This window comes from Oncorhynchus nerka, linkage group LG9b (assembly GCF_034236695.1).
Source record: "Oncorhynchus nerka isolate Pitt River linkage group LG9b, Oner_Uvic_2.0, whole genome shotgun sequence".
In the NCBI taxonomy this organism is placed as follows: Eukaryota; Metazoa; Chordata; class Actinopteri; order Salmoniformes; family Salmonidae; genus Oncorhynchus; species Oncorhynchus nerka.
This window is the reverse complement of record NC_088424.1, coordinates 54,386,010-54,530,188: the sequence shown is the minus strand read 5'-3', so window position 1 is coordinate 54,530,188 and position 144,179 is coordinate 54,386,010. Positions and strand designations below refer to the sequence as shown.

Sequence of the window (144,179 nt, the reverse complement as noted above, 5' to 3'; positions counted from 1 at the left end):
TATTTTTTTTTTTTTTAATTGGGCCTTCCTCTGACTCTGACTAGTATATTGGTCCTGGATGTCAGGAAGCTTGGACCCAGTGATGTACTGGGCCATACCCACTACCCTCTGTAGTGCCTTACGGTAGGATGCTGAGCAAATGCCATACCAGGCAGTGATGCAACTAGTCAGGATGCTCTCGATGGCGCAGCTGTGTAACTTTTGAGGATCTGGGGACCCTTGATAAATCTTTTCCGAGGGGGAAAGGCGAGGGGGAAAACGGCATTGTCGTGTCCTTTTCATGATTTTCTCGGTGTGTTCGGTGTGTTTGGACCAGTTTGTTGTGGACACCAAGGAACTTGAAACTCTCGACCCGCTCCACTGCAGCACCTTCGATGTGAATGTCGTAAGGATCTGTACACAAATCTTGGAACCTGAAAATGTCCCAGTTCTTCCATAGCCTGCGTACTCACCAGACTTGTCTGAGCATGTTTGAGATGCTCTGGATTGATGTGTATGACAACGTTCACAGGTTACCTTTGCTTTCTTGGGCACAGGGACTATAGTGGTCTACTTGAAACATGTAGGTATTACAGACTCGGTCAGGGAGAGGTTGAAAATGTCAGTGAAGACACTTGCCAGTTGGTCCGGGCATGCTCTGAGTACACGTCCTGATAATCCGTCTGGCCAAGCAGCCTTGTCAATGCTGACCTGTTTAAAGGTCTTGCTCTCATCGGCTATGGAGAGCGTGATCAAACAGTCGTCCGGAACAGCTGGTGCTCTCATGCATGCTTCAGTGTTGCGTGCCTAGAAGCAAGCACAAAAGGCATTTAGCCCAAATGGTAGACTTGCATCATTGGGCAGCTCACGGCTGGGTTTCCCTTTGTAGTTCATAATAGTTTGCAAGGCCTGCCACATCCGACAAGTGTCACCCTACCCTTAGTGTGATGACATCTGTAGAATCTTTTATGTGACTAGTGAAGAAGGCACAGCTGATGATCCGCTGATAAAACTTCAGATAACCTGAGATCAGGACTAAAAGTTTCAAAAAAGACATGGACACAAACAGCAACGTTCCTTTCTACCGAGGTGGTGTTTGTTCAACTGCATGTTCTATCCCTATTGTGTATGAAAGTGCAGAGGCTGTGTGGAGGACGCGAGAGAGAGAGAGAGAGAGAGAGAGAGAGAGAGAGAGAGAGAGAGAGAGAGAGAGAGAGACGAGGAAGAAAGGCGCTACAAGGTGCCATTATAGGAAGAAGAAGATCGGTATCTTTCTATCTAACAAGCCTGCTTGGATCAGCACATTGCAGCACGCTACTCTGCCTACCTTCTGCGATAAGTACGTTACCCAATCTAGCTTCTGATTTATAAACTAGCTGTTTTTATTTGGGGGAATATGAAGGAGGATCTATAAGTTAAGTTGTGGAATGTATTTTTGTGCAGAATGTATCCTCTTGACACCCAGTTCTGCCCAGTGGAACGGGGTGAAGTGTGCAACACAGCGGCACTCCCAAACTTTATGAAATGGAGAGGAAAGACTCTAAACAGAATTCCTTCTTTGAATGAATATGATACATAATTTCTTATTTAATCTTCAAATTCATTTAGAAGAATACAGAATTATGAATTTCCTGCACATAGACACATTAATATGTTTTTGTGCGGTTCTATTTTTACTTGTTTAATTTAGCAATTTGTGTACAGTATATAATAGTTTGTTTTACCAGTTATATTTGAACAGTGTGTTTTTCCCTTCTAGAATGGCACGGTGTCATAGAGCCACTCTAGTGCTGTTGGTCTGCGGCATCCTAATGCACTACAGAATCTACTGCTCGTCTATAGGACTCAGGTATCCCAAGATCAGGTTGGTTATTCATTCCTATTTAAAATAGATATTAGTTCTGATCGGGGTTAATCTCAGACTGAAGCCATCTCTATTCTTTATCAAGATTTATGAATCAAAGCTAAATTAAACAGTGTTTTTATCAACAGGAATCAGCGTTCAATATTGGAATATTATATGGACATTTTTATGCAGAATAGCACAGGCTATTATAGTTTATGTATTTTATAACAACATTTTAAATGTTTGTTATGGAATAGTCTAAAATGATTGCAAATAATATTTGATCTATATAATATTTTCATAGGTCTTTATTTTGACTGATCGACTTGAACGTGTAACGTCAGCTGGTGTTAGTTTGTTGAAATAGACAGAGGTCCCGTCCAGACAGGACAATAGAAGCCGTATTACATTAGAGAAACAGTAGATAGTATAGTAGATGTACTACATCATGACACCCTGAATAAAATGAGCGGTATGAATGAAACCTGCAGGAGCATAGCCCTGCCTGGGATGAAGACGGGGCGCGGGGAGCCGTGGGGAGAGCCGAGGGGAGAGGGGAGAGCCATGGGGAGAACCGAGGGGAGGGGAGAGCCGAGGGGAAAGGGGAGAGCCGAGGGGAGAGGGGAGAACCGAGGGGAGAGGGCAGAGCCGTGGGGAGAGCCGAGGGGAAAGGGGAGAGCCGAGGGGAGAGGGCAGAGCCATGGGGAGAGCCGAGGGGAGAGGGAGAGCCATGGGGAGAGCCAAGGGGAGAGGGAGAGCCGAGGGGGAGGGGAGAGCCATGGGGAGAGGGGAGAGCCGAGGGAGAGGGGAGAGCCAAGGGGAGAGGGGAGAGCCATGGGGAGAGCCGAGGGGGAGGGGAGAGCCGAGGGGAGAGGGAAGAGCCGAGGGGAGAGCCGAGGGGAGAGCCATGGGGAGAGCCGAGGTGAGAGCTGTGGGAAGAGGGAGAGCCGTGGGCAGAGCCTTGGTGAGAGCCTTAGGTGAGGGGAGAGCCATGGGGAGAGCCATGGGGAGAGCCGCGGGCAGAGCCATGGGCAGAGCCTTGGGGAGAGCCGAGGGGAGAGCCATGGGGAGAGCCAAGGGCAGAGCTGTGGGGAGAGGGAGAGCCAAGGGCAGAGCTGTGGGAGAGGGGAGAGCCATGGGGAGAGCCAAAGTGAGAGCCAAGGCTCCATCAACATTTATTATATTTATCAGAGTTATCCATAATTTACCTGCAGTCCTTATAGCTTAGAGTTTCAAATCATGGTGGAATTAATAACCTTATTATTTACCTTACTGTTATAATAATGAATGTGTGTGAATAAATCTTTCAAAATGTATTATTATTTTAAATCCACATTACTAAATGAAGTTTCGACGGAACAATAAATTGCTGCCTTTCTGAACAACACCTTGTCATCTGAAGCCTTGGAAGACCATTTCCTAAGACCAGCCAGATCTCTACATTTGTTTTGTTTGTTTTTACAGGGTCTTTGAGATTCTTTGTAATGAAAGCACTATATAAAAATATATGTATTAATATTAGCTGACAGAAACACAGTATTGTCATTGTTTGGACACGAAAATGATAGGTTAGTAGGGTACTAGGGGGTAAGTAACCTTAAGAACAATGTCTAACTGCTGACACAAAAAAGCAATGGAAAACAAATTGGTATGTGGATGAAGGTCATGCTTTGGTGAATAAACTATAAAGGGAAATAAATGGAATGTTGCTATTAGGAAAGGGCCGTTTTCAGGGGTAACTGCCCCCATTTAATCAGTTTTATTTAGTAAGTAATACTTAAAAGCTAAAGCTAAGTCTAGTTGTCTTCTTTGATGATTGAAACAAAATATGGGGGGAAATTGTTTTGCCCATGTCACCATTAATATCCTCACTATGAGGAGATTTGATGTAAAGTCTCTCTTTTTAACCCACCTGCACATTCATTTTCTTTGTCTTTGTTTATTGTTCCTTTTCCATACAATCCATTATGTACAATTGCACTAAATATAATTTGAACAATGCAAGATTTTAAATCCCAGCGGTCTTTAAAATTAAATTCAGGAGCAAAAGGTTTTCAATGGTTGTTTTTAATTCATTTAAAAAAAGCATTGGAATATAATATTGGAATGGAATATAAATAAACATTAAATAACATTGGAATATAACCTTTTATAACAATAACTTAACTAATTAACTCAGTGTTACAATGATGGGCCAAATCACTTATGCTCTGCTATTGCACAATTCTAATATGTACCTGCAGAGGGTTAGACCATTCTCCTTGTATGACTGGTGGAGGAGAGTCAGGCGTGTTCTACTGATGCTGAAAGACAAATTACAGATACAAATATTTGAGCATTATTATACAATAGATATGAAATGGCATTCTGAGATATCACTACACACTTCATACACGTAAGGGAGCTAGCTAGCCAGCCATCTACCATCAGCTAATGTTATCTAGCTAACAGGAAGTTTTAACTTGGGGTCTTTGTTAAAAAAGTGTAGCTAGTTAAATATTGAACCAAGCTCAATCCATTGAGTACTAGCAATACAAAATGTTAGCTAGATAAAGTTAACAAATAAGTTTAATGTTAGCTACAACTAGCAACGCAGAATAGCATTCTGACAAAACATTACTAACGGTACACAGTTCATAAATGGAAGTTAATTTTAGATAGCAAGCCAGCCATCTGACCTCAGCTAACATTAGCTAGCTAACAACAAGCTTTAAAACTACTTCGGGATCAGTGTCCTGTCCACGGGACGGTTGAGTTAACGTAGGCTAATGCGATTAGCATGAGGTTGTAAGTAACAAGAAAAACTTTCAAGGACATAGACATATCTGATATTGGCAGAAAGCTTAAATTCTTGTTAAAACCTCTTGGAACCACCCACCCCAGATCCGGGATAATTTTCATCAACTACGTTAAATAGCATAGCGCAACGGTCAAATAATCTTACTAGAAAATATTCATATTCATGAAATCACAAGTGAAATATAGCGAAACCCAGCTTAGCCTTTTGTTAATCACCCTGTCGTCTCAGATTTTGAAATTATGCTTTACAGCGAAAAACAATGCAAGCGTTTGTGTAAGTTTATTGATATACTAACAAAACATTATTTACACCTAGCGGCAGGTAACTTCAAATCAAATCAAATCAAATCAAATCAAATTTTATTTGTCACATACACATGGTTAGCAGATGTTAATGCGAGTGTAGCGAAATGCTTGTGCTTCTAGTTCCGACAATGCAGTGATAACCAACAAGTAATCTAACTAACAATTCTAAAACTACTGTCTTATACACAGTGTAAGGGGATAAAGAATATGTACATAAGGATATATGAGTGAGTGATGGTACAGAGCAGCATACAGTAGATGGTATCGAGTACAGTATATACATATGAGATGAGTATGTAGACAAAGTAAACAAAGTGGCATAGTTAAAGTGGCTAGTGATACATGTATTACATAAGGATGCAGTCGATGATGTAGAGTACAGTATATACGTATGCATATGAGATGAATAATGTAGGGTAAGTAACATTATATAAGGTAGCATTGTTTAAAGTGGCTAGTGATATATTTACATCATTTCCCATCAATTCCCATTATTAAAGTGGCTGGAGTTGGGTCAGTGTCAATGACAGTGTGTTGGCAGCAGCCACTCAATGGTGGCTGTTTAACAGTCTGATAGCCTTGAGATAGAAGCTGTTTTTCAGTCTCTCAGTCCCAGCTTTGATGCACCTGTACTGACCTCGCCTTCTGGATGATAGCGGGGTGAACAGGCAGTGGTTCGGGTGGTTGATGTCCTTGATGATCTTTATGGCCTTCCTGTAACATCGGGTGGTGTAGGTGTCCTGGAGGGCAGGTAGTTTGCCCCGGTGATGCGTTGTGCAGACCTCACTACCCTCTGGAGAGCCTTACGGTTGAGGCGGAGCAGTTGCCGTACCAGGCGGTGATACAGCCCGCCAGGATGCTCTCGATTGTGCATCTGTAGAAGTTCGTGAGTGCTTTTGGTGACAAGCCGAATTTCTTCAGGCTCCTGAGGTTGAAGAGGCGCTGCTGCGCCTTCTTCACGACGCTGTCAGTGTGAGTGGACCAATTCAGTTTGTCTGTGATGTGTATGCCGAGGAACTTAAAACTTGCTACCCTCTCCACTACTGTTCCATCGATGTGGATAGGGGTGTTCCCTCTGCTGTTTCCTGAAGTCCACAATCATCTCCTTAGTTTTGTTGACGTTGAGTGTGAGGTTATTTTCCTGACACCACACTCCGAGGGCCCTCACCTCCTCCCTGTAGGCCGTCTCGTCGTTGTTGGTAATCAAGCCTACCACTGTTGTGTCGTCCGCAAACTTGATGATTGAGTTGGAGCGTGCGTGGCCACGCAGTCGTGGGTGAACAGGGAGTACAGGAGAGGGCTCAGAACGCACCCTTGTGGGGCCCCGTGTTGAGGATCAGCGGGGAGGAGATGTTGTTGCCTACCCTCACCACCTGGGGGCGGCCCGTCAGGAAGTCCAGTACCCAGTTGCACAGGGCGGGGTCGAGACCCAGGGTCTCGAGCTTGATGACGAGCTTGGAGGGTACTATGGTGTTGAATGCCGAGCTGTAGTCGATGAACAGCATTCTCACATAGGTATTCCTCTTGTCCAGGTGGGTTAGGGCAGTGTGCAGTGTGGTTGAGATTGCATCGTCTGTGGACCTATTTGGGCGGTAAGCAAATTGGAGTGGGTCTAGGGTGTCAGGTAGGGTGGAGGTGATATGGTCCTTGACTAGTCTCTCAAAGCACTTCATGATGACGGAAGTGAGTGCTACGGGGCGGTAGTCGTTTAGCTCAGTTACCTTAGCTTTCTTGGGAACAGGAACAATGGTGGCCCTCTTGAAGCATGTGGGAACAGCAGACTGGTATAGGGATTGATTGAATATGTCCGTAAACACACCGGCCAGCTGGTCTGCGCATGCTCTGAGGGCGCGGCTGGGATGCCGTCTGGGCCTGCAGCCTTGCGAGGTTAACACGTTTAAATGTCTTACTCACCTCGGCTGCAGTGAAGGATAGACCGCATGTTTTCGTTGCAGGCCGTGTCAGTGGCACTGTATTGTCCTCAAAGCGGGCAAAAAGTTATTTAGTCTGCCTGGGAGCAAGACATCCTGGTCCGTGACTGGGCTGGGTTTGGTCACGAAAATCAGAAAAGCAATCAAATTAATAGTTTACCTTTGATGATCTTCGGATGTTTTCACTCACGAGACTCCCAGTTAGACAGCAAATGTTCCTTTTGTTCCATAAAGATATTTTTTATATCCAAATACCTCCGCTAGTTTGATGCGTTATGCCCAGGAATCCACCGGAAATAGCGGTCACGACAACGCGGAAAAAAAATCCAAATTATATCCATAATATCGACAGAAACATGGCAAACGTTTTTTATAATCAATCCTCAAGGTGTTTTTCAAATATCTATTCGATAATATATCAACCGGGACAGTTGGCTTTTAACTAGGACCGGGAGGAAAAATGCCTACCTCTCTGTTTTGCGCAAAAATCACACTGAGAGCAACAACTGACCACTTACGCAATGTGGACGTTTACACTCATTCTTCAAGATAAAGGCCTGAAACTACGTCTAAAGGCTTTAGACACCTTAGGGAAGCCACAGAAAAAGGAATCTGGTTGATATCCCTTTCAATGGGCAATAGGGATGCATAGAAAGACAGGGGTTTCAAAATAAGAGTCACTTCCTGATTGGATTTTTCTCAGGCTTTCGCCTGCAATATCAGTTCTGTTAAACTCACAGACAATATTTTCACAGTTTTGGAAACTTTAGTGTGTATTCTATCCTAAGCTGTGAATTATATGCATATTCTAGCATCTGGTCCTGAGAAATAGAAATAAAAATAGTGCCCCCTAGCTTCAAGACTCCAATTTACAGTAGCTATTACAGTGAATTAATACCATGCTATTGTTTGAGGAGAGTGCACAATTTTGAACATGAAAAGTTCATTTAGGCAGTCTTGATACAAACATTTTAGCATAAATGTAATCGTTCATTGGATCAGTCTACTTCCATCAGGAGCTAACTAGCTACTGGTCTTTGTTAGCCACGGCTAGCGGTCTTCACCTTTTTCCTCGGTCACCAGCCAGCCTTAGCTCGCACAACACCTGCCAGTCTGCACAGCGCAATATCAACCCAGAGCATATCAGAATTCTCTCTATCATATCACTGGATTCCTGCCGCTCTGGATCATAACACCGGATCACCACAGCTAGCTAGCTGCAAACGAGTGGCTAACGCCACTGTCACGAAGCAAGCACCAGCTAGCCTTGAGCTATCTTCGAGCTAGGTCCATATACCAGCTAATTCTTGGGCTTACCTCCTTTGCCAATTAGCCTGGACCCTTTATTGCCGACACGAAGCCCCGCCGATCCATCACGACTGGACTGCCGACGTGATCGCCTGATGTGGTCTCAACAGGCTATTCTGTTACGATGTCGCCGAAGAGCTATCTACTAGCCCCGGCCCACTAGCTTTTCTGAACGGTGTGTCCCCTTCTCGCCTAGCGTAGTAGTGACTACCGAATGGCAGCCCGACTCACCTATTGCTGCTCTTTTGACCCTATAATCACTCGGCTACATAGCTGATGTCCCCTGGACTGTTTCAATAACATGTTACCTAATTTTGTTAACCTGTCGGCCCCAACCTCAAACTCAGATCCTGTATGTACCTAACTGACTCACTCTTCCCCAACCTCAAACTCAGGTCCTGTATTTACCTAACTGACCCACTCTGCCCCAACCTCAAACTCAGGTCCTGCATGTACCTAACTGACTCACTCTGTCCCAACCTCAAACTCAGATCCTGTATGTACCTAACTGACTCGCTCTGTCCATTCATCACCCTTTACCTGTCGGCCCCAACCTCAAACTCAGGTCCTGTATGTACCTAACTGACCCTTTCTGCCCATTCATCACCCTTTACCCGTTGTTGTCTTAGCTCTCCTGATCAACACCTGTGATTGCTTTATTCCTCTCTCTAATGTCAATATGCCTTGTCTAGTGCTGTCTTGGCTAGTTCTTATTGTTTTATTTCACTGTAGATCCCTCAGTCCTGCTCAAAATGCCTTAGATAGCTCTTTTGTCCCACCCCACATACATGCGGAGACCTCATCTGGCTTAACTGGTGCCTTCAGAGACGAAACCGCTCACTGTTACTCAACACCTAGGTTTACCTCCACTGTACTCACATCCTACCTTACCATTGTCTGTACATTATGCCCTGAATCTATTCTAACACGCACAGAAATCTGCTCATTTTATTCTCTGCCCCCAATGCACTAGACAACCAGTTCTTATAGCTTTTAGCCTTAACCTTCTGATGTAGAGGTTAAAACCTCTTGGGGCTCGGTGTCCCGCTAACGGGATAGAAGCCAACCACATCCGGTGAAATTGGAGAGTGCCAAATTCAATTTTTTTAAATCGTAATATTAAACATTCATGGACATACAAGTGTCTTATATAATTTAAAAGCTTAACTTCTAGTTAATCCAATTGCGTTGTCGAATGGCGAAAGCATACCATGCGATTATCTGAGGACAGTGCCCAACATCAAAATATTTTTTCAACAAGCAACAAAATCACAAATGGCGATTAAATAAATCACTTACATTTGAAGATCTTCCTCTGTTTGCAATCCAAAGGGTCCCAGCTACAATATGAATGGTCATTTTGTTTCGATAAAATCGAAAATATATCCTCAAATGTCAGTTTAGTTGGCACCATTGATTTCAGTAATCCACTCTTTTAACATGCATACAAGAGTCCAAAAAGCTACCACTAAACTTCATCCAAATAAGTCAAACGATGTTTCTATTTGATCCTTGGGTACTCTAAAGTGTAAATAAACTATAATATTTTACACGGAAAGAAGTATGTTCAATAGGATAGCCAAATTTGCAAGCGTGCGCCGAAAGACTGATTTGATCCAGGTGGTCAGCTCACTGAAACTAAAAATACTTGTTCATTTTTCAAAATAAAAGCCTGAAACCTCGAATAAAGACTTTTGACATCTAGTGGAAGCCATAGGAATTGCAATTTGGGTGACGGACATAGGGGTTTCATTAGATTTATAAAATAAGAGCCTGGGAGCTGAAGAGAAAACTAATTCTGGGCGGATTTTCTTCTGATTTTCGCCTGCCATATCAGTTCTGTTATAGCCACAGACATTATTTTAACAGTTTTAGAAACTTCAGAGTGTTTTCCATCCAATACTACCATTACCACATTACCATATTATATGCATATACTGGCTTCTGGGCCTGAGTAAGTGTTGAAGGAATTTTAATTCCCAATCAAAATGAAACACTCTGTCAATGCATAAGGGTTTGTAAGACCCTTATTTTATAAGAATGGACAGAGCCCCGGTCTTAAAAGTCAAGTAACAGCCTTTATCAAGAGAGTACTGAGTTCATACACATTTTACCACAGGTTATAAACTGAAAATGACGTCAGCGTTTTCTAAGTGTTCCGTCTCTTCTTGACACTGGTAGAAAGGCTCTATAGATCTCAAGCCTTCCCTCCTGCCTAGAGACAAGGCCAGTCAGTGTAGATAAGCATTCTAGACAGTCTGGAGATAGTCCGTCCCTGCCATCTGGAGATAGTTCATTCATTTGTACCAAGGAACAGACCGTCATTGTTCCAAAACTCTTGACTACATTATATTCAATACTGGGAGCAAGAGAGAAAATTCATACATGTACAGTAACATAATAGTATTCGGATTAGTCAGTCCTGATTGAAATGTATACATAATTAGTCATCATTGATAAAAATTCCCTTAACAGTAAATTTACTTTGAGCATGTCAGACAGGCAGAAATTCAGGATACTGCCCCCTAGCCCTAAGGAGTTTAACATCAGAAGCCTAAATGTGTTTCATCCACTGCTTTAGCACACTCCGCCAACCCTGATGCCCTGATGCCCTAGCCTAGCTCTACTTGCACATCATCATCTGCACATTTATCACTCCAGTGTTAATGCTAAATTGTAATTATTTCGCCACTATAGCCTATTTATTGCCTTACCTGCCTTATCCTACCTCATTTGCACACACTGTATATAGACATTTTCTATTGTATTATTGACTGCATGTTTGTTTATTCCATGTGTAACTCTGTTGTTGTTTGTGTTGCACTGCTTTGCTTTATCTTGGCCAGGTCACAGTTGTAAATGAGAACTTGTTCTCAACTAGCCTACCTGGTTAAATAAAGGTGAAATAAAAAATATACATATTTTATGTTATAGCCTACGTTTGTTGTTTTCTTTCATGTATACAGAGTTTTAATGTGTTTACCAGTAGGTTATTTATTTATTTAACCAGTAACACCATTGTTTTTGTCATTCCAGACTAGAAAATGAAGTGTATGAAGAGGAGGGGAATATGTTAACAGACATATCTTTTGACAACGATCAGATACGAAGCCCGCCTTCTTTAGATGACGTTTACACATTGGGTAGAGAACTGAATTATGATTCTACAGAAAAATGATGAGCGTAACCTCATTACTGATACCTCTTCGATTTTGCTTATTTGTGACCCACCACCTGGATTTGGTCTTATGTAGCAAGACTCAGAGCTACAATTTTTTATTTTTTATTTTAATTTCACCTTTATTTAACCAGGTAGGCTAGTTGAGAACAAGTTATCATTTACAACTGCAACCTGGCCAAGATAAAGCATAGCAGTGTGAACAGACAACAACACAGAGTTACACATGGAGTAAACAATAAACAAGTCAATAACACAGTAGAAAAAAAAAAGAGTCTATATACATTGTGTGCAAAAGGCATGAGGAGGTAGGCAATAAATAGGCCATAAGAGCAAATAATTACAATTTAGCAGATTAACACTGGAGTGATAAATTATCAGATGATCATGTGCAAGTAGAGATACTGGTGTGCAAAAGAGCAGAAAAGTAAATAAATAAAAACAGTATGGGGATGAGGTAGATAAATTGGATGGGCTATTTACAGATGGACTATGTACAGCTGCAGCGATCAGTTAGCTGCTCAGATAGCAGATGTTTAAAGTTGGTGAGGGAAATAAAAGTCTCAACTTCAGCGATTTTTGCAATTAGTTCCAGTCACAGGCAGCGGAGAACTGGAAGGAAAGGCGGCCAAATGAGGTGTTGGCTTTAGATCATACACTGCATTTGAGGAACAATGGGAAAGCAATTCTGCTTTGAAAGTTGATCAACTTTTATACTCACTTTTGAGAAAATCTCCTTTGAATGTTTTGGTATCTAGTCAAGAGCTCTGCTTTGTCTACTCCGATTCAGCATCATTCACACCCTCTTATTAATCTTTAGCCCCACTCATCTCGTTTCGCTTTCGGAGCACTCTGACCGATGATTTGTTTACATATGGATAACATGAAAACAGCCACACAAACTCTGCTGGCAACAATTTATTTTAGCTTTTTTGCAGACATTTACTGACACCCGACATGTTCAACGGGAGTTGTACAAATGTTGCGTAACCTCAACTAACAAGCCAGCCAGCTAACGTTAGATAGTTAAACAACAATGAACAAAGTGCAAACAATGCTACAATGCTGGGGGCTAACCAAACAGGTTAAACTTAGCTACAGTTGAAGTCAGAAGTTTACACACACCTTAGCCAAATACGTTTAAACTTAGTTTTTCACAGTTCCTGACATTTAATCCTAGTAAAAATTCCCTGTTTTAGGATCACCACTTTATTTTAATAATGTGAAATGTCAGAATAATAGCAGAGAGAATTATTTATTTCAGATTTTATTTCTTTCATCACATTCCCAGTGGGTCAGAAGTTAACATACACTCAATTAGTATTTGGTAGCATTGCCTTTAAATTGTTTAACTTGGGTCAAACGTTTCGGGAAGCCTTCCACAAGCTTCCCACAATAAGTGAATTCTGGCCCATTCCTCCAGACAGAACTGGTGTAACTGAGTCAGGTTTGTAGGCCTCCTTGCTCGCACACGCTTTTTCAGTTCTGCCCACAAATTTTCTATGGGATTGAGGTCAGGGCTTTGTGATGGCCACTCCAATACTTTGACTTTGTTGTCCTTAAGCCATTTTGCCACAACTTTGAGTATGCTTGGGGTCATTGTCCATTTGGAAGACCCATTTGTGACCAAGCTTTAACTTCCTGACTGATGCATGAGATGTTGCTTCAATATATCCACGTAATTTTCCTACCTCATGATGCCATCTATTTTGTGAAGGGCACCAGTCCCTCCTGCAGCAAAGCACCCCCATAACATGATGCTGCCACCCCCGTGCTTCGCGGTTGGGATGGTGTTCTTCGGCTTGCAAGCTTCCCCCTTTTTCCTCCAAACATAACAATGGTCATTGTGGCCAAACAGTTCTATTTTTGTTTCATCAGACCAGAGGACATTTCTCAAAAACGCACGATCTTTGTCCTCATGTGCAGTTGCAAACCGTAGTCTGGCTTTTTTATGGTGGTTTTGGAGCAGTGGCTTCTTCCTTGCTGAGCGGCCTTTCAGGATATGTCAATATAGGATTCATTTTACTGTGGATATAGATACTTTTGTACCTGTTTCATCCAGCATCTTCACAAGGTCCTTTGCTGTTGTTCTGGGATTGATTTGCTCTTTTCGCACCAAAGTATGTTCATCTCCAGGAGACAGAATGCGTCTCCTTCCTGAGTGGTATAACAACTGTGTAGTCCCATAGTGTTTATACTTGTGTACTATCATTTGTACAGATGAACGTGGTACCCTCAGGCATTTGGAAATTGCTGACAAGGATGAACCAGACTTGTGGAGGTCTACAGTTTTTTTCTGAGGTCTTGGCTGATTTCTTTTGATTTTCCCATGATATCAAGCAAAGAGGCACTGAGTTTGAAGGTAGGCCTTGAAATACATCCACAGGTACACCTCCAATTGACTCAAATGATGTCATTTGGGGTAGCCTAGTGGTTAGAGTGTTGGACTAGGAACTGGAAGGTTGCAAGTTCAAATCCCTGAGCTGACAAGGTACAAATCTGTCATTCTGCCCCTGAACAGGCAGTTAACCCACTGTTCCTAGGCCATCATTGAAAATAAGAATTTGTTCTTAACTGACTTACCTAGTTAAAAAAAATGTTTTTTAAAAATTAGCTGATCAGAAGCTTCTAAAGCATGACATCATTTTCTGGAATCTTCCAAGCTGTTTAAAGGCACAGACAACTTAGTGCATGTAAACTTCTGACCCACTGGAATTGTGATATTATACATGAAATAATCTGTCTGTAAACAATTGTTGGAAAAATTACTTGTGTCATACACAAAGTAGATGTCCTAACCAACTTGCCAAAACTATAGTTTGTTCACAAGAAATTTGTGGAGTGGTTGAAAATGGGTTTTAATGACTCCAACCTAAGTGTATGTAAACTTCCGACTTCTAACAGGAAAAGCAAACGGCTCTGGGATCTGAATAATAACGCCAGCTACGGAGCTAGCCAGCTAACAGTACACTGTAGTTTAAGACATATAGCTAGCTAGTTAGCTAGCACATGAAAGTTCACATGTTCGAGAAGGCATTTCTGCCCAAAAAGCATTCTGATGTTTCTAGCATTGTGTTGTTGTGTTGTGCCGGGTTTCTGATTGTAATGTGTCTAGGGTTGTGTTGTTGTGTTGTGGTTCTGATTCGTATGTGTCTAGGGTTGTGTTGTTATGTAAGGGTTCTGATTGTAATGTGTCTAGGGTTGTGTTGTTGTGTTGTGTTCTGATTCGTATGTGTCTAGGGTTGTGTTGTTGTGTTGTGGTTCTGATTCGTATGTGTCTAGGGTTGTGTTGTTTCAGGGTTCAGTTTCTAATATGTCTTGTGTTGTGTATTGGTTCTGATTCAAATGTTTCTAGTGTTGTGTTGTGTAGGGATTCTGATTATAACATATCTAGGGTTGTGTTGTGTAGGGGTTCTGATTCTAATGTGTCTAGGTTTGTGTTATTGTGTCTGGGTTCTGATTTTAATGTGTCTAGGTTTGTTTTGTTGTGTCTGGGTACTGATTCTAACGTGTCTGGTTTTGTGTTGGGGTTCTGATTCTTATTTGTCGATTGTGTTGCATAGGGGTTCTGATTCTAATGTTTCTAGAGTTGTGTTGTGTAGGGGTTCTGATTATAACGTGTCTAGGGTGGTGTTGGTGTGTCAAGTTCTGATTTTAACATGTCTCTGTGTTGTTGTGTTGTCTCAGAACAGAGAGACGTGCAGAGGAGGTGGTAGCTAGAACATTGAGGGAGATTCTGGGCCAGCTGACAGCGAGGCAGTATCTCACTGCACTGATGATGATACCTGTAGGGTAAGAGACCTGTTATTCACTGCTCTGATGATGATGCCTGTTGGGACCTTTTATTCACTGCTCTGATTATACCTGTATGAACCTGTTATTCACTGCTCTGATGATGATACCTGTATAGCCTACAGTAGTATGACCCGTGTGGTAGGAGGATCTACAGTATGTAGTAGGATCTACTGTATGTAGTAGGATCTATGTAGAAGGATCTACAGTATGTAGTAGGATCTACTGTATGTAGTAGGATCTATGTAGTAGGATCTACTGTGTGTAGTAGGTTCTACTGTATGTAGTAGGATCTATGTAGTAGGATCTACTGTATGTAGTAGGATCTATGTAGTAGGATCTACTGTATGTAGTATGATCTATGTAGTAGGATCTACTGTATGTAGTAGGATCTAATGTAGTAGGATCTAATGTAGTAGGATCTACAGTATGTAGTAGGATCTACTGTATGTAGTAGGATCTACTGTATGTAGTAGGATCTATGTAGTAGGATCTACTGTATGTAGTAGGGTCTACTGTATGTAGTAGGATCTATGTAGTAGGATCTACTGTATGTAGTGGGATCTACTGTATGTAGTAGGGTCTACTGTATGTAGTAGGATCTATGTAGTAGGATCTACTGTATGTAGTAGGATCTACAGTATGTAGTAGGATCTATGTAATAGGATCTACTGTATGTAGTAGGATCTATGTAGTAGGATCTAATGTAGTAGGATCTACAGTATGTAGTAGGATCTATGTAGTAGGATCTAATGTAGTAGGATCTACTGTATGTAGTAGGGTCTACTGTATGTAGTAGGATCTATGTAGTAGGATCTACAGTATGTAGTAGGATCTACAGTATGTAGTAGGATCTATGTAGTAGGATCTACAGTATGTAGTAGGATCTATGTAGTAGGATCTACTGTATGTAGTAGGGTCTACTGTATGTAGTAGGATCTACTGTATGTAGTAGGACCTACAGTATGTAGTAGGATCTATGTAGTAGGATCTACAGTATGTAGTAGGATCTATGTAGTAGGATCTACAGTATGTAGTAGGATCTATGTAGTAGGATCTACTGTATGTAGTACGATCTATGTAGTAGGATCTACTGTATGTAGTAGGATCTATGTAGTAGGATCTACTGTATGTAGTAGGACCTACAGTATGTAGTAGGACCTACAGTATGTAGTAGGATCTATGTAGTAGGATCTACAGTATGTAGTAGGATCTACAGCATGTTGTAGGACCTACTGTATGTAGTAGGATCTATGTAGTAGGATCTACAGTATGTAGTAGGGTCTACTGTATGTAGTAGAATCTATGTAGTAGGATCTACTGTATGTAGTAGGGTCTACTGTATGTAGTAGGATCTATGTAGTAGGATCTACTGTATGTAGTGGGATCTACTGTATGTAGTAGGATCTACTGTATGTAGTAGGATCTATGTAGTAGGATCTACTGTATGTAGTAGGGTCTACTGTATGTAGTAGGATCTATGTAGTAGGATCTACTGTATGTAGTGGGATCTACTGTATGTAGTAGGGTCTACTGTATGTAGTAGGATCTATGTAGTAGGATCTACTGTATGTAGTGGGATCTACTGTATGTAGTAGGATCTACTGTTTGTAGTGGGATCTACTGTATGTAGTAGGATCTATGTAATAGGATCTATGTAGTAGGATCTACAGTATGTAGTAGGATCTACTGTGTGTTGTAGGATTTATGTAGTTGGATTTACTGTATGTAGTGGGATCTACTGTATGTAGTAGGATCTACTGTATGTAGTAGGATCTACTGTATGTAGTAGGATCTACTGTGTGTAGGAGGATCTATATAGTACAGTAGGATCTACTGTATGTAGTAGGATCTATGTAGTACAGTAGGATCTAGTGTATGTAGTAGGATCTACTGTATGTAGTAAGATCTATTTAGTGGGATCTATATACTAATATGACATATAGTATGACGTAGTAATATGATGTTTATGTGTTTATTTGAGGAGAGTGTTATGTAGAACCATGCTGTACTAATATGTTGTCCCATTTCAATGCAGTGAGGAGAGTCGAATGGAGGATGAATCGGAGCCGTTATCAAAGCGTCACTCAGACGGCATCTTCACAGACGGCTACAGTCGCTACAGGAAACAGATGGCTATGAATAAGTACCTGGAGGCAGTGTTGGGGAGAAGGTATAGACAGCGATTTAGGAACAAAGTATGGAGGCTCACATATTCGTAGCGATTCTAGCCCTCCCTTACCCTGACCCTAAACCTAACTCTGACCCTAACTCTGACCCTAACCCTAACTCTGACCCTAACCCTAACTTTGACCCTAACTCTGACCCCAACTCTGACCCTAACCCTAACTTTGACCCTAACTCTGACCCTAACTCTGACCCTAACTCTGACCCTAACCCTAACTCTGACCCTAACCCTAACCCTAACTCTGACCCTAACCCTAACCCTAACTCTGACCCTAACTCTCTGTTATATATACTCATCCTTCAAACTACATCCTTATGAATGCTATACTATATCTGACCAAAAAGTGGTTTGTGCCTGTGTTCCTTAAACGTATATTTACAGTTGAAGTCGAAAGCTCACAGTACATACAATTTAGCCAAATACATTTAAACTCAGTTTTTCACAATTCCTGACATATAATCATAGTAAAAATTCCCTGTCTTAGGTCAGTTAGGATCACCAGTTAATTTTAAGAATGTGAAATGTCAGAATAAATACTAGAGAAAATGATTTATTTCAGCTTTTATTTCTTTCATCACATTCCCAATGGGTCAGAATTGTACATACACTCAATTAGCATTTGGTAGCATTGATTTTAAATTGTTTAACTTGGGTCAAATGTTTCGGGAAGCCTTCCACAAGCTTCCCACAATAAATTGGGTGATTTTTTGGCCTATTCCTCCTGACAGAGCTGGTGTAACTGAATAAGGTTTGTACATTAGGTCTCCTTGCTCGCACACGCCTTTTCAGTTCTGCCCACAAATGTTCTATGGGATTGAGGTCAGGGCTTTGTGATGGCCACTCCAATACCTTGACTTTGTTGTCCTTAAGCCATTTTGCCACAACTTTGGAAGTATGCTTGGGGTCATTGTCCATTTGGAAGACCCAATTGTGACCGAGTTTTAACTTCCTGACTCATGTCTTGAGATGTTGCTTCAATATATCCACGTAATTTTCCTGCCTCATGATGCCATCTATTTTCTGAAGGGCACCAGTCCCTCCTGCAGCAAATGACCCCCATAACATGACGCTGCCACCCTCGTGCTTCACGGTTTGGATGGTTTTCTTCGGCTTGCAAGCTTCCCCCTTTTTCCCCCACATGTGCAGTTGCAACCCGTAGTCTGGCTTTTTTGTGGTGGTTTTGGAGCAGTGGCTTCTTCCTTGCTGAGCAGCCTTTCAGGTTATGTCGATATAGGAGTCGTTTTACTGTGGATATAGATACTTTTGTACCGGTTTCCTCATGCATCTTCACAAGGTCCTTTTCTCTTGTTCTGGGATTGATTTGCACTTTTTACACCAAAGTACGTTCATCTCCAGGAGACAGAATGCGTCTCCATTCTGAGCGGTATGGCGGCTGAGTCCCATGGTCCCATGGTGTTTATATTTGCGTACTGATGTTTGTACAGATGAACGTAGTACCTTCAGCCATTTGGAATTTGCAATTTCAAATGGTCTACAATTTTTGTTCTTGGCTGATTTGGTCTTGGCAATTTTTGGTCTTGGCTGAGGTCTTGGCTGATTTCTTTAAATTTTCCCATGATGTCAAGCAGAGGCACTGAGTTTGAAGGTAGGCCTTGAAATACATCCACAGCTGCACCTCCAATTGACTGAAATTATGTCAATTAGCCGATCAGAAGCTTACAAAGCCATGACATTTTCTGGAATTTTCTATCCCACTGGAATTGTGATGCAGTGAATTTTAAGTGAAATAATCTGTCTGTAAACAATTTTTGGAAAAATGACTTGTGTCATGCACACAGTTTATGTCCTAACCGACTTGCCGAAACTATAGTTTGTTCACAAGAAATGTGTGGAGTGGTTGAAAAACGAGTTTTAATGACTCCAACCTAAGTGTATGTAAACTTCTGAATTCAACTGCCTATACATACTTGTTTAAGCAATATTGGATGTTCATGTCAATATATATAAAAAACAGCTAAAAAGGAAATTGTGCACCTTCAATTTTATGCTCTTGAAATATTTAAGAGGTACTATACATATGCAGAAAAGAAAGAGATTTGAATAATTTTGCACACCCAATTTTTCAGTTTTTGATTTGTTAAAAAAGTTTGAAATATCCAATAAATGTCGTTCCACTTCATGAGTGTGTCCCACTTGTTGTTGATTCTTCACAAAAAAATACTGTTTTATATCTTTATGTTTGAAGCCTGAAATGTGGCAAAAGGTCGCAAAGTTCAAGGGGGCTGAATACTTTCGCAAGGCACTGTATATATCAACAAATTGGCGAGGGCCCTTGAACAGTCGGCCTCACCCTACTAGAAGCTAAAGTCAAATCGTCTACGGTTTGCTGATGATCTGGTGCTTCTCTCCCCAACCAAGGAGGGTCAACAAGCAGCACCTAGATCTTCTGCACAGATTGACAGACCTGGGCCCTGACAGTAATTCTCAGTAAAACAAAAGTGGTATTCTAAAAAAAGGTCCAGTTACCAGGATCACAAATACAAGTTGCATCTCGACACTGTTGCCCTAGAGCACACAAAAAAACTATACACACATCGGCCTAAACATTAGCACCACAGGTAACTTCCACAAAGCTATGAACAACCTGAGAGAAGACGAAAAGGGCCTTCTTGCCATCAAAAGGAACATAAAATTCTACATCCAATTACAATCTAGCTAAAAATACTTGAATCAGTTATAGAACCAATTGCCCTTTACGGTTGTGAGGTCTGGAGTCCACTCACCATTTATTGTGAATTCATGTTTGGTACAAACACCAAATGTGTCACAAACCCTGAGGAAACTAGGCATGTGTCACAAGTCACAAATTCACAGGAGAGCCATTTAATCGTAAAAAATTGTTTATCTAAATGCGTTTTTTGGCAGAAATAAATAAATGCCTTTTGAATATGTGAACTTTCATGTGTAATAAACGTGTATGCCATCTCTAAATACAAATACAATTGTTAAATTACGAGTCTTGCTGGTTAAGCCACAGAATTGGCTGAGGTAATGAGTGGGCTGGACATGCCGAGAGAGGAGTTTGGATTGGTCTGACATAGAAGCTCCTCAGTCTGTGTTGGTAATCCTGTCGAACGCAGCTTTAAAAAAAATATATTGTGTAGTGAAGCTGCATAAGTGTGGCTCTCCACTTTCTGGATGATCATGTTTTGAAATCAGTGGAATTAGAGTATGATAGCTTAAGAGATGGAGGAAACACCTGTCGCCGGATTACATCTTCAAACTAAGGGCGACCATGGCATGGCGTTCCTGACAGGGATGATGTACACAGGTAAGATAGTCTAGCATTAGCATTTCAGGTATTACACGTTTTCTAATTTTGGAAGAAAGTGGTTTAATTTCAAGCTAAAGTGTACTGTTAGCTAGCATGCTAACATTAGTTGCATGGCTCCCTAGCTGATGTCATCATTCGTTTGCCAGAGCCGTTTTCTGTTCTAGTTAGCCAACATTGAACATGGTTGGTTAGCGCCCAGCACTGTGGCATTGTTGGCACTGTTCATTTGTTGTTTCACTAGCTAACGTTAGCTGGCTGGCTCATTACGTGACGTGTTAACTTACACTTTGTTTACCTAGTGTGTATAGACAGAGTACATACTGCAGGTGAATATATGCCCACAGGCCTTTTGCCTAAACACTCCCAAGGTGCCTTCCCCTTCCCCCCTGGGAACAAAAACAGAAGTCACCACCCTCAGTGAACAATTTGAATAAACCAAAAACACTAGGTACTAAAGCAAACACTTATCTCCACAGGACCGGCTACAAAAGAATTTACAACAAATTTATCAGACCAACACAGGACATACAAAGAAGCTCTCTCTCCTAACAAAGGAACACTGGCTTTTCAAGCTGCAGAAGGAGTCGGTAATTGCAGACGGCTGCATCCCCTGACAATAGGGCGGGGTCAGAGCTCCAATCTGCAATGGAGCTGACCAATCAGCTGCTCTGAATCCAGGAAACCATCCTGAAATACACACATATACACAAACAAACCCATAACACAGAAACTGTCACCTTTGTTACGCGCACCTGTGTGTAATCAGACTCACCTGGACTCCATCACCTCCCTGATTACCTTCCCTCTATATGTCACTCCCTTTAATTACTTGCCCAATCGTTACTGTTTCTGTTCCACGGTTAAGTCTGTGCGTTGTTCGTGTTTTGTGCTGAGTTTATTTATTAAAAACACTCACTCCCTGAACTTGCTTCCCAACTCTCAGCGCACATCGTTACATCGTCACCTAAGGGAAGCATCAGGGGAGTTTTTGTGTCAGTGGAAATGACGTCAGGACTGGAAGCCGCTACATGCTCTCATGCCTCAGCCGGCTCGTCGGGCTCTCATGCCTCAGCCCGATCGCCAGGCTCTCATGCCTCAGCCAGCCTGTCAGGTTTCCCACGCCCCAGCCGGTGACACGTTCCCGTGCATCAGCAGGGGTGACCAGTCTGCTCCTGATCCCCGGGATCGATCCTTTTGTTGGCATCCTGCGGCTGGAGTCGAAAGCGCCGGGGAGGGGGTAACATCACATATGCTCTCTCTCCGGCACTCTAGGTCGCCATGCTCCTGTGTCTCAGTCGGATTGAAAGGATTCTCACAACTCAGTAGAGGTGACCGGTCCGCTCTTGATCATTGGGATCATCATTTTAGTTGGCGTCCTGTGGCTGGAGCCGGGCGTCGGCCTCCATCACCTACCTGATTACCTTCCCTATATACCGTGGGGAGAACAAGTATTTGATACACTGCCAATTTTGCAGGTTTCCTACTTACAAAGCATGTAGAGGTCTGTAATTTTTTATCATAGGTACACTTCAACTGTGAGAGACGGAATCTAAAACAAAATCCAGATAATCACATTGTATGATTTTTAAGTAATTCATTTGCATTTTATTGCATTATATAAGTATTTGATACATCAGAAAAGCAGAACTTAATATTTGGTACAGAAACCTTTGTTTGCAATTACAGAGATCATACGTTTCCTGTAGTTCTTGACCAGGTTTGCACACACTGCAGCAGGGATTTTGGCCCACTCCTCCATACAGACCTTTTCCAGATCCTTCAGGTTTCGGGGCTGTCACTGGCAATACAGACTTTCAGCTCCCTCCAAAGATGTTCTATTGGGTTCAGGTCTGGAGACTGGCTAGGCTACTCCAGGACCTTGAGATGCTTCTTACGGAGCCACTCCTTAGTTGACCTGGCTGTGTGTTTCGGGTCGTTGTCATGCTGGAAGACCCAGCCACGACCCATCTTAAATGTTCTTAGTGAGGGAAGGAGGTTGTTGGCCAAGATCTTGCGATACATGGGCCCCCATCCATCCTCCCCTCAATACGGTGCAGTCGTCCTGTCCCCTTTGCAGAAAAGCATCCCCAAAGAATTATGTTTCCACCTCCATGCTTCACGGTTGGGATGGTGTTCTTGAGGTTGTACTCACCCTTCTTCTTTTCTGCAAACACGGTGAGTGGAGTTAAGACCAAAAAGCTCTATTTTTGTCTCATCAGACCACATGACCTCCTCCCATTCCTCCTCTGGATCATCCAGATGGTCATTGGCAAACTTCAGACGGGCCTGGACATGTGCTGGCTTGAGCAGGGGGACCTTGCGTGCGCTGCAGGATTTTAATCCATGACGGCGTAGTGTGTTACTAATGGTTTTCTTTGAGACTGTGGTCCCAGCTCTCTTCAGGTCATTGATCAGGTCCTACTGTGTAGTTCTGGGCTGATCCCTCATCTTCCTCATGATCATTGATGCCCGACGAGGTGAGATCTTGCATGGAGCCACAGACCAAGGGTGAATGACCGTCATCTTGAACTTCTTTCATTTTCTAATAATTGCGCCAACAGTTGTTGCCTTCTCACCAAGCTGCTCGCCTATTGTCCTGTTCTTACTGGTTGGTAGGTGATCAAATACTTATGTCATGCAATAAAATGCAAATTAATTGCTTAAAAATCATACAATGTGATATTCTGGATTTTTGTTTTAGATTCTGTCTCTCACAGTTGAAGTGTACCTCTGATAAAAAAAAATACAGACCTCTACATGCTTTTTAAGTAGGAAAATCTGCAAAATCGGCAGTGTATCAAATACTTGTTCTCCCCACTGTATGTCACTCCCTTTGGTTCCTTCCCCATGCATTATTGTTTCTGTTCCAGTGTTAAGTGTACATTGTTAAGTGTGCAAGTAGTGCGATACAAACAACAACACAGAGTTACAAATGGAATAAACAAGCGTACAGTCAATAACACAATAGAAAAAAAGAAAGTCTATAGACAGTGTGTGCAAATGGCGTGAGGAGGTAGGCAATAAATAGGCCATAGTAGTGAAGTAATTACAATTTAGCAGATTAACACTGGAGTGATAAATGAGCAGATGATGATGTGCAAGTAGATATACTGGTGTGCAAAAGAGCAGAAAAGTAAATAAAAACAATATGGGGATGAGGCAGGTAGATTGGGTGGGCTATATACCGATGGACTATGTACAGCTGCAGCGATCGGTTAGCTGCTCCAATAGCTAATGTTTAAAGTTAGAGAGGGAGATATAAAATGGGTTATGTACAGGTGCTGTGATCGGTAAGCTGCTCTGACAGCTGATGCTTAAAGTTAGTGAGGGAGATATAAGTCTCCAGAACCACTGATTATTGCAATTCGTTCCAGTCACTGGCAGCAGAGGAAAGGCAGCCAAAGCAGGTGTTGCCTTTGGGGATGACCAGTGAAATATACCTGCTGGAGCGCGTGCTATGGGTGGGTGTTGTTATCATGACCAGTGAGCTGAGATAAGGCGGGGCTTTACCTAGCATAGACTTATAGATGACCTGGAGCCAGTGGGTCTGGCAACAAATATGTAGCGACGGCCAGCCGACTAGAGCATACAGGTCGCAGTGGTGGGTGGTCTAAAAGGTGCTTTAGTAACAAAACAGATGGCACTGTGATAGACTGCACCCAGTTTGCTGAGTAGAGTTTTGGAAGCTATTTTGTAGATGACATCGCCGAAGTTGAGGATCGGTAGGATAGTCAGTTTAACTAGGGTAAGTTTGGCGGCGTGAGTGAAGGAGGCTTTGTTGCGAAATATTTTTCGATTGGAGATGTTTAATATCCGTCTGGAAGGAGAGTTTACAGTCTAACCAGACACCTAGGTATTTGTAGTTGTCCACATATTCTAGGTCAGAACCGTCCAGGGTAGTGATGCTAGTCGGGCGGCGGGTGTGGGTGCGGGCAGCGAACGGTTGAAAAACATGCATTTGGTTTTACTAAAGTTTAATAGCAGTTGGGGGCCACAGAAGGAGTGGCACTGAAGCTCGTTTGGAGGTTAGTTAACACAGTGTCCAAAGAAGGGCCAGATGTATACAGAATGGTTTTGTCTGCGTAGAGGTGGATCAGTGGTTCAAATCTAACCTGGGATGTCTTAGATGTGTCTGAATCCTGGCTTAGGAAAACCACCAAAAACCCTGATATCTCCATCGCTAACTATAACATTTTCCGCTAAGATAGAACTGCCAAAGGGGCCGGTGTTGCAATCTACTGCAAAGATAACCTGCAGAGTTCTGTCCTACTATCCAGGTCTGTACCCAAACAATTTGAGCTTCTACTTCTAAAAATTCACCTTTCCAGAAACAAGTCTCTCACTGTTGCCGCATGTTATAGACCACCTTCTGCCCCAGCTGTGCCCTGGACACCATATGTGAATTGATTGCCACCCGTCTATCTTCTGAGCTCGTGCTACTAGGTGACCTAAACTGGGACATGCTTAACACCCCGGCCATCCTACAATCCAAGCTTGATGCCCTAAATCTCACGCAAATTATCAATGAACCTACCAGGTACAACTCCAAATCCGTAAACATGGGCACCCTCATAGATGTCATCCTAACTAACTCGCCCTCCAAATACACCTCTGCTGTTTTCAATCAAGATCTCAGCGATCACTGCCTCATTGCCTGCATCCGTAATCGGTCTGCGACCAAACGACCACCCCTCATCCCTGTCAAACGCTCCCTAAAACACTTCTGCGAGCAGGCCTTTCTAATCGACCTGGCCGGGGTATCTTGGAATGACATTGCCCTAATCCCGTCAGCAGATGATGCCTGGCTATTCTTTAAAAGTGCCTTCCTCACCATCTTAAATCAGCATGCCCCATTCAAGAAATGTAGAACTTGGAACAGATATAGTCCTTGGTTCACTCCAGACTTGACTGCCTTTGACAAGCACAAAAACATCCTGTGGCGTTCTTCATTAGCATCGAACAGCCCCCATTCTGCAGTAGCATCGAATAGCCCCGTTATATATTAGCATCGAACAGCCCCGTTCTGCATTAGCATCGAATAGTCCCGTGATATGTAACTTTTCAGGGAAGTTAGGAACAAATATACACAGGCAGTTAGAAAAGCTAAGGCTAGCTTTTTCAAACGGAAATTTGCATCCTGTAGTACTAACTCAAAAAAGTTCTGGGACACTGTAAAGTCCATGGAGAATAAGAGCACCCCCTCCCAGCTATCCACTGCTCTGAGGCTAGGAAACACTGTCACCACCGATAAATCCACTATAATTGAGAATTTCAATAAGCATTTTTCTACGGCTGGCCATGCTTTCCACCTGGCTAACACTACCCCGGTAAACTGCCCGGAACCCTCCACAGCAACCCACCACAGCCCCGACCATTTCTCCTTTACCCAAATCCAGATAGCTGATGTTCTGAAAGAGCTGCAAAATCTGGACCCCTACAAATCAGCCCGGCTAGACAATCTGACCCTCTCTTTCTAAAATGATCTGCCGAAATTGTTGCAACCCCTATAACTGGCCTGTTCAGACTCTCTTTCGTATCGTCTGAGATTCCTAAAGGTTGGAAAGCTAACGTGGTCATCCCCCTCTTCAAAGGGGGAGACACTCTGGACCCAAACGGCTACAGACCTATATCTATCCTACCCTGTCTTTCTAAGGTCTTCGAAAGCCAAGTTAACAAACAGATTACCAACCATTTCGAATCCCACCGTACCTTCTCCACTATGCACCTCAGCCACGCTCAAGGTCCTAAACGATATCATAACCGCCATCGATAACAGACACTACTGTGCAGCCGTATTCATCGACCGAGACAAGGCATTCGACTCTGCCAATAAGAATGTGGTGATTGACAGACTCGACAGCCTTGGTTTCTCAAATGATTGCCTCGCCTGGTTTACCAACTACTCTAACACTCTAACTGTCTGGATAATTTCCTGAAGGTCGATACAGGACCACTCTAACTGTCTGGATAATTTCCTGATGGTCAATACAGGACCACTCTGTCTGTCTGCTGTCCTGAAGGTCGAAACAGGACCGCTCTGACTGTCTGCTGTCCTGAAGGTCGATACAGGACCACTCTGACTGTCTGCTGTCCTGAAGGTCGATACAGGACCGCTCTGTATGTCTACTGTCCTGATGGTCGATACAGGACCACTCTGACTGTCTACTGTCCTGATGGTCGATACAGGACCACTCTGACTGTCTGCTGTCCTGAAGGTCGATACAGGACCACTCTGTCTGTCTGCTGTCCTGAAGGTCGATACAGGACCACTCTGTCTGTCTGCTGTCCTGATGGTCGATACAGGACCACTCTGACTGTATGCTGTCCTGATGGTCGATACAGGACCGCTCTAACTGTCTGTACGCTGTCCTGAAGGTCGATACAGGACCACTCTAACCGTCTGTACGCTGTCCTGAAGGTCGATACAGGACCACTCTAACCGTCTGTACGCTGTCCTGAAGGTCGATACAGGACCACTCTAACCGTCTGTACGCTGTCCTGAAGGTCGATACAGGACCGCTCTAACAGTCTGTCTGCTGTCCTGAAGGTCGATACAGGACCGCTCTGACTGTCTGTACGCTGTCCTGAAGGTCGATACAGGACCACTCTAACAGTCTGTCTGCTGTCCTGAAGGTCGATACAGGACCACTCTAACCGTCTGTACGCTGTCCTGTCGATACAGGACCACTCTGTATGTCTGCTGTCCCTGACCACACTTACAATGCTGTCCTGAATGATGGTCGACAGGACCACTCTGACTGTCTGTATGCTGTCCTGATAGTCAATACAGGACTGCTCTGACTGTCTGCTGTCCTGCTGGTCGATACAGGACCACTCTGTATGTCTGCTGTCCTGCTGGTCGATACAGGACCACACTTACAATCTGCTGTCCTGAATGTCTGACTGTATGCTGTCCTGTTGGTAAAGGACCACTCTAACTGTCTGGATAATTTCCCTGATGGTCCTGATGCAGGACCACTCTGACTGTCTGTCTGCTGTCCTGATGGTCAGGATGTGACTGTCTGCTGTCCTGAAGGTCGATACAGGACCACTGTCTGTCTGCTGTCCTGATGGTCGACAGGATGACTCTGACTGTCTGCTGTCCTGATAGTCAATACAGGACTGCTCTGACTGTCTGCTGTCCTGATGGTCGATACAGGATGACTCTGACTGTCTGCTGTCCTGATGGTCGATACAGGATGACTCTGACTGTATGCTGTCCTGATAGTCAATACAGGACCACTCTGACTGTCTGTTGTCCTGATGGTCGATACAGGATGACTCTGACTGTCTGCTGTCCTGAATGTCGATACAGGACCACTCTGACTGTCTGCTGTCCTGAAGGTCGATACAGGATGACTCTGACTGCCTGCTGTCCTGATGGTTGATACAGGATGACTCTGACTGTCTGGTGTCTTGATTGTCTGTACAGGACCACTCTGTCTGTACGCTGTCCTGAAGGTCGATACAGGACCACTCTAACCGTCTGTACGCTGTCCTGAAGGTCGATATTATATCTGGAGTACTTCTCCTGTCCTATTCGGTGTCCTGTGTGAATCTAAGTGCGCGTTCTGTAATTCTCTCCCTCTCTCTTTCTTTCTCTCTCTCAGAGGACCTGAGCCCTAGGACCATGCCCCAGGACTACCTGACATGGTGACTCCTTGCTGTCCCCAGTCCACCTGACCGTGCTGTTGCTCCAGTTTCAACTGTTCTGCCTTACTATTATTCGACCATGCTGGTCATTTATGAACATTTGAACATCTTGGCCATGTTCTGTTATAATCTCCACCTGGCACAGCCAGAAGAGGACTGGCCACCCCACATATGCTCTCTCTAATTCTCTCTTTCTTTCTCTCTCTCGGGGGACCTGAGCCCTAGGACCATGCCCCAGGACTACCTGACATGATGACTCCTTGCTGTCCCCAGTCCACCTGACCGTGCTGCTGCACCAGTTTCAACTGTTCTGCCTTATTATTATTCGACCATGCTGGTCATTTATGAACATTTAAACATCTTGGCCATGTTCTGTTATAATCTCCACCCGGCACAGCCAGAAGAGGACTGGCCACCCCACATAGCCTGGTTCCTCTCTAGGTTTCTTCCTAGGGTTTGGCCTTTCTAGGGAGTTTTTCCTAGCCACCGTGCTTCTACACCTGCATTGCTTGCTTTTTGGGGTTTTAGGCTGGGTTTCTGTACAGCACTTTGAGATATCAGCTGATGTACAGCTGAAGGGCTATATAAATACATTTGATTTGATTTCGATTTGATACAGGACCACTCTAACCATCTGTACGCTGTCCTGAAGGTCGATACAGGACCACTCTGTCTGTCTGCTGTCCTGAAGGTCGATACAGGACCACTCTAACTGTCTGTCTGCTGTTCTGATGGTCGATACAGGACCACTCTAACTGTCTGTCTGCTGTCCTGATGGTTGACACAGGACCACTCTAACCGTCTGTACACTGTCCTGAAGGTCGATACAGGACCACTCTAACTGTCTGTCTGCTGTCCTGAAGGTCGATACAGGACCACTCTAACTGTCTGTCTGCTGTCCTGAAGGTCGATACAGGACCACTCTAACTATCTGTCTGCTGTCCTGAAGGTCGATACAGGACCACTCTAACTGTCTGTCTGCTGTCCTGAAGGTCGTGATACAGGACCACTCTAACTATCTGTCTGCTGTCCTGAAGGTCGATACAGGACCACTCTGTCTGTCTGCTGTCCTGAAGGTCGATACAGGACCACTCTAACTGTCTGTCTGCTGTCCTGAAGGTCGATACAGGACCACTCTAACTGTCTGTCTGCTGTCCTGAAGGTCGATACAGGACCACTCTAACTGTCTGTACGCTGTCCTGAAGGTCGATACAGGACCACTCTAACTGTCTGTCTGCTGTCCTGAAGGTCGATACAGGACCACTCTAACTGTCTGTCTGCTGTCCTGAAGGTCGATACAGGACCACTCTAACTGTCTGTACGCTGTCCTGAAGGTCGATACAGGACCACTCTAACTGTCTGTCTGCTGTCCTGAAGGTCGATACAGGACCACTCTAACTATCTGTCTGCTGTCCTGAAGGTCGATACAGGACCACTCTAACTGTCTGTCTGCTGTCCTGAAGGTCGATACAGGACCACTCTGACTGTCTGTACGCTGTCCTGAAGGTCGATACAGGACCACTCTAACTGTCTGTCTGCTGTCCTGAAGGTCGATACAGGACCACTCTAACTGTCTGTCTGCTGTCCTGAAGGTCGATACAGGACCACTCTAACTGTCTGTCTGCTGTCTTGAAGGTCGATACAGGACCACTCTGTCTGCATGCTGTCCTGAAGGTCGATACAGGACCACTCTGTCTGTATGCTGTCCTCCATGGTCGATACAGGACCACTCTGTCTGTATGCTGTCCTCCATGGTCGATACAGGACCGCTCTGTCTGCATGCTGTCCTCCATGGTTGATACAGGACCACTCTGTCTGCATGCTGTCCTCCATGGTCGATACAGGAACACTCTGTCTGCATGCTGTCCTCCATGGTTGATACAGGAAAACCTTCACCGCCTGGTGTCTTGATGGTATGTACAGGACCACTCTAACTGTCTGTAGGCTGTCCTGATGGTCGACACAGGACCGCTCTGACTGTCTACTGTCCTGATGGTCGACACAGGACCGCTCTGACTGTCTACTGTCCTGATGGTATGTACAGGACCACTCTGACTGTCTACTGTCCTGATGGTCGACACAGGACCGCTCTGACTGTCTACTGTCCTGATGGTTGACACAGGACCGCTCTGACTGTCTACTGTCCTGATGGTTGACACAGGACCACTATGTCTGTATGCTGTTCTAATGGTTGATACAGGACCACTCTGACAGTCTACTGTCCTGATGGTCGACACAGGACCGCTCTGACTGTCTGTACGCTTTCCTGATGGTTGACACAGGACCACTCTGACTGTCTACTGTCCTGATGGTTGACACAGGACCACTATGTCTGTATGCTGTTCTAATGGTTGACACAGGACCGCTCTGACTGTCTACTGTCCTGATGGTTGACACAGGACCACTATGTCTGTATGCTGTTCTGATGGTTGACACAGGACCGCTCTGACTGTCTACTGTCCTGATGGTTGACACAGGACCACTCTGACTGTCTACTCTCAATGTCCTGATGGTTGACACAGGACCACTATGTCTGTATGCTGTTCTAATGGTTGACTGTCTGACTGTCTACTGTCCTGATGGTTGACACAGGACCACTCTGACTGTCTACTGTCCTGATGGTTGACACAGGACCGCTCTGACTGTCTACTGTTCTAATGGTTGACACAGGACCGCTCTGACTGTCTACTGTCCTGATGGTTGACACAGGACCGCTCTGACTGTCTACTGTTCTAAGGTTGACACAGGACCACTCTGACTGTCTACTGTCCTGATGGTTGACACAGGACCGCTCTGACTGTCTACTGTCCTGAAGGTTGACACAGGACCGCTCTGACTGTCACTGTCCTGACACAGGACCGCTCTGACTGTCTGCTGTCCTGAAGGTCGATACAGGACCAGTCTGTCTGTCTGCTGTCCTGAAGGTCGATACAGGACCGCTAACTGTCTGTCTGCTGTCCTGAAGGTCGATACAGGACCACTCTAACTGTCTGTCATGCTGTCCTGAAGGTCGATACAGGACCAGTCTGACTGTATGCTGTCCCTGAAGGTCGATACAGGACCACTCTAACTGTCTGTCTGCTGTCTTGAAGGTCGATACAGGACCACTCTGTCTGCATGCTGTCCTGAAGGTCGATACAGGACCACTCTGTCTGTATGCTGTCCTCCATGGTCGATACAGGACCACTCTGTCTGTATGCTGTCCTCCATGGTTGATACAGGACCGCTCTGTCTGCATGCTGTCCTCCATGGTTGATACAGGACCACTCTGTCTGCATGCTGTCCTCCATGGTCGATACAGGAACGCTCTGTCTGCATGCTGTCCTGATGGTTGATACAGGACCGCTTCACCGCCTGGTGTCTTGATGGTATGTGACACAGGACCACTCTAACTGTCTACTGTCCTGATGGTTGACACAGGACCACTGACTGTCTACTGTCCTGATGGTCGACACAGGACCGCTCTGACTGTCTACTGTCCTGATGGTCGACACAGGACCGCTCTGACTGTCTACTGTCCTGATGGTTGACACAGGACCACTCTGTCTGTATGCTGTTCTAATGGTTGACACAGGACCACTCTGACTGTCTACTGTCCTGATGGTCGACACAGGACCGCTCTGACTGTCTGGACGCTTTTCTGATGGTCGACACAGGACCACTCTGACTGTCTACTGTCCTGATGGTTGACACAGGACCACTATGTCTGTATGCTGTTCTAATGGTTGACACAGGACCGCTCTGACTGTCTACTGTCCTGATGGTTGACACAGGACCACTCTGACTGTCTACTGTCCTGATGGTTGACACAGGACCACTATGTCTGTATGCTGTTCTAATGGTTGACACAGGACCGCTCTGACTGTCTACTGTCCTGATGGTTGACACAGGACCACTCTGACTGTCTACTGTCCTGATGGTCGACACAGGACCGCTCTGACTGTCTACTGTTCTAATGGTTGACACAGGACCGCTCTGACTGTCTACTGTTCTAATGGTTGACACAGGACCGCTCTGACTGTCTACTGTCCTGATGGTTGACACAGGACCACTATGTCTGTATGCTGTTCTAATGGTTGACACAGGACCGCTCTGACTGTCTACTGTCCTGATGGTTGACACAGGACCGCTCTGACTGTCTACTGTCCTGATGGTTGACACAGGACCGCTCTGACTGTCTACTGTCCTGATGGTTGACACAGGACCGCTCTGACTGTCTGCTGTCCTGAAGGTCGATACAGGACCACTCTGTCTGTCTGCTGTCCTGAAGGTCGATACAGGACCACTCTAACTGTCTGTCTGCTGTCTTGAAGGTCGATACAGGATCACTCTGTCTGCATGCTGTCCTGAAGGTCGATACAGGACCACTCTGTCTGTATGCTGTCCTCCATGGTCGATACAGGACCACTCTGTCTGTATGCTGTCCTCCATGGTCGATACAGGACCACTCTGTCTGCATGCTGTCCTCCATGGTTGATACAGGACCACTCTGTCTGCATGCTGTCCTCCATGGTCGATACAGGAACGCTCTGTCTGCATGCTGTCCTCCATGGTTGATACAGGAAAACCTTCACCGCCTGGTGTCTTGATGGTATGTACAGGACCACTCTAACTGTCTGTAGGCTGTCCTGATGGTCGACACAGGACCGCTCTGACTGTCTACTGTCCTGATGGTCGACACAGGACCGCTCTGACTGTCTACTGTCCTGATGGTATGTACAGGACCACTCTGACTGTCTACTGTCCTGATGGTCGACACAGGACCACTCTGACTGTCTACTGTCCTGATGGTTGACACAGGACCACTATGTCTGTATGCTGTTCTAATGGTTGACACAGGACCGCTCTGACTGTCTACTGTCCTGATGGTTGACACAGGACCACTCTGACTGTCTACTGTCCTGATGGTTGACACAGGACCACTCTGACTGTCTACTGTCCTAATGGTTGACACAGGACCACTCTGACTGTCTACTGTCCTGATGGTTGACACAGGACCACTCTGACTGTCTACTGTCCTGATGGTCGACACAGGACCGCTCTGACTGTCTACTGTTCTAATGGTTCACACAGGACCGCTCTGACTGTCTACTGTCCTGATGGTTGACACAGGACCGCTCTGACTGTCTACTGTTCAAATGGTTGACACAGGACCGCTCTGACTGTCTACTGTCCTGATGGTTGACACAGGACCACTATGTCTGTATGCTGTTCTAATGGTTGACACAGGACCGCTCTGACTGTCTACTGTCCTGATGGTTGACACAGGACCGCTCTGACTGTCTACTGTCCTGATGGTTGACACAGGACCGCTCTGACTGTCTACTGTTCTAATGGTTGACACAGGACCGCTCTGACTGTCTACTGTCCTGATGGTTGACACAGGACCACTATGTCTGTGCATGCTGTTCTAATGGTTGACACAGGACCGCTCTGACTGTCTACTGTCCTGATGGTTGACACAGGACCGCTCTGACTGTCTACTGTCCTGATGGTTGACACAGGACCGCTCTGACTGTCTACTGTCCTGATGGTTGACACAGGACCGCTCTGACTGTCTACTGTCCTGAAGGTGTCTGATACTAAGGACCACTCTGACTGTCTTCTGATGGTCCTGAGGTCTGACTGTCTACTGTCCAGGACCGCTATGTCTGTCTGTCTGCTGTCCTGAAGGTCGATACAGGACCACTCTAACTGTCCTGTCTGTCTGCTGTCCTGAAGGTCGATACAGGACCAGTCTGACTGTCTGCTGTCCTGAAGGTCGATACAGGACCACTCTAACTGTCTGTCTGCTGTCTTGAAGGTCGATACAGGACCACTCTGTCTGCATGCTGTCCTGAAGGTCGATACAGGACCACTCTGTCTGTATGCTGTCCTCCATGGTCGATACAGGACCACTCTGTCTGTATGCTGTCCTCCATGGTCGATACAGGACCGCTCTGTCTGCATGCTGTCCTCCATGGTTGATACAGGAACGCTCTGTCTGCATGCTGTCCTCCATGGTTGATACAGGAAAACCTTCACCGCCTGGTGTCTTGATGGTATGTACAGGACCACTCTAACTGTCTGTAGGCTGTCCTGATGGTCGACACAGGACCGCTCTGACTGTCTACTGTCCTGATGGTCGACACAGGACCGCTCTGACTGTCTACTGTCCTGATGGTATGTACAGGACCACTCTGACTGTCTACTGTCCTGATGGTCGACACAGGACCGCTCTGACTGTCTGTACGCTTTTCTGATGGTCGACACAGGACCACTCTGACTGTCTACTGTCCTGATGGTTGACACAGGACCACTATGTCTGTATGCTGTTCTAATGGTTGACACAGGACCACTCTGACTGTCTACTGTCCTGATGGTTGACACAGGACCACTCTGACTGTCTACTGTCCTGATGGTTGACACAGGACCACTATGTCTGTATGCTGTTCTAATGGTTGACACAGGACCGCTCTGACTGTCTACTGTCCTGATCGTTGACACAGGACCACTCTGACTGTCTACTGTCCTGATGGTCGACACAGGACCGCTCTGACTGTCTACTGTTCTAATGGTTCACACAGGACCGCTCTGACTGTCTACTGTCCTGATGGTTGACACAGGACCGCTCTGACTGTCTACTGTTCAAATGGTTGACACAGGACCGCTCTGACTGTCTACTGTCCTGATGGTTGACACAGGACCACTATGTCTGTATGCTGTTCTAATGGTTGACACAGGACCGCTCTGACTGTCTACTGTCCTGATGGTTGACACAGGACCGCTCTGACTGTCTACTGTCCTGATGGTTGACACAGGACCGCTCTGACTGTCTACTGTTCTAATGGTTGACACAGGACCGCTCTGACTGTCTACTGTCCTGATGGTTGACACAGGACCACTATGTCTGTATGCTGTTCTAATGGTTGACACAGGACCGCTCTGACTGTCTACTGTCCTGATGGTTGACACAGGACCGCTCTGACTGTCTACTGTCCTGATGGTTGACACAGGACCGCTCTGACTGTCTACTGTCCTGATGGTTGACACAGGACCGCTCTGACTGTCTGCTGTCCTGAAGGTCGATACAGGACCACTCTGTCTGTCTTCTGTCCTGAAGGTCGATACAGGACCGCTCTGTCTGTCTGCTGTCCTGAAGGTCGATACAGGACCACTCTAACTGTCTGTCTGCTGTCCTGAAGGTCGATACAGGACCAGTCTGACTGTATGCTGTCCTGAAGGTCGATACAGGACCACTCTAACTGTCTGTCTGCTGTCTTGAAGGTCGATACAGGACCACTCTGTCTGCATGCTGTCCTGAAGGTCGATACAGGACCACTCTGTCTGTATGCTGTCCTCCATGGTCGATACAGGACCACTCTGTCTGTATGCTGTCCTCCATGGTCGATACAGGACCGCTCTGTCTGCATGCTGTCCTCCATGGTTGATACAGGAACGCTCTGTCTGCATGCTGTCCTCCATGGTTGATACAGGAAACCTTCACCGCCTGGTGTCTTGATGGTATGTACAGGACCACTCTAACTGTCTGTAGGCTGTCCTGATGGTCGACACAGGACCGCTCTGACTGTCTACTGTCCTGATGGTCGACACAGGACCGCTCTGACTGTCTACTGTCCTGATGGTATGTACAGGACCACTCTGACTGTCTACTGTCCTGATGGTCGACACAGGACCGCTCTGACTGTCTACTGTCCTGATGGTTGACACAGGACCGCTCTGACTGTCTACTGTCCTGATGGTTGACACAGGACCACTATGTCTGTATGCTGTTCTAATGGTTGATACAGGACCACTCTGACTGTCTACTGTCCTGATGGTCGACACAGGACCGCTCTGACTGTCTGTACGCTTTTCTGATGGTCGACACAGGACCACTCTGACTGTCTACTGTCCTGATGGTTGACACAGGACCACTATGTCTGTATGCTGTTCTAATGGTTGACACAGGACCGCTCTGACTGTCTACTGTCCTGATGGTTGACACAGGACCATTATGTCTGTATGCTGTTCTAATGGTTGACACAGGACCGCTCTGACTGTCTACTGTCCTGATGGTTGACACAGGACCACTCTGACTGTCTACTGTCCTGATGGTTGACACAGGACCACTATGTCTGTATGCTGTTCTAATGGTTGACACAGGACCGCTCTGACTGTCTACTGTCCTGATGGTTGACACAGGACCACTCTGACTGTCTACTGTCCTGATGGTCGACACAGGACCGCTCTGACTGTCTACTGTTCTAATGGTTGACACAGGACCGCTCTGACTGTCTACTGTCCTGATGGTTGACACAGGACCACTATGTCTGTATGCTGTTCTAATGGTTGACACAGGACCGCTCTGACTGTCTACTGTCCTGATGGTTGACACAGGACCACTCTGTCTGTATGCTGTCCTGATGGTTGACACAGGACCGCTCTGACTGTCTACTGTCCTAATGGTTGACACAGGACCGCTCTGACTGTCTACTGTCCTGATGGTTGACACAGGACCGCTCTGACTGTCTACTGTCCTGATGGTTGACACAGGACCGCTCTGACTGTCTGCTGTCCTGATGGTTGACACAGGACCGCTCTGTCTGTCTGCTGTCCTGAAGATCGATACAGGACCGCTCTGTCTGTCTGCTGTCCTGAAGGTCGATACAGGACCACTCTGACTGTCTGCTGTCCTGATGGTCGATACAGGACCACTCTGACTGTCTGCTGTCCCTGAAGGTCGATACAGGACCACTCTGACTGTCTGCTGTCCTGAAGGTCGATACAGGACCGCTCTGTCTGTCTGCTGTCCTGAAGATCGATACAGGACCGCTCTGTCTGTCTGCTGTCCTGAAGGTCGATACAGGACCACTCTGTCTGTCTGCTGTCCTGAAGGTCGATACAGGACCACTCTGTCTGTCTGCTGTCCTGAAGGTCGATACAGGACCACTCTGACTGTCTGGTGTCCTGATGGTCGATACAGGACCACTCTGACTGTCTGCTGTCCCGAAGGTCGATACAGGACCACTCTGACTGTCTGCTGTCCTGAAGGTCGATACAGGACCACTCTGACTGTCTGCTGTCCTGAGGGTCGATACAGGACCACTCTGACTGTCTGGTGTCCTGATGGTCGATACAGGACCACGCTATCTGCTACAGCAGTTAAACCCTAAAACAAGGTGTTGAATGAATAGTGGATAGAATGGCCGCTCTAACTGTTGTGTCTTTGGGAAAGGAGTGCTGCTAGCGTGACACCTCAACAACATCTGGTGAAATTGCAGAGCGCGAAATTCAAACTACAGAATTATAAATATTTAACTTTCATAAAATCACAAGTGTAATACATCAAAAATAAAGCCTAACTTCTTGTTAATCCAGCCGATATGTCAGTTTTCTAAAATGCTTTATGGCGAAAGCACACCATGCAATTATCTGAGGACAGCGCCCCGCATACAAACACATGAAAAACATATTTCAACCAGGCAGGTGCGACACGAAAGTCAGAAATAGCCTTTGATGATCTACTTCTGTTGTAACTGGGACCCTTTGGAGTGCATCACAAATGGTAATTTTGTTCGATAATGTCCTTCTTTATATCCATAAAAACTCAGTTTAGCTGGCGCGCTTCAGTCAATACTCCACTCGTTTTCCCTCCATCAAAATGCATACAAAATGAATCTCAAATGTTACTAGTAACGTCAAACAATGTTTATAATCAAATCTTAGGTACCCTAATACGTAAATCAACTATAAAATGTAAGACGGAGAATCATTATTGTCTTTCCCGGAGAAAAATACCAAAGAACGCGCTTTCATTCACGCACTTGGAAACACTACAGCCAAAATGGGAGCCATCTAGAAAAATTACAATTTCTGGCAAATTTTTCCAAAATCCAGCCTGAAACTCTTTCTAACAACTGTTGACATCTAGTGGAAGCCCTAGGAACTGCAATCTAGGAGGACTTCGCCTTATAATAAAAGTGATAGCCATTGAAAATAGTGGTAGGCTGGTGGATGGTTTGTCCTCGGGGTTTCGCCTGCCACATCAGTTCTGTTATTCTCACAGACATAATTCTAACAGTTTTAGAAACTGTAGAGTGTTTTCTATCCAAATCTTATATTAGAAGCATATCCTAGCTTCTGGGTCTGAGTAACAGGCAGTTTACTTTGGGCACGCTTTTCATCCGGACGTCAAAATACTGCCCCCTATCCCAAACAAGTTTTAAGAAGGAAATAAGATGTTAGGGTTAGGTAGGGTCTTGACATTCTGCTACAGCAGTTAAACACTTACCACCTCTCCCTGCTCTCCCTGCTCTCACACTATATATTAGACCCCAAACACAACACGTTCCGACGACCACACATGGTTAATTCTATGCTGGTCAACACGTTCCGAGGACCACACATGGTTAATTCTATGACACGCAACACATTCCGAGGACCACACATTCCCCTGTCAATAACAGGTTATTTCTGCATTCAACATTTGAAAACGTCACCATTTTATAGCATTATGTTTAATAGGCCATTCTCATCTTGTCTCTAGCAGAAGAGTGGACAGGCTCATCTTGCCTGTAGAGTGGAACGTCACCATTTTATAGCATTATGTTTAATAGAGACCAGCTTGGTCAGGACGACTGATGTCCCATTCCTCTTTTTAGAAACACTGGAGAGCTGACGTCTGTCTGTCTGTCTGTCTGTCTGTCTGTCTGTCTGTCTGTCTGTCTGTCTGTCTGTCTGTCTGTCTGTCTGTCTGTCAACAGCTCTGTGCTAGTTGTGGTCACTCCACCAGTGGTGAGAGGACATCACGTTCTTTATAGACACCTTATGTATATTTAAAGACATATTCCTGTAAATAGCACTACCGGTTAATAATTGAACAGCTATTTGCTGAAATATATGACTATGGCTGTGTGCTGTGATCTTGGAGCAGGGCAGGAGTCAGGAGATGTAACTACGCTGTACGGCAAGGTTAGTGCAGCTAGGTTGGTATGGCTAGGTCGGTACGGCTAGGTCGGTACGGCAAGGTTGGTACGGCTGGGTTGGTACGGCTAGGTTGGTAAGGCTGGGTTAGTACGGCTAGGTCGGTATGGCTAGGTCGGTATGGCTAGGTCGGTACGGCTAGGTCGGTATGGCTAGGTTGGTACGGCTAGCTTAGTAAGGCTGGGTTAGTACGGCTAGGTTGGTACGGCTAGGTCGGTACGGCTAGGTCGGTATGGCTAGGTTGGTACGGCTAGCTTAGTAAGGCTGGGTTAGTACGGCAAGGTTGGTACGGCTAGGTCGGTACGGCTAGGTCGGTACGGCTAGGTCGGTACGGCTAGGTTGGTACGGCTAGGTCGGTACGGCTAGGTTGGTACGGCTAGCTTAGTAAGGCTGGGTTAGTACGGCTAGGTTGAGGCTGAGAATGTACACAACTACAGTAGATATATTTTATGTGCAGGTTACAGAGCTGACACAACAATAACTACTTAAATTCCATTACACTCATTAACTCTGTCTCGTAGACAGGACAGGCTCATTTTGTCTGTAAAGTGGACAATCTCATCTTCTTTGTTTCAGCAGAGTGGACTGGCTCATATTGTCTTTAGCAATAGAATGGTAAGGCACATCTTGTAGAGTGGACAGGCTGGTCTTGTCTGTAGAGTGGATAGGCTGGTCTTGTCTGTAGAATGGCCAGGTTCATCTTGTCTGTGGAATGGACGGGCACATCTTGTCTGTGGAATGGACGGGCACATCTTGTCTGTGGAATGGACGGGTACATCTTGTCTGTGGAATGGACGGGCACATCTTGTCTGTGGAATGGACGGGCACATCTTGTCTGTGGAATGGACGGGCACATTTTGTCTGTGGAATGGACGGGCACATCTTGTCTGTGGAATGGACGGGCACATCTGGAATGCACATCTTGTCTGTGGAATGGATGGGCACATCTTGTCTGTGGAATGGATGGGCACATCTTGTCTGTGGAATGGACGGGCACATCTTGTCTGTAGAGTGGACAGGCACGTCTTGTCTGTAGTCTGGACAGGTCCATCTTGTCTGTAGAGTGGCCAGGTCCATCTTGTCTGTAGAGTGGCCAGGCTCATCTTGTCTGTAGTCTGGACAGGTTCATCTTGTCTGTGGAGTGGACAGGTTCATCTTGTCTGTAGAGTAGACAGGTTCGTCTTGTCTGTAGACTGGCCAGGTTCATCTTGTCTGCGGAGTGGACCGGCCTGTCTTGTCTGCAGAGAGGTCAGGATCATCTTGTCTGCAGAGTGGACCGGCCCGTCTTGTCTGCGGAGTGGACAGGCCCGTCTTGTCTGCGGAGTGGACAGGCCCGTCTTGTCTGCAGAGTGGACAGGTTGATCTTGTCTCTGTAGGGGACAGGCTCATCTTGTCTTTGGAGTTGACAGGCTCGTCTTGTCTTTGGATCTTGTCTTTGGACAGTGTGGACAGTGTAGTGTACAGGTTAATTTTGTCTGTAGAGTGGACAGGTTCATCTTGTCTGTAGACTGGACAGGTTCATCTTGTCTGTAGACTGGACAGGTCCGTCTTGTCTGTTGAGTGAACAGGCTCATCTAGTCTATAGCAGTAGAGTGGACTATCTTATCCTGTCTGTAACAGTCGATTGGACAGGCTCAAATGGTTTGTCGATTGGAAAGGCTTACCTTGTCTGTAGAGTCGACAGGCTCATCTTGTCTGTGGACAGGCTCATTTTGTCTCTATTAGTACAGTCAACAAGCTCGTCTTGTATCTAGAGTGCACAGGCTCTTCTTGATTGTAAGGTGGATTGGCTCATCTTGTCTGTAGAGTAGACAGGCTCATCTCATTTGCTGAGCAGTTTTCATACCAGGGGGTGATGCAACCGGTCAGGATGGTCTCGATTGTGCAGCTGTAGATCTTTTTGTGGATCTGTGGACCAATGCCAAATCTTTCCAGTCTCCTGGGGGGGAAAGGGTGTTGTCGTTTCATCTTCATGACTGTCTTGGTGTGTTTGGACCATGATAGTTCGTTGGAGATGTGGACACCAAGGAACTTGGTCTTGCTCACATTGAGGGAGAAGGTGTTGTCCTGGCACCACAATGCCAGGTCTCTGACGACCTCCCCATAGTTTGTCTCATTGTTGTCGTTGATCAGGCACTGTTGTATCGTCAGCAAACTTAGTGATGGTGTTGGAGTTGTGTTTGGCCACGCAGTCATGGGTGAACAAGGAGTACAGGAGGGGACTAAGCACGCATCCCAGAGGGTTCCCAGTGTTGAGGATCAACGTTGCAGATGTGTTGTTGCCTACCTTTACCACCTGGAGGTCTACCTTCACCAGCTACCATTACCATCAGGAAGACCAGGATCGTAGACATGTTGTTGAACGCTAAGCTCAATCACTGGGGCCAAGCTTCCTGCCATCCAGGACCTATATACTAGTCGGCATCAGAGGAAAGCCCAAGAAATTGTAAAGACTCCAGTAATCCAAGTCAAAGACAGTTCTCTCTGCTATCGCACAGCAAGCGGTACCGGAGCTTCTACCCATAAGCCATAAGACTGCTGAACAATTAATAAAATGGCCACCCGGACTATTTACATTGACCCCCCTCATATTTGTATTGACTCTGCTGCTACTCTCTGTTTATTATCTATGCATTGTCACTTTACCCCTACCTACATGTACAAATTACCTTGACCAACCTGTATCCCCGCACATTGACTCGGTACCAGTAACCCCTGTATGTAGCCTTGTTATTTGTGTCGAGGCACAGTGTGCTGTGTGCTGCATTGAAGATTTGGAACCACCAAGACTCTTCCTAGAGCTGGCCACAAAGCCAAACTGAGGAATCGAGGAAGAAGGGCCTTGGTCAAGGAGGTGACCAAGAAACCGAAGGTCACTGACAGAGCTCTATAATTTCTCTGTGGAGATGGGGAGAACCTTCCAGAAGGACAACCATCTATGCAGCCCTCCACCAATCAGGCCTTTATGGTAGAGTGGCCAGACAGACGCCACTCCTCAGTAAAAGGCACATGATAGCCCTCTTGGAGTTTGCCAAAGGGCACCTAAAGGACTCTGAAGACCATGAGAAACAAGATTATCTGGTCTGATGAAACCAAGATTGAACTCTTTGGCATGAATGCCAAGCGTCACATCTGGAGGAAACCTGGCACCATCTCTACAGTGAAGCACGATGGTGGCAGCATTATGCTGTGGGGATGTTTTTCAGCTTCCAGGGACTGGGAGACTAGTCAGGATCGAGGGAAAGATTAATGGAGCAAAGTACAGAGAGATCCTTGATGAAAACCTGCACCATAGCGCTCAGGACCTCAGAATGGGGTGAAGGTTCACCTTCCAACATGACAATGACCCTAAGCGCACAGCCAAGACAATGCAGGTTTGGCTTCAGAACAAGTCTCTGAATGTCCTTGAGTGACCCAACCAGAGCCCGGACTTGAGCCCGATCAAACATCTCTCGAGAGACTGGAAAATAGCAGTGCAGCAACGCTCCCCATCCAACCTGACAAAGCTTGAGAGGATCTGCAGAGAGGAATAAGAGAAACTCCCCAGATACAGGTTTGCCAAACTTGTAGCGTCATACCCAAGAAGACTCAAGGCTGTAATCGCTGCCAAAGGTGCTTCAACAAAGTACTGAGTAAAGGGTCTGAATACTTGTGTAATTTTTAATACATTTTCAAAAAATTCAAAAAAATGTTTTTTTTTTGTCATTATGGGGTATTATGTGTAGATAAGGGAAAAAAAAAACTATTTAATAAATTTTAGAATAAGGTTGCAACGTAACATAATGTGGAAAAAGTCCAGGCGTCTGAATACTTTCCGAATGCGCTGTATATGGTTGAATCATCCGCATACATGGACACACATGCTTTGTTTAATGCAAGTGGCAGGACATTGGTGAAAAGAGTAGAGGGTCTAGAGAGCTGGCCTGCGGTACACCACACTTTACATGTTTGACATTAGAGAAGTTTCCATTAAAGAAAACCCTTAGATATTAGATAGATAGCTCTGAATGCATGATATGGTAAAGGTTAAAAAAGCCAGAACTGATTAAAACATTGTTTCTGATGTAATTTGTCATTATTGTGTCATATATACAATACACACAGTAGACACACTGAATCAATAGGTTAGGCTGTACAGTCCTGTATGAATCAATAGGTTAGGCTGTACAGTCCTGTATGAATCAATAGGTTAGGCTGTACAGTCCAGTATGAATCAATAGGTTAGGCTGTACAGGCCTGTATGAATCAATAGGTTAGGCTGTACAGTCCAATATGAATCAATAGGTTAGGCTGTACAGTCCAATATGAATCAATAGGTTAGGCTGTACAGTCCTGTATGAATCAATAGGTTAGGCTGTACAGTCCTGTATGAATCAATAGGTTAGGCTGTACAGTCCAATATGAATCAATAGGTTAGGCTGTACAGTCCTGTATGAATCAATAGGTTAGGCTGTACAGTCCTGTATGAATCAATAGGTTAGGCTGTACAGTCCAATATGAATCAATAGGTTAGGCTGTACAGTCCTGTATGAATCAATAGGTTAGGCTGTACAGTCCAATATGAATCAATAGGTTAGGCTGTACAGTCCTGTATGAATCAATAGGTTAGGCTGTACAGTCCTGTATGAATCAATAGGTTAGGCTGTACAGTCCTGTATGAATCAATAGGTTAGGCTGTACAGTCCTGTATGAATCAATAGGTTAGGCTGTACAGTCCTGTATGAATCAATAGGTTAGGCTGTACAGTCCTGTATGAATATTCAATACACACAATAGACTGACTGGAAAGGTGATTTACCACAATCAAAGTCCTGCAATAAGAGCCAAGACACTAATTGTGTGTACACTCTACCCAGTCGTGTTCTGTGGGTGTCACTGTGTAGGCTGAAACCCCATTTCACAGGTGCACAATCCATAGCTGAAGCTGTACAGTGCATATCATTCTTCTCTCAAACTCCCTACAGTTTTTAGCCATTAGCTTCACCCACAACTGCCTAATGTGAACTACTATCCCGATGCTGTGTTTTAACATTTACAAATGTCAAAAATCATTGCTTTTAAAGCATATAACCATTATCTTTCATCCACAAGAAAGAATCCTTCAACTAAAAAATATACACTTACTGTAGCAGTTACAGATCCATACAGCCTCCATCCTACTAAACTACACTGTAGTAGTTACAGATCCATACAGCCTCCATCCTACTAAACTACACTGTAGTAGTTACAGATCCATACAGCCTCCATCCTACTAAACTACACTGTAGTAGTTACAGATCCATACAGCCTCCATCCTACTAAACTACACTGTAGTAGTTACAGATCCATACAGCTATGGAGCCTCCATCCTACTAAACTACACTGTAGCAGTTACAGATCCATACAGCCTCCATCCTACTAAACTACACTGTAGTAGTTACAGACCCATACAGCCTCCATCCTACTAAACTACACTGTAGTAGTTACAGACCCATACAGCCTCCATCCTACTAAACTACACTGTAGTAGTTACAGACCCATACAGCCTCCATCCTACTAAACTACACTGTAGTAGTTACAGACCCATACAGCCTCCATCCTACTAAACTACACTGTAGCAGTTACAGATCCATACAGCCTCCATCCTACTAAACTACACTGTAGTAGTTACAGATCCATACAGCTATGGAGCCTCCATCCTACTAAACTACACTGTAATAGTTACAGACCCATACAGCCTCCATCCTACTAAACTACACTGTAGCAGTTACAGATCCATACAGCCTCCATCCTACTAAACTACACTGTAGCAGTTACAGATCCATACAGCTATAGAGCCTCCATCCTACTAAACTACACTGTAATAGTTACAGACCCATACAGCCTCCATCCTACTAAACTACACTGTAGTAGTTACAGATCCATACAGCCTCCATCCTACTAAACTACACTGTAGCAGTTACAGATCCATACAGCCTCCATCCTACTAAACTACACTGTAGTAGTTACAGATCCATACAGCCTCCATCCTACTAAACTACACTGTAGTAGTTACAGATCCATACAGCCTCCATCCTACTAAACTACACTGTAGTAGTTATAGATCCATACAGCCTCCATCCTACTAAACTACACTGTAGCAGTTACAGATCCATACAGCTATGGAGCCTCCATCCTACTAAACTACACTGTAGCAGTTACAGATCCATACAGCCTCCATCCTACTAAACTACACTGTAGTAGTTACAGATCCATACAGCCTCCATCCTACTAAACTACACTGTAGTAGTTACAGACCCATACAGCCTCCATCCTACTAAACTACACTGTAGTAGTTACAGATCCATACAGCTATGGAGCCTCCATCCTACTAAACTACACTGTAGCAGTTACAGATCCATACAGCCTCCATCCTACTAAACTACACTAGTAGTTACAGATCCATACAGCTATGGAGCCTCCATCCTACTAAACTACACTGTAGTAGTTACAGATCCATACAGCCTCCATCCTACTAAACTACACTGTAGTAGTTACAGACCCATACAGCCTCCATCCTACTAAACTACACTGTAGTAGTTACAGATCCATACAGCTATGGAGCCTCCATCCTACTAAACTACACTGTAGTAGTTACAGATCCATACAGCCTCCATCCTACTAAACTACACTGTAGTAGTTACAGATCCATACAGCTATGGAGCCTCCATCCTACTAAACTACACTGTAGTAGTTACAGATCCATACAGCCTCCATCCTACTAAACTACACTGTAGTAGTTACAGATCCATACAGCCTCCATCCTACTAAACTACACTGTAGCAGTTACAGATCCATACAGCTATGGAGCCATCATCCTACTAAACTACACTGTAGTAGTTACAGATCCATACAGCCTCCATCCTACTAAACTACACTGTAGTAGTTACAGATCCATACAGCCTCCATCCTACTAAACTACACTGTAGCAGTTACAGACCCATACAGCCTCCATCCTACTAAACTACACTGTAGTAGTTACAGATCCATACAGCTATGGAGCCATCATCCTACTAAACTACACTGTAATAGTTACAGACCCATACAGCTATGGAGCCTCCATCCTACTAAACTACACTGTAATAGTTACAGACCCATACAGCCTCCATCCTACTAAACTACACTGTAGTAGTTACAGATCCATACAGCCTCCATCCTACTAAACTACACTGTAGTAGTTACAGATCCATACAGCCTCCATCCTACTAAACTACACTGTAGTAGTTACAGATCCATACAGCTATGGAGCCATCATCCTACTAAACTGCACTGTAATAGTTACAGATCCATACAGCCTCCATCCTACTAAACTACACTGTAGCAGTTACAGATCCATACAGCTATAGAGCCTCCATCCTACTAAACTACACTGTAGTAGTTACAGATCCATACAGCCTCCATCCTACTAAACTACACTGTAGTAGTTACAGACCCATACAGCTATGGAGCCTCCATCCTACTAAACTACACTGTAGTAGTTACAGACCCATACAGCTATGGAGCCTCCATCCTACTAAACTACACTGTAGTAGTTACAGACCCATACAGCTATGGAGCCTCCATCCTACTAAACTACACTGTAGTAGTTACAGATCCATACAGCCTCCATCCTACTAAACTACACTGTAGCAGTTACAGATCCATACAGCCTCCATCCTACTAAACTACACTGTAGTAGTTACAGATCCATACAGCCTCCATCCTACTAAACTACACTGTAGCAGTTACAGACCCATACAGCCTCCATCCTACTAAACTACACTGTAGTAGTTACAGACCCATACAGCCTCCATCCTACTAAACTACACTGTAGTAGTTACAGATCCATACAGCCTCCATCCTACTAAACTACACTGTAGTAGTTACAGATCCATACAGCCTCCATCCTACTAAACTACACTGTAGTAGTTACAGATCCATACAGCCTCCATCCTACTAAACTACACTGTAGTAGTTACAGACCCATACAGCTATAGAGCCTCCATCCTACTAAACTACACTGTAGTAGTTACAGACCCATACAGCCTCCATCCTACTAAACTACACTAGTAGTTACAGATCCATACAGCCTCCATCCTACTAAACTACACTGTAGTAGTTACAGACCCATACAGCCTCCATCCTACTAAACTACACTGTAGCAGTTACAGATCCATACAGCCTCCATCCTACTAAACTACACTGTAGTAGTTACAGATCCATACAGCCTCCATCCTACTAAACTACACTGTAGCAGTTACAGACCCATACAGCCTCCATCCTACTAAACTACACTGTAGTAGTTACAGACCCATACAGCCTCCATCCTACTAAACTACACTGTAGCAGTTACAGACCCATACAGCCTCCATCCTACTAAACTACACTGTAGTAGTTACAGACCCATACAGCCTCCATCCTACTAAACTACACTGTAGCAGTTACAGATCCATACAGCCTCCATCCTACTAAACTACACTGTAGTAGTTACAGATCCATACAGCTATAGAGCCTCCATCCTACTAAACTACACTGTAGCAGTTACAGATCCATACAGCCTCCATCCTACTAAACTACACTGTAATAGTTACATACCCATACAGCCTCCATCCTACTAAACTACACTGTAGTAGTTACAGATCCATACAGCCTCCATCCTACTAAACTACACTGTAGTAGTTACAGACCCATACAGCCTCCATCCTACTAAACTACACTGTAGTAGTTACAGATCCATACAGCCTCCATCCTACTAAACTACACTGTAGTAGTTACAGACCCATACAGCCTCCATCCTACTAAACTACACTGTAGTAGTTACAGACCCATACAGCCTCCATCCTACTAAACTACACTGTAGCAGTTACAGATCCATACAGCTATGGAGCCTCCATCCTACTAAACTACACTGTAGTAGTTACAGATCCATACAGCCTCCATCCTACTAAACTACACTGTAGCAGTTACAGATCCATACAGCTATGGAGCCTCCATCCTACTAAACTACACTGTAGTAGTTACAGATCCATACAGCCTCCATCCTACTAAACTACACTGTAGTAGTTACAGATCCATACAGCCTCCATCCTACTAAACTACACTGTAATAGTTACAGATCCATACAGCCTCCATCCTACTAAACTACACTGTAGTAGTTACAGATCCACTGTCACAAAATAAAGGTCTCCTTATTGGCCCTACAATTTCTAAGCAATCAGCTGGAGGCAGGGCTTTCTCCTATAGAGCTACATTTTTATGGAATGGTCTGTCTATCCATGTGAGAGACGCAGACTCTGTCTCGGCCCTACGTCTTTGCTGAAGACTCATCTCTTCAGTAGTTCCTATGATTAGTTCCTATGATTGAGTGTAGTCTGGCCCCGGGGTGCGAAGGTGAACGGCAAGGCACTGAAGTGAGGAACCGCCCTTGTTTTGGCTCTCTTTCAGTATCACATCCGGCCGTGATTGGGAGTCCCATAGGTCCCATTTGTTCTTAACTGACTTGCCTAGTTAACTAAAGGTTAAATAATAAAATAATACATTCTCTGCCTCTGACCCTATCACGGGAGCTGAGTAACTGGCTTACTAGTGCTCTTCCATGCCATCCCCAGGAGGGATGCATCACTTTGTGCCAGGCTTTTTTCGCTATACTCGACTTGAGTGGGTTGAGTCACTGACATTCCTGTCCGGTTTTATGCCTCCTCGGGCTCATGTGTTGGATGAGATCTTAGTGGGCTATGCTCAGCCTTGTCTCAGGGTAGTCAGTTGGTGGTCTGTTGATATCCCTCTAGTGGTGTGGGGGCTGTGCTTTGGCAAAGTGGGTGGAGTTGTATCCTGCCTGGTTGGCCCTATCCGGGGGTAGTGTCGGACAGGGCCACAGTGTCCCCCGTCTCAGCCTCAATGCCTCAATAGTAGAGTATGCCCCCAATGCAATTCTGAATTCAAATACATCCAGTGCAATTTCAACTAATAACTGTCTTTTGTTGAATGTATATAACAACATTCCAAACTTGTTTAGCATTATTTAGTCAAATTGTGGCATGATTGCACAATTGTTATCCGTTTGTATCAGTTTCAATTGGGAACTTTTAGCTTGAAGGCGAACCCCAGAAATCCATTTTAGTCGGTCACGTGAACGTCTATGTTCAGAACGCAGTGATGTCCGTTACCCAGAATGCCTCGTTTGTTGCGGGCTGATCGAGGACTGACTGCCTGGCTAGCTAGCTGGCTACTACATATGCCCTACTTTTTGTTCTAGCTATGCGTTTTAATGTAATAACTAACGTTAGTGAATAGCCGAGTGAAACGAATAAGAGAACTACAACACTGTGGTTGATATAAATTGCGGTAATGCCTCTCTTCACGTCCAATCCATTTGAGCAAGATGTTGGTAAGTTGTTGACGTTGGCTACTCTAACGCCTCGGCTTTGTTTGTGTTTTGCTAGCTGTAACTTGAGTACCTGAACGTTATCCAGGTCTTGAGTTGATTTTCCTCACGTAGCTAGTTAACGTTAGCGGCACGTCTTCTTAAGTTTTGTAGCCGTAGCTAGCTAACACCCTTCTTTAGTTAACTAGCTTGTTAGTTAGCTGACTGGCAGTCAACATGGCTACCTTGCGTTAGCCAGTAAGAGCAATGGGGATAGCCCATTCACTAGCTAACTACTGAAGTGTTGTTAGCCTGACACCTGGCCCCGGTAATTTACATTTACATTTACGGTAATGTTGATAAAGTTAGATCATTTTGATAAGCGACAGTAAAGATGTTAACTAGCAGCAAACTGATGCTCCATGGTGCCAGACGGAGAAGATGACGTTGCATTTTATCTGCAGTTACGAAACGTCAGCTACACTAGATGCCACTACAATGACCAACTAACTATGCAGGCAAAGAAGCTAAGCACGTTGCTAACGTTAACTTGGATGTGTGTATCAAGCATAGATTAGTGAAGGGGTTAGCTATCTATGTAACAGTATAACTTTAGACCGTCCCCTCGCCCATACCCGGGCGCGACCCAGGGACCCTCTGCACACATCAACAACAGTCACCCACGAAGCATCGTTACCCATCGCTCCAGGATGGAAAGGATGGACATGATGAGCCTGGAAGAGATGTTATTGACAACACTGGAAGGGGATTAGAAATATTCCCCTCGCTAAATTATAGCCCTTGTCATGGTGTAGTAGCATATTCTGAATGAGTTAATTTGTTTCTGAACAGACGGCAGTAATTCTATGGCTTTGGCAAGTATATTTAAATGTGTCAGGGGTGCCGCAATTCGTTCAGAACCCTTCGCGTGGCTTGGATTATATAAGGAAATAAATGATAAAGTGCAACGAGAGAGATGATATGCAGGCTCATGTCTATCAGAGTAGAAAGAAGGAGAGATGTCATAGAAATCTCATTCTAGTTATGTGAGACATACTGGCGCGCTTCTCACACAGTCCGCATTGGTCTCAAACACAAATAAAATCAAACGTTATTTGTCCGATGTGCCAAATGTAACAGATGTAGACCTTACCGTGAAATGCTTACTTAAAAGCCCTTAACCAACAGTGCAGTTCAAGAAGAGTTAAGAAAATAAATCTCAGAAATCTCAACTAGCAAGCAAGTCGCAGAAATGAAGATTCTGTGGGGGGGTGGAGAATTCAAGCAGGTGGGAGATTTTCGGCACAACACCGGTACCGAGTCAGTATGCCGGGGTACAGGTTAGTTGAGGTAACTTGTACATGAAGGTAGGGGTGAAGTGACTATGCATAGATAATAAACAGCGAGTAGCAGTAGTGTACAAGACAAAGAGGGGGGGGGGGTCAATGTAAATAGTCCGGGTTTTGATCATTTGATTAATTGTTCAGCAGTTTATGGCTTGGGGTAGAAGCTATTAAGGAGCCTTTTGGTCCTAGACTTGGCGCTCCGGTACCGCGTGCCATAGGTTACAATTTTGCGCAAACCTTAAAACCCGGCCGGCCCAACCCAAATGAACTCTTGGGATATTAGGCTCGGCCTGAAAATCGACTTTTTCACATTACGTTTTTTTCTGGTGGCTGGAGAATTAACTAAGAGAGAACTCAAATGAACTTTGATCGCTTTTATTAAACATGTTACGTTGCAAAAATGTGAAAATGATTTCTTGGGCCAGTAGAGGTACGGGATCCAGCCAATTATGTTTAGAAACAAAACAGTCCAAAACGTGGAGGTGCCGGAACCTGATCCGGCTCTAATTAAGCACTGCAGGTGCTTCGTAAACAACAGGTGCAGACTAACAGTGAAATGCTTGGTAAACAACAGGTGTAGACTAACGACAACAGGTGTAGACTAACGACAACAGGTGTAGACTAACGACAACAGGTGTAGACTAACGACAACAGGTGTAGACTAACGACAACAGGTGTAGACTAACGACAACAGGTGTAGACTAACGACAACAGGTGGAGACTAACGACAACAGGTGGAGACTAACAACAACAGGTGGAGACTAACAGTGTAATGCTTGGTAAACAACAGGTGTGGACTAACAGTGAAATGCTTGGTAAACAACAGGTGGAGACTAACAGTGAAATGCTGACTGAAGGGTCCTTGGTAAACAACAGGTGTAGACTAACAGGGAAATGCTTGGTAAACAACAGGTGTAGACTAACAGTGAAATGCTTGGTAAACAACTGGTGTAGACTAACAGTGAAATGCTGACTGAAGGGTCCTTGGTAAACAACAGGTGTAGACTAACAGTGAAATGCTGACTGAAGGGTCCTTGGTAAACAACAGGTGTAGACTAACAGGGAAATGCTTGGTAAACAACAGGTGTGGACTAACAGTGAAATGCTTGGTAAACAACAGGTGTGGACTAACAGTGTAATGCTGACTGATGGGTCCTTGGTAACAACAGGTGTGGACTAACAGGGAAATGCTTGGTAAACAACAGGTGTAGACTAACAGTGAAATGCTGACTGAAGGGTCCTTGGTAAACAACAGGTGTAGACTAACAGTGTAATGCTGACTGATGGGTCCTTGGTAACAACAGGTGTGGACTAACAGGGAAATGCTTGGTAAACAACTGGTGCAGACTAACAGTGAAATGCTGACTGATGGGTCCTTGGTAAACAACAGGTGTAGACTAACAGTGAAATGCTGACTGATGGGTCCTTGGTAAACAACAGGTGTAGACTAACAGTGAAATGCTGACTGATGGGTCCTTGGTAAACAACAGGTGTAGACTAACAGTGTAATGCTGACTGATGGGTCCTTGGTAACAACAGGTGTAGACTAACAGTGAAATGCTTTCTTACGGCCCTTCCCAACAATGCAGAGAAATAGTTGAACAAATGTAAAAAGAATAACCCAGGGAATAAATAGAAAAATAATAACATAAGGAATAAATACATGTTGAGTAACTGATGCGCCATATCCGGTTAGAACTCTGGCTCTAGATGTGACAAGTGGTTCCCCACATTATCTTACCCTAAATGGATTTGTTTGTGTTATAGCCTACTACTTGTTGTTCTTCAGAGAAAGCCACCAGTGAGATGAACACATTATCTTACCCTAAATGGATTTGTTTGTGTTATAGCCTACTTCAGCAGTGAGCTGATGTTTTGTGTTTGTTGTTCTTCAGAGAAAGCCACCAGTGAGATGAACACAGCGGAGGACTGGGGACTCATCCTGGACCTTTGTGATAAGATAGGACAGTCTCGATCCGGGTCAGTTACACATGTCTATCAATACGTCAATCAATTATATGTATACTGTATATCCAGATAGGGCAGTCTCCTAGCGGGCCAGTAATAAGATAGGGCAGTCTCCCTAGCGGGCCGGTAATAGATAGGGCAAGATAAGAGGGCAGTCTCCTAGCGGGCGGTAATAAGATGGGGCAGTCTCTAGCGGGCCGGTAATAAGATGGGGCAGTCTCTAGCCGGTAATAAGATGGGGCAGTCTCCTAGCGGGCGGTAATAAGATGGGGCAGTCTCCTAGCGGGCCGGTAATAAGATGGGGCATGGGGCAGATGGGGCAGTCTCTAGCGGGTGTTAATAAGATGGGGCAGTCTCTAGCGGGCCGGTAATAAGATGGGGCAGTCTCCTCGGTAATAAGATGGGGCAGCCGGGCCGGTAATAAGATGAACACTAGCGGGACGGTAATAAGATGGGGCAGTCTCCTAGCGGGCCGGTAATAAGATGGGGCAGTCTCTAGCGGGCCGGTAATAAGATGGGGCAGTCTCCTAGCGGGCCGGTAATAAGATGGGGCGGTAATAAGATGGGGCAGTCTCCTAGCGGGCCGGTAATAAGATGGGGCAGTCTCCTAAGATAAGATGGGGCAGTCTCTAGCGGGCCGGTAATAAGATGGGGCAGTCTCCTAGCGGGCCGGTAATAAGATGGGGCAGTCTCCTAATAAGAGCGGGTCTCCTAGCGGGCCGGTAATAAGATGGGGCAGTCTCCTAGCGGGCGGTAATAAGATGGGGCAGTCTCCTAGCGGGCCGGTAATAAGATGGGGCAGTCTCCTAGCGGGCCGGTAATAAGATGGGGCAGTCTCCTAGCGGGCCGGTAATAAGATGGGGCAGTCTCCTAGCGGGCGGTAATAAGATGGGGCAGGCGGGCCGGTAATAAGATGGGGCAGTCTCCTAGCGGGCCGGTAATAAGATGGGGCAGTCTCTAGCGGGCGGTAATAAGATGCGGGCAGTAATCTGGGGCAGTCTCTAGCGGGCCGGTAATAAGATGGGGCAGTCTCCTAGCGGGCCGGTAATAAGATGCGGGCGGTAATAAGATGGGGCAGTCTCTAGCGGGCGGTAATAAGATAGGGCAGTCCTAGCGGGCCGGTAATAATAAGATGGGGCAGTCTCCTAGCGGGCCGGTAATAAGATGGGGCAGTCTCCTAGCGGGCCGGTAATAAGATGGGGCAGTCTCCTAGCGGGCCGGTAATAAGATGGGGCAGTCTCCTAGCGGGCCGGTAATAAGATGGGGCAGTCTCCTAGCGGGCGGTAATAAGATGGGGCAGTCTCCTAGCGGGCCGGTAATAAGATGGGGCAGTCTCCTAGCGGGCCGGTAATAAGATGGGGCAGTCTCTAGCCGGTAATAAGATGGCGGGTCTCCGGTAATAAGATGGGGCAGTCTCCTAGCGGGCCGGTAATAAGATGGGGCAGTCTCCTAGCGGGCCGGTAATAAGATGGGGCAGTCTCCTAGCGGGCCACATGAAGGTGTGATGTTTGTAATGTGTTGATGAATATTAATGTGTTGTCGATGTTAGTTTGGACACACCTACTCTTTCAAGGGGATTTCTTTATTTGTACTATTTTCTACATTGTAGAATAACAGTAAAGACATCAGAAAATATGAAATAACACATGTATTCATGTAGTAACCAAAAAAGTGTTAAACAAATCAAACTATATTTGAGTTTCTTCAAAGTTGCCACCGTTTGCCTTGATGACAGCTTTGTACTCTCTTGGGATTCTCTCAACCAGCTTCACCTGGATTGCTTTTCCAACAGTCTTGAAGAAGTTCCCAAATGCTGAGCACTTGTTGGCTGCTTTTCCGTTACTCTGCGATCCAACTCATCCCAAACCATCTATATTTGGTTGAGGCCGGGTCATTGTGGAGGCCAGGTCATCTGATGCAGCACTCCATCACACTTCTTCTTGGTCAAATAGCCCTTACGCAGCCTGGAGGTGTGTTTTGGGTAATTGTCCTGTTGAAAACAAATGATAGTCCCATTAAGCGCAAACCAGATGGGATGGCGTATCGCTGCAGAATACTGTGGTAGTCATGCTGGTTAAGTGTGCCTTGAATTCTAAATAAATCACAGACCGTGTCACCAGCATAGCACCGTCACACCTCCAAGCTTCACGATGGGAACCACACATGCAGAGATCATCTGTTCACCTACTCTTGAGTCTCACAAAGACAGGGCTGTTGGAACCAAAAATCTCCAATTTGGGCTCCTCAGACCAAAGGACAGATTTCCACGGTCTAATATCCATTACTTGTGTTTCTTGGCCTAAGCAAGTCTCTTCTTATTGGTGTCCTTTAGTAGTGGTTTCTTTACAGCAATTTGACCATGAATGATGCGGGTGCTGGGTAGCCTAGTGGTTAGAGCGTTGGACTAGTAACCGAAAGGTTGCAAAATCAAATCCCCAAGCTGACAATGTAAAAAATCTTTCTTTCTGCCCCTGAACAAGGCAGTTAACCCACTGTTCCTAGTCTGTCATTGTAAATAAGAATTTGTTCTTAACTGACTTGCCTAGTTATTTAAAAAAAAAAACAGTTGATGTTGAGATGTCTGTTACTTGCACTAATTATTTGGGCTGCAATCTGAGGTGCAGTTAACTCTAATGAATTTATCCTCTGCAGCAGAGGTAACTCTGGGTCTTCCTTTCCTGTGGCGGTCCTCATGAGAGCCAGGTAACTCTAATGAATTTATCCTCTGCAGCAGAGATAACTCTGGGTCTTCCTTTCCTGTGGCGGTCCTCATGAGAGCCAGTTAACTCTAATGAATTTATCCTCTGCAGCAGAGATAACTCTGGGTCTTCCTTTCCTGTGGCGGTCCTCACGAGAGCCAGTTAACTCTAATGAATTTATCCTCTGCAGCAGAGATAACTCTGGGTCTTCCTTTCCTGTGGCGGTCCTCATGAGAGCCAGTTTCATCATAGTGCTTGATGATTTGTGCGACTGCACTTAAAGAAAGTTTCAAAGTTCTTGAAATTTTTCCAGATTGACTGACCTTCATGTCTTAAAGTGATGATCGACTTTTGCTTCTCTTTGCTTATTTTAGCTGTTCTTGCCGTAATATGGACCTGTTATTTTACCAAATAGGGCTATCTTCTACAACCCTATGTTGTCACAACACACCTGATTGGATCAAATGCATTAAGAAGGATAGAAATTCCACCAATGAACTTTTAACAAGGCACACCTGTTAATTGAAATGCATTCTAGGTGACTACCTCGTGAAGCCAGTTGAGAGAATGCCAAGAGTGTGCGACGCTGTCAAGGTAAAGGGTGGCTACTTTGAAGACTCTAACATACATATAGAATATATTTAGATTTGTTTAACCTTTCTAGCGCCCTCGACAACATTCCACTGAAAGGCAGCACGCGAAAATAAAAAATATTTTTTAGAAATGTAACTTTCACACATTAACAAGTCCAATACAGCAAGTAAAAAAACGTATTGTTAATCTACCCACTGTGTCCGATTTAAAAATAAATGCTTTACAGCTAAAACACAACATATGATTATGTTAGGTCAGAGTCAAGTCACAAAAACACACACAGCCATTTCCCAGCCAAAGATAGGAGTCACAAAAAGCAGAAATAGAGAGAAAATTAATCACTAACCTTTGATCTTCATCAGATGACACTCATAGGACATCATGTTACACAATACATGTATGTTTTGTTCGATAATGTGCATATTTCTATCCAAAAATCTGTTTACATTGGCAAATCTGTTACGTGCAGTAATGTTTTGATTCCAAATGATCCAATGATTTTGCAGAAATACTAATAATAAACATTGATAAAAGATACTAGTGTTATTCACAGAATTAAAGAGATTTCTCCTTAATGCAACCGCTGTGTCAGATTTTTTAAAAAACTTTACGGAAAAAGCATAATCTGAGAACCTCGCTCAGAACCCAAAACATCCAGAGGAATAGCCGCCGTTTTGTAATCAACAAAGTTAGAAACAACACCATAAATATTCACTTTGATAATCTTCATCAGAAGGTACTCCCAGGAATCACATTTCGACAATAAATAACTGATTTGTTCAATAAAGTAAAGCGTTTCATCCAGAAAAAAACTTAGTTCCCTTACAGTCCTTTAGAAACATGTCAAACGATGTATCAATATTGTTTTTAGCATGAAACATCAATGTTCCAACCGGAGAATTCCTTTCTCTTCAGAAAGGCACTGGAACGAGAGGTAACTCTGTCGGGAGCGCGCGTCATGAGACCAAGGCTCTCTGCCAGACCACTGACTCAGAGGTTTCATGAGCCCCTCCTTTATAGTAGAATCCTCCTTCAAGTTTCAAAAGACGGTTGACATCTAGTGGAAGCCCTAGGAAGTGCAACCTCATCCATATCTCAATGTGTACACGGTACGCAAAGCTTTGGAAAACTACAATACTAATAATACTATGCGTATATTAGCATCTGGGTCAGAGTAGGAGGCACTTCACTCTGGGCATGCTATTCATCCAAAAGTGAAAATGCTGCCCCCTATCCCAAAAAGGTTAACACTTTTTTTTGGTTACTACGTGATTCTATATTTGTTATTTGTTAAGTGTTGCAGTCATTTCAGTCGCTGTAGTAGCTGACGTGTATTGTGTTGAATCATCCGCAGACATAGACACACTTTACTCAAAGCCAGTGGCATGTCATTAGTAAAGATTGAAAAAACAAATATGTAAGAGGCCTACGAGACAGCTTCCCTGTGAAATTCCTGATTATGTTGGAGAGGCTTCCATTAAAGAACACCCTCTGTGTTCTGTTAGACGGGTAACTCTTTATCCACATTATAGTAGAGTGTGTGTTATTGATGAAGTTGTATGTGTTGTTGATGATCATAATGAAGGTTGATGTGTGTTCTATTCAAGGCCTAAAGAATGTCTTCGGTCGATTATGAGACGAGTCAACCACAAGGATCCACATGTTGCCATGCAGGCTCTGACGGTAAACACAGACAACACAGCTATGTATTACAACAGGTGCTTGGAGGAAAAACTGTCTGCTGTATAAATATATTTCATGAAGCGGTCTTAAGCTGTCATAAAGCCCTGTCTTATGCTGTAAATGCACTACATGACCAACAGTATGTGGACACCATCTTGTCGAACATCTCATTCCAAAATCATGAGCGTTAATATTGACTTGGTCCCCCATTTGCTGCTATAACAGCCTCCATTCTTCTGGGAAGGATTTCCACTAGATGTTGGAACATTGCTGCGGTGACTTGCTTCCATTCAGCTACAAGAGCCTTAGTGAGGTCGGGCACCGATATTGGATATTGCTCCTAGACGTTTCCACATCACAATAACAGCACTTATAGTTGGCCAAGGACAGCTCTAACAGGACAGAAATTTGATGAACTGACTTGTTGGAAAGGTGGTATTCTATTACGGTGCCACGTTGAAAGTCATTGCCAATGTTTGTCTATGGAGATTGCATGGCAGTGTGCTCGATTTGAAACACCTGTCATTATCAGGTGTGGCTGAAATAGCCAGATCTACTCATTCAAGGGGTGTCCACATAGTTTTGTCGATATAGTGTGTATTTCATAAAGCTGTCTTATGCTATAAATATATTTCATAGAGCTGTCTTATGCTATAAATATATTTCATAAAGCTGTCTTATGCTATAAATATATTTCATAAAGCTGTCTTATGCTATAAATATATTTCATAAAGCTGTCTTATGCTATAAATATATTTCATAAAGCTGTCTTATGCTATAAATATATTTCATAAAGCTGTCTTATGCTATAAATATATTTCATAAAGCTGTCTTATGCTATAAATATATTTCATAAAGCTGTCTTATGCTATAAATATATTTCATAAAGCTGTCTTATGCTATAAATATATTTCATAAAGCTGTCTTATGCTATAAATATATTTCATAAAGCTGTCTTATGCTATAAATATATTTCATAAAGCTGTCTTATGCTATAAATATATTTCATAAAGCTGTCTTATGCTATAAATATATTTCATAAAGCTGTCTTATGCTATAAATATATTTCATAAAGCTGTCTTATGCTATAAATATATTTCATAAAGCTGTCTTATGCTATAAATATATTTCATAAAGCTGTCTTATGCTATAAATATATTTCATAAAGCTGTCTTATGCTATAAATATATTTCATAAAGCTGTCTTATGCTATAAATATATTTCATAAAGCTGTCTTATGCTATAAATATATTTCATAGAGCTTTATGACAGCTTAGAAAAACTTTATCTTTACATTATTGAAGTAAACGTGTTTTTCCCTTCCCAGCTACTTGGTGCCTGTGTTTCAAACTGTGGGAAGATATTTCATCTAGAAGTGTGCTCCAGAGAGTTTGCCAGTGAGGTCAGCAACGTTCTAAACAAGGTCTGGATATTCGCTGTCATTGTATGTAATGTTACAGAAATATCTACTTTGAAAATTGTTGTATAAAGTTTGAAGGGCCATACTAATCTAAGTGTGTGTGTTACAGGCCCATTTTCAGCTGGCTACTTTTTCCATTTTAGTTTTATTTATTCATATTATAAGCTCAACAATGCGCACATGGCTAAAGGCTACGCGCAAAGTTTCCAAAATGTCATTCTCCAAAGCGCACCACAAGCGGTAACATGCAATGTAGATGAAAATATCTGTGAGTGGTTTCATGCAATATAGATGCAAATATATGTTAGAAATTAAGAGGGGAGATCTAAAGATGCATTGGTTACTAATAATTTTTTATTTCACCTTTATTTAACCAGGTAGGCCAGTTGAGAACAAGTTCTCATTTACAACTGCAACCTGGCCAAGATAAAGCAAAGCATTGCAACAAAAACAACAGTTACACATGGAGTAAACAAACATACAGTCAATAGAAACATCTATATACAGTGTGTGCAAATGAGGTAGGATAAGGGAGGTAAGGCAATAAATAGGCCCTATAGGCGAAAATAATTACAATTTAGCATTAATATGGGGATTATTAATATGGGGATGAGGTAGTCGTGTGTGCTATTTACAGATTGGCTCTGTACAGTGATCGGTAAGCTGCTCAGACAGCTGATGCTTAAAGTTAGTGAGGGACATAGAAGTCTCCAGCTTTAAATGTTTTCTTTTTCTTTTTTTGCAATTCGTTCCAGTTATTGGCATCGGAGAACTCGAAGGAAAGGCAGCCAAATGAGGAGTTAGCTTTGGGGATGACCAGTGAAATATACCTGCTGGAGCGCGTGCTGCTGGGTGTTGCTATGGTGACCAGTTAGCTGAGATAAGGTGGGGCTTTACCTAGCAAAGACTTATAGATGACCTGGAGCCAGTGGGTTTGGCGACGAATATGAAGCGAGGGCCAGCCAACGAGAGCATACAGGACGCAGTGGTGCGTAGTAGTTTGTTGAGTATAGTGTTGGAGGCTATTTTGAAAATTACCTCGCTGAAGTCCAGGATCGGTAGGAGAGTCAGTTTTACGAAGGTATGTTTAGCAGCATGGGTGAAGGAGGCTTTGTTGCGTATAGGAAGCCGATTTCTAGATTTAATTTTGGATTGGAGATGCTTAATTTGAGTCTGGAAGGAGAGTTTACAGTCTAACCAGACACCTAGGTATTTGCAGTGATGATGTTAGTCGGACGGGCGAGTGCGGACAGCGATTGGTAGAAGGGCGTGCATTTAGTTTTACTAGCAGTTAGAGGCCATGGAAGGAGTGTTGTATGGCATTGAAGCTCTTCTGGAGGTTTGTTAACCGTTTCCAAAGAACGGCCAGAAGTATACAGCATGGTGTCGTCTGCGTGGAGGTGGATCAGAGAATCACCAGCAGCAAGAGCGACATCACTGATACATATAGAGAAACGAGTCGCCCCAAGAATTGAACCTTGTGGTACCCCCTTGGAAACTGCCAGAGGTCCGGACAACAGGCCCTCCGATTTGACACACTGAACTATCTGAGAAGTAGTTGGTGAACCAGGCGAGGCAGTCATTTGAGAAACTAAGGCTATTGAGTCTGCCGATAAGATTGTGGTGATTGACATAGTCGAAAGCCTTGGTCAGGTCAATGAAGACGGCTGCACCTTACTGTCTTTTATCGATCGTGGTTATGATATTGTTTAGGACCTTGAGCGTGACTGAGGTGCACCCATGACCAGCTTGGAAACCAGATTGCATAACGGAGAAGGTACAGCAGGATTCGAAATGGTTGGTGATCTTTGTTAACTTGGCTTTTGAAGACTTTAGAAAGGCAGGGCAGGATAGATATAGGTCTGTAACAGTTTGGGTCTAGAGTGTCTCCCCCTTTGAAGAGGGGTATAACTGCGGCAGCTTTCCAATCTTTAGGGAACTCGGATGATACGAAAGAGTTTGAATATGCTAGTAATAGGCATTGTAACAATGGCGGCGGATAATTTTAGAGAGGGTCCAGATTGTCTAGCCCAGCTGATTTGTAGGTTCCAGATTTTGCAGCTCTTTCAGAACATCAGCGATTTGGGCTGAGATGTTGGCCAGGGTAGGGGTAACCAGGGGGAAAGCATGGCCAGCTGTAGAAAAATGCTTATTGAAATGTTCGATTATCGTAGATTTATCGGTGGTGACCGTGTTTCTAACCTGCAGTGGGCAGCTGCGAGGAGATGCTCTTATTCTCCATGGACTTTACAGTGTCCCGAAACATTTGGAAATTTGTGTTACAGGATGCAAATTTCTGTTAGGGAAGCGAAGGCTAGTTTTTTCAAACTGAGGGTAGATTTGTCAGGATGATATCTGAGGGTTCCCGTGTTTACCGATTTTTAGGGTTGTACCTGGTAGGTTCCTTGATAATTTGTGTGAGATTGAGGGCATCTAGTTTAGATTGTAGGACGGCCGGGGTGTTAAGCATATTCCAGTTTTTCAACTAGCATGGGTTGCTAATATGACTAGGATTATACCTTTGGCTGCTGGACAATTAAAACGTTGATTTGAAAACCTATAGAACGTTATGAAAATGCTGGTTTCAATGGCATATGAAGTCTTTATAAAATAATAGATTATTGGTTTCAATGGCATATGAACTCTTTATAGAATTCCACCCACATTTCTATGGTCGTATTTTGGCTACTTTGAAACAGGGCAAGAAATGCTTCATAAAATGACATAAAACGTCCAGGTTTTAATCAATTAAGTAAATGGTTAAATAGTTTCAAAATGCTGACCGCCTCCTCTCAGATTCCAGGTGGGTGAAGTGAGGTGCACAACAGCCACTGGCCTTCACTCCGGTCTTGGTTAACATTTGGTCTGAACAAAAACGCGCCTTGAGAATGTCGACAGAATCAAGATTTTTACGTTGTTAATTATCCTTCATTATATTTGTCAAACATAATTCTGCCAATAACAGCTAGGTTTCTCTCCCCACACAGAACACTCTCAGACAGTCCTGCAAAGAAGCTACTTATTTTTTTATTTTATTTTTGCATTTTTAATTGAAAACAACCATAGGAAGGTACTTAATTGTTACCCAGAAATAATTTGATATTGAGATAAAAACTGCTGCGTTCGACCTTTACTTCATTGTTCTGTTTGAATAAAATACACTGCCTTTCAAAAGTTTGGGGTCATTTAGAAATGTCCTTGTTTTCCATGAAAACACATGAAATGAAATTAGTTGCAAAATTATTAGGAAATATCGTCAAGACGTTGACAAGGTTATAAATAATGATTTTTAATTGAAATAACTTAGCTTTCGTCAAAGAATCCTCCATTTGCAGCAATTACAGCATTACAGACCTTTGGCTTCTAGTTGTCAAGTTGGATTGACTTGATGGAAACTTTTTTTTTCAAGATCCCTTTTACAAATCTCCCACTTTACCACCACCAAAGCACCCCCGACCATCACATTGCCTCCACCAAGCAGGGTAGCCTAGTGGTTAGAGCATTGGACTAGTAACCGAAAGGTTGCAAGTTCAAATCCCCGAGCTGACAAGGTACAAATCTGTCGTTCTGCCCCTGAACAGGCAGTTAACCCACTGTTCCTAGGCCGCCATTGAAAATAAGAATTTGTTCTTAACTGACTTGCCTCGTTAAAAAAAAATTAAAGCACTCCTTCAACATATTTGAAAACATTTCTGCGTCTCACGAATGTTGTTTTTTGTGATCTGAACACCTCAAACTTAGATTTCTGTCCATAACACTTTTTGTCCAATAGTCACATGTCTGTGTTCTTTTGCCCATCTTATTCCAAATGCATGCTTTTCAACCGTTCGCTGCCTGCACCCGCACGCCCGACTAGCATCACCACCCTGGATGGTTCCGACCTAGAATATGTGGACATCTATAAGTACCTAGGTGTCTGGCTAGACTCTCCTTCCAGACTCATATCAAATCTCCAATCTAAAATCAAATCAAGAGTCGGCTTTCTATTCCGCAACAAAGCCTCCTTCACTCACGCCGCCAAACTTACCCTAGTAAAACTGACTATCCTACCGATCCTCGACTTCGGCGATGTCATCTACAAAATAGCTTCCAACACTCTACTCAGCAAACTGGATGCAGTTTATCACAGTGCCATCTGTTTTGTTACTAAAGCACCTTATACCACCCACCACTGCGATCTGTATGCTCTAGTCGGCTGGCCCTCGCTACATATTCGTCGCCAGACCCACTGGCTCCAGGTCATCTACAAGTCCATGCTAGGTAAAGTTCCGCCTTATCTCAGTTCACTGGTCACGATTGCAACACCCACCCGTAGCACGCGCTCCAGCAGGTGTATCTCACTGATCATCCCTAAAGCCAACACCTCATTTGGCCGCCTTTCGTTCCAGTTCTCTGCTGCCTGTGACTGGAGCAATTACTAATAATCGCTGAAGTTGGAGACTTTTATCTCCCTCACCAACTTCAAACATCAGCTATCTGAGCAGCTAACCGATCGCTGCAGCTGTACATAGTCTATCGGTAAATAGCCCACCCATTTTTACCTACCTCATCCCCATACTGTTTATATTTATTTACTTTTCTGCTTTTTTGCACACCAATATCTCTACCTGTACATGATCATCTATCACTCCAGTGTTAATCTGCAAAATTGTAATTATTCGCCTACCTCCTCATGCCTTTTGCACACAATGTATATAGACACTCTTTTTTTCTACTGTGTTATTGACTTGTTAATTGTTTACACCATGTGTAACTCTGTGTTGTCTGTTCACACTGCTATGCTTTATCTTGGCCAGGTCGCATTTGCAAATGAGAACTTGTTCTCAACTAGCCTACCTGGTTAAATAAAGGTGAAAGAAAAATACATTTTATTTTATTTTTTATTGGCCAGTCGGATATGGCTTTTTCTTCGCAACTCTGCCTAGAAGGCCAGCGTCCTGGAGTTGCCTCTTTGCTGTTGACTTTGAGACTGGTGTTTTGTGGGTACTATTTAATGAAGCTGCCAGTTGAGGACTTGTGAGGTGTCTGTTTCTCAAACTAGACACTAATGTACTTGTTCTCTTGCTCAGTTGTGCACCGGGGCCTCCCACTCCTCTTTCTATTCTGTTTCTTGGCAATTTCTCGCATGGAATAGCCTTAATTTCTCAGAACAAGAATAGACTGACGAGTTTCCGAATAAAGTCCTTTGTTTCTGGCCATTTTGAGCCTGTAATCGAACCCACAAATGCTGATGCTCCATATACTCAACTAAAGTATTAACTAGTTAAAGAAGACCAGTTTTATTGCTTCTTTAATCAGGACAACAGTTTTAAGCAATGCTAACATAATTGTAAATGGGTTTTCTAATGATCAGTTAGCCCTTTAAAATGATCAACTTGGATTAGCTAACACAATGTGCCATTGGAAAACAGGAGTGGTGGTTGCTGATAATGGGCCTCTGTACGCCTATGTAGATATTCCATTTAAAAAAATCAGCCGTTTCCAGCTACAATAGTCATTTACAACATTAACAATGTATATACTGGATTTCTGATCAATTTGATGTAATTTTAATGGACCAAAAAATGGCTTTCTAAGTGACAACTTTTGAATGGTAGTGTACGTAATTCGAAAAATAAACATTGAGGCAATTCATATCTTGAAGTAAAACAACTGTAAATAAGACTTTAACCCCTTGGTCCCTGGGCGCGTTGCTGGCTACTCTTTCTATTTGGCTGGCTACTTTACATACTTGTGGAAAACGTGTGTGTGTGTCCAGGGCCACCCTAAGGTATGTGAGAAGCTGAAGGCACTGATGGTAGAGTGGGCAGAGGACTTTAGGAATGACCCTCAGCTCAGCCTGATTTCAGCCATGATCAAGAACCTCAGGGAACAGGGGGTCACCTTCCCTGCTGTGGGCTCTCAGGTGGGTGCACTGGGGGGGGTAGGCTACTGTGTGATTATAAAACATTAGAGATTAAACATGTTGCTGTTACAAGGCTGCATTCATTCTGGAGCAGAATAGGGCTGCATTCATTCCGGAGCAGAATAGGGCCGCATTCATTCCGGAGCAGAATAGGGCCGCATTCATTCCGGAGCAGAATAGGGCCGCATTCATTCCGGAGCAGAATAGGGCCGCATTCATTCCGGAGCAGAATAGGGCTGCATAGGGCGCATTCATTCCGGAGCAGAATAGGGCCGCATTCATTCCGGAGCAGAATAGGGCCGCATTCATTCCGGAGCAGAATAGGGCCGCATTCATTCCGGAGCAGAATAGGGCCGCATTCATTCCGGAGCAGAATAGGGCCGCATTCATTCGGAGCAGGGGCGCATTCAGCAGAATAGGGCCGCATTCATTCCGGAGCAGAATAGGGCCGCATTCATTCCGGAGCAGAATAGGGCCGCATTCATTCCGGAGCAGAATAGGGCCGCATTCATTCCGGAGCAGAATAGGGCCGCATTCATTCCGGAGCAGAATAGGGCCGCATTCATTCGGAGCAGAATAGGGCCGCATTCATTCCGGAGCAGAATAGGGCGCATTCATTCCGGAGCAGAATAGGGCCGCATTCATTCCGGAGCAGAATAGGGCCGCATTCATTCCGGAGCAGAATAGGGCCGCATTCATTCCGGAGCAGAATAGGGCCGCATTCATTCCGGAGCAGAATAGGGCCGCATTCATTCCGGAGCAGAATAGGGCTGCATTCATTCCGGAGCAGAATAGGGCTGCATTCATTCCGGAGCAGAATAGGGCTGCATTCATTCCGGAGCAGAATAGGGCTGCATTCATTCTTGGATATTGGTCTGTTTAGGCTGCGGAGAAAGCTAAAGCAAGTCCTGCTTTAGTGGCAAAGGATCCATCCACCTTAACCAACAAGAAGGAGGAGGAAGACCTGGCTAAAGGTAAATACACCCACTAGACCTGGCTAAAGGTAAAGACACCCACTAGACCTGGCTAAAGGTAAAGACACCCACTAGACTGGGTTCTAGATATAAACTAGACCTGGCTGAAGGTAAATAGACTGTCTTCTGAAATAAAGTTTTTAACGACATGATCATTGAATTAGCATATTACTATGTGATTTGCCACAGTTGGCCATTCCTCTAAATGTATATTAGTCCAAAATGTAATTGTCAATCTCTGACTATGTCCTCTTGTCTTCTGTCCCCCCTCTTCTCTCCTGTCTTCCATTCTCCTCTCCTCTCTTCTCTCCTGTCTTCCCCCAGCCATAGAGTTATCTCTAAAGGAGCAGCGAAGTCAGCCTGGGTCAGGGCTGTCTGGGTCTGGTTTGTACCCCAGCGCCTCTTTCCTCTCTTCCCAGAGGCCCGAGGGCAGGAAGGTCAGGGCCATCTATGACTTTGAGGCTGCAGAGGACAACGAGCTCACCTTCAAGTCTGGAGAGATCATCACTATCCTGGACGACAGGTCAGGTCACCTTGCCATACCAACCCCCTATCCCCCTACCATACCAACCCCTAAACCCTATCCCTACCATACCAACCCTATCCCTACCATACCAACCCTATCCCTACCATACCAACCCTATCCCTACCATACCAACCCTATCCCTACCATACCAACCCTATCCCTATCCATACCAACCCTATCCCTACCATACCAACCCTATCCCTGCCATACCAACCCTAAACCCTATCCCTGCCATACCAACCCTAAACCCTATCCCTGCCATACCAACCCTAAACCCTATCCCTGCCATACCAACCCTAAACCTTATCCCTACCATACCAACCCTATCCCTACCATACCAACCCTAAACCCTATCCCTACCATACCAATCCCTATACCAACCCTATCCCTACCATACCAACCCTATCCCTACCATACCAACCCTATCCCTACCATACCAACCCTATCCCTATCCCTATCCCACCATACCAACCCTATCCCTACCATACCAATCCCTAATACCAACCCTAAACTTTATCCATGCCATACCAAACCAAACCTAACCCCTAAACCCTATCCCTGCCATAGCAACCATAAACCCTATCCCTGCCATACCAAACCTAAACCCTATCCCAACCATACCACTAACCCTGCTATATCACTAAACCCGCCATACCAACCCTCAACCCTATCCCTGCCATATCAACCCTAAACTTTATCCATGCCATACCAAACCTAACCCCTAAACCCTATCCCTGCCATAGCAACCATAAACCCTATCCCTGCCATAGCAACCCTAAACCCTATCCCTGCCATACCAACCCTAAACCCTATCCCTGCCATACCAACCCTAAACCCTATCCCTGCCATACCAATCCTAAACCCTATCCCTGCCATACCAATCCTAAACCCTATCCCTGCCATACCAATCCTAAACCCTATCCCTGCCATACCAATCCTAAACCCTATCCCTGCCATACCAATCCTAAACCCTATCCCTGCCATACCAATCCTAAACCCTATCCCTGCCATACCAATCCTAAACCCTATCCCTGCCATACCTAAACCCTATCCCTACCACACCAACCCTAAACCCTATCCTTGCCATACCCCTAAACCCTATCCCTGCCATACCAATCCTAAACCATATCCCTGCCATACCAATCCTAAACCCTATCCCTGCCATACCAATCCTAAACCCTATCCTTGCCAACCCTAAACCCTATCCTTGCCATACCACTAACCCTAACCCTAAACCATATCCCTGCCATACCAACCCTAAACCCTATCCCTGCCATACCAACTCTAAACCCTATCCCTTCCACTCCACTAACCCCCATACAAACCCTAAACCCTATCCCTGCCATACCAACTCTAAACCCTATCCCTTCCACTCCACTAACCCAACCCTAAACCCTATCCCTACCATTCCAACCCTAAACCATATCCCTACCAACCCTACCCCTACCATTCCACTAACCCTGCCATACCACTAACCCTGCCATACAAACCCTAAACCCTATCCCTATCCCATACAAACACTAAACCCTACCATACAAACCCTAAACCCTATCCCTACCATACCACTAACCCTATCCCTGCCATACAAACCCTAAACCCTATCCCTGCCATACCACTAAACCCTATCCCTACCATACCACTAACCCTACCATACAAACCCTAAACCCTATCCCTGCCATACCACTAAACCCTATCCCTACCATACCACTAACCCTGCCATACAAACCCTAAACCCTATCCCTGCCATACAAACACTAAACCCTATCCCTGCCATACAAACACTAAACCCTATCCCTGCCATACCACTAAACCCTATCCCTACCATACCACTAACCCTGCCATACAAACCCTAAACCCTATCCCTGCCATACAAACCCTAAACCCTATCCCTAAACCCTAACCCTGCCATACAAACCCTAAACCATACCACTAAACCCTATCCCTACCATACCACTATCCATGCCATACCAACCATAAACCCTATCCCTGTCATATCACTAACCCTACCATACAAACCCTAACCCCTAAACTATATCCCTGCCATACCACAGTGTGCTGTCTAGCCCAGGAGTAGTGGGCCCTGTTTAGCCCAGGAGTAGTGGGCCCTGTTTAGCCCAGGAGTAGTGGGCCCTGTTTAGCCAGGAGTAGTGGGCCCTGTTTAGCCCAGGAGTAGTGGGCCCTGTTTAGCCCAGGAGTAGTGGGCCCTGTTTAGCCCAGGAGTAGTGGGCCCTGTTTAGCCCAGGAGTAGTGGGCCCTGTTTAGCTCAGGAGTAGTGGGCCCTGTTTAGTGGGCCCCAGCCAGGAGTAGTGGGCCCTGTTTAGCCCAGGAGTAGTGGGCCCTGTTTAGCCCAGGAGTAGTGGGCCCTGTTTAGCCCAGGAGTAGTGGGCCCTGTTTAGCTCAGGAGTAGTGGGCCCTGTTTAGCCCAGGAGTAGTGGTTCTTCTGGGCTGTGTCTGGGAAACCAGTCCTTACTGTTCACTAACAGGCTGTATTTTGGGGTTTCAGTGACCCCAACTGGTGGAAAGGAGAAACGTATCAGGGAGTTGGACTTTTCCCCTCAAACTTTGTAACGGCTGATCTGACTGCAGAGCCTGAGATGAGTGAGTTCACATGCACCAGGGTTTCTGTTATGAAAATGTGGCGGCGGTCATTTGACCACCAGCATTTTAATTTACCGGACATTTGACAAATGTACTGGACCCATATTTATTGGGTGCGTAACCAGATTAGGGCATCCACTCACGGTGCTCAGAATGACAGAAATCACATTTACATTATGGTCATTAATCTAAATAAAACATCCAAATCGAGAATGCAACGAGCGTGGTTTCCTTACCGAATTCCGATGCGCACTTTGAAGATGTTAGTAACATTCCACATGTACTTTTTGTCAGCCAACAAGACCAGTAACGAACAGCAAAATCACAAGCCACCAAGACCAGTCACGAACAGCAAAATTACAAGCTACCAAGACCAGTACGAACAGCAAAAACGCCAACAAACAGCAAAATCACAAGCCAACAAGACGAGTAACGATCAGCAGATGTTAATCTAACTATCCCCATAGTAGAACAGTTTGTTGAGAAAGTAATATCCTATTGCAAACAGACTCTGAGACTGTTGTGGGACGGTAGATCCCAAATGCATACAACCACTAGGCTTAGGCTACAGTAGGCTTAGGCTACATAAAAATAAACAAACGTTTTAAAGCAAGGAGTCTGTTGCAACAGATAATAACATTTTGCTTAATGTTGATAACCATTATTTCTTCACATTATAACTGCAGCAATGTGCACAAGGCCGTAGCCTATGCGCTAATGTTCGTTCCATAATGCAATTGGTGGGAAAACACAGTTGTCAAAAGTGCGCAAGCGGTTTCATGTGACATAGATGAAAATATCTGTTAGAAATGTAGAAAGAGTGGAGATTTTAAAGATGCATCGACTAGCATGGGATGATAATATGACTAGGATTATCATCAACTAGCATGACATGCTAATATGACTAGGATTATACCTTTGGCTGCTGGACAAAAATAATGTTGATTTGAAAACCTATAGAATGTTATAAAAATGCTGTTTTCAATGGCATATGAAGTCTATAAATAATAGACTACTGGTTTCAAAGGCATGTGGAAGTCTTTATAAAATAATGGACTACTGGTTTCAATGGCAAATGGGAGTATTTAAAAAAAAAAGTAATTACCTCCAAGGATATGGTCTGATTTTGGCTAGGCTACTTTGAAGCAAGGTAAGACATGCCTCATATGTGGTAAAAACGTTCAGGTTTCAAACAATTGTGTTTTCAAAATGCATGCTACCTCCAGCTCATTGCAAAGTGGTGTGTGATGCGCTGATGAAGGCTGCCTTCCGTTGCCTATATTCCTTTAGAATGGTGAATGGGAAGCACACTTCAATCACCACTTGAGAAATACAAATAGTACCTCAACACGGGATTGCATTTAGAATTGTTGCGCAATGATTTGGCTCGAAACATCCAACGAATTAGCAGTTTGAGATGCTGTAACAGCAGTTCTCGCGCTGTCTGACATATTTTCCACTCAAAGGCTCTATCTGAATGCTCTATCTGAATGCTCTATCTGAATGCTCTATCTGAATGCTCTATCTGAATGCTGTGCCTGTGTGATGAATAAGATTAATGTAACGAATACACACATGCATTCATTTAATTCCACTAAATTATGGAAATTAACCTATTTTTTCATCTCCTGGATAATTGGCAGTAGCCAATTTGTTTTGTTTTTTAACTGCCAAAGTCGCCTATTACCTCTTAACGGAAAACCTGACACACACACACACACACACACACACACACACACACACACACAGCCCCCTGGCTATCTCAATGTCCCCCTGGCTGTCCATGTCTCCTATAACTATTCCCCAGATTGTTGCTGTAAATGAGAATGTGTTCTCAGACAATTTACCTGAGAAAATGGGGTTTAAATAAAAATAAAACCATGACTGCCTCCATGTCCCCCTTACTGTCCTGTGTCCACAGTGAAGACAGAAAAGAAGACGGTGCAGTTCAGTGAGGAGGTCCAGGTGGAGAGCATAGAGCCTGAGCCTGAACCGGTCTACATAGACGAGGTACGACAGCTTTATTCTACAGCTTTATGTACAGTACAAGTCAAAAGTTTGGACACACCTACTCATTTGAGTTTTTTCTTTCTTAATTTTGACTATTTTCTACATTGTACAATAATAATGAAGACATCAAACTATGAAATAACACCTATGGAATCATGTAGTAATCAAACAAATCAAAATATTTTCAAATAGCCACCCTTTGCCTTGAAGACAGTTTTTTATACTCTTTGCATTCTCTCAACCAGCTTCACCTGGAATGCTTTTCCAACCATCTTGAAGTTCCCACATATACCGAGCACTTGTTGGCTGCTTTTCCTTCACTCTGCAGTTCAACTCATCCCAAATTCATCTCAAACCATCTCAATTGGTTTGAGGTCTGGTGATTGTGGAGGCCAGGTCATCTGATGCAGCACTCCATCACTTTCCATCTTGGTCAAATAGTCCTTATACAGCCTGGAGATGTGTTTTGGGTCATTGTCCTGTTGAAAAACAAATGATAGTCCCATTAAGCTCAAACTAGATAGGATGGCATATCGCTGCAGAATGCTGTGGTAGTCATGCTGGTTAAGTGTGCCTTAAATTCTAAATAAATCACTGACTGTGTCACCAGCAAAACACCATAACACCTTCTCCATGGTGGGAAATACACATGCAGAGATCTTCTGTTCACCCACACTGCGTCTTACAAAGACAGGGTGGTTGGAACCAAAAATCTCAAATTTTGACTCCAGACCAAAGGACAGATTTTCACTGGTCTAATGTCCATTGCTCGTGTTTCTTGACCCTAACAAGCCTATTCTTATTATTGGTGTCCTTTTGTAGTTGTTTCTTTGCAGCAATGTGACCATGAAGGCCTGAATCACACTATAGTTGATGTTGATATGTCTGTTATTTGAATTCTGTGAAGCATTTATCTGGCTGCAATTTCTGAGGCTGGTAACTCCAATGAACTTATCCTCTGCAGCAGAGGTAACTCTGGGTCTTCCTGTCCTGTGGCGGTCCTCATAAGAGCCAGTTTCATCATAGCGCTTGATGGTTTTTGCGACTGCACTTGAAGGAACTTTCAAAGTTCTTCATATGTTCCGTATTTACTGACCTTCGTGTCTTAAAGTAATGATGCACTGTCATTTCTCTTTGCTTATTTGAGCTGTTCTTGCCATATTACGGACTTGGTCTTTTGCCAAATAGGGCTGTCTTATGAATACCACCCCTCCTTGCCACAAAACAACTGATTAGCTCAAAGCGCATTAAGAAGGAAAAAAATTCCACAAATGAACTTTTAACAAGGAACACCTGTTAATGGAAATGCATTTCAGGTAACTACCTCATGAAGCTGGTTGAGAGAATGCCAAGAGTGTACAAAGCTGTCATCAAGGAAAAGTGTGGCTACTTTGAAGAATCTCAAATTTAAAATATATTTAGCTTTTTTGGTAACACATATGGAATCATGTAGTTATTTCATTGTTCGGATGTCTTCACTATTATTCTACAATGTAGAAAATAATACAAATAACGAAAGCTCTTAAATGAGGTGTTCTAAGACTTGACTGCGTTTGGAAAGTATTCAGACCCCTTGACTTTTTCCACGTTTTGTTCATTACAGTCCTATTCTAAAATTGATTAAATTGGGGGGTTTTCCATCATCAATCTACCCCATAATGACAAAGCAAAAGTTTTTAAATAATTTTTGCAGATTTATAAAAATATAAAAAACGTACTGTTTTCTCTTTCCTTTGTTGAAGCACCTTTGGCAGCAATTACAGCCTGGAGTCTTCCTGGGTTTGACTCTACAGGCTTTGCACATGTGTATTTGGGAGTTTCTCCCATTCTTCTCTGCAGATCCTCTCAAGCTCTGTCAGGTTGGTTGGGCGTCTTTGCTGCACTGCTATTTTCAGATGTCTCCAGAGATGTTCGATTGGGTTCAAGTCCAGGCTCTGGCTGGGCCGCTCAAGGAAATTGAGACTTGTCCCGAAGCCGCACCTGCGTTGTCTTGGCTGTGCTTAGGGTCGTTATCCTGCTGGAAGATAAACCTTTGCCCCAGTGTAATATTCTGAGCGGTTTGGAGCAGGTTTTCATCAAGGATCTCTTTGTACTTTTCTCAGTTCATCTTTCCCTCTATCTTTACCTCGATCCTGACTAGTCTCCCAGTTCCTGCCGCTGTAAAACATCCCCACAGCATGATGCTGCCACCACCATGCTTCACCGTAGGGTTGGTGCCACCACCATGCATCACCGTAGGGTTGGTGCCAGGTTTCCTCAAGATGTGACTCTTAGCATTCAGGCCAAAGAGTTCAGTCTTGGTTTGAATGATGGAGGTCACTGTGTTCTTGGATCTTCAATGCTGCATATATTTTTTGGGGTACTCTTCCCCACATCTGTGCGTTGACACAATCCTGTCTCGGAGCTCTACGGACAATTCCTTCGACCTCATGGTTTGGTAATTGCTCTGATATGTACTGTCAACTGTGGGACCTTATATAGACAGGTGTGTGCCTTTCCAAATAATGTCCAATCAATTGAATTGAACACAGGCAGACTCTAATGAAATTGTAGAAACACCTCCGGGATGAACAATGGAGACCAGAGCTGAATTTATAGTCTCCTAAACAAGGGTCTGAATACTTTAAAAATATATATATTTCACCTTTATTTAATCAGGTAGGCCAGTTGAGAACAAGTTCTCATTTACAACTGCAACCTGGCCAAGATAAAGCATAGCGTTGCCACAAAAACAAACGTGCAGTCAACACAAAATAAAAATAGGAAGATCTTTGTACAGTGTGTGCAAATGTAGAGGAGTAAGGAGGTAGGCAATAAATAGGCCATGGAGGTGAGAATAATTACAAATTAGCATTAATACTGGAGTGCAGATGATGTGCAAGTAGAGATACTGGGGTGCAAAAGAGCAAGAGGGTAAGTAATAATATGGGGATGAGGTAGTCGGGTGTGCTATTTACAGATTGGCTGAGTACAGGTACAGTGATCGGTAAGCTGCTCTGACAGCTGATGCTTAAAGTTAGTGAAGGAGATATGAGTCTCCAGCTTCAGAGATTTTTTTTTTTTGCAATTCATTCCAGTCATTGGCAGCAGAGAACTGGAAGGAAAGGCATCAAAAGTAAGTGTTGGCTTTGGGGATGACCAGTGGAATATACCTGCCGGAGCGTGAGTCAGGCGGGGCTTTACCTAGCAAAGACTTATAGATGACCTGGAGCCAGTGGGTTTGGCGACGGATTTGGTGAGGGCCAGCCAACGAGAGCATACAGGTCCCAGTGGTGGGTAGTATATGGGGCTTTGGTGATAAAACAGATGGAATTGTGGTAGACTGCATCCAGTTTGCTGAGTAGAGTGTTGGAGGCTATTTTGTAAATGACATCGCTGTAGTCCAGGATCGGTAGGAGAGTCAGTTTTACGAGGGTATGTTTAGCAGCACGAGTAAAGGAGGCTTTGTTGCGGAGTGGAAGCCGATTCTAGATTTCATTTTGCATTGGAGAGGCTTAATGTGAGTCTGGAAGGAGAGTTTACACACTAGCCAGACACTTAAGTATTTGTAGTTGTCCACATATTCTAAGTCAGAACCATCCAGAGTAGTGATGGTAGTCGGGCGGGAGGGTGCGGGCAGCATGAAGAGCATGCACTTAGTTTTACTACCACTTAAAAGCAGTTGGAGGCCATGGTTGGAGTGTTGTATGGCGTTGAAGCTTACTTATGTAAATATGGTATCCATTTTTTTATTTGTAATAAATTTGCTAACATTTATCTTTGTCATTATGGGGTATTGTGTAGATTGAGTATTTTTTTTATTTAATTCATTTTAGAATAAGGCTGTAACGTAACAAAATGTGGAAAAAGTCCAGGGGTGTGAATACTTTCCGAATGCACTTTATATGCAAAAGTATATGGACACCCCTTCAAATTAGATTTCGCTAATTTGGCCACACCTGCAACAGGTGTATACAACTGAGCACACAGCCATGCAGTCTCCATAGTCAAACATTTTCCGTAGAATGGCCTTACTGAAGAACTCAGTGACTGTCAACGTGGCCACGTCATAGGATGCCAACATGTCAATTCGTAAAATTTCTGCCCTGCTATAACTGCCCCGGTCAGCAGTAAGTTCAAAGTGGAAACGTCTAGGAGCAACAACGGCTCAGCCGCAAAGTGGTGGGCCACACAAGCTGGGAGCTTCATGAAATGGTTTTCCATGACCATGCAGCCGCACACAATCCTAAGATCACCATGCGCTGGAGTGGTGTTAAGAACTCGACCTGCCCCAATGCATAGTGCTAACTGTAAACTTTGGTGGAGGAGGAACAATGGTTCGGGCTAGGCCCCTTGCCCTTCACTGGAGCTAATCTTAACACTACACAATACAATGACATTCTAAACAATTCTGTGCTTCTCACGTTGTTGCAACACTTTCCCAGTTCATCATGACAATGCCCCATGCAGGAATCAAGGTCCATACAGAAATGGTTTGTCGAGATCAGTGTGGAACTTGACTGACCTGCACAGAGCCATGACCTCAATCCCATTGAACACCTTTTTGGTGAATTGGAACGCCGACTGCGAACCAGGCCTAAATGGCCAACATCAGTGCCGACCTCACTAATGCTTTTCTGGCTGAATGGAAGTAAGTCCCTGCAGCAATGTACCAACCTCTAGTGGAAAGCCAGAAGAGTGGAGGCTGTTATAGCAACAAAGGGGGGACCAATTCCATATTAATGCCCATGATTTTGGAATGAGATGTTCAACGAGAAGGTGTGCACATACTTTTTGTCATGTAGTGTGTGTGTGTGTATATACTTAGTATACAAAACATTAAGAACACCTGCTCTTTCCATAGACTATCCAGGTGAAAGGATAGTACAACTGAATGCATTCAACTAAAAGCTATGAGCCCTTATTGATGTCACTAGTTAAATCCACTTCAATGAAGTGGGGGCGACAAATTTAAAGAATGTTTTTAAGTCTTGAGACATGGATTGTGTATATGTGCCGTTCAGAAGGTTAATGGGCAAGACAGAATATTGAAGTGCCTTTGAACGGGGTATGGTAGTAGGTGCCAGAAGCATTGTTTTATCAAGAATTGCAACACGGCTGTTTTTTCCATGCTCAACCGTTTTCCTTTTGTCTCAAGAATGGTCCACCACCCAAAGGACATTCAGCCAACTTGACTCAACTGTAGGAAGCATTGGAGTCATCATGAGACAGCATCCCTGTGGAACGCTTTCGACACCTTGTAGAGTCCATGGCCCGACGAATGGAGGCTATTCTGACCGCAAAAGGGCACAACTCTAATTAGGAAGGTGTTCCAAATGTTCGGTATACTCAGTGTATACTATTGTAGGTGTAATGTTTTACTTCCTTTTATAAAAAAGCTCTACTGAAGTTCTATTTGGTTATTTTTCCAGGAGAAAATGGACCAGCTGCTGCACATGATCCAGAGTGCAGATCCAACAGACAACCAGTCTGATGCCTGTGAGCTGCTGCAGCTAGAGGGTGAGACCAACTGACTAATTCTTACAGCTAGAGGGTGAGACCAACTGACTAATTCTTACAGCTAGAGGGTGAGACCAACTGACTAATTCTTACAGCTAGAGGGTGAGACCAACTGACTAATTCTTACAGCTACATTTACATTTACATTTAAGTCATTTAGCAGACGCTCTTATCCAGAGCGACTTACAAATAGCTAGAGGGTGAGACCAACTGACTGACTCTTACAGCTAGAGGGTGAGACCAACTGACTGACTCTTACAGCTAGAGGGTGAGACCAACTGACTAACTCTTACAGACTGACTTACGATTAACTTACTGAACAACTATTACTAAAGGGTAATACTGATTTAATTAACAACTATTACTAACTCTTTCAGCTAGAGGGTAAGATTGACTTACTGAACAACTATTACTAACTAACCTTTACAGTTAGAGGGGATAAGACCTACTAACCAAAACAGCTTGAGGGTAAGACTAACTCTTAAAGCTAAATGCTAAGTCTATCCATCTATCTATCTCTCCGTCTCTTACAGCTAGAGGTTAAGACTGACTAACTAATAGGTATGTAACGATTCACCGATGCGCATCAGTCACTGATTTCAATGTTTAAGATGGTTTGTGGACCCCAAAACCGATTCAAACATTACGAATTTCAAATTCACCAACATTTTTGTCTCATATTACTTTCTTCCTTACAAAAATACCTGATCTCCTCTGGTGTCTAGCTAAGCATTTAACTGTGTTGACAGTCATTGATCTACAAGTAATTTTGCATGCAGAACAACCTAGGGAAAATCAGTAGCCTCGTCAAACTGCGCACTGTGCCCAGATCCGCGCTGCCAAAGCGAGTCTGATCTTACACAGCACCTTCTTCAGCATTCAAATGCTAAAATGGCTTGCCCAATATTAGTCTTTATTGGTTGAGTGATAACCTATGTTATTTTACCAGAATAAAAGTAAGCTACCGGAAACAACTGATCTGGCTATTCCTGTTTTACGTGGCTTACAATAGTTCATTTCCATTGTTCAGGTTCACCATCAGCAATAGTTTTGTTAAAATAAAATGGTGTATATGGTCATTTTTAGATATACAGGGTAAAGTTCATATTTTTGTAAATCGCTTTTGCGAGGCCAAAGCTGGAATACAAAAGAAACTCACGAAACACTTCCAAATGGTCAAAACCATTTTGTTTTGAGATGGGGATGAAATCGAATGTTGTGCTATATATTCATTTTCTATGTCATAGCTAATTAAAACGATAAATATTGATTCATTAGCAGCTCAAACATTTAATCTGCAAAAATGACAAGTTAATTAGTGGGTGATGGTGATTTCACAAACATAGTAGGGGGAAAAAAACAGGCTACACCCCCCCCCCCCCCTAGTGGGGTGGTAGAGGTCTCGTCTCCCTTATGGCTCAGCTCATAGTACATCATTTACACACACACCCACACCCATAGTAAATACACCATAGACATACAGTGCCTTCGGAAGGTATTCAGACCTCTTCACTTTTTGTTACAGCTTTATTCTAAAATGGATTGAATAGTTTTTTTCCCTCATCAATCTACACACAATATCCGATAGTGATAAAGCAAAAACATGTTTAGAAATGTTTGCCAATTTCATAAAAATTAAAAAACTGAAATATTGCATTTACATAAGTTGAAGTTGAAGCACTTTTGGCATCAAGTCTTCTTGGGTATGATGCTACAAGCTTGTCACACTTGTATTTGGAGAGTCCCTGCCACTGACAAAACATCGCCACAGCATGATACTGCCACCACAATGCTTCACCATAGGGATGGTGCCATGTTTCCTCCAGACGTGACGCTTGGCATTCAGGCCAAAGAGTTCCATCTTGGTTTCATCAAACCAGAGAATCTTGTTTCTCATGGTCTGATAGTCCTTTAGGTGCCTTTTACTGAGGAGTGGCTTCCATCTGGCTACTCTACCATAAAGACCTGATTGGTGGAGTGCTGCAGAGATGGTTGTCCTTCTGGAAGGTCCTCTCATCTCCACAGAGAAATTCTAGAGCTCCAACAGAGTGACAATTGGGTTCTTGGTCACCACCCTGACCAAGGCCCTTCTCCCCTGATTACTCAGTGTGGCTGGGCGGCCAGCTCTAGGAAGAGTCTTGGTGGTTCCAAGCTTATTCTGTTTAAGAATGATTGAGGCCATTGTGTTCTTGGGGACCTTCATTGCTGCAGAAATGTTTTGGTGCCTCAGATCTGTGCCTAGACTCCAATCAAGTTGTAGAAACATCTCAAGGATGGTCAATGAAAACAGGATGCACCTGAGCTCAAGTTCGAGTCTCATAGCAAAAGGTCTGAATAATTATGTAAATAAGGTATTTCTGTTTAGAATTTATAAACTTTAACACTGAAATTACAGAAAATATTAATTATGACCACTTCCTTCCATTTCAATATTCGATAAAGGTGTTGATTTAATTTAACAATATTTTCTCATATTTTTCACCAAACAATGAAGGAGAGTTATCTAATTACAAGGGGGCTAATAGTGACCTGATTCCGTAAACTAGGCGTATGTCGCAAGTCACGACATCACAGGAGAGCCGTTTGAACGCAAAAAATACATTTTTACCAAAATGTTGTTTTTTTGCAGAATTTAAAAAAAATAGATATATTTTTTTTATTTCACCTTTTATTTAACCAGGTAGGCAAGTTGAGAACAAGTTCTCATTTACAATTGCGACCTGTCCAAGATAAAGCAAAGCAGTTCGACACAAACAACGACACAGTTACACGTGGAGTAAAACAAACATACAGTATAAACAAGTCTATATACGATGTGAGCAAATGAGGTGAGATAAAGGAAGGTAAAGTCAAAAAAAAGGCCATGGTGGCAAAGTAAATACAAAATAGCAAGTAAAACACTGGAATGGTAGATTTGCAATGGAAGAATGTGCAAAGTAGAAATAAAAATATTGGGGTGCAAAGGAGCAAAATAAATGAATTAAATACAGTAGGGAAAGAGGTAGTTGTTTGGGCTAAATGATAGGTGGGCTATGTACAGGTGCAGTAATCTGTGAGATGATCTGACAGCTGGTGCTTAAAGCTAGTGAGGGAGATAAGTGTTTCCAGTTTCAGAGATTTTTGTAGTTCGTTCCAGTTCGTTCCAGTCATTGGCAGCAGAGAACTGGAAGGAGAGGCGGCCAAAGAAATAATTGGTTTTGGGGGTGACTACAGAGATATACCTGCTGGAGCGTGTGCTACAGGTGGGAGATGCTATGTTGACCAGCGAGTTGAGATAAGGGGGCTTTACCTAGCAGGGTCTTGTAGATGACATGGAGCCAGTGGGTTTGGCGACGAGTATGAAGCGAGGGCCAGCCAACGAGAGCGTACAGGTCGCAATGGTGGGTAGCATATGGGGCTTTGGTGACAAAACGGATTGCACTGTGACAAATGCCATCTCGAACATGTGAACTTTCATGTGCCTTAATATCAAATGTTTATGCCATCTGTAAATACGAATAATATTGTTCAGTTACGAGCCTAGTTGGTTTAGCCACTGAAAAACAGAGCAACCTTCCTGGTAGCCTTGATTTGCTGAGATAATGAGTGGGCTGGACATGCCGAGAGATGAGTTTGGATTGGTCTTCCATATAGCACACGTCTGTCTATTGGAGTTGGTCAGTATGTCTAGGTAATTGTGTCAAACGCGGCTTTAAAAAAAAAGGTATTGTGTAGTAAAACTGCATAAACCTAATGTCAAGTTAAAGTGTACTGTTAGCTCGCTAACGTTATGTGTATGCTCGCCACTTTCCGAAGGACTGAGGTGCGTCCTAGTGTGCCAGAGTGCACAATAACTGATACATTTTTGAATGCTCAACACCCGTCTAATTTGTCTGGAGTCAGTAAACGTTGGCAAAGAAAGATAAATTAAATTGTTGCCAGCAGCAACTAGCCAGCAGGTTAGTCACCAACGCTCTGGAAAACAGCCTAACCAGCTCTGCTAGGGGGAGTAAAATAGTCAGTGGGGTGTTCTCTCATTATGTGTCTGGAAGTAGCTAGCCAATGTTAGCCAGTTAGCTTGGGTGCTTGACTGTCGTTGTTAGGTCAGAGCGTCCCGTGTGCTCTGAATTTACGAACGGACAATGTGACAGCACAGTTGCGGTCACCAACGTGCTGGATAGCATACTGTAACAGCCTAACCAGCTCTGCAAGGGTGAGTAATGTTCAGTGAGCTGTTCTCTCTCTCTTAGATGTCTGGAAGTAGCTGGCAAGTTAGTACGGAATGGTTGGATCAACCCTTAAAGAGATGGGTGGGGCTAAGGCTCAAGAGGGTGTGAACAATGCTGAATGGGTGGGGCTAAGGCTCAAGAGGGTGTGAACAATGCTGAATGGGTGGGGCTAAGGCTCAAGAGGGTGTGAACAATGCTGAATGGGTGGGGCTAAGGCTCAAGAGGGTGTGAACAATGCTGAATGGGTGGGGCTAAGGCTCAAGAGGGTGTGAACAATGCTGAATGGGTGGGGCTAAGGCTCAAGAGGGTGTGAACAATGCTGAATGGGTGGGGCTAAGGCTCAAGAGGGTGTGAACAATGCTGAATGGGTGGGGCTAAGGCTCAAGAGGGTGTGAACAATGCTGAATGGGTGGGGCTAAGGCTCAAGAGGGTGTGAACAATGCTGAATGGGTGGGGCTAAGGCTCAAGAGGGTGTGAACAATGCTGAATGGGTGTAGACAAAGAAGGGCTCTCCTATAGTAGTGCCAAAACATTGAAAGACCGTTTTCTCAAAAGTGAGTTTACAAGTCTATCAACTTTCAATTACTTTCCCATTGTTTACTCAAATGCAGTGTATGATATACCATTTTGTAGCTCGGAGTCTCTACTTTTATCCATTTGTAAAGAAAAAAATTTTAAAACAGAAATTCAAATGTTGCTACATAAGACCGAATCCAGGTGGTGAGTCACAATATTACGTTTTTGTATACGGAGAAACTGACTAACTCTTACAGCTTGAGCAGGCCTGGGCAAAGGCCGGTCCGGGGGCCCTATGTGGCCCGCGACCTGATTCAATACGGCCCGTGGAATCATGCTTTTATTTATTATTCAAATAAAAAGACCAATGAATACTTGTATTTGTGTAATGATTTAATTACCACCGCTTGTGGGACATTTTTCTAGTTAAAGACCCGCCTTATCTCAGCTCACTGGTCACCATAGCAACACCCACCCGTAGCACGCGCTCCGGCAGGTATATTGCACTGGTCATCCCCAAAGCCAACACTTGCTTTTGCCGCCTTTCCTTCCAGTTCTCTGCTGCCAATGACTGGAACGAATTGCAAACATCTCTGAAGCTGGAGACTCATATCTCCTTCACTAACTTTAAGCATCAGCTGTCAGAGCAGCTAACCGATCACTGTACCTGTACTCAGCCAATCTGTAAATAGCACACCCGACTGCCTCACCCCCATATTATTACTTACCTTCTTGCTCTTTTGCACCCCAGTAGCTCTACTTGCACATCATCATCTGCACATCTATCACTCCAGTATTAATGCTAAATTGTAATTATTTTTACCTCTAGGGCCTATTTATTGCCTACCTCCCTACTCTTCTACATTTGCACACACTGTACATAAATAGAAACATCTTTCCTTTATTTTGTTATTGACTGTACGTTTGCTTATGTGTAACTCTGTGTTGTTTGTGTCACACTGCTTTGCTTTACCTTGGCCAGGTCGCAGTTGTAAATGAGAACTTGTTCTCAACTGGCCTCCCTGGTTAAATAAAGGTGTTCTCAACTGGCCTACCTGGTTAAATAAAGGTGTTCTCAACTGGCCTACCTGGTTAAATAAAGGTGTTCTCAACTGGCCTACCTGGTTAAATAAAGGTGTTCTCAACTGGCCTACCTGATTAAATAAAGGTGTTCTCAACTGGCCTACCTGGTTAAATAAAGGTGAAATAAAGATAAAATAAAAAGGCACGTATAAATAACTGCACGAGGACAGTGACTGACAGGCTGACACACACTTCAGTTACAAATAGTAGCTCGCTAGAAATTGGGCAAAAATTAGTTTTTGGAGAAAGTAGTCAATGAATGTAGGGTGTTCCAGCAAGAGTGTACATCGAAATATTTCTTTGAGGTACCAGGGAACGCTGTGTGCAAAGTTAGCATCGCTGTCTTGAATGACTAGAACTTCCAGACGAAGCATGCAGAGAAATATAGGAATATGTCTTCTGAGCAGAGGGCAATTGCATCAAAAGAGTTGCTTTCTCAGTTGCAAAAGCAGCAAGGAGTTTTCACAAAACTGCATTCAGCAAACAGAATTGCGATATGTACTGTCCCACAAAATTGCTAAACATAGCAAGCCATTCGCTGAGGGTGAATTCATTAAAGATGTTTAATTGACTCTGCAGTAATACTTTGCCCCGACAAGAAAGCTGTTTGAAAATTGGGGTTATAAATAATTAATTATTAATTCTAAATAATAAAGAGGGGACAAAACACACATCACGACAAGAGATAACACTACATAAAGAGAGACCTAAGACAATAACATAGTAAGGCTGCAAAACATGACAACACAGCAGTAGCAACACAACATTACAACAACATGGTAGCAACACATGGTAGACAACAGCACAAAACATGGATGCACAAACATTATTGTGGCACATTTGACAACTAAACACAAATGTAATGGCAAGAAGGTAGAGACAACAATACATCATGCAAAGCAGCCACAACTGTCAGGAGTGTCCATGACTGAGTCTTTGAATAAAGAGATTGAGATAAAACTGTCCAGTTTGAGTGTTTGCAGCTCATTCCAGTCGCTAGCTGCAGCAAACTGAAAAGGAGTGACCCATGGATGTGTGCTTTGGGGACCTTTAACATAATGTGACTGGCAGAGCTGGTGTTGTATGTGGAGGATGAGCGGGGTTAGTCACATTAGATGGGGTGGGAGATGAGGAAATGTTGGACAGTCAAGGCGGCATGGCTGAGTCAAATAGGAATCCTGACTTAATGAAGTGGTGATTAAAGAGCTCAGCCATGTGCTTCTTGTCAGTAACAACCAAATCAACATTAAGGGACATGGGCAGCTGTGAGGAGGAGAGTTTATTCTTCAGGTCTTTAACCGTTTCCCAGAACTTCTTGAGGTTAGACCCACAGAGAGAGAACTCCTTCTTAAAGTATCTAAATTTCACCTTCCGGATAGCCTGAGTGCACTTATTCCTCATTTGCCTGGACGAGAACCAGTCATTCTGAGTATGCGTTTGCTGAGCCTTTCGCCAATGCAATTCTTGTGGTGGAGTAACTCTGCAAGATCACGGTCGAACCAGGGGCTGAACCTGTTTTTAATTCAAGTTTTCTTTATGGGGGCGTGTTTGTTAACAATACCATTGAAAATATTAAAAAATAAGGTCCAAACGTCAAGCTGATTCTATACCATTTTACAGAGACCAGGTCATGAAGGAAGGCTTGCTCATTAGTTTTTTTAGCAATCGTCTATGACAAATCAGGACAGGTCGTTTCACTGAGCAGCCATTACGAACACAGGCTAAGAATGACTAACTCTTACAGCTAGAGGGTTAGTTAGTTAGCTAGTTTGTCATTCTTACCCAACTAACACACTAGCTGTAAGAGTTAGTTAGTAAGACTGACTAACTCTTACAGCTAAACGGTAAGAATGGCTAACTCCTACAGCTAGAGGCTAAGACTGACTGGCTAACTCCTACAGCTAGAGGCTAAGACTGACTGGCTAACTCCTACAGCTAGAGGCTAAGACTGACTGGCTAACTCCTACAGCTAGAGGCTAAGACTGACTGGCTAACTCCTACAGCTAGAGGCTAAGACTGACTGGCTAACTCTTGCATCTAGTGGGTAAGACTGACTAACTACTGTCATTAATTATTTATTTAACCCGTTTCTTAATTAAAACACTGGTTGCATTTAGAATGCACTATACAGTTACAAAACATTACATAACATTGTTTCTTGTTCTGCTAAGGTGCCTGCAACCAGATGTGTCCCCTCATTGATCAGAAGCTTGAGAGCACTGACAGGTACGGTATTCAGCTTACACCTTGCTGACTGACTAGTTGACTGACTGGTTGCTTGGCTGACTGACTGGTTGCTTGGCTGACTGACTGGTTGCTTGGTTGGTTGACTGACTGACTGACTGACTGACTCCTGTGTTTCAGGAAGCATTCAGAGCTGTCAGAGCTGAATGTGAAGTTGATGGAGGCTCTGTCTCTTTATGCTAAGCTTATGAATGAGGACTATGCCATGTACACAAAGCTACAGACCCAGCAGTACTACATGCATCAATCTGCCAACACAGCACAACAGGTAGGTCACTCATCCCTCTCTCTTTCTTGCCCTCTCTCGTTCTTTCTCAAAATGCGGCCCACCAATGCACGGTAGAAAGATAAAAATGTATTGCTGGTTCCCGAGTGGTGCAGTGGTCTAAGGCATGGGATCAATATTTATTTAATTAATTGTTTGTTTATGTATAACTGAGGATGATTAAATATGCCTCTCATTACCAAGCGGTCTCTTTTTGTGTGTAAATTTTATATTGCATCTCAGTGCAAAAGGAGTCACTCAGTCCCTGGTTTGAATCCAGGCAGTATCAAATCCGGCCGTGATTGAGAGAGACTACAGAACCTGTATATGAAAGGCAGTGGTAATGTGGGAGGGTTGAGAGAGACTGAGAGAGACAGAACCTGTATATGAAAGGCAGTGGTAACGTGGGAGGGTTGAGAGAGACTACAGAACCTGTATATGAAAGGCAGTGGTAATGTGGGAGGGTTGAGAGAGACTACAGAACCTGTATATGAAAGGCAGTGGTAACGTGGGAGGGTTGAGAGAGACTACAGATCCTGTATATGAAAGGCAGTGGTAACGTGGGAGGGTTGAGAGAGACTACAGATCCTGTATATGAAAGGCAGTGGTAACATGGGATGGTTGAGAGAGACTACAGATCCTGTATATGAAAGGCAGTGGTAACGTGGGAGGGTTGAGAGAGACTACAGATCCTGTATACAGAACCTGAAAGGCAGTGGTAATGTGGGAGGGTTGAGAGAGACTACAGAACCAGAACCTGTATACAGATGAAAGGCAGTGGTAATGTGGGAGGGTTGAGAGAGACTACAGAACCTGTATATGAAAGGCAGTGGTAATGTGGGAGGGTTGAGAGAGACTACAGAACCTGTATATGAAAGGCAGTGGTAACGTGGGAGGGTTGAGAGAGACTACAGATCCTGTATATGAAAGGCAGTGGTAATGTGGGAGGGTTGAGAGAGACTACAGAACCTGTATATGAAAGGCAGTGGTACAGAATGTGGGAGTGGTTGAGAGAGACTACAGAACCTGTATATGAAAGGCAGTGGTAACGTGGGAGGGTTGAGAGAGACTACAGAACCTGTATATGAAAGGCAGTGGTAATGTGGGAGGGTTGAGAGAGACTACAGAACCTGTATATGAAAGGCAGTGGTGATGTGGGAAGGCGTGGGAGGGTTGAGAGAGACTACAGATCCTGTATATGAAAGGCAGTGGTAACGTGGGATGGTTGAGAGAGACTACAGATCCTGTATATGAAAGGCAGTGGTAACGTGGGAGGGTTGAGAGAGACTACAGAAGATCAGTGGTAATGTGTATACAGAACCTGTATAAAGGCAGTGGTAATGTGGGAGGGTTGAGAGAGACTACAGATCCAGAACCTGGGAGGGTTGAGAGACTATGAAAGGCAGTGGTAATGTGGGAGGGTTGAGAGTATAGACTACGTGGGATGGTTGAGAGAGACTACAACCTGTATATGAAAGGCAGTGGTAATGTGGGAGGGTTGAGAGAGACTACAGAACCTGTATATGAAAGGCAGTGGTAATGTGGGAGGGTTGAGAGAGACTACAGAACCTGTATATGAAAGGCAGTGGTAACGTGGGAGGGTTGAGAGAGACTACAGATCCTGTATATGAAAGGCAGTGGTAACGTGGGATGGTTGAGAGAGACTACAGATCCTGTATATGAAAGGCAGTGGTAACGAGGGGAGGGTTGACGTGGGAGGTTGGAGAGACTACAGATCCTGTATATGAAAGGCAGTGGTAATGTGGGAGGGTTGAGAGAGACTACAGAACCTGTATATGAAAGGCAGTGGTAATGTGGGAGGGTTGAGAGAGACTACAGATCCTGTATATGAAAGGCAGTGGTAATGTGGGAGGGTTGAGAGAGACTACAGAACCTGTATATTTTAATTTGGTAAATCAGCTTGTTTCTTAACCAGGCACTAGAAGGCTGGTGGTGACTGGTTAGCTACAGGGAAGCAATTACTGACTTAGCAGACGACCACCACCAGTTTGTGATAGTAGTAAGGATGAAATACAGCTATTTGACAAGACCACCTTCAACTTTTTAATGAGGTAACTTTTGGTCTATACGTTTGGTATTCAGAACCCTTGACTTGTTCCACATTTTGTCCTTATTAGAGGTCGACCGATTATGATTTTTCAACGCCGATACCGATTATTGGAGGACCAAAAAAGGCTGATACCGATTCATCGGCTGATTTAAATAAATAAATATAATTATTTTTTTTTTTTTGCAATAATGACAATTACAACCATACTGAATGAACACTTATTTCAACTTAATATGATACATCAATAAAAATCTATTTAGCCTCAAATAAATAATGAAGCATGTTCAATTTGGTTTAAATAATGCAAAACAAAGAAGAAAGTAAAAGTGCAATATGTGCCATGTAAAAAAGCTCAAGTTTAAGTTCCTTGCTCAGAACATGAGAACATATGAAAGTTGGTGGTTCATTTTAACATGAGACTTCAATATTCCAAGATAAGAGGTTTTCGGTTGTAGTTAATATAGTATTTGTAGGACTATTTCTCTCTCTATACCATTTGTATTTCAAATACCTTATGACTATTGGATGTTCTTATAGGCACTTTAGTATTGCCAGTGTTACAGTATAGCTTCCGTCCCTCTCCTCGCCCCTACCCGGGCTTGAACCTGGAACACATCGACAACAGCCACACTCGAAGCAGCGTCGCTCCACAAAAGCCGCAGGCCTTGCAGAGCAAGGTGAATAACTACTCCAAGTCTCAGAGCGAGTGACGTTTGAAATGCTATTAGCACACACCCAGCTAACTAGCTAGCCATTTCACATCGTTACACCAGCCATTAGGCTGATAGGCTTGAAGTCATAAACAGAGCTGTGCTTGCGAAGAGCTGCTGGCAAAACGCAGGAAAGTGTTGTTTGAATGAATGCTTACGAGCCTGCTGCTGCCTACCATCTCTCAGGCAGGCTGCTCTATCAAATCATAGACTTAATTATAACATAACACACAGAAATACGAGCCTTTGGTCATTAATACTGTCGAATCCAGAAATATTGCACAACCTTCAATGTTATGTCATAATTACGTAACATTTTGGCAAATTAGTTCGCAATGAGCCAGGCTGCCCAAACTGTTGCATATACCCTGACTCTGCGTGCAATGAACTCAAGAGAAATTAAACAATTTCACCTGGTTAATATTGCCTGCTAACCTGGATTTCTTTTAGCTAAATATGCAGGTTTAAAAATATATACTTCTGTGTATTGATTTTAAGAAAGGCATTGGCGTTTATGGTCGTCCAACAATTGTGCTTTTTCCGCAATTGTGCTTTTGTTAAATCATCCCCCAGCGTTGCATCGATTTTATGCAACGCAGGACGCGCTAGATAAACTAGTAATATCATTAACCATGTGTAGTTATAACTAGTGATTATATGCAACGCAGGACGCGCTAGATAAACTAGTAATATCATTAACCATGTGTAGTTATAACTAGTGATTATATGCAACGCAGGACGCGCTAGATAAACTAGTAATATCATCAACCATGTGTAGTTATAACTAGTGATTAGACACGCTAGATAAACTAGTAATATCATCAACCATATGTAGTTATAACTAGTCATTATGATTTATTGTTTTTTTATAAGATAAGTTTAATGCTAGCTAGCAACTTACCCTGGCTTCTACTGCATTTGCGTAACAGGCAGGCTCCCCGTGGAGTGCATTGAGAGGCAGGTGGTTAGAGCGTTGGACTAGGTAACTGTAGGGTTGCAAGATTGTATCCCCTGAGCTGACAAGGTGAAAATATGTCGTCCTGCCCAAGAAAATTGTGCTGTCTGGTTTGCCTGGTCTGTCTGGTTTGCCTGGTTTGTCTGGTCTGTCTGGTTTGTCTGGTTTGCCTGGTCTGTCTGGTCTGTCTGATTTGTCTGGTCTGTCTGGTCTGTCTGTCTGGTCTGTCTGGTTTGCTTAATATTAGGAAGTTGAAAATATTTCTACTTTTACTTTTTTTGATACTTACTAATACTAATTTTTATCATAGGTACACTTCAACTGTGAAAGACTGAATCTAAAACAAAAATCCAGAAAATCGCATTGTATGATTTTTAAGTAATTCATTTGCATTTTATTGCATGACATAAGTATTTGATCAACTACCAACCAGTAAGAATTCCGACTCTCACAGACCTGTTAGTTTTTCTTTAAGAAGCCCTCCTGTTCTCCACTTGTTACCTGTATTAACTGCACCTGTTTGAACTCGTTACCTGTGTAAAAGACACTTGTCCACACACTCAATCAAACAGATTCCAACCTCTCCACAATGGCCAAGGCCAGAGAGCTGTGTAAGGACATCAGGGATAAAATTATAGACCTGCACAAGGCTGGGATGGGCTACAGGACAATAGGCAAGCAGCTTGGTGAGAAGGCAACAACTGTTGGCGCAATTATTAGAAAATGGAAGAAGTTCAAGATGACGGTCAATCACCCTCGGTCTGGGGCTCCATGCAAGATCTCACCTCGTGGGGCATGATCATGAGGAAGGTGAGGGATCAGCTCAGAACTACACGGCATGACCTGGTCAATGACCTGAAGAGAGCTGGGACCACAGTCTCAAAGAATTAGTAACCATTAGTAACACACTACGCCGTCATGGATTAAAATTCTGCAGCGCACGCAAGGTCCCCCTGCTCAAGCCAGCACATGTCCAGGCCCGTCTGAAGTTTGCCAATGACCATCTGGATGATCCAGAGGAGGAATGGGAGAAGGTCATGTGGTCTGATGAGACAAAAATAGAGCTTTTTGGTAAAAACTCCACTCGCCGTGTTTGGAGGATGAGTACAACCTCAAGAACACCATCCCAACCGTGAAGCATGGAGGTGGAAACATCATTCTTTGGGGATGCTTTTCTGCAAAGGGGACAGGACGACTGCACCGTATTCAGGGGAGGATGGATGGGGCCATGTATTGCGAGATCTTGGCCAACAACCTCCTTCCCTCAGTAAGAGCATTGAAGATGGGTTGTGGCTGGGTCTTCCAGCATGACAACGACCCGAAACACACAGCCAGGGCAATTATGGAGTGGCCCCATAAGAAGCATCTCAAGGTCCTGGAGTGGCCTAGCCAGTCTCCAGACCTGAACCCAATAGAACATCTTTGGAGGGAGCTGAAAGTATGTATTGCCCAGCGACAGCCCCGAAACCTGAAGGATCTGGATAAGGTCTGTATGGAGGAGTGGGCCAAAATCCCTGCTGCAGTGTGTGCAAACCTGGTCAAGAACTACAGGAAACGTAAATGCAAACAAAGGTTTCTGTACCAAATATTAAGTTCTGCTTTTCTGATATACCAAATACTTATGTTAATGTAATGGTTGTCGTCGTTGGAAGGAGAGGACCTGAAGCGCAGCGTGGTAAGTGTTCATCCTTTTTTTTAAATCAAACTGAACACTTTACAAATACAAAATAACAAAATGAAAACCGAAACAGTTCTATCTGGTAGACACACAGACTGAAAATAACCACCCACTAAACACAAAAGGAAAACAGGCTACCTAAATATGGTTCTCAATCAGGGACAACGATAGACAGCTGCCTCTGATTGAGAACCATATCAGGCCAAACACAGAAATAGAAAATATAGAAATGCTAACAGACTGCCCACCCCCACTCACGCCCTGACCATACTAAATAAAGACAAAACAAAGGATTCAAGGTCAGAACGTGACAGTACCCCCTCCCCCTGTCAAGGTGCGGACTCCGGCCGCAAAACCTGAACCTATAGGGGAGGGTCTGGGTGGGCGTCTGTCCACGGTGGCGGATCTGGCGCGGGACGTGGTCCCCACTTCACCACAGTTTTTCTCCGCCTCATTGTCCGTGGCCTCTTACGAGCGGCGACCCTCGCCACCGACATCTGACTGGGGACCCCAGAAATGGGTCCCGAACAGGCGGGAGGCTCCGGCGGCGCCGGGCAGGCGGGAGCACATGTAGGGAGAAGACTGAGAGACAGCCTGGTGCAGGGGGCTGCCACCGGAGGGCTGGTGCGTGCAGGCGCACTGGAGCTCTTGAGCACCAAGCCTGCCCAACCTTACCTGGTTGAATGCTCCCCGTAGCCAGGCCAGTGCGGCGAGGTGGAATAGCCCGCACTGGGCTGTGCTGGCGAACCGGGGACACCATGCGTAAGGCTGGTGCCATGTACGCCGGCCCAAGGAGATGCACTGGGGACCAGATGCGTAGAGCCGGCTTCATGGCACCTGGCTCGATGCCCACTCTAGCCCGGCCGATACGAGGAGCTGGAATGTACCGCACCGGGCTATGCACAAGCACCGGGGACACCTTGCGCACCACCACATAACACGGTGCCTGCCCGGTCCCTCTCTCTCTCCGGTAAGCACGGGGAGTTGGCTTAGGTCTCCTACCTGACTTAGCCACACTCCCTGTGTGCCCCCCCAAGAAATGTTTGGGGCTTCCTCTCGGGCTTCCAGCCGCGCTTCCGTGCTTCCTCCTCATACCAGCGCCTCTCCGCTTTCGCTGCCTCCAGCTCTGCTTTAGGGCGGCAATATTCCCCTGCTTGTGTCCAGGGTCCCTTGCCGCCCAGAATCTCCTCCCAAGTCCATCTCTCCAGGTATCGCTGCCTCTCCTGCTGCTGCTGCCTCTACGGGGAGTGTGGCCAAGACTTTAGAAAAAAATTGTAGACCTCCACCAAATCTGGTTCATCCTTGGGAGCAATTTCCAAACACCTGAAGGTACTACGTTCATCTCTACAAACAATACTACGCAAGTATAAACACCGTGGGACCACGCAGCCGTCATACCACTCAGGAAGGAGACACATTCTGTCTCCTAGAGATGAACGTACTTTGGTGCGAAAAGTGCAAATCAATCCCAGAACAACAGCAAAGGACCTTTGTTAATAGATGAACTGTCTTCAAAGTAATGACTCGGGGACGTCGGGTTTGATATGAAAGCTTCTTTTAGTAATAATACTTATTCACGTTACATTTAACAACTTTAGATGCTACAGAGCAATGCAGGTAAGATGCTAGCGGAAAATCAGCTTTATCACTTTGCACCTGCACATAACTGGCGCGTTATCTCTCTCATTCCTGTCGCAAGGCATTCTGGAACTTGCAGTCAAAAGCGTAATTCAATACTAATCAATACAATTACATATGTAAATAACTGTAAAGAAATATCTTCAGATACAGCTCCATGAATTAACTTAAACATTAACTCTAACACATTAAAGTTACAACACCTTGTGAAGATGCTGGAGGAAACAGGTACAAAAGTATCTATATCCACAGTGAAACGAGTCCTATATCGACATAACCTGAAAGGCCGCTCAGCAAGGATGAAGCCACTGCTCCAAAACCGCCATAGAAAATCCAGACTACAGTTTGCAACTGCACATGGGGACAAATATTGTACTTTTTGGAGAAATGTCTTCTGGTCTGATGAAACAATAATAGAACTGTTGGCCCATAATGACCATCGTTATGTTTGGAGGAAAAAGGGGGAGACTTGCAAGCCGAAGAACACCATCCAAACCGTGAAGCACAGAATCCAATAAAATGTTATTGGTCACATACACATGGTCAGCAGATGTTAATGCGAGTGTAGCGAAATGCTTGTACTTCTAATTCCGACCATTCAGTAATATCTAAAATGTAATCTAACCTAACAATTTCACAACAACTACCTTATACACACAAGTGTAAAGGAATTAATAAGAATATGTACGAAAACAATATGAATGAGTGATGGCCGAACGGAATAGGCAAGATGTAGTAGATGGTATAGAGTACAGTATATACATATGAGATGAGTAATGTAGGGTATGTAAACATTATATAAAGTGGCTAGTGATACATTTATTACATCCAGTTTTTTATTATTATAGTGGCTGGAGATGAGTCAGTGTGTTGGCAGCAGCCACTCAATGTTAGTGATGGCTGTTTAACAGTCTGATGTCTTTGAGATAGAAGCTGTTTTTCAGTCTCTCGGTCCCAGCTTTGATGCACCTGTACTGACCTCACCTTCTGGATGATAGCGGGGTGAACAGGCAGTGGCTCGGGTGGTTGTTGTCCTTGATGATCTTTTGGCCTTCCTGTGACATCGGGTGGTGTAGGTGTCCTGGAGGGCAGTTTGCCCCTGGTCCGGTGATGTTGTGCAGACCTCACTACCCTCTGAGAGCCTTACGGTTGTGGGAGCAGCAGTTGCCGTACCAGGTGGTGATGCATCCCGACAGGATGCTCTCGATTGTGCATCTGTGACAAGCTGAATTTCTTCAGCCGCCTGAGGTTGAAGAGGCGCTGCTGCGCCACCTTCACCACGCTGTCTGTATGTGTGGACCATTTCAGTTTGTCCGTGATGTGTACGCCGAGGAACTTAAAACTTTCCACCTGTTCCAGTACTGTCCTGTCGATGTGGATAGGGTGCTGCTCCCTCTGCTGTTTTCTGAAGTCCACAATCCTCTCCTTTGTTTTGTTGACGTTGAGTGTGAGGTTATTTTCCTGACACCACACTCCGAGGTCCATCACCTCCTCCCTGTAGGCCATCTCGTCATTGTTGGTAATCAAGCCTACCACTGTAGTGTCGTCTGCAAACTTGATGATTGAGTTGGAGGCGTGCATGGCCACGCAGTCATGGGTGAACAGGAAGTACAGGAGAGGGGATGCTTTGCTGCAGGAAGGACTGGTGCACTTCACAAAATTGATGTCATCATGAGGGAGGAAAATTACGTGGATATAGTGAAGCAACATCTCAAGACATCAGTCAGGAAGTTAAAGCTTGGTCGCAAATGGGTCTTCCAAATGGACAATGACCCCAAGCATACTTCCAAATGGGTCTTCCAAATGGACAATGACCCCAAGCATACTTCCAAAGTTGTGGCAAAATGGCTTAAGGACAACAAAGTCAAAGTATTGGAGTGGCCATCACAAAGTCCTGACCTCAATCCCATAGAAAATGTATGGGCAGAACTGAAAAGGCGTGTGTAGGCCTACAAACCTGACTCAGTTACACCAGCTCTGTCAGGAGGCCTACAAACCTGAATCAGTTACACCAGCTCTGTCAGGAGGCCTACAAACCTGACTCAGTTACACCAGCTCTGTCAGGAGGCCTACAAACCTGACTCAGTTACACCAGCTCTGTCAGGAGGCCTACAAACCTGACTCAGTTACACCAGCTCTGTCAGGAGGAATGGGCCAAAATTCACCCAACTTATTGTGGGAAGCTTGTGGAAGGCCACCTGAAACGTTTGCCCAAGTTAAACAGTTTAAAGGCAATGCTACCAAATACTAATTGAGTGCATGTAAACTTCTGACCCACTGGGAATGTGATGAAAGAAAGAAATCTGAAAAAAAATCATTCTCTCTACTATTATTTAGAGGTTTCACGTTCTTAAAATAAAGTGGTGATTCTAACTGACCGTAGACAGGTAATTTTTACTATTAAATGTCAGGAATTGTGAAAAACTGAGTTTATAGGTGTTTGGCTAAGGTGTATGTAAACTTCCGACTTCAACTGTGTATATATATATATATATCTAGTATTCTGTGTTTGTTCCCCCAGGTGTACCCGGGTCAGTCTGGAGGGTCCTATGGGATGAGCGGTCCAGGAGGGGTTCAGCAGGGATACAGTGTTTCTCTGGAGCAGCCTCAGACTGGCCAGCCAGCACCCAGGTGACTGTCCTAACAACCATTCACACACACACACACACCTAAAGGGATCTTCACAAATGGAGCTGATGGAAGTCCGTTTGGTTTGCGTTCCAAAAATTCAACCGTACACATATACATAGAACTACATGGAGAGCGACGCTAACAGACATCCGTCAGCTCCGTTTGGGTGGACTTTACCTACTGTAGATCCTTTAACCTGCTGTGTGTGTGTGTGTTCTAGTGATGTCCATATGTACATGGGCCAGCCTCCAGTCTACAGTCCAGCTGCAGAGGGCTTGTCCTACCAGCCTCCAGCCAATCAGCCATCCGGCTACAGCTCCATCCCCAACCCTGGCCAGAGCTTTCCACACCCACCTGACACACAGCAGCACCCCTACCCCGAGAAGGCTCTTCTATAGAAAACACTACGCACACTACGCCATGCTACACGCTACTACACACCACTACGCCACGCTACACGCCACGCGCACACGCCATGCACACATTACGCTACGCCATGCTATGACATGCCATTCTATACGCCACACTATACCACGCTACGCACACTACGCCACACACCCACACTACAAACTACACAAGCCACACACCCACACTACAAACTACACAAGCCACACACCCACACTACAAAACACTACGCCACACACCCACACTACAAACTACACTACGCCACACACCCACACTACAAACTACACAAGCCACACACCCACACTACAAACTACACAAGCCACACACCCACACTACAAACTACACAAGCCACACACCCACACTACAAACTACACAAGCCACACACCCACACTACAAACTACACAAGCCACACACCCACACTACAAACTACACAAGCCACACACCCACACTACAAACTACACTAAGCCACACACCCACACTACAAACTACACAAGCCACACACCCACACTACAAACTACACAAGCCACACACCCACGATACAAACTACACAAGCCACACACCCACACTACAAACTACACAAGCCACACACCCACACTACAAACTACACAAGCCACACACCCACACTACAAACTACACAAGCCACACACCCACACTACAAACTACACAAGCCACACACCCACACTACAAACTACACAAGCCACACACCCACACTACAAACGCCACACACCCACACTACAAACTCCACACCCAAACTACACACGCCACACACCCAAACTACAAACTACACACGCCACACAAACACTACAAATTACACATACAAGTACACATTTACAGATACACAAGTAGACATGGACACATTCTGCATACTCTGTCATTTCATCTCTCACCCTAAAAGAGCAGAACCATGAAGCCCGTCCAGCATATGAACAGACAGTGATGTTCCACATCATGAAGAGAAGCAGCAACTTGTTTAACTTTTCTTTTTTAAAGGAAACTGACCATGTTATGCTACTTCATTCTTGTCATTGCATCGTTTTAGAAATACTAAATATGAGAAAATAGTGAAACAGGCAGACCTTGTTTAAATGTACTGGTGATGTACTACAGTGCATTCGGGATAGTATTCAGGCCCCCTGACATTTTCCACATTTTGTTACGTTACAGCCTTATTCTAAAATTGATTAAATTACTTTTCCCCTCATCAATCTACACACAATACCCCATAATGACATCACAATACCCCATAATGACATCACAATACCCCATAATGACATCACAATACCCCATAATGACATCACAATACCCCATAATGACAAAGCATAAACAGGTTTTTAGAAAACTTTGCAAATTTATTAAAAACGTATTTACATAAGTATTCAGACCTTTTGCTATGAGACTCGAAATTGAGCTCAGGTGCATCCTGCATCCTGAAAATGCACACGCCTGTCTATATAATGGTCCCACAGTTGACAGTGCATGTCAGAGCAGAAACCAAGCCATGAGATGGAAGGAATTGTCTGTGAAGCTCTGAGACAGGATTGTGTTGAGACACAGGTCTGGGGAAGGGTACCAAAACATTTCGGCAGCATTGAAGATCCCCAAGAACACAGTGGCCTCCATCATTTTTAAATTTAAGAAGTTTGGAACCACCAAGACTTCCTAGAGCTGGCTGTCCGGCCAAACTGAGGAATCGGGGAAAAGTGCCTTGGTCTGGGAGGTGACCAAGAACCCAATGGTCACTCTGACAGAGCTCCAGAGTTCCTCTGTGGAGACGAGAGAACCTTCCAGAAAAACAACTGTCTCTGCAGCACTCCACCAATCAGGCCTTTATAGTAGAGTTGCCGGACCGAAGCCACTCAGTAAAATGACAGCCCACTTGGAATTTGCCAAAAGGACTCTCAGACCATGATAAACAAGATTTTCTGGTCCGATGAAACAAAGATTGAACTCTGAATGCCAAGCGTCACATCTGAAGGAAACCTGGCACCATCCCTAGAGGGAATCATGGTGGTGGCAGCATCATGCTGTGGGGATGTTTTTCAGAAGCAGGGACTGGGAGACTAGTCAGGATCGAGGAAAAGATGAATGGAGCAAAGTACAGAGATGAAAACCTGCTCCAGAGTGCTCAGGTCCTCAGACTGGGGTGAAGGTTCACCTTCCTACAGGACAATGACCCTAAGCACACAGCCAAGACAACACAGGAGTGTCTTCAAGGCAAGTCTCTGAATGTCCTTGAGTGGCCAGTCAGAGCCCGGACTTAAACCCAACCGAACATCTCTGGAGAGACCTGAAAACGGCTGTGCAGCGACGCTCCCCATCCAAGATTGAGAGGATCTGCAGAGAAGAATGGGATAAACTCCCCAAATACATGTGTGCCAAGCTTGTAGAGTCATACCCAAGAACACTTGAGGCTGTATTCAATGCTATAAGTGCTTCAACAAAGTACTGAGTAAAGAGTCTGAATACACCGTTTTTTCTTTGTCATTAGGGGGTATTGTGTGTAGATTGATGAGAAGAAAAAAATATATATCTGTTTTATAAAAAGGTTGTAACAACAAAATATGAAAAAAGTGAAGGGGTCTGAATACTTTCCGAATGCACTGTATATTATACTAGTGAGACATGCTGTACTAGCCATATGAAATGGTCTAGTACATTTATACTCCACTGGTACTATATACTATACTAATCATATGATATAGTACCTATATACAGTACTGGTGATATATACTGTACTAGTCATATGATATAGTATAGTACATATATGTACTGGTGACACATACTGAACTAGTCATATGATATAGTATAGTACATATGTACTGGTGACACATACTGAACTAGTCATATGATATAGTATAGTACATATGTACTGTACTATATCATATGACTAGTGCAGTAAAAATATATACATGCATACATACACACTACATGACCTAAAGTATGTGGACACCTGTTCCCTCGAACATCTCATTCCAAGCTCATGGGCTTTCCACTAGATGTTGGAACATTGCTGCAGGGACTTGCTTCCATTCAGCCACAAGCGCATTAGTGAGGTCGGCACTGATGTTGGGCGATTGGGTCTGGCTCACAGTCGGGGTTCCAATTAATCCCAAAAGTGTTCGATGGGTTTGAGGTCAGGGCTCTGTTGCAGGCCAGTCAAGTTCTTCCACACCGTTCTCGACAAACCTTTTCTGTATGGACCTTGCTTTATCCACGGGGGCATTGTCATGCTGAAACAGGAAAGCGCCTTCCCCAAACTGTTGCCACAAAGTTGGAAGCACAGAATCATCTAGAATGTCATTGTATGCTGTAGTGTTAAGATTTCCCTTCACTGGAACTAAGGAGCCCGAACCATTATTCCTCCTCCAACCAACTTTTCAGTTGACACTATGCATTCGGGCAGCTGTTTTTGCTCCTAGAAGTTTCCACTTCACACTAACACCACTTACAGTTGACCGGGGCAGCTCTAGCAGGGGAGAAATTTGAGGAAGTGACTTGTTGGAAATGTGGCATCCTATGACAGTGCTACGTTGAAAGTCACTGAGCACTTCAGTAAGGCCGTTCTACTGCCAATATTTGTCTATTGAGATTGCATGGCTGTGTGCTCAATTTTTCTACACCTGTAAGTAATGGGTGTGGCGGAAATAGCTGAATCCACTAGTTTGAAGGGGTATCCGCATATTTTTGTATATGTAGTGTGTACTGTACTGGTGATATGTACTGTGCTAGTAATATGATAGTGTGTGTATAATATAATGTACTAGTGAATGAGATAGTATATGTACTAGTAATATTATATAGCATATATAGTGTTTGTCTGTCCAGGTCTGATGGGGTGTGTGTGTGTTTCCCGAACAAAACAACAAGCAGCAATTGCCCCTGCTCTCCTGGACATGTGAACACTGGGGACATGAAGTACACTACTCTAGAGCAGAGCCTTATGAGGCAGCCCTATGAAGCTCGGGCCAAAGTACTGAACTATGTAGGGAATAGATTTCCATTTGAGATCCGCCTCCAGGGATCTGACTAATTCTGCTGTTGTCTTTAAGCTTCTCTTGCCAGTGTTAAATTTATAGGTTTTTTTATTGTGCGTTTTAATTTATATTTGATTATTGTTATGCTATTTTACATGCACAGTACTTTACAGAATTTGTCATGATAGAAAATGAATGTGATGTCCTTCCTGATTTTAGGTCTATTTAAATAGCTCATAAGAAGTGTTCTCTCATTTTACCATTTAGATCCAGGAGCTGCTGTTCATCTCAATGTATTTATCTAACCTTAACTACCCCTTATAGACTGGCCTCTGACTGTATTTATCTGAAGTAGAACCGAGCAATAGGTCTGTGGATGAAGGTTATGTTTATACAACTAAAGAATCCTGTCAATTTCAAGTCTGGGGAATGTCGTCTACTGTGTTGTCTTCTACTACCCCCTAGCTCTGATCCATACTATCACTACGTTCTCTACTGCCCCTAGCTCTGGTCCATATTGTCACTACATTCTCTACTACCCCGAGCTCTGGTCCATATTGTCACTACATCCTCTACTGCCCCTATCTCTGGTCTATACTGTCACTACATCCTCTACTGCCCCCTAGCTCTGGTCTATACTGTCACTACATCCTCTACTGCCCCCTATCTCTGGTCTATACTGTCACTACATCCTCTACTACCCCCTAGCTCTGGTCTATACTGTCACTACATCCTCTACTGCATCCTCTACTGCCCCCTAGCTCTGGTCTATACTGCCCGTTCCTGTAGGTTCATGCTCTACAACATCCGCAGAGTACGACCCTGCCTCACACAGGAAGCGGCGCAGGTCCTAATCCAGGCACTTGTCATCTCCCGTCTGGATTACTGCAACTCGCTGTTGGCTGGGCTCCCTGCCTGTGCCATTAAACCCCTACAACTCATCCAGAACGCCGCAGCCCGTCTGGTGTTCAACCTTCCCAAGTTCTCTCACGTCACCCCGCTCCTCCGCTCCCTCCACTGGCTTCCAGTTGAAGCTCGCATCCGCTACAAGACCATGGTGCTTGCCTACGGAGCTGTGAGGGGGAACGGCACCTCAGTACCTCCAGGCTCTGATCAGGCCCTACACCCAAACAAGGGCACTGCGTTCATCCACCTCTGGCCTGCTCGCCTCCCTACCACTGAGGAAGTACAGTTCCCGCTCAGCCCAGTCAAAACTGTTCGCTGCTCTGGCCCCCAATGGTGGAACAAACTCCCTCACGACGCCAGGACAGCGGAGTCAATCACCACCTTCCGGAGACACCTGAAACCCCACCTCTTTAAGGAATACCTAGGCTAGGATAAAGTAATCCCTCTCACCCCCCTCCCCTGAAAAGATTTAGATGCACTACTGTTCCACTGGAGGTCATAAGGTGAATGCACCAATTTGTAAGTCGCTCTGGATAAGAGCGTCTGCTAAATGACTTAAATGTAAATGTAATACTGTCACTACATCCTCTACTGCCCCCTAGCTCTGGTCTATACTGTCACTACATCCTCTACTGCCCCCTAGCTCTGGTCTATACTGTCACTACATCCTCTACTGCCCCCTAGCTCTGGTCTATACTGTCACTACATCCTCTACTGCCCCCTAGCTCTGGTCTATACTGTCACTACATCCTCTACTGCCCCCTATCTCTGGTCTATACTGTCACTACATCCTCTACTGCCCCCTAGCTCTGGTCTATACTGTCACTACATCCTCTACTGCCCCCTAGCTCTGGTCTATACTGTCACTACATCCTCTACTGCCCCATACTGTCACTACATCCTCTACTGCCCCTAGCTCTGGTTTATACTGTCACTACATCCTCTACTGCCCCCTAGCTCTGGTCTATACTGTCACTACATCCTCTACTGCCCCCTAGCTCTGGTCTATACTGTCACTACATCCTCTACTGCCCCCTAGCTCTGGTCTATACTGTCACTACATCCTCTACTGCCCCCTAGCTCTGGTCTATACTGTCACTACATCCTCTACTGCCCCCTAGCTCTGGTCTATACTGTCACTACATCCTCTACTGCCCCCTAGCTCTGGTCTATACTGTCACTACATCCTCTACTGCCCCCTAGCTCTGGTCTATACTGTCACTACATCCTCTACTGCCCCCTAGCTCTGGTCTATACTGTCACTACATCCTCTACTGCCCCCTAGCTCTGGTCTATACTGTCACTACATCCTCTACTGCCCCCTAGCTCTGGTCTATACTGTCACTACATCCTCTACTGCCCCTAGCTCTGGTCTATACTGTCACTACATCCTCTACTGCCCCCTAGCTCTGGTCTATACTGTCACTACATCCTCTACTGCCCCCTAGCTCTGGTCTATACTGTCACTACATCCTCTACTGCCCCCTAGCTCTGGTCTATACTGTCACTACATCCTCTACTGCCCCCTAGCTCTGGTCTATACTGTCACTACATCCTCTACTGCCCCCTAGCTCTGGTCTATACTGTCACTACATCCTCTACTGCCCCCTAGCTCTGGTCTATACTGTCACTACATCCTCTACTGCCCCCTAGCTCTGGTCTATACTGTCACTACATCCTCTACTGCCCCCTAGCTCTGGTCTATACTGTCACTACATCCTCTACTGCCCCCTAGCTCTGGTCTATACTGTCACTACATCCTCTACTGCCCCCTAGCTCTGGTCTATACTGTCACTACATCCTCTACTGCCCCCTAGCTCTGGTCCATACATCCCTGATACTCGGAGCATGTAACCAAACTTAAGAGGATATAAAGCCCATTGGATCAACTGACAGTAAAGTGTAGCATCAATCTTCATGCCTGGTTTAATTGTCATTTAATAGGATCTCTATGGGTTTGATGATACATGATAGTTGTAAAGGTTCTGTTAAATGTACCCAGCTGTTTAATATTTACTCTTTTAACCATGCTTATTCATTGGTATTCACAATAAAACTAAAAGCCAAATATCCAGAATATTGTGGTTTACTATATCATTTCTGTATGACTGGCTTTTCTTTTTACACTGATCATGGTCTAGGTTGATAGGTAATGTAGTGGACATGGGTAATGGTCTAGGTGATAGGTAATGTAGTTGACATGGGTAATGGTCTAGGTTGATAGGTAATGTAGTTGACATGGGTAATGTTCTAGATTGATAGGTAATGTAGCTGACATGGGTAATGGTCTAGGTTGGGATATATAATCTAGTTGACACTGGTAATGTTCAACAATATTTTCCCCCTTAGTACAGTATGGGAGTGCTTCTTCTTGCGACCCCATAAAAAGTTGAGCGTGACTACCTTATTGCCTTAGTAATAAAAGTATACGATTTCCCGAGTCGTGTGATGTTGCGTAGTGATGTGTAAGCAGTGTTGGTGAGCAGAGTCCACAGGAGGGTTCACTGGTTTCTGCTCCAGTCAGACAGAACAGGAGTAGTTTCAGAACAGACTGAGAACAGGAGTAGTTTCAGAACAGACTGAGAACAGGAGTAGTTTCAGAACAGACTGAGAATTGAAAGGGTTTCAGACCAGACTGGTGTTGTGAGAGGTGGATAAAGGAAGGGGCTGTATCTAAACCCTGGGGAACAAGGGTTAAAGACATGCCATCAGGGCGGATGATCAAGCTGGTGGTGTATGAGGTGTTACAGGTCGCTTGTCTCAGTGTTCCAATGTTCGTGGTGATGGAGAGGTTTGCTTCCCTGATGCTCCATGTCAGAGGAGATCTGACTGCCTATTGGTTGGTGGTAGCAGCTTCCATAGCCTACGTTACCTCTGTATCTCTGCTGGTCTGGGTTCCACTCCGGTACTTTGTCCTCAAGCAGCACACGGTCATCACAGACATCACGCAGTGGTGAGTACATTACATTAGACAGTGTATTTGGAAAGTATTCAGACCTCTTCCCTTTTTCCACATTTTGTTACGGAACTGCCTTATTCTAAAATGTATTAAATACGTTTTTCTCATCAATATACACACAATACCCCAAAATGTCAAAGCGAAAGCAGGCTTTTAGAGTTTTGTAAATGTATTAACGATAAAAAAAAGACCTTATTTACATACGTATTCAGGCCCTTTGCTATGAGACTCGAAATTGAGCTCAGGTGCATCTTGATCGTCATTGAGATGTTTCCACAACTTGATTGGAGTCCACCTGTGGTAAATGCAGTTGATTGGACATGATTTGGAAAGGCACACACCTTTCTATGTAAGGTCCCACAGTTGTCAGAGCAGAAACCAAGCCATGAGGTCAAAGGAATCGTCTGTAGAGCTCAGAGACAGGATTGTGTTGTGGCACAGATTCTGGGGAAGAATACCAAAACATTTCTGCAGCATTGAAGGTACTAACGAACACAGTGGCCTCCATAATTCTTAAATGGAGTACGTTTGGAACCACCAAGACTCTTCCTGAAGCTGGCTGCCTAGCCAAACTGCGCAATCGGGGGAGAAGGGCCTTGAAGGGTCTGGAATGTGACCAAGAATCCGATGGTCACTCTGACAGAGCTCCAGAGTTCCCCCATGGAGATGGGAGAACCTTCTAGAAGGACAACCATCTGTGCAGCACTCCACCAATCAGGCCTTAATGATAGAGTTGCCAGACGGAAGCCACTCCTCAGTAAAAGGCACATGACAGCCCACTTGGAGTTTGTCAAAAGGCACCTAAAGGACTCTGACCTTGAGAAACAAGATTCTCTGGTCTGATGAAACCAAGATTGAACTCTTTGGCTTGAATGCCAAGCGTCACATCTGGAGGAAACCTGACACCATCCCTATGGTGAAGCATTGTGGTGGCAGCATCATGCTGTGGGGATGTCCTTGAGTGGCCCAGCCAGAGCCCGGACTTGAACCCGATCAAACATCTCTGAAGAGACCTGAAAATAGCTGTGCAGCGACACTCCCCATCCAAACTGACACCCCTAATCAAATAAAATGTTCTGCGTCACATGCACAGAATTTAACAGGTGTAAGCCTTTCAATACTGTGGGGTACCGGGACAATGTGCGGGGGCACCGGTTAGTTAAGGTAATATGTACATGTAGGTAGAGTTATTAAAGTGATTATGCTTACATGATGACAACAGAGAGTAGCAGCGGTGTAAAAGAGGGGTCGAGGGCGTGGGGGGGCAATGCAATCAATCAATTGTCTAGGTAGCCAATTGATGAGACGTTCAGGAGTCTTATGGCTTGGAGGTGATGACAGATTTGCACACTCTTGGCATTCTCTCAACCAGCTTCACGAGGAATGCTTTTCCAACAGTCTTGATGGAGTTCCCATATGCTGTGCACTTGTTGGCTGCTTTTCTTTTACTCTGCGGTCCAACTCATCTCAAACCATCTCAATTGAGTTGAGGTCTGGTGATTGTGGAGACCAGGTCATCTGATGCAGCACTCTATCACACTTCTTCTAGGTCAAATAGTCCTTACAGAGCCTGGAGGTGTGATGGGTCATTGTCCTGTTGAAAAACAAATGATAGTCCCACTAAGCCCAAACCAGATGGGATGGTGTATCGCTGCAGAATGCTGTGGTAGTCATGCTGGTTAAGTGTGCCTTGAATTCTAAATAAATCACAGACCGTGTCACCAGCAAAGAACCACCACACCTTCTCTTCCATGCTTCCCTGTGTGAACCACACATGCGGAAATCACCTGTTCACTTGGTTTCTTTGCAGCAATTCGACCATGAAGGCCTGATTCACGCAGTGTCCTCTGAACAGTTGATGTTAATGTGTCTGTTACTTGAACTCTGAAGCATTTATTTGGGCTGCAATCTGTAATGTAATTATACATTACATTATACATTGTGTTATACATTATAGACATCACATACATTATATATTAGAACATTACATTATACATTGTGTTATACATTATAGACATCACATACATTATATATTAGAACATTACATTATACATTACATTTTACATTATACATCACATACATTATATAGTTTACATTTTACATTATTCATCAAATACATTATATAGTATACATTACACTTTATACATCACATATATTTTATAGTATACATTACACTTTGCGTGATATACATTATATGTTACATAATATAAACTTGATGTTTCGAGCCCTGAATGCTGATTGGCTAACAGCCGTGGTATATCAGACCGAATACCACGGATATGAGAACACTTATTTTTACTGCTTTAATTACGTTGGTAAGCAGTTTATAATAGCAATAAGGCACCTCAGGGGTTTGTGGTATACAGTGGGGCAAAAAAGTATTTAGTCAGCCACCAATTGTGCAAGTTCTCCCACTTAAAAAGATGAGAGGAGCCTGTAATATTTATCATAGGTACACTTCAACTATGACAGACAAAATGAGAAGGAAAAAAATCCAGAAAATCACATTGTAGGATTTTTAATTTATTTATTTGCAAATGATGGTGGAAAATAAGTATTTGGTCACCTACAAACAAGCAAGATTTCTGGCTCTCACAGACCTGTAACTTCTTCTTTAAGAGGCTCCTCTGTCCTCCACTCGTTAACTGTATTAATGGCACCTGTTTGAACTTGTTATCAGTATAAAAGACACCTGTCCACAACCTCAAACAGTCACACTCCAAACTCCACTATGGCCAAGACCAAAGAGCTGTCAAAAGGACACCAGAAACAAAATTGTAGACCTGCACCAGGCTGGGAAGACTGAATCTGCAATAGGTAAGCAGCTTGGTGTGAAGAAATCAACTGTGGGAGCAATTATTAGGAAATGGAAGACCATACAAGACCACTGATGATCTCCCTCGATCTGGGGCTCCACGCAAGATCTCACCCGTGGGGTCAAAATGATCACAAGAACGGTGAGCAAAAATCCCAGAACCACACGGGGGACCTAGTGAATGACCTGCAGAGAGCTGGGACCAAAGTAACAAAGCCTACCATCAGTAACACACTACGCCGCCAGGGATTCAAATCCTGCAGTGCCAGACGTGTCCCCCTGCTTAAGTCAGTACATGTCCAGGCCCGTCTGAAGTTTGCTAGAGAGCATTTGGATGATCCAGAAGAAGATTGGGAGAATGTCATATGGTCAGATGAAACCATAATATAACTTTTTGGTAAAAACTCAACTCGTCGTGTTTGGAGGACAAAGAATGCTGAGTTGCATCCAAAGAGCACCATACCTACTGTGATGCATGGGGGTGGAAACATCATGCTTTGGGGCTGTTTTTCTGCAAAGGCACCAGGATGACTGATCCGTGTAAAGAAAAGAATGAATGGGGCCATGTATCGTGAGATTTTGTGTGAAAACCTCCTTCCATCAGCAAGGGCATTGAAGATGAAACGTGGCTGGGTCTTTCAGCATGACAATGATCCCAAACACACCGCCCGGGCAACGAAGGAGTGGCTTCATAAGAAGCATTTCAAGGTCCTGGAGTGGCCTAGCCAGTCTCAGATCTCAACCCCATAGAAAATCTTTGGAGGGAGTTGAAAGTCCGTGTTGCCCAGCAACAGCCCCAAAACATCACTGCTCTAGAGGAGATCTGCATGGAGGAATGGGCCAAAATACCAGCAACAGTGTGTGAAAACCTTGTGAAGACTTAGAGAAAACGTTTGACCTCGGTCATTGCCAACAAAGGGTATATAACAAAGTATTGAGAAACTTTTTGTTATTGACCAAATACTTATTTTCCACCATAATCTGCAAATAAATTCATTAAAAATCCGACAATGTGATTTTCTGGAGAGAAAAAAATTCTCATTTTATCTGTCATAGTTGAAGTGTACCTATGATGAAAATTACAGGCCTCATCTTTTTAAGTGGGAGAACTTGCACAATTGGTGGCTGACTAAATACTTTTTTTGCCCCACTGTACATTATATTATACATTACATTTGACATTATATATTACATTATACATTACATGATATATGACATTATATATTACATTATACATGATATATGACATTATATATTACATTATACATGATATATGACATATATTACATTATACATTATATATGACATTATATATTACATTATACATGATATATGACATTATATATTACATTATACATGATATATGACATATATTACATTATACATTATATATGACATTATATATTATACATTATACATTATATATATACATTATCCATTATTTACATTATACATTATACTTTTCAATTATTATATATTACATTATACTACATTATAATATGACATTATATATATTACATTATATAGTATACATGATATATATTATATTTTACATTATACATTACATTATCTATTACCTTATATATTACATTATACATTATATATTACATTATATATTTACATTATTATCTATTACCTTATATATTACATTATACATTATATATTACATTGTACATTATACATTACATTATATATTACATTATTTATTATACATTACATTATACATTTTATATTACACATTTTACATTATATATTACATTGTACATTATATTACATTATATATTATATTACATTATACATTACATTATATATTATACATTATATTATATTACATATATATTATACATTATACATTACATTATATATTACATTATATATTATACATTATTATTACATTATATATTACATTATATATATTATACATTATACATTACATTATATATTACATTATATATTTACATTATATTACATTATATATTATACATTATACATTACATTATATATTATACATTATATGACATTATATATTATAGATTATCCATTACATTATACATTATCCATTACATTTTATATAGATTATCCATTACATTATACCATTACGTTATACATTATACATTACATTATATTACACATTATATTATACATTTCAATTATACATTACATTATCTACATTATATATTATTACATTATACATTATATACATTATACATTATACATTATATTACATTATACATTATATATTATATTACATTATACATTATATTACATTATACATTATATATTATATTACATTATACATTATATTACATTACATTATATTACATTATACATTATACATTATATTATATATTATACATTTATCCATTATACATTATACATTATATTATATTATTATACATTATATTACATTATATATTATACATTATATTATTATACATTATATTACATTATATATTATACATTATATTACATTATACATTATATTACATTATACATTATATTACATTATACATTATACATTATACATTATATTACATTATACATTATATTACATTATACATTATATTACATTATACATTATTACATTTACATTATACATTATCCATTATACATTATATTACATTATACATTATACATTATATTACATTATACATTATATTACATTATACATATATTATACATTATATTACATTATACATTATATTACATTATACATTATACATTATATACATTTACATTATACATTATATTACATTATACATTATATTACATTATACATTATATTACATTATACATTATACATTATACATTATATTACATTGCATTTATACCTTATAAATTACATTACACAATACATTCTACATTTCATTATCTATTACATTATATATTATACATTGCATTATACATTTTACAATACATTATATATTACATTATACATTTCAATTATACATTACATTTCAATTATACATTACATTATCTATTACATTATACATTACATTATTTATACATTTACATTATACATTACATTATACATTATTATATTCATTATATTACATTTACATTACATTATTATACCATTATTACATTATATATTATACATTACATTATATATTACATTATACATGATATATTATATATATACATTATATATTTTACATTACATTATTATACAATACATTACATTATTATATATACATTACATTATATTATTTAAATACATTACATTATATATATACATTATACATTAATACATTACATATATTATATATTATACATTATATTACATTATATATTATACATTATATACATTATACATGACATTATACATTATATTAAACATTTAAATACATTACATTATTATATATTACATTATACATTATCTATTATATTATACATTATATTATATATTATACATTATCCATTACATTATACATTATATTATATATTATACATTATACATTACATTATACATTATATTATATATTATCGATTATATTATACATTTCAATACATTACATTATTATCTATTACATATTATATTATACATTATCCATTACATTATACATTTCAATTATACATTACATGATCTATTACATTATATATTATACATTGCATTTTACATTATATAATACCTTACATTATACATTACATTATATATTACATTTTACATTATACGCTGCTCAAAAAAATAAAGGGAACACTTAAACAACACAATGTAACTCCAAGTCAATCACACTTCTGTGAAATCAAACTGTCCACTTAGGAAGCAACGCTGACAATACATTTCACATGCTGTTGTGCAAATGGAATAGACAACAGGTGGAAATTATAGGCAATTAGCAAGACACCCCCAATAAAGGAGTGGTTCTGCAGGTGGTGACCACAGACCACTTCTCAGTTCCTATGCTTTTTTTTTTATTTTAACCTTAATTTAACTAGGCAAGTCAGTTAAGAACAAATTCTTATTTTCAATGACTACCTAGGAACAGTGGGTTTACTGCCTGTTCAGGGGCAGAACGACAGATTTGTACCTTGTCAGCTCGGGGGTTTGAACTTGCAACCTTCCGGTTACTAGTCCAACGCTCTAACCACTAGGCTACCCTGCCGCTTCCTGGCTGACGTTTGGTCACTTTTGAATGCTGGCGGTGCTTTCACTCTAGTGGTAGCATGAGACGGAGTCTACAACCCACACAAGTGGCTCAAGTAGTGCAGCTCATCCAGGATGGCACATCAATGCGAGCTGTGGCAAGAAGGTTTGCTGTGTCTGTCAGTGTAGTCTCCAGAGCATGGAGGCGCTACCAGGAGACAGGCCAGTACATCAGGAGATGTGGAGGAGGCCATAGGAGGGCAACAACCCAGCAGCAGGACCGCTACCTCCGCCTTTGTGCAAGGAGGAGCAATAGGAGCACTGCCAGAGCCCTGCAAAATGACCTCCAGCAGGCCACAAATGTGCATGTGTCTGCTCGAACAGTCAGAAACAGACTCCATGAGGGTGGTATGAGGGCCCGACGTCCACAGGTGGGGGTTGTGCTTACAGCCCAACACCGTGCAGGACGTTTGGCATTTGCCAGAGAACACCAAGATTGGCAAATTCGCCACTGACGCCCTGTACTCTTCACAGATGAAAGAAGGTTCACACTGAGCACATGTGACAGACGTGACAGAATCTGGAGACGCCATGGAGACCGTTCTGCTGCCTGCAACATCCTCCAGCATGACCGGTTTGGCGGTGTGTCAGTCATGGTGTGGGGTGGCATTTCTGTGGGGGGCCGCACAGCCCTCCATGTGCTCGCCAGAGGTAGCCTGACTGCCATTATGGAACCGAGAAAAGATCCTCAGACCCCTTGTGAGACCATATGCTGGTGCGCTTGGCCCGGGGTTCCTCCTAATGCAAGACTATGCTAGACCTCATGTGGCTGGAGTGTGTCAGCAGTTCCTGCAAGAGGAAGGCATTGATACTATGGACTGGCCCGCCCGTTCCCCAGACCTGAATCCAATTGAGCACATCTGGGACATCATGTCTCGCTCCATCCACCAACGCCACATTGCACCACAGACTGTCCAGGAGTTGGCAGATGCTTTAGTCCAGGTCTGGGAGGAGATCCCTCAGGAGACCATCCGCCAACGCATCAGGAGCATGCCCAGGCGTTGTAGTGAGGTCATACTGGCATGTGGAGGCCACACACACTACTGAGCCTCATTTTGACTTGTTTTAAGGGACATTACATCAAAGTTGGATCAGCCTGTAGTGTGGTTTTCCACTTTAATTTTGAGTGTGACTCCAAATCCAGACCTCCATGGGTTGATACATTTTTGTGTGAATTTGTTGTCAGCACATTCAACTATGTAAAGAAAAAAGTATTTAATAAGAATATTTCATTCATTCAGATCTAAGATGTGTTATTTTAGTGTTCCCTTTATTTCTTTGAGGCTGATCCAACTTTGATGTAATGTCCTTAAAACAAGTCAAAATGAGGCATTACAATTAAAATGAGGCATTACAATTAAAATGAGGCATTACAATTAAAATGAGGCATTATACATTATACATTACATTCTACATTACACATTACATTCTACATGACATTATACATTATACATTACATTCTACATTACACATTACATTCTACATGACATTATACATTACGTTATCAGTATATCTTACATTATATTACAAATTGCATTATACATTACACGTTACGTTACGCATTGCATTCTACATTCGTTATACATTACAATATACATTATATATTACATTATACATTACATGATATATTACATTATATATTACACATTGTACATTATATATTACATTATACGTTATATATTACATTATACGTTGTACATTACATTATACGTTATATATTACATTATATATTACATTATACATTACATGATATATTACATTATGCATTATATATTACATTATACGTTATACATTACATTATACATTATAGATTATACCTTACATTGTACATTATATTATACATAATACATTTCAATACATTATATATTACATTATATATTACATTATACCTTACATTATATATTATACATTACATTATACCTTACATTATATATTATACATTACATTATACATTACATTATATATTACATTATATATTACATTATACATTATATATTATACATTACATTATATATTATACATTACATTATATATTACATTATATATTACATTATATATTATACATTATACCTTACATTATACATTATATTACATTATACATTATACATTATACATTACATTATACATTATAGATTATACCTTACATTATACATTATATTATACATAATACATTTCAATACATTATATATTACATTATACATTACATTATACATTATATATTACATTATACATTATATATTACATTATATATTACATTATACATTATATATTACATAATATATTGCATTATATATTATACATTATATATTATACATTATATATTACATTATACATTATTATATAATATCCATTACATTATATATTATACAGTATCATTATATTATACCTTACATTATATATTACATTATATATTATACATTATACCTTACATTATACATTAGATTATACATTACATTATATATTATACAGTATCCATTACATTATATATTATACATTATACCTTACATTATGCATTATATATTACATTATATATTATACATTATACTTACATTATACATTATATATTACATTATATATTATACATTATACATTACATTATATATTATACATTATACATTACATTATATATTATACATTATATACATTACATTATATATTATACATTATATTATACATTACATTATATATTACATTATATATTATACATTATCCATTACATTATATATTACATTATATATTATACATTATACATTACATTATATATTATACATTATACATTATATTATTATACATTATTACATTATATATTATACATTATACATTACATTATATATTATACAGTATACATTACATTATATATTATACATTATACATTACATTATATATTATACATTATATTATACATTACATTATATATTACATTATATATTATACATTATACATCTCATTATTATTATTATTATTATTACATCTCATTATATATTATACATTATACATTACATTATATATTATACATTATACATTACATTATATATTATACATTATACATTACATTATACATTATGATTTGGACTAATCCCCTCTACAACACGGAACTCCACTAATCTACTGACCCGGAACGCAAGAGGTGGCTAACAACAGACCTCCATCCTATGCTAGCTTGCTACCGATGTCCTGGCTAGCTGTCTAAATCGCCGTGACCCCCAAACCAACCTCTCTCCACTCCCTGGACCCTTTTGATCACTCGACTAAGGATGCCTCTCCTTAATGTCAATATGTCTTGTCCATTGCTGTTCTGGTTAGTGTTTATTGGCTTATTTCACTGCAGAGCCTCTAGTCCTGCTCACTATACCTTATCCAACTTATTATTTCCACCACCCACACATGCAATGACATCTCCTGGTTTCAATGTTTCTAGAGACAATATCTCTCTCTTCATCACTCAATACCTAGGTTTACCTCCACTGTACTCACATCCTACCATACCTTTGTCTGTACATTATACCTTGATGCTATTTTATCGCCCCCAGAAACCTCCTTTTACTCTCTGTTCCAGACGTTCTAGACGACCAATTCTTATTGCTTTTAGCCGTACCCTTATTCTTCTCCTCCTATGTTCCTCTGGCGATGTAGAGGTGAATCCAGGCCCTGCAGTGCCTAGCTCACTCCTATTCCCCAGGCGCTCTCTTTTGATGACTTCTGTAACCGTAATAGCCTTGGTTTCATGCATGTTAACATTAGAAGCCTCCTCCCTAAGTTTGTTCTTTTCACTGCTTTAGCACACTCTGCCAACCCGGATGTTCTAGCTGTGTCTGAATCCTGGCTTAGGAAGACCACCAAAAATTCAGAAATTTTAATTCCAAACTACAACATTTTCAGACAAGATAGAACTGCTAAAGGGGCGGTGTTGCAATCTACTGCAAAGATAGCCTGCAGAGTTCTGTCCTACTATCCAGGTCTGTACCCAAACAATTTGAACTTCTACTTTTAAAAATCCACCTCTCTAAAAACAAGTCTCTCACCGTTGCCGCCTGCTATAGACCACCCTCTGCTCCCAGCTGTGCTCTGGACACCATATGTGAACTGATTGCCCCCATCTATCTTCAGAGCTCGTGCTGCTAGGCGACCTAAACTGGAACATGCTTAACACCCCAGCCATCCTACAATCTAAACTTGATGCCCTCAATCTCACACAAATTATCAATGAACCTACCAGGTACCCCCAAAGCCTTAAACACGGGCACCCTCATAGATATCATCCTAACCAACTTCCCCTCTAAATACACCTCTGCTGTCTTCAACCAAGATCTCAGCGATCACTGCCTCATTGCCTGCATCCGTAATGGGTCAGCGGTCAAACGACCTCCACTCATCACTGTAAAACGCTCCCTGAAACACTTCAGCGAGCAGGCCTTTCTAATCGACCTGGCGGGGTGTCCTGGAAGGATATTGATCTCATCCCGTCAGTAGAGGATGCCTGGATATTTTTAAAAATGCCTTCCTAACAATCTTAAATAAACATGCCCCATTCAAGAAAATTAGAACCAGGAACAGATATAGCCCTTGGTTCTCCCCAGACCTGACTGCCCTTAACCAACACAAAAACATCCTATGGCGTTCTGCATTAGCATCGAACAGCCCCCGTGATATGCAGCTGTTCAGGAAGCTAGAAACCGTTATACACAGGCAGTTAGAAAAGCCAAGGCTAGCTTTTTCAAGCAGAAATTTGCTTCCTGCAACACTAACTCTAAAAAGTTCTGGGACACTGTAAAGTCCATGGAGAATAAGAACACCTCCTCCCAGCTGCCCACTGCACTGAAGATAGGAAACACTGTCACCACTGATAAATCCACCATAATTGAGAATTTCAATAAGCATTTTTCTACGGCTGGCCATGCTTTCCACCTGGCAACTCCTACCCGGTCAACAGCACTGCACCCCCAACAGCAACTCGCCCAAGCCTTCCCCATTTCTCCTTCTCCCAAATCCATTCAGCTGAAGTTCTGAAAGAGCTGAAAAATCTGGACCCCTACAAATCAGCCGGGCTAGACAATCTGGACCCTTTCTTTCTAAAATTATCTGCGGAGAGAAATTGTTGCCACCCCTATTACTAGCCTGTTCAACCTCTCTTTCTTGTCATCTGAGATTCCCAAAGACTGGAAAGCAGCTGCGGTCATCCCCCTCTTCAAAGGGGGACACTCTTGACCCAAACTGCTACAGACCTATATCTATCCTACCATGCCTTTCTAAGGTCTTGAAAGCCAAGTCAACAAACAGATTACCGACCATTTCGAATCTCACCATACCTTCTCTGCTATGCAATCTGGTTTCAGAGCTGGTCATGGGTGCACCTCAGCCACGCTCAAGGTCCTAAACGATATCTTAACCGCCATCGATAAGAAACATTACTGTGCAGCCGTATTCATTGATCTGGCCAAGGCTTTCGACTCTGTCAACCACCACATCCTTATCGGCAGACTCGACAGCCTTGGTTTCTCAAATGATTGCCTCGCCTGGTTCACCAACTACTTCTCTGATAGAGTTCAGTGTGTCAAATCGGAGGGTCTGCTGTCCGGACCTCTGGCAGTCTCTATGGGGGTGCCACAGGGTTCAATTCTTGGACCGACTCTCTTCTCTGTATACATCAATGATGTTGCTCTTGCTGCTGGTGAGTCTCTGATCCACCTCTACGCAGACGACACCATTCTGTATACTTCCGGCCCTTCTTTGGACACTGTGTTAACAACCCTCCAGGCAAGCTTCAATGCCATACAACTCTCCTTCCGTGGCCTCCAATTGCTCTTAAATACAAGTAAAACTAAATGCATGCTCTTCAACCGATCGCTACCTGCACCTACCCGCCTGTCCAACATCACTACTCTGGACGGCTCTGACTTAGAATACGTGGACAACTACAAATACTTAGGTGTCTGGTTAGACTGTAAACTCTCCTTCCAGACCCATATCAAACATCTCCAATCCAAAGTCAAATCTAGAATTGGCTTCCTATTTCGCAACAAAGCATCCTTCACTCATGCTGCCAAACATACCCTTGTAAAATTGACCATCCTACCAATCCTCGACTTTGGCGATGTCATTTACAAAATAGCCTCCAATACCCTACTCAACAAATTGGATGCAGTCTATCACAGTGCTATCCGTTTTGTCACCAAAGCCCCATATACTACCCACCATTGCGACCTGTACGCTCTCGTTGGCTGGCCCTCGCTTCATACTCGTCGCCAAACCCACTGGCTCCATGTCATCTACAAGACCCTGCTAGGTAAAGTCCCCCTTATCTCAGCTCGCTGGTCACCATAGCATCTCCCACCTGTAGCACACGCTCCAGCAGGTATATCTCTCTAGTCACCCCAAAACCAATTCTTTCTTTGGCCGCCTCTCCTTCCAGTTCTCTGCTGCCAATGACTGGACGAACTACAAAAATCTCTTAAATTGGAAACACTTATCTCCCTCACTAGCTTTAAACACCAACTGTCAGAGCATCTTACAGATTACTGCACCTGTACATAGCCCACCTATAATTTAGCCCAAACAACTACCTCTTTCCTAACTGTATTTAATTTATTTATTTATTTTGCTCCTTTGCACCCCATTATTTTTATTTCTACTTTGCACATTCTTCCATTGCAATACTACCATTCCAGTGTTTTACTTGCTATATTGTATTTACTTTGCCACCATGGCCTTTTTGCCTTTACCTCCCTTCTCACCTAATTCGCTCACATTGTATATAGACTTGTTTTTTTACTGTATTATTGACTGTATGTTTGTTTTACTCCATGTGTAACTCTGTGTCGTTGTATGTGTCGAACTGCTTTGCTTTATCTTGGCCAGGTCGCAATTGTAAATGAGAACTTGTTCTCAACTTGCTTACCTGGTTAAATAAAGGTGAAATAAAAAAAAAAAATACCTTACATTATATATTACATTATATATTATACAGTATCCATTACATTATATATTACATTATACCTTACATTATACATTACATTATATATTATACATTATACATTACATTATATATTATACATTATATATTATACAGTATCCATTACATTATACATTACATTATATATTATACATTATACATTACATTATACCTTACATTATATATTATACATTACATTATATATTAAATTATACATTACATTATATATTATACATTATACCTTACATTATACATTATCCATTACATTATACATCTCATTATATATTATACATTATACATTACATGATATATTATACATTATACATTACATTATATATTATACATTATACATTACATGATATATTATACATTATACATTACATTATATATTATACATTATACCTTACATTATATATTATACATTATACCTTACATTATATATTATACATTATACCTTACATTATATATTATACATTATACCTTACATTATATATTATACATTATACCTTACATTATATATTATACATTATACATTACATTATATATTATACATTATACCTTACATTATATATTATACATTATACATCTCATTATATATTATACAGTATCCATTACATTATATATTTTGCATTACATTATACATTACGTTATACATTACGTTTTACATTATACCTTACATTACACATTACGTTTTACATTACGTTATACATTATACATTACATTATACATTACGTTATACATTACGTTATACATTACGTTTTACATTACACCTTACATTATACCTTACATTATACATTACATTATACATTACATTATACATTACGTTATACATTACGTTATACATTACGTTTTACATTATACCTTACATTATACCTTACATTATACATTACATTATACATTACATTATACATTACGTTATACATTACGTTTTACATTATACCTTACATTATACATTACATTATACATTACATTATACATTACGTTTTACATTATACCTTACATTATACCTTACATTATACATTACGTTACGTATTATATTAAAAATTGCATTATATTATAAATGATTGTATACCTTACATTATACATTGCATACATTATTGTATACCTTACATTACATATTACATTGCACCTTACATTACATATTGCATTATATTATACACTATATTATACATTACCTTATATTACATTACATTATATTGTACACATTACATTATACCTTTAAATTATACATTACATTATACTTTACTATACATTACATTATACATTACACATTACATTATACATAACATTACATTATAACTTACTATACCTTACATTTTACATTACATTATACCTTACATTATATATCAAATCAAATTTTATTTGTCACATACACATGGTTAGCAGATGTTAATGCGAGTGTAGCGAAATGCTTGTGCTTCTAGTTCCGACAATGCAGTAATAACCAACAAGTAATCTAACTAACAATTCCAAAACTACTACCTTATAGACACAAGTGTAAAGGGATGAAGAATATGTACATAACGATATATGAATGAGTGATGGTACAGAGCAGCATAGGCAAGATACAGTAGATGGTATCGAGTACAGTATATACATATGAGATGAGCATGTAAACAAAGTGGCATAGTTAAAGTGGCTAGTGATACATGTATTACATAAATATGCAGTAGATGATATAGAGTACAGTATATACATATACATATGAGATGAATAATGTAGGGTATGTAAACATTATATTAGGTAGCATTGTTTAAAGTGGCTAGTGATATATTTGACATAATTTCCCATCAATTCCCATTACTAAAGTGGCTGGAGTTGAGTCAGTGTGTTGGCAGCAGCCACTCAATGTTAGTGGTGGCTGTTTAACAGTCTGATGGCCTTGAGATATAAGCTGTTTTTCAGTCTCTCGGTCCCAGCTTTGATGCACCTGTACTGACCTCGCCTTCTGGATGATAGCGGGGTGAACAGGCAGTGGCTCGGGTGGTTGTTGTCCTTCATGATCTTTATGGCCTTCCTGTGACATCGGGTGGTGTAGGTGTCCTGGAGGGCAGGTAGTTTGCCCCCGGTGATGCGTTGTGCAGACCTCACTACCCTCTGGAGAGCCTTACGGTTGTGGGCGGAGCAGTTGCCGTACCAGGCGGTGATAGTTTGTGAGTGCTTTTGTGAGTGCTTTTGGTGACAAGCCAAATTTCTTCAGCCTCCTGAGGTTGAAGAGGCGCTACTGCGCCTTCTTCACGATGCTGTCTGTGTGGGTGGACCAATTCAGTTTGTCTGTGATGTGTATGCTGAGGAACTTAAAACTTGCTACCCTCTCCTCTACTGTTCCATCGATGTGGATAGGGGGGGTATTCCCTCTGCTGTTTCCTGAAGTCCACAATCATCTCCTTAGTTTTGTTGACGTTGAGTGTGAGGTTATTTTCCTGACACCACACTCCGAGGGCCCTCACCTCCTCCCTGTAGGCCGTCTCGTCGTTGTTGGTAATCAAGCCTACCACTGTTGTGTCGTTCGCAAACTTGATGATTGAGTTGGAGGCGTGCGTGGCCACGCAGTCGTGGGTGAACAGGGAGTACAGGAGAGAGCTCAGAACGCAACTTTGTGGGGCCCCAGTGTTGAGGATCAGAGGGGTGGAGATGTTGTTGCCTACCCTCACCACCTGGGGGCGGCCCGTCAGGAAGTCCAGTACCCAGTTGCACAGGGCGGGGTCGAGACCCAGGGTCTCGAGCTTGATGACGAGCTTGGAGGGCACTATGGTGTTAAATGCCGAGCTGTAGTCGATGAACAGCATTCTCACATAGGTATTCCTCTTGTCCAGATGGGTTAGGGCAGTGTGCAGTGTGGTTGAGATTGCATCGTCTGTGGACCTATTTTGGCGGTAAGCAAATTGGAGTGGGTCTAGGGTGTCAGGTAGGGTGGAGGTGATTATGGTCCTTGACTAGTCTCTCAAAGCACTTCATGATGACGGAAGTGAGTGCTACGGGCGGTAGTCGTTTAGCTCAGTTACCTTAGCTTTCTTGGGAACAGGAACAATGGTGGCCCTCTTGAAGCATGTGGGAACAGCAGACTGGGATAGGGATTGATTGAATATGTCCGTAAACACACCAGCCAGCTGGTCTGCGCATGCTCTGAGGCGCGGCTGGGATTGCCGTCTGGGCCTGCAGCCTTGCGAGGGTTAACACGTTTAAATGTTTTACTCACCTCGGCTGCAGTGAAGGAGAGGCCGCATGTTTTGGTTGCAGGCCGTGTCAGTGGCACTGTATTGTCCTCAAAGCGGGCAAAAAAGTTATTTAGTCTGCCTGGGAGCAAGACATCCTGGTCCGTGACGGGGCTGGTTTTCTTTTTGTAATCCGTGATTGACTGTAGACCCTGCCACATACCTCTTGTTTCTGAGCCGTTGAATTGAGATTCTACTTTGTCTCTATACTGACGCTTAGCTTGTTTGATTGCCTTGCGGAGGGAATAGCTACACTGTTTGTATTCGGTCATGTTTCCGGTCACCTTGCCCTGATTAAAAGCAGTGGTTCGCGCTTTCAGTTTCACGCGAATGCTGCCATCAATCCACGGTTTCTGGTTTGGGAATGTTTTAATCGTTGCTATGGGAACGACATCTTCAACGCACATTCTAATGAACTCGCACACCGAATCAGCGTATTTGTCAATGTTGTTGTCTGACGTAATACGAAACATATCCCAGCCCACGTGATGGAAGCAGTCTTGGAGTGTGGAATCAGATTGGTCGGACCAGCGTTGAACAGACCTCAGCGTGGGAGCTTCTTGTTTTAGTTTCTGTCTGTAGGCAGGGATCAACAAAATGGAGTCGTGGTCAGCTTTTCCGAAAGGAGGGTGGGGCAGGAAGTTAGAAAAGCAGTGATCCAAGGTTTTGCCAGCCCTGGTTGCGCAATCGATATGCTGATACAATATAGGGAGTCTTGTTTTCAGATTAGCCTTGTTAAAATCCCCAGCTACAATGAATGCAGCCTCAGGATGTATGGATTCCAGTTTGCAAAGAGTCAAATAAAGTTTGTTCAGAGCCATCGATGTGTCTGCTTGGGGGGGAATATATACGGCTGTGATTATAATCGAAGAGAATTCCCTTGGTAGATAATGCGGTCGACATTTGATTGTGAGGAATTCTAAATCAGGTGAACAGAAGGACTTGAGTTCCTGTATGCTTTTGTGACCACACCACGTCTCGTTAGCCATAAGGCATACGCCCCCGCCCCTCTTCTTACCAGAAAGATGTTTGTTTCTGTCGGCGCGATGCGTGGAGAACCCAGCTGGCTACACCGACTCCGATAGCGTCTCTCCAGTGAGCCATGTTTCCGTGAAGCAAAGAACGTTACAGTCTCTGATGGCCCTCTGGAATGCTACCCTTGCTCGGATTTCATCAACCTTGTTGTCAAGAGACTGGACATTGGCGAGAAGTATACTGGGGAGTGGTGCACGATATGCCCGTCTCCGGAGTCTGACCAGAAGACCGCTACGTTTCCCTCTTTTACAAAGTCGTTTTTTTTGGGGTCGCCGGCTGGGATCCATTCCGTTGTCCTGGGTGAAAGGCAGAACACAGCATCCGCTTCGCGAAAGTCATATTCTTGGTCGTACTGATGGTGAGTTGACGCTGCTCTTATATTCAGTAGTTCTTCTCGACTGTATGTAATGAAACCTAAGATGACCTGGGGTACTAATGTAAGAAATAACACGTAAAAAAACTAAAAACTGCATAGTTTCCTAGGAACACGAAGCGAGGCGGCCATCTCTGTCGGCGCCGGAAGTAGTGTATATTATACATTATACATTACATTATACATTACATTATACATTATCTATTACATTATACATTACATTATACATTACATTATACATTACATTATCTATTACATTATACATTACATTATACATTACATTATACATTACATTATATATTACATTATACATTACATTATACATTACATTATACATTACATTATCTATTACATTATACATTACATTATACATTACATTATATTATACATTATACATTACATTATACATTACATTATATATTACATTATACATTACATTATACATTACATTATACATTACATTATATTATACATTATACATTACATTATACATTACATTATATATTACATTATACATTACATTATACATTACATTATATTATACATTATACATTACATTATACATTACATTATATATTACATTATACATTACATTATACATTACATTATACATTAGATTATACATTACATTATATATTACATTATATATTATACATTATACATTACATTATACATTACATTATACATTACATTATATATTACATTATACATTACATTATACATTACATTATACATTACATTATATTATACATTATACATTACATTATACATTACATTATACATTACATTATCTATTACATTATACATTACATTATACATTACATTATATTATACATTATACATTACATTATACATTACATTATACATTACATTATATATTACATTATACATTACATTATACATTACATTATACATTACATTATACATCACATTATACATTACATTATACATTACATTATACATTACATTATACATTATACATTACATTATACATTACATTATACATTACATTATACATTACATTATACATCACATTATACATCACATTATACATCACATTATACATTACATTATACATCACATTATACATCATTATACATTACATTATACATCACATTATACATTACATTATACATTACATTATATTATACATTATACATTACATTATACATTACATTATACATTACATTATATATTACATTATACATTACATTATACATTACATTATACATCACATTATACATTACATTATACATTACATTATACATCACATTATACATCACATTATACATTACATTATACATTACATTATACATTACATTATACATTATACATTACATTATACATTACATTATACATTATACATTACATTATACATTACATTATACATCACATTATACATTACATTATACATCACATTATACATCACATTATACATTACATTATACATTACATTATACATCACATTATACATTACATTATACATTACATTATACATCACATTATACATTACATTATACATTACATTATACATCACATTATACATTACATTATACATCACATTATACATCACATTATACATTACATTATACATTACATTATACATCACATTATACATTACATTATACATCACATTATACATTACATTATACATTACATTATACATCACATTATACATCACATTATACATCACATTATACATTACATTATACATTACATTATACATTACATTATATATTACATTATACATTACATTATACATCACATTACATTATACATTACATTATACATTACATTATACATTACATTATACATCACATTATACATCACATTATACATTACATTATACATTACATTATACATCACATTATACATTACATTATACATTACATTATATTATACATTATACATTACATTATACATTACATTATACATTACATTATATATTACATTATACATTACATTATACATTACATTATACATCACATTATACATTACATTATACATTACATTATACATCACATTATACATCACATTATACATTACATTATACATTACATTATACATTACATTATACATTATACATTACATTATACATTACATTATACATTATACATTACATTATACATTACATTATACATCACATTATACATTACATTATACATCACATTATACATCACATTATACATTACATTATACATTACATTATACATCACATTATACATCACATTATACATTACATTATACATTACATTATACATTACATTATACATTACATTATACATCACATTATACATTACATTATACATTACATTATACATTACATTATACATCACATTATACATCACATTATACATCACATTATACATTACATTATACATTACATTATACATCACATTATACATTACATTATACATCACATTATACATTACATTATACATTACATTATACATCACATTATACATCACATTATACATTACATTATACATTACATTATACATTACATTATATATTACATTATACATTACATTATACATCACATTACATTATACATTACATTATACATTACATTATACATTACATTATACATCACATTTACATCACATTATACATTACATTATACATTACATTATACATTACATTATATATTACATTATACATCACATTACATTATACATTACATTATACATTACATTATACATCACATTATACATTACATTATACATTACATTATACATTACTCATTATATAATACATGATTCAATATAACATATATATATTTTTTACGTCATTTACATTTACATTTAAGTCATTTAGCAGACGCTCTTATCCAGAGCGACTTACAAATTGGTGCGTTCACCTTATGACATCCAGTGGAACAGCCACTTTACAATAGTGCATCTAAATCTTTTAAGGGGGAGAAGGATTACTTTATCCTATCCTAGGTATTCCTTAAAGAGGTGGGGTTTCAGGTGTCTCCGGAAGGTGGTGATTGACTCTACATTATTACATTATTATTACATTATTAATTACACATTACATTATATATTACATTTTCCTCTGTAGCTCAGTTGGTAGAGGCACTTGCAATGCCAGGGTTGCGGTATTGGAGGATTTGGATTGTAGTATGGCCTATGTCATTGACTAAAATGCTGTTTTTCAGGAGACCAACAACATTGGCCTATGTGATTCTGTGCACATTACCATGCTTCTCTATTCTGATCGCCGGTTCCAAGGTAAAACATTTTTTTATTTTTTTATATAAATGTCAGGGCATGTGTCACTTGACTTTGACTCTCTTGTGAGTGGAGTATGTGTGCACAGTGATCAAACACACACACAGGAACAGGATGTGATGGGGAGTCAGGTACTCACTAACAATCCTAAATACAACAGCTTAACTATTAACCTGATCCACGGTGGAATGAAGTAGGAATTCTAACACAAGGTTACGTCATGTCATTACATTCTCACATTAACCGTCTCACCCTAACCGTCTCACACTAACCGTCTCACCTTAACCCTAATAACCAACATCATGACCTTTCACCAGCCTGTGAAGTTCATAAATGTTTTCATCTGTAGCCTAATAAACTCCATGCTTTTCAGCGTTATGGTGGGAGGACCACACACCATATCATCGCATTGATGGTTATTAAATCAATATTTGAGCATGAAGGTGTTTGCCATTTCTTGCATAATTATTTATATTCCTACAGTTGAAGTCGGAAGTTTACATACACTTACGTTGGAGTCATTAAAACACTTTTTTAAAACACATTTTTCAACCACTCCACAAATTTCTTCTCAACAAACTATAGTTTTGGCACGTCGGTCAGGACATCTACTTTGTGCATGACACAAGTAATTTTTCCAACAATTGTTTATAGACAGATTATTTCACTTACAATTCACTGTATCACTATTCCAGTGGGTCAGAAGTGTACATACACTAAGTTGACTGTGCCTTTAAACAGTTTGGAAATGCCAGAAAATGATGTCATGGCTTTAGAAGCTTCTGATAGGCTAATTGACATCATTTGAGTCAATTGGAGTTGTACCCGTGGATGTATTTCAAGGCCTACCTTCAAACTCAGTGCCTCTATGCTTGACATCATGGGAAAATCTAAATAATTTAGCCAATACCTCAGAAAACAAATTGTAGACCTCCACAAGTCTGGTTCAAATGCCTGAAGGTACCACATGTATATGTACAAACAATAGTATGCAAGTATAAACACTATGGGACCACGCAGCCATCATACCGCAAAGGAAGGAGACGTGTTCTTTCTCCTAGAGATTAATGTACTTTGGTGCGAAAAGTGCAAATCAATTACAGAACAACAGCATTGGACCTTGTGAAGATGCTGGAGGAAACGGGTACAAAATGATCTATATCCACAGTAAAACGAGTCCTATATCAACATAACCTGAAAGGTCACTCAGCAAGGAAGAGGACACTGCTCCAAAACTGCCATAAAAAGCCAGACTAAAGTTTGCAACTGCACATGGGGACAAAGATCATACTTGTTGGAGAAATGTCCTCTGGTCTGATGAAACAAAAATAGAACTGTTTGGCCATAATGACCATTTTGTTTGGAGGAAAAAGTGGGAGGCTTGCAAGCCGAACACTATCCAAACCGTGAAGCACGGGGGTGGCAGCATCATGTTGTGGGGGTGCTTTGCTGCAGGAGGGACTGGTGCACTTCACAAAATAGATGGCACCATAAGGCAGGAAAATGATATGGATATATTGAAGCAACATCTCAAGGCATCAGGAAGTTAAAGCTTGGCCGCAAATGGGTCTTCCAAATGGACAATGACCCCAAGCATACTTTCAAAGTTGTGGCAAAATGGCTTAAGGACAACAAAGTCAAGGTATTGGAGTGGCCATCACAAAGCCCTGACCTAAGTCCTATAGAAAATTTGCCGGCAGATCTGAAAAACTGTGTGCAAGCAAGGAGGCCTAATATACAAACCTTACTCAGTTACACCAGCTCTGTCAGGAGGAATGGGCCAAAATTCACCCAACTTATTGTGGGAAGCTTGTGGAAGGCTACCTGAAACGTTTGACCCAAGTTAAATAATTTAAAGGCAATGCTACCAAATACTAATTGAGTGTATGTAAACTTCTGATCCACTAGGAATGTGATGAAAGAAATACAAGCTGAAATAAATAATTCTCTCTACTATTATTCTATTATTCTGACATTTCACATTCTTAAAATATAGTGTTGATCATAATTGACTTAAGACAAGGATTTTTTACTAGGACGAAATATCAGGAATTGTGGAAAAACTGCTTTTAAATGTATTTGGCTAAGGTGTATGTAAAGTCCCAACTTCAACTGTTCAGTCGTGGCCAAAAGTTTTGAGAAGGACACAAATATAAATGTTCACAAAGTCTGCTACCTCAGTTTGTATGATGGCAATTTGCATATACTCCAGAATGCTATGAAGTGTTCAGATGAATTGCAATTAATTACAAAGTCCCTATTTGCAATTGAACTGAATCCCCCAAAAACATTTCCACTGCATTTCAACCCTGCCACAAAAGGACCAGCTGACATCATGTCAGTGATTCTCTCATTAACACAGGTGTGAGAGTTGACAAGGACAAGGCTGGGGATCACTCTGTCATCCTGATTGAGTTCGAATAACAGACTGGAAGCTTCAAAAGGAGGGTGGTGCTTGGAATCATTGTTCTTCCTCTGTCAACCATGGTTACCTGCAAGGAAACACGTGCCATCATCATTGATTTGCACAAAAAGGGCTTCACAGGCAAGGATATTGCTGCCAGTAAGATTGCACCTAAATCAACCATTTATCGGATCATCAAGAACTTCAAGGAGAGCGGTTCAATTGTTGTGAAGAAGGCTTCAGGGCGCCAAAGAAAGTCCAGCAAGCGCCAGGACCGTCTCCGAATGTTGATTCAGCTGCGGGATCGGGGCACCACCAGTATAGAGCTTGCTCAGGAATGGAAGCAGACAGATGTGAGTGCATCTGCACGCACAGTGAGGCGAAGATTTATGGAGGATGGCCTGGTGTCAAGAAGGGCAGCAAAGAAGCCACTTCTCTCCAGGAAAAACATCAGGTACAGACTGATATTTGCAAAAGGTACAGGGATTGGACTGCTGAGGACTGGGGTAAAGTCATTTTCTCTGATTAATCCACTTTCCGGTTGTTTGGGGCATCCGGAATAAAGCTTGTCCAGAGAAGACAAGGTGAGCGCTACCATCATTCCTGTGTCATGCCAACAGTAAAGCATCGTGAGAACATTCATGCGTGGGGTTGCTTCTCAGCCGAGGGAGTGGGCTCACTCACAATTTTGCATAACAACACAGCCATGAATAAAGAACGGTACCAACACATCCTCCGAGAGCAACTTCTCCCAACCATCCAGGAACAGTTTGGTGATGAACAATGCCTTTTCCAGCATGATGGAGCACCTTGCCATAAGGAAAAGGTAATAACTAGGTGGCTCTGGGAACAAAACATGGATATTTTGGGTCCATGGCCAGGAAACTCCCCAGACCTTAATCCCATTGAGAACTTTTGGTCAAACTTCAAGAGTCGGGTAGACAAACAAAAACCCACCAATTCTGACAAACTCCAAGCATTGATTATGCATGAAAGCCAGGATGTGGCCCAGAAGTTAATTGACAGCATGTCAGGGCGGATTGCAGAGGACTTGAAAAAGAAGGGTCAACACTGCAAATCTTGACTCTTTGCATCTTCATATAATTGTCAATAAAAGCCTTTGACACTTATGAAATGCTTGTAATTATACTTCAGTATTCCATAGTAACATCTGACAAAAATATTTAGACACTGAAGCAGCAAACTTTTGAAATTAATATTTGTGTCATTCTCAAAACTTTTGGCCATGACTGCACATGTACATTTTACCTCAATTACCTCAACACTGGTGCCCCCGCACATTGACTCTTTACCGGTACCCCCTGTATATAGCCCCGCTATTGTTATTTACTGCTGCTCTTTAATTATTTGTTGTTCTTATCTCTTACTTTCTTTTAGGCATTTTCTCAACTGCATTGTTGTTTAAGGGCTTCTAAGTAAGCGTTGAATACCTGTTGTATTTGACGCATGTGACAAATAAAATTTGATTTGAAACATGGTTACAGAAGACATTTTCTCTGATGCAGGTGGACAGATACTCTGCACTTCCTTAACACTCTAACCCCAAATCCTAACCCCAAGCCCTTACCCTAATCCTTAACTGTTTCTCTCTAAGTTGCTCCATGCAGGTGCAGGTGGATAAAGAATCACAGTACAGATAGGACCACTTCTCTGAACTGCCTTAACCCCTGACATCTAACCCTAACCTTAACCCCTGACATCTAACCCTAACCTTAACCCCTGACATCTAACCTTAACCTATAGCCCTAAACCCTAACTCAATCTCGCTCTACGTTGGTCCATTCAGGTGCAGGTGGATAAGGGACCCCAGTACAGACAGGACCACTTCTCTGAGCTGCCCGTCTCTCTTGTGCTCTTCTCTCTCATCTGTGTGGATATCATCGAGAGGATCCGGCCGTGCTGCCTCACTGGGCAAGGTACTGTTGTTACTGCCTCACTGGGCATGGTGCTGTTGTTACTGCCTCACTGGGCATGGTGCCGTTGTTACTGCCTCACTGGGCATGGTACCGTTGTTACTGCCTCACTGGGCATGGTACCGTTGTTACTGCCTCACTGGGCATGGTACCGTTGTTACTGCCTCACTGGGCATGGTACCGTTGTTACTGCCTCACTGGGCATGGTGCCGTTTTACTGCCTCACTGGGCATGGTGCCGTTGTTACTGCCTCACTGGGCATGGTGCCGTTGTTACTGCCTCACTGGGCATGGTGCCGTTGTTACTGCCTCACTGGGCATGGTGCCGTTGTTACTGCCTCACTGGGCATGGTGCCGTTGTTACTGCCTCACTGGGCATGGTGCCGTTGTTACTGCCTCACTGGGCATGGTGCCGTTGTTACTGCCTCACTGGGCATGGTGCCGTTGTTACTGCCTCACTGGGCATGGTGCCGTTGTTACTGCCTCACTGGGCATGGTGCCGTTGTTACTGCCTCACTGGGCATGGTGCCGTTGTTACTGCCTCACTGGGCATGGTGCCGTTGTTACTGCCTCACTGGGCATGGTGCCGTTGTTACTGCCTCACTGGGCATGGTGCCGTTGTTACTGCCTCACTGGGCATGGTGCCGTTGTTACTGCCTCACTGGGCATGGTGCCGTTGTTACTGCCTCACTGGGCATGGTGCCGTTGTTACTGCCTCACTGGGCATGGTACCGTTGTTACTGCCTCACTTACTTCAGATGGTAGTGATAAATCTGCTACTAGTAATGTATATCTGCTACTGATGCTACTAGTAATATATATCTGCCACTAGTGATGTATATCTGCTACTAGTGATGTATATCTGCTACTAGTGATGTATATCTGCTACTAGTGATGTATATCTGCTACTAGTGATGTATATCTGCTACTAGTGATGTATATCTGCTACTGGTGATGTATATCTGTTACTGATACTACTAGTGATGTATATCTTCTACGAGTGATGTATACTACCGTTCAAAAGTTTGGGGTCACTTAGAAATGTCCTTGAAATGTCCTGTTCTTGTTCTGAGAAGTGAATTTGAAGAAGAAATTGCCAAGAAACTGCCTTTACAAATGTTAAAATATTTTAAAGGCCCAGTGCAGTCAAAAAAACATAAAAATAACATCAAATTGATCTGAAATACAGTGTAGACATTGTTAAATTTGTAAATTACTATTGTAGCTGGAAACGGCTGATTTTGAGTGGAATATCTATATAGGCGTACAGAGATCCAATATCAGCAACCATCACTCCTGTTTTCCAATGGCACGTTGTGTTAGCTAATCGAAGTTGATCATTTTAAAAGGCTAATTGATCATTAGAAAACCCTTATGCAATTATTTTAGCACAGCTGAAAACTGTTCTGATTAAAGAAGCAACAAAGCTGGCCTTTAGACTAGTTAAGTATCTGGATCATCAGCATTTGTGGGTTCGATTACAGGCTCAAAATGTCTAGAAACAAAGCACTTTCTTCTGAAACTCGTCAGTCTATTCTTGTTCTGAGAAATGAAGGCTATTCCATGCAAGAAATTGCTAAGAAACTGAAGATCTCGTACAACGCTGTGTACTCCTCCCTTCACAGAACAGAGCAAACTGGCCCTAACCAGAATAGAAAGAGTGGGAGGCCCCGGTGCCCATCTGAGCACGAGGAGAAGTACATTAGTGTCTAGTTTGAGAAACAGACGCCTCACAAGTCCTCAACTGGCAGCTTCATTAAATAGTACCCGCAAAACACCAGTCTCGACGTCAACAGTGAAGAGGGGTACTGGCCTTCTAAGCAGAGTTCCTCTGTCCAGTGTCTGTGTTATTTTGCCCATCTTAATCTTTTATTTTTATTGGCCAGTCTGAGATATGGCTTTTTCTTTGCAACTCTGCCTAGAAGGCCAGCATCCCGGAGTCACCTCTTCACTGTTGACGATGACACTGGTGTTTTGCGGGTACTATTTAATGAAGATGTCAGTTGAGGACTTGTGAGGTGTAGACTGACTAGTTTCAGAATAAAGTGCTTTGTTTCTGGACATTTTCAGGCTGTAGTCAAAACCACAAATGATGATGCTCCAGATACTCAACAGAATGCCATTTTTTTATTGCTTCTTTAATCAGGACAACAGTTTTCAGCTGTGCTAACATAAACGCAAAAGGCTTTTCTAATGATCAATTTGCCTTTTAAAATGATCAACTTGTATTAGCTAACAAAATGTGCCATTGGAACATGGGAGTGATCAAATCAAATCAATGTATTTATATAGCTCTTTGTACATCAGCTGATATCTCAAAGTGCTGTACAGAAACCCAGCCTAAAACCCCAAACGGCTAGCAATGTAGGTACAGAAGCACGGTGGCTAGGAAAAACTCCCTAGAAAGGCCAAAACCTAGGAAGAAACCTAGAGAGGAACCAGGCTATGTGGGGTGGCCAGTCCTCTTATGGCTGTGCCGGGTGAAGATTATAACAGAACATGGCCAAGATGTTCAAATGTTCATAAATGACCAGCATGGTCAAATAATAATAATCACAGGCAGAACAGTTGAAACTGGAGCAGCAGCACAGCCAGGTGGACTGGCGACAGCAAGGAGTCATCATGCCAGGTAGTCCTGAGACATGGTCCTAGGGCTCAGGTCCTCCGAGAGAGAGAAAGAAAGAGAGAATTAGAGAGAGCATACTTAAATTCGCACAGGACACCGGATAGGACAGGAGAAGTACTCCAGATATAACAAACTGACCCTAGCCCACCAACACATAAACTACTGCAGCATAAATACTGGAGGCTGAGACAGGAGGGGTCAGGAGACACTGTGGCCCCATCCGATGACACCCCCGGACAGGGCCAAACAGGAAGGATATAACCCCACCCACTTTGCCAAAGCACAGCCCCCACACCACTAGAGGGATATCTTCAACCACCAACTTACCATCCTGAGACAAGGCCGAGTATAGCCCACAAAGATCTCCGCCACGGCACAACCCAAGGGGGGGCGCCAACCCAGACAGGATGACCACATCAGTGAATCAACCCACTCAGGTGACGCACCCCCTCCTGGGACGGCATGAGAGAGCCCCAGTAAGCCAGTGACTCAGCCCCTGTAATAGGGTTAGAGGCAGAGAATCCCAGTGGAGAGGGGAACCGGCCAGGCAGAGACAGCAAGGGCGGTTCGTTGCTCCAGAGCCTTTCCGTTCACCTTCCCACTCCTGAGCCAGACTACACTCAATCATATGACCCACTGAAGAGATGAGTCTTCAGTAAAGACTTAAAGGCTGAGACCGAGTTTGTGTCTCTGACATGGGTAGGCAGACCGTTCCATAAAAATGGAGCTCTATAGGAGAAAGCCCTGCCTCCAGCAGTTTGCTTAGAAATTCTAGGGACAATTAGGAGGCCTGCGTCTTGTGACCGTAGCGTACGTGTAAATCAAATCAAATCAAATCAAATTTTATTTGTCACATACACATGGTTAGCAGATGTTAGTGCGAGTGTAGCGAAATGCTTGTGCTTCTAGTTCCGACAATGCAGTAATAACCAACAAGTAATCTAGCTAATAATTCCAAAACTACTACCTTATAGACACAAGTGTAAGGGGATAAAGAATATGTACATAAAGATATATGAATGAGTGATGGTACAGAGCGGCATAGGCGAGATACAGTAGATGGTATTGAGTGCAGTATATACATATGAGATGAGTATGTAAACAAAGTGGCATAGTTAAAGTGGCTAGTGATACATGTATTACATAAGGATGCAGTAGATGATATAGAGTACAGTATATACGTATACATATGAGATGAATAATGTAGGGTATGTAAACATTATATTAGGTAGCATTGTTTAAAGTGGCTAGTGATATATTTGACATAATTTCCCATCAATTCCCATTATTAAAGTGGCTGGAGTTGAGTCAGTGTGTTGGCAGCAGCCACTCAATGTTAGTGGTGGCTGTTTAACCTCTTAAGTCGACCCTCTACTTTTTTTGAACATTCTGTTAAAAATCGCGCAACATTTCAGCGCCCTGCTACTCATGCCAGGAATATAGTATATGCATTTGCTTAGTCTGTGTGGATAGAAAACACTCAGACGTTTAAAAACTGGTTAAATCACTGCTGTGGCTTTACCAGAACGGCATTTACATCGAAAAGCACAGGAAAAACTGATCACTGAAAATGGGAAAATATATCCATGCGCTACTTGAACCCATTGATAAACGTGAACCACAATTAATTGACTGAGGTTGCAGTACCTACAGCTTCCACACGGTGTCTAGAGTCTTGTCATTTCCCTTCGAGTTTTTTTCTTGGTCAAACACATACAGGACACCGTATCTCCTCCGGTCTAGGACCGGATATTTTCGTTGAGTTTCTAGCCGGACATTTTTCCAGACGGACAGCTAATGATCTTTACATCGCCTCCTGATGAATTTTATCGCTTATTAACGTTTACTAATACCTAAAGTTGCATTACAAACGTATTTCGAAGTGTTTTGTGAAAGTTTATCGTCGACTTTTTGAATTTTAAAAAATGACGTTACGTTTTGAAACAATGTTTTTTCGTTTATCACACAGTCTACATATAACGATATCTAGGCTTTATATGGACCGATTTAATCGAAATAAAGACCCAAATAGTGTTTATGGGACATCTAGGAGTGCCAACAAAGAAGATGGTGAAAGGTAATGAATGTTTTCTATTTTATTGTGCGGTTTGTGTAACGCCGAAATGCTAATTATTTTGTTTACGTCCCCTGTGGGTCTTTTGGGGTGTTGCATGCTATCAGATAATAGCTTCTCATGCTTTCGCCGAAAAGCATTTTAAAAATCTGACTTGTTTCCTGGATTCACAACGAGTGTAGCTTTAATTCGATACCCTGCATGTGTATTTTAATGAACTTTTGAGTTTTAACTAATACTATTAGCATTTAGCGTAGCGCATTTGCATTTCCAGAGCTCTAGTTGGGACGCAAGCGTCCCGAGTAGAAGCAACAGGTTAACAGTCTGATGGCCTTGAGATATAAGCTGTTTTTCAGTCTCTCGGTCCCAGCTTTTATGCACCTGTACTGACCTCGCCTTCTGGATGATAGCGGGGTGAACAGGCAGTGGCTCGGGTGGTTGTTGTCCTTCATGATCTTTATGGCCTTCCTGTGACATCAGGTGGTGTAGGTGTCCTGGAGGGAAGGTAGTTTGCCCCCGGTGATGCGTTGTGCAGACCTCACTACCCTCTGGAGAGCCTTACGGTTGTGGGCGGAGCAGTTGCCGTACCAGGCGGTGATACAGCCCGACAGGATGCTCTCGATTGTACATCTGTAGAAGTTTGTGAGTGCTTTTGGTGACAAGCCGAATTTCTTCAGCCTCCTGAGGTTGAAGAGGCGCTGCTGCGCCTTCTTCACGATGCTGTCTGTGTGGGTGGACCAATTCAGTTTGTCTGTGATGTGTACGCCGAGGAACTTAAAACTTACTACCCTCTCCACTACTGTTCCATCGATGTGGATAGGGGGGTGTTCCCTCTGCTGTTTCATGAAGTCCACAATCATCTCCTTAGTTTTGTTGACGTTGAGTGTGAGGTTATTTTCCTGACACCACACTCCGAGGGCCCTCACCTCCTCCCTGTAGGCCGTCTCGTCGTTGTTGGTAATCAAGCCTACCACTGTTGTGTCGTCCGCAAACTTGATGATTGAGTTAGAGGCGTGCGTGGCCACGCAGTCGTGGGTGAACAGGGAGTACAGGAGAGGACTCAGAACGCACCCTTGTGGGGCCCCAGTGTTGAGGATCAGCGGGGTGGAGATGTTGTTGCCTACCCTCACCACCTGGGGGCGGCCCATCAGGAAGTCCAGTACCCAGTTGCACAGGGCGGTATCGAGACCCAGGGTCTCGAGCTTGATGACGAGCTTTGAGAGCACTATGGTGTTAAATGCCGAGCTGTAGTCGATGAACAGCATTCTCACATAGGTATTCCTCTTGTCCAGATGGGTTAGGGCAGTGTGGTTGAGATTGCATCGTCTGTGGACCTATTTGGGCGGTAAGCAAATTGGAGTGGGTCTAGGGTGTCAGGTAGGGTGGAGGTGATGTGGTCCTTGACTAGTCTCTCAAAGCACTTCATGATGACGGAAGTGAGTGCTACGGGCGGTAGTCGTTTAGCTCAGTTACCTTAGCTTTCTTGGGAACAGGAACAATGGTGGCCCTCTTGAAGCATGTGGGAACAACAGACTAGGATAGGGATTGATTGAATATGTCCGTAAATACACCAGCCAGCTGGTCTGCGCATGCTCTGAGGGCGCGGCTGGGGATGCCGTCTGGGCCTGCAGCCTTGCGAGGGTTGACACGTTTAAATGTTTTCCTCACGTCGGTTGCAGTGAAGGAGAGTCCGCATGTTTTAGTTGCGGGCAGTGTCAGTGGCACTGCATTGCCCTCAAAGCGGGCAAAAAAGTCATTTAGTCTGCCTGGGAGTAAGACATCCTGGTCCGTGACGGTGCTGGTTTTCTTTTTGTAATCCGTGATTGACTGTAGACCCTGCCACATACCTCTTGTGTCTGAGCCGTTGAATTGAGATTCTACTTTGTCTCTATACTTACGCTTAGCTTGTTTGATTGCCTTGCGGAGGGAATAGTTACATTGTTTGTATTCGGTCATTGTTTCCAGTGGTTCGCGCTTTCAGTTTCACGCGAATGCTGCCTTCAATCCACGGTTTCTGGTTTTGGAATGTTTTAATCGTTGCTATGGGAACGACATCTTCAACGCACGTTCTAATGAACTCGCACACCGAATCAGCGTATTCGTCAATCTTGTCATCTGACGCAATACGGAACATATCCCAGTCCACGTGATGGAAGCAGTCTTGGAGTGTGGAATCAGATTTGTCGGACCAGCACGGGAGCTTCTTGTTTTAGTTTCTGTCTGTAGGCAGGGATCAACAAAATGGAGTTGTGGTCAGCTTTTCCGAAAGGAGGGCGGGGCAGGGCCTTATATGCGTCGCGGAAGTTGGAATAGCAATGATCCAAGGTTTTTCCAGCCCTGGTTGCGCAATCGATATGCTGATACAATTTAGGGAGTCTTGTTTTCAGATTAGCCTTGTTAAAATCCCCAGCTACAATGAATGCAGCCTCCAGATATATGGATTCCAGTTTGCAAAGAGTCAAAGAAAGTTTGTTCAGAGCCATCGATGTGTCTGCTTGGGGGAATATATACGGCTGTGATTATAATCGAAGAGAATTCCCTTGGTAGATAATGCGGTCTACATTTGATTGTGAGGAATTCTAAATCAGGTGAACAGAAGGACTTGAGTTCCTGTATGTTGTTTTGGCCACACCACGTCACGTTAACCATAAAGCATACGCCCCCGCCCCTCTTCTTACCAGAAAGATGTTTGTTTTTGTCGGCGCGATGCGATAGCGTCTCTCCAGTGAGCCATGTTTCCGTGAAGCAAAGAACGTTACAGTCTCTGATGTCCCTCTGGAATGCTACCGTTGCTCGGATTTCATCAACCTTGTTGTCAAGAGACTGGACATTGGCGAGGAGAATGCTAGGGAGTGGTGCACGATGTGCCCGTCTCCGGAGTCTGACCAGAAGACCGCTTCGTTTTCCCCTTTTCGAAGTCGGGTAGGTATGTACGGCAGGACCAAATTCGAGAGATAGGTAGGAGCAAGCCCATGTAATGCTTTGTAGGTTAGCAGTAAAACCTTGAAATCAGCCCTTGCTTTGACAGGAAGCCAGTGTAGGGAGGCTAGCACTGGAGTAATATGATCAAATGTTTTGGTTCTAGTCAGGATTCTAGCAGCCGTATTTAGCACTAACTGAAGTTCATTTAGTGCTTTATCCAGGTAGCCGGGTCAGAGGACAAACCATTCACAGAGACAAACTGATATCTTTCCGACAGATAAGATCTAAACCAGGCCAGAACTTGTCCGTGTAGACCAATTTGGGTTTCCAATCTCTCCAAAAGAATGTGGTGATCGATGGCATCAAAAGCAGCACTAAGGTCTAGGAGCACGAGGACAGATGCAGAGCCTCGATCCGATGCCATTAAAATGTCATTTACCACCTTCACAAGTGCAGTCTCAGTGCTATGATGGGGTCTAAAACCAGACTGAAGCATTTTGTATAGATTGTTTGTCTTCAGGAAGGCAGTGAGTTGCTGCGCAACATCCTTTTCAAAAAAAATTGAGAGGAATATAAGATTCGATATAGGCCGATTAGTTTTTAAAAATATTTTCTGGATCAAGGTTTGGCTTTTTCAAGAGAGACTTTATTACTGCCACTTTTAGTGAGTTTGGTACACATCCGGTGGAAAGAGAGCCGTTTATTATGTTCAACATAGGAGGGCCAAGCACAGGAAGCAGCTCTTTCAGTAGTTTAGTTGGAATAGGGTCCAGTATGCAGCTTGAAGGTTTAGAGGCCATGATTATTTTCATCATTGTGTCAAGAGATATAGTACTAAAACACTTGAGCGTCTCTCTTGATCCTATGTCCTGGCAGAGTTGTGCAGACTCAGGACAACTGAGCTTTGAAGGAATACACAGATTTAATGAGGAGTCTGTAATTTGCTTTCTAATAATCATAATCTTTTCCTCAAAGAAGTTCATGAATTTATCACTGCTAAAGTGAAAGCCATCCTCTCTTGGGGAATGCTGCTTTTTAGTTAGCTTTGCGACAGTATCAAAAAGGAATTTCGGATTGTTCTTATTTTCCTCAATTAAGTTAGAAAAATAGGATGATCGAGCAGCAGTAAGGACTCTTAGGTACTACACGGTACTGTCTTTCCAAGCTAGTCGGAAGACTTCCAGTTTGGTGTGGCGCCATTTCCGTTCCAATTTTCTGGAAGCTTGCTTCAGAGCTCGGGTATTTTCTGTGTACCAGGGAGCTAGTTTCTTATGAGAAATGTTTTTAGTTTTTAGGGGTGCAACTGCATCTAGGGTACTGCGCAAGGTTAAATTGAGTTCCTCAGTTAGGTGGTTAACTGATTTTTGTCCTCTGGTGTCCTTGGGTAGACAGAGGGGAATCTGGAAGGACATCAAGGAATCTTTGTGTTGTCTGTGAATTTATAGCACATGGAATAAGCAAACGTACAGTCAATAACACAACAGAATAAAATCTATATACAGTGTGTGCAAATGAGGTAGGATAAGGGAGGTAAGGCAATAAGTAGGCCGTAGTGGCAAAGTAATTAGAATTTAGAAATTAAACACTGGAGTGATAGATGTGCAGAAGATGAATGTGCAAGTAGAGATACTGGGGTGAAAAGGAGCAAAAATAAATAAATAACTATGGATGGGCTATTTACAGATGGGCTATGTACAGGTGCAATGATCTGTGAGCTGCTCTGACAGCTGATGCTTAAAGTTAGTGAGGGAAATATGTCTCCATCTTCAGTGATTTTTGCTATTCGTTCCTGTCATTGGCAGCAGATACCTGGAAGGAAAGGCGGCCAAAGTAGGAATAGGCTTTGGGGGGTGACCAGTGAAATATACCTGCTGAAGCGTGTGCTACGGGTGATTGCTGCTATGGTGACCAGTGAGCTGAGATAAGGTGGGGCTTTACCTAGCAAAGACTTATAGATGACCTGGAGCCAGTGGGTTCGGCGACGAATACAAAGCGAGGGCCAGCCAACGAGAGCATACAGGTCCCAGTGGTGGGTAGTATATGGGGCTTTGGTGACAAAACGGATGGCATTGTGGTAGACTGCATCCAATTTGCTGAGTAGAGTGTTGGAGGCTATTTTGTAAATTACATCGCCGAAGTCAAGGATTGGTAGAATAGTCAGTTTTACGGGGGTATGTTTAGCAGCATGAGTGAAGGATGCTTTGTTGCGAAATAGGAAGCTGGTTCTAGTTTTAATTTTGGATTGGAGATGCTTAATGTGAGTCTGGAAGGAGAGTTTACAGTCTAACCAGACACCTAGGTATTTGTAGTTGTCCACATATTCTAAGTCAGAACCGTCCAGAGTAGTGATGCTGGACTGGCGTCAGGTGCGGGCAGCGATCGGTTGAAGTGCATGCATTTAGTTTTATGAGCAGTTGTATGCCATGAAAGGAGTGTTGTATGGCATTCAAGCTTGTCTGCAGGTTAGCTAACACAGTGTCCAAAGAAGGGCCAGAATTATACAGAATCAAATATTATTTGAGATAAAAAGACAGCTGCATTGGACCTTTTCAGAAATGACTAAATCCAAATGGAAACTGTAGTAATGATGATGGACCTACATTCATATTGTTTCTTGATGGTCCAGCTCGCTGAAAAAGCGAAACAGTCAGAGAGCATCAAAAATTCCCAATACAATTCATTGAGATTATTTTTTCCACGTTTTGTCAGCGAGGAAATAGAACACATTTTCAATGTGGCCCTCCGGACCTCGTTGAAGACCAAATGCGGTCAAATGAGTTTGACATCTCTGATGTAGACAATATTGCCATGGTCTGTAACCGGTAAAAATTTCGACTGAATGATCTGTTTTCTGCTATTTGATGAAAGGCATGACCAATTTCTATAAAATACGTCTATTTTTATTATTCTAAGCATGATCAATGTGGGCACCACTGATACTACTATATAATGATGTCCTGTTGTCTCCTCCAGCAGACCGTATGGAAATGGATCTGGACATGCCGGGTCCTGTTCTGACCCACCTGGAGCAGGTGAACAGCGTGTCGGGCCAACTGTACTATGAGAGGGGGCAGAACGGGGTGTTGGGGGAACGGTTCTGCTACAGGGAGGTGGAGAGACCAGGAAGCAGTCGGCTCACGACCAACCAGCGGCCTACCTGTACTCCCTCGTCACACTCCCACTCTGGCCCGCTCCGTGTCCTGTGGTCCCAGGATATGAGGTCAGAGGTGATTGTTCACAGCTTCCTGTTCTGGATGGATGTGGTGGAGCTGGTGCGCGTGGCGGGGATTCCAGATGTGTTTTACTCTGGCTGGGTGTTTGCTGTCTACATCCTGGCATTTGTGTCCTGTCTCCGTCTGGCAGTGACGCCTCACAGCGCTCTACTGCCATCAGCTGGCTTTTTCCTGCAGGACCTGCCTTTTCTGCTGCTGCGCCTCAGTCTGATCTCTGTCCACGGCTACATCACACCCCTGCTTTACCCAATGAAGAACCTGTTGGTCTGCCTTACATTCACCTACTTCAACTTCCTGACCAAGCTCCGCCTCTTCCGCAGAGATAGCATGTTCTAGTCTTGCCCACCAGACACTCTCTCTCTGTCGAGGCGTCTGGTTTCACAGCGCCTCAGAACTGGACTTGACGGGGAGTCTATGGCAGGAGCAGTGAAAAGTGGTGTAAAGTACATTTTATCTGTACTTTTATTTACTATTTATGTTTTTGACAACTTTTACTCCACTACATTCCTAAAGAAAATAATGTACTTTTTACTCCTTACATTTTCCCTGACACCCAAAAGTACACATCACATGTTGAATGCTTAGCTGCACAGGATAATTGTCTAATTCACACACTTATCAAGATAACATCCCTGGTCATCCCTACTGCCTCTGATCTGGCAGACTCACTAAACACAAATGCTTAGTTTGCAAATTATATCTGAGTGTTGAACTGTGCACCTGGCTATCTGTAAATTTAAAACACAAGAAAATTGTGTTGTCTGGTTTGCTTAATATAAGGAATTTTCTATTATTTATTATTTTACTTTTGATACTTATTTACATTTAAAACCAAATACTTTTAGACTTTTACTCAAGTAGTATTTTATTGGTTGACTTTCACTTTTACTTGAGCCATTTTCTATTAAGGTATCTTTTTACTTTTGCTCAAGGATGAAAATTGGGTACTTATTCCACCACTGGTAAACAGTCCGTTTTAATTGGCTGATCGCTCAGTCCATCACCATCTAGCAGAACCCTTAGAACCATCCTCCCTCCATTGTTGAGTTTAATGTGCCAAGCAGAGCAAGTGATTTAAACAACGAAGTGAGTTAGGACAATCTGAAAGTATGCATCTTAGATTTTTTTTCACTTATAAACTGACTTGGCTTTGCTATACCGCAGTCGAAGCCTGGCAGCAGCCTACCTACCAAAGGTTGCACAGTGTCCATAACAATGAAGGAAGCGCATCTCTATCCCAAACCTTTCAATAGTTATCTATATTACCCGAGTTTTGTCTTATTCCATTTATTTATATGAAAATGCTAAAACTTTAGATAACAATAGATGGCGAAGTCAAAGATACTGGTTTCCATTTGTTGCAAAGTTTTCCCTAAATGCTTATGACATATCCAGAACCAGCCAGCTGGCTAATCTTTTGAACACAGTAAAAAACAAACAGCAACATCAACACATTAGCTCGCCAGCTACACTGACAGCTGTCAGTGCCTTATTTGTTGATGTTTCTCCCACCCCTAATTCGTGAGTATGTAGCCTCCCTTATTCTTTGGAGGTGGAACCTAAAATAGAGTTTCCGCTCTAGAACAGGAATTAAGTCAAAATGGGGACGGCATTGCCCTCTGGTGGGGTCCTTTACCCCAGTAGTAAGCATTTTACTGTTAGTGTACAACTGTTCTTGACATGTGGTTGCGGCCAACATTTTTCAAGACAATTTCTTCTGTATTTGCAGTGTGATTTAAAACTCATATTTGAGTAGACTAAGCACATATCTAAAAAAAATTGACAATCAGTCTGTACAACTGAAATTACTCTACACATTTGATGAATGTAAGACTTGTCATTTCCAATGTATATAAGCCATGAATAAAAGTCTTAATACATTATGGTAGTTTTTTTTTTAAATCAAAGGACAGTAGAGTAAAGTAGAGTTCAGTAAAGTAGAGTTCAGTAAAGTAGAGTTCAGTAAAGTAGAGTTCAGTAAAGTAGAGTTCAGTAAAGTAGAGTTCAGTACGGCAAAGTAGAATGTAATCAATCAAATGTATTTTTGAAGCCTTTCTTACATGATATCTGATATCTCAAAGTGCTGTACAGAAACCCAGCCTAAAACCCCAAACAGCAGGCAATGCAGGTGTAGAAACATGGTAGCTAGGAAAAACTACCTAGAAAGGCCAGAACCTATGGAGAATCGTAGAGAGGAACTATGAAGGGAGAGGCTATGAGGGGTGGCCTCTTCTGGCTGTGCCGGGTGGAGATTATAACAGAACATGGCCAAAATGTTCATAGATGACCAGCAGGGTCAAATAATAATAATCACAGTGGTTGTTGAGGGTGCAGCAAGTCAGCACCTCAGGAGTAAAATGTCAGTTGGCTTTTCATAGCCGATCATTGAGTATCTCTACCGCTCCTCCTGTCTCTAGAGAGTTGAAAACAGCAGGTCTGGGACAGGTAGCACGTCCGGTGAACAGGTCCGGGTTACATAGCCGCAGGCAGAACAGTTGAAACTGGAGCAGCAGCACGGCCAGGTGGACTGGGGACAGCACGGAGTCATCAGGCTAGGTAGTCCTGAGGCATGGTCCTAAGGCTCAGGTCATCTGAGAGAGAGAAAGAGCGAATTAGAGAGAGCATACTTAAATTCACACAGGACACTGGATAAGACAGGAGAAATACTCCAGATATAACAAACTGACCCTAGCCCCCCGAAACATAAACTAATGCAGCATAAATACTGGATGCTGAGACAGGAGGGGTCAGGACACACTGTGGCCCCATCCGAGGACACCCCCGGACAGGGCCAAACAGGAAGGATATAACCCCACCCACTTTGCCAAAGCACAGCCCCCACACCACTAGAGGGATATCTTCAACCACCAACTTACCATCCTGAGACAAGGCCGAGTATAGCCCACAAAGATCTTCTCCACGGCACAACCCAAGGGGGGTCTCCAACCCAAACCGGAACATCACATCAGTGACTCAACCCACTTAATTGACGCCCCTCCTAGGGACGGCATGAAAGTGCCCAAGTAAGCAAGTAACTCAGCCCTTGTAATAGGGTTAGAACCAGAGAATCCCAGTGGAGATAGGGGAGCCGGCCAGGCAGAGACATCAAGGGTGGTTCGTTGCTCCAGAGCCTTTTCTGTTCACCTTCACAGTCCTGGGCCAGACTACACTCAATCATATGACCCACTGAAGAGATGAGTCTTCAGTAAAGGGTTAGGGTTAGGGGTTAGGGGGGTTAGGGTTAAAGTTAGGGTTAGGGGTTAGGGTTAGTTTCTAGTTTTGAGTCGGTTTATCCACTTCCATCTCTGACACGTGGAAGCCGAAGGGGGGGAAGGGTTAGGGTTAGGGGTTAGGGGTTAGGGTTAGGGGTTAGGGTTAGGGTTAGGGTTAAGGTTAGGGGTTAGGGTTAGGGGGTTAGGGTTTAGGGGTTAGGGGTTAGGGTTAGGTTTAGGGGTTAGGGTTTAGGGGTTAGGGTTAGGGTTAGGGGTTAGGGTTAGGTTTTGAATATAATTGTGTTTCATTTCAACTAGTTAGTTTTATGGTGCACAGGCCTATCTCCTGTTTATCCCTCCCATTTCTGATGATCCAATATAATAGGTGTAGTACTTAAAAAGGCCCATAAATGTCCTCCTAGGATCATAAATTAAACTGAGGTAAGCTCCAAGTTGCCTCTTTTTCTGGGTGGCAGTGCAGAAGTCGATGTGGTGAGAGATTCATTCAATCTTGTTGTTAAATGTGAACATAAACGCCATATTGTGCATTTAAATGGTTTTATTGAATTTGTTAACGGAAGGGAAAAACCTAAAAGAGGAAGTGCCAAACTAAAACCAAACAAACCATAAATCTATAGAGAATAAAAATAAATTATGAATAAAACCATGTTCTTCTCCATCCATTTTCCTGTCTGTTAAAACCCATTTTCTAAAACCTCTCGTTCAGTCCATTTGGCGTTATTGTCTGTAGGTGCTGGATCCACTCCCGTTCTACCCTCTTTCGCTGCCCACAAGTCCAGCCTATATGTGACTGTAACCCTGATATGGTGAGGTGAGTGATGGGATGCTCCTGGAAGTGGGTTATGAGTTCCGTTTGTAGCTGTGCCCTTTTAATGTTATACAGGTGTTGTTTGAGTCTGGTTTCTATGGTGTGTTTGGT

General features: G+C 42.7%; 2 protein-coding genes and 1 pseudogene across 6 annotated transcripts; all 3 read left to right on the top strand.

The window, feature by feature from the left end:
• The first annotated feature begins 1,739 nt into the window (after positions 1-1,739).
• adcyap1b (adenylate cyclase activating polypeptide 1b) lies at positions 1,740-17,772 on the top strand. The gene is made up of 5 exons (XM_065013232.1): positions 1,740-1,843; positions 11,206-11,299; positions 11,621-11,655; positions 15,035-15,139; positions 17,178-17,772. Exons 1-5 carry the CDS (start codon positions 1,740-1,742, stop codon positions 17,359-17,361), a joined length of 522 nt encoding a protein of 173 aa, XP_064869304.1. The 3' UTR covers positions 17,362-17,772.
• A 31,634-nt stretch (positions 17,773-49,406) lies between these two features.
• stam (signal transducing adaptor molecule (SH3 domain and ITAM motif) 1) lies at positions 49,407-99,620 on the top strand. 5 transcript variants are annotated; one of them, XM_029648847.2, is made up of 14 exons: positions 49,407-49,624; positions 52,842-52,926; positions 57,815-57,890; positions 59,218-59,292; positions 65,069-65,215; positions 66,099-66,189; positions 66,514-66,712; positions 69,219-69,313; positions 71,235-71,323; positions 76,735-76,822; positions 84,801-84,855; positions 84,994-85,141; positions 94,712-94,821; positions 95,042-99,620. In XM_029648847.2, the coding sequence occupies exons 1-14, from the start codon at positions 49,585-49,587 to the stop codon at positions 95,217-95,219; spliced, it is 1,476 nt and encodes a 491-aa protein (XP_029504707.1). In that variant the 5' UTR covers positions 49,407-49,584; the 3' UTR covers positions 95,220-99,620. The 5 variants fall into 5 exon arrangements, with proteins under 5 accessions (XP_029504707.1, XP_029504706.1, XP_029504705.1 ...); XM_029648846.2 differs by having other exon boundaries at positions 59,218-59,313; XM_029648845.2 differs by having other exon boundaries at positions 59,218-59,334.
• Positions 99,621-102,590: 2,970 nt separating this feature from the next.
• Positions 102,591-141,908, top strand: LOC115119956 (transmembrane protein 236-like; annotated as a pseudogene).
• The last annotated feature ends 2,271 nt before the right edge of the window (positions 141,909-144,179 follow it).

Coding starts and splice junctions, on each gene's coding strand:
- adcyap1b (XM_065013232.1), top strand. CDS start 1,740: ATGGCACGGTGTCATAGAGCCACTCTAGTGCTGTTGGTCTGCGGCATC. Junction 1,844..11,205: donor CTCAGGTATCCCAAGATCAG/GTTGGTTATTCA, acceptor TTGTCATTCCAG/ACTAGAAAATGAAGTGTATG. Junction 11,300..11,620: donor GCCCGCCTTCTTTAGATGAC/GTTTACACATTG, acceptor GAAAAAAAAAAG/AGTCTATATACATTGTGTGC.
- stam (XM_029648845.2), top strand. CDS start 49,585: ATGCCTCTCTTCACGTCCAATCCATTTGAGCAAGATGTTG. Junction 52,927..57,814: donor ATAGGACAGTCTCGATCCGG/GTCAGTTACACA, acceptor GTTCTATTCAAG/GCCTAAAGAATGTCTTCGGT. Junction 66,713..69,218: donor ATCACTATCCTGGACGACAG/GTCAGGTCACCT, acceptor TTGGGGTTTCAG/TGACCCCAACTGGTGGAAAG.